Source organism: Podarcis cretensis (assembly GCF_951804945.1).
Source record: "Podarcis cretensis genome assembly, chromosome: 17".
In the NCBI taxonomy this organism is placed as follows: Eukaryota; Metazoa; Chordata; class Lepidosauria; order Squamata; family Lacertidae; genus Podarcis; species Podarcis cretensis.
The window spans coordinates 6,456,607-6,578,502 of record NC_137187.1 but is presented as its reverse complement, the minus strand read 5'-3'; the positions used below and the strand labels follow the sequence as shown (position 1 = coordinate 6,578,502).

General features: G+C 45.5%; 4 protein-coding genes and 2 long non-coding RNA genes across 14 annotated transcripts; 3 read left to right on the top strand and 3 right to left on the bottom strand.

The window, feature by feature from the left end:
* Positions 1 to 397: 397 nt before the first annotated feature.
* On the top strand, positions 398 to 42,756 carry FBXO10 (F-box protein 10). Its single transcript, XM_079959254.1, has 11 exons — positions 398 to 973; positions 6,053 to 6,643; positions 8,643 to 9,500; positions 17,029 to 17,178; positions 21,493 to 21,629; positions 26,968 to 27,038; positions 29,101 to 29,253; positions 30,051 to 30,326; positions 31,115 to 31,425; positions 40,569 to 40,750; positions 40,907 to 42,756. Exons 2-11 carry the CDS (start codon positions 6,059 to 6,061, stop codon positions 41,082 to 41,084), a joined length of 2,901 nt encoding a protein of 966 aa, XP_079815380.1. The 5' UTR covers positions 398 to 973; positions 6,053 to 6,058; the 3' UTR covers positions 41,085 to 42,756.
* On the bottom strand, positions 24,245 to 26,975 carry LOC307206650. The gene is made up of 2 exons (XR_013834457.1): positions 26,899 to 26,975; positions 24,245 to 24,376 (listed from the first exon to the last, which is right to left on the bottom strand). It is a non-coding gene; the product is annotated as an uncharacterized lncRNA (long non-coding RNA).
* Positions 42,757 to 42,768: 12 nt separating the features above from the next.
* LOC307206635 lies at positions 42,769 to 43,695 on the top strand. The gene is made up of 2 exons (XR_013834441.1): positions 42,769 to 43,163; positions 43,202 to 43,695. It is a non-coding gene; the product is annotated as an uncharacterized lncRNA (long non-coding RNA).
* A 4,297-nt stretch (positions 43,696 to 47,992) lies between these two features.
* POLR1E (RNA polymerase I subunit E) lies at positions 47,993 to 74,717 on the bottom strand. 2 transcript variants are annotated; one of them, XM_079959589.1, is made up of 13 exons: positions 74,614 to 74,717; positions 72,781 to 72,966; positions 71,782 to 71,885; positions 69,591 to 69,667; positions 68,651 to 68,736; positions 59,861 to 59,916; positions 59,088 to 59,232; positions 56,861 to 56,968; positions 55,055 to 55,151; positions 53,410 to 53,543; positions 51,336 to 51,417; positions 48,882 to 49,013; positions 47,993 to 48,279 (listed from the first exon to the last, which is right to left on the bottom strand). In XM_079959589.1, exons 2-13 carry the CDS (start codon positions 72,842 to 72,844, stop codon positions 48,132 to 48,134), a joined length of 1,233 nt encoding a protein of 410 aa, XP_079815715.1. In that variant the 5' UTR covers positions 72,845 to 72,966; positions 74,614 to 74,717; the 3' UTR covers positions 47,993 to 48,131. The 2 variants fall into 2 exon arrangements, with proteins under 2 accessions (XP_079815715.1, XP_079815714.1); XM_079959588.1 differs by lacking the exon at positions 74,614 to 74,717 and adding an exon at positions 74,356 to 74,377.
* Positions 74,718 to 75,364: 647 nt separating this feature from the next.
* ZBTB5 (zinc finger and BTB domain containing 5) lies at positions 75,365 to 83,954 on the top strand. 8 transcript variants are annotated; one of them, XM_079959386.1, is made up of 4 exons: positions 75,466 to 75,488; positions 76,129 to 76,505; positions 78,074 to 78,254; positions 80,200 to 83,109. In XM_079959386.1, exons 3-4 carry the CDS (start codon positions 78,142 to 78,144, stop codon positions 82,229 to 82,231), a joined length of 2,145 nt encoding a protein of 714 aa, XP_079815512.1. In that variant the 5' UTR covers positions 75,466 to 75,488; positions 76,129 to 76,505; positions 78,074 to 78,141; the 3' UTR covers positions 82,232 to 83,109. The 8 variants fall into 8 exon arrangements, with proteins under 8 accessions (XP_079815515.1, XP_079815512.1, XP_079815511.1 ...); XM_079959385.1 differs by lacking the exon at positions 75,466 to 75,488 and having other exon boundaries at positions 75,596 to 76,505; XM_079959392.1 differs by lacking the exons at positions 75,466 to 75,488; positions 76,129 to 76,505; positions 78,074 to 78,254 and adding exons at positions 76,949 to 76,969; positions 83,370 to 83,954 and having other exon boundaries at positions 80,200 to 81,980.
* An 815-nt stretch (positions 83,955 to 84,769) lies between these two features.
* On the bottom strand, positions 84,770 to 108,470 carry GRHPR (glyoxylate and hydroxypyruvate reductase). Its single transcript, XM_079959619.1, has 11 exons — positions 108,444 to 108,470; positions 102,129 to 102,197; positions 98,625 to 98,890; positions 92,902 to 93,026; positions 91,130 to 91,202; positions 90,881 to 90,997; positions 89,372 to 89,460; positions 88,216 to 88,320; positions 86,905 to 87,040; positions 85,702 to 85,832; positions 84,770 to 84,990 (listed from the first exon to the last, which is right to left on the bottom strand). The coding sequence occupies exons 1-11, from the start codon at positions 108,453 to 108,455 to the stop codon at positions 84,869 to 84,871; spliced, it is 1,245 nt and encodes a 414-aa protein (XP_079815745.1). The 5' UTR covers positions 108,456 to 108,470; the 3' UTR covers positions 84,770 to 84,868.
* Positions 108,471 to 121,896: the final 13,426 nt, after the last annotated feature.

Here is a 121,896-nt window from a genome sequence, read left to right as displayed (position 1 = left end):
CCCTTCACCTGCACGGGACGCAGGTGGCGCTGTGGGTTAAAGCCTCAGCGTCTAGGGCTTGCCGATCGAAAGGTCGGCGGTTCGAATCCCTGCGGCGGGGTGCGCTCCCGCTGCTCGGTCCCAGCGCCTGCCAACCTAGCAGTTCGAAAGCACCTCCGGGGGCAAGTAGATAAATAGGACCGCTTACCAGCGGGAAGGTAAACGGCGTTTCCGTGTGCGGCTCTGGCTTGCCAGAGCAGCGATGTCACGCTGGCCACGTGACCCGGAAGTGTCTCCGGACAGCGCTGGCCCCTGGCCTCTTAAGTGAGATGGGCGCACAACCCCAGAGTCTGTCAAGACTGGCCCATACGGGCAGGGGTACCTTTACCTTTTAGGATCATCTAGTCCAACCCCCTGCAAAACACAGTCAGTGGCAGCCAAAGCAGCCTGGCTCCATCAGTGCCAGATTTCTGTATAAGCTAAGCCAAAATCCCTTATTTTGGCTGCTGATCCCTTATTTTCGAGGCTGCTGGTCCCTTATTTTCAAATCTGCAAGTCGACAGCTATGCCTGCCCTATCTTGGAAGTGAGTTTTCCGGAGACTGCCCTGTGCACACGTGACGAGCCTGAGCCCCCGAGGCTCCTTAGAAACAACATCGCCAAAGATACACGCGTGTGCGTGAACGTGGCTGGGCTGCAAAGACATTGGCGACCCCGCTTCCTCCAAACCAGGCTCCCCTCTCTCCTCCCCCCTTTGCTGCAGCCGATCTCTCTTTTCCAGGACCCCGACGACCATGTGATCGCCATGATAGAGATCCCGAGGAAATGCTCTCTTCGTGCGCCTCCCTTCCTTGGGAAGAGCTCTATGATCGGCGCGGCCGTGCGCGCCGGAGCCGGGGGAGTGGCTCCGATCCCGGGGTGTTTCCAGCAGCCTCCGGGCTCGGCTCGCTGGCGGAGAGGCGCTTTCTCGCCGGAGACCGGGATGCCGTCATAAGGTAACGAAACAAAAGAGCAAAACCAGATCGGGAAACTCGTGTTTGGTGGTGTGTTTTTTTTGTGTGCACTTTCTTAGCGGGGGGGGGGGGCGCGTGCCCTGCACGGTGCAACCCGCTTGGCTTTTGCAGATCTTCAGGGTCGTCTGCATGCATGGTTTTTCCTCGGGATGTGTTTTTCTGCATGCATGGTTTTTCTTGGTGTGCGTTTTTCTGCATGCATAGCTTTTCCCGGGATGTGTTTTTCTGCATGCATAGTTTTTCTTGGTGTGCGTTTGTCTGCATGCATAGCTTTTCTCGGGGCGTGTTTTTCTGCATGCATAGTTGTTGTTTTTTCTCGGGATGTGTTTTTCCTGCCCGTGCACACACTTCTTCTCTTTGAGCAAGTCCCCTCGGGACAGCAAACATGGAGCGGGTTGCACAACGCGCTCACAAAATGCGATCTGTGGATGTTGTCCGGATGTGCTTCTGATTTCTGGGTGGTTTTTGGTGATATTTTTGGAGGGGAGGAAGGCGGGATTTCCCCCCTCCACACAATGGCTTTAGACTTGTTGGCTTCGCTCTTTGTGCTCAGAGCATCAATCCCTATGTTTGAAAACCCGGTGTGCTCCCCACTTTTTTGGGGGGGCATTAGCAATGTATATGCGCAACTTTTTAAGCGGTAGATCTGTGCATAGAATGTGCTTTGCAAGACTCACATAAAATGCATTTGATTAGTATTTTTTATTATTATTAATAGCACAGGAGATAATAGAAATGCAATTTGCAAGAAGATCCTAGGAACCTAGGTGAAATATACTCTGAGTCGAGTGTGAATTTCATGCTCTTTATTCAGCTCATAGTAGCAATGGATGAAACTTTCCCCAAAACGTCTACATTATTTACACAATGGGCCCCGCTCCTGTAGGCCAATCAGGTTGCAGATCCACCACCTCCAGAAGCCTGATTGGCTGTTCCTGCAGGCCAATCCGGTCGCTGATTCACTTCCACCTGGAGCTGGATTGGGTGGCTCTTGTGGACCAATCAGACTGCTGCACTCTGGATCCTATTGTTCTAGGATTCAGCTCAGTAGATAACACTAGGAAAATGCTTTATAGTAAACCAGACCAGTGGTCCATCTAACTATAGCCTTGGTTACTGTCCCCCAGCCCTGCCTGGAGATGACAACGACTGAACTTGGGACCTTTTGATCTAGCACTGAGCCGCCACCCTTTCTTAAAATGTTACCGGGGTTTACCTGCCTTGGAAGAGTCTGGGTGCTTAACAGTTCCCCTACAACAGGTAGATTATGATCCACCGGTACATCACTGGACGTCTTTAGTAGATTGTGGTAGATCCCTCCCCGCCCCCCCGAAAAACATTTGGCTCTCCCCAGAAAAGCTCAGCAACTTTGCCTGTCAATAACAATGGGTAGATCACAGCCGGTATTTTTATAATATGAGTACAGTGGTACCTCGGGTTACATATGCTTCAGGTTACATACGCTTCAGGTTACAGACTCCACTAACCCAGAAATAGTGCTTCAGGTTAAGAACTTTGCTTCGGGATAAGAACAGAAATCATGCTCCAGCGGCGCAGGAGGTCCCATTAGCTAAAGTGGTGCTTCAGGCTAAGAACAGTTTCAGGTTAAGTACGGACCTCTGGAACGAATTACAGTGGTACCTCGCAAGACGAAGTTAATTCGTTCTGCGAGTCTTTTCGTCTTGCGATTTTTTTCGTCTTGCGAAGCACGGATTTTGGAAAAGCTTCAAAAATCACCAAAGTCTTCAAAAACCTCAAAAAAGGCTACCACACCGCGTGCTATGAGTTGCTCCTCAAAGTCAAGTCGCAACTGCGCCCCCTGAATGCACAGTTTCAAGAAAAAGGAAACAAACCTGCAAGACAAAGGAAACAAACTTGCAAGACGTTTTCGTCTTGCGAAGCAAGCCCATAGGGAAATCCGTCTTGCGAAGCAACTCAAAAAACGAAAAACTCTTTCGTCTTGCGAGTTTTTCGTCTTACGAGGCATTCGCCTTGCGAGGTGCCACTGTAAGTACTTAACCCGAGGTACCACTGTAGATCACAGTCCCTTGGGAGTTCGACCTGCCTGCCCTACAATAAAGGAGCGAGCTAGAGAAAGACCTTGATGTTAAGGAAGCTGATCCGAGTTTTAGTTTGCATTGCTAAAACACTTTTCTTTCAACCCTTAGGGGCTCATGCGACTGTGTGGCCTTTGCTTTCCTCAGGCTTAATTAGGCTTACAATTAACCATCTTGCTATACAGTGGTGCCTCGCAAGACGAAAAGAATCCATTCCGCGAGTCTCTTCGTCTAGCGGTTTTTTCGTCTTGCGAAGCAAGCCCATTGACGGATTAGCGCTATTAGCGTTTTAGCAGCTTTTAGCGGCTTTTAGCGGCTTATTGGCTTAGCGGATAAGCGGCTTAGTGGCTTAGAAAAAGGGGGGGGAGGGGGAAAAACCCGCAGGAACTCGCAAGACATTTTCGTCTTGCGAAGCAAGCCCATAGGGAAATTCGTTTTGCGAAGCATCTCCAAAACGGAAAACCCTTTCGTCTAGCGAGTTTTCCGTCTTGCGAGGCGTTCGTCTTGCAGGGCACCACTGTACTTGCAGTTCAGGATAATGAAAGGGTGGGTTTTATTTTGGCACAGTGTGTATCCAGCATTCGAAATTTGCCAGGCGCATATTGCACCTGCCTGTCGGCCACATGCAACCAAGTGAAGATGCACGGGTGTCAGGATGGTGTCTGACGTCTCCACCATCTGGAGCTGCATGCCTTCAAGATCCTTGGATTTTTTTTTCTTTTTTAAGCAGCTACAGTACATACAAATTCAATAAAACAGAGAATATAGAACAAAGCAATACATAGTGTTACAATAGCATTTCCAAAGCAGCTCTAAAAACCAGCCACAATGTGTTGATTAAAAACCGGAGGAAACAAAATAGTTTTTCAACCACCTGCCTATATTATATGAAGCAGGTGCCAAATTTCATTTTACATGGATCCTTGAATCTTGACTACTTTCACACGCTAGCAGCGCACCCTGCAGAATTCTAACCATTACAGTGGTACCTCTAGTCACAAACGCCTCAGGTTACAACTGCTTTGGGTTACAAACTCTGCTAACCTGGCATAGTTGCTCTGGGTTGCAAACTTTGCCCCAGGATGAGAACGAAAATCGCGCGCCAGTGGCGTGGTGGCAGCGGGAGGCCCCATTAGCGAAAGCGTGCCTCAGGTTAACAACGGTTTCGGGTTAAGAACGGACCTCGGAACAAATTAAGTTCGTAACCCGAGGTACCACTGTATATTTTATCTGCACAATCAGAATTGATTTCAAGGAACCAAAACGTCGGATTGAAAAATGCAGATTTTGAGCTGGTCTGGTACCAAAATGGCAACTGGACATTCTGTTTTGGCAACTGCAATTCTGATTTAAGGACCCATTTGGCGCCCAGTTTATATATCTGAGTTTCTAGCACTAATATAGTGGTACCTCCGGTTACATACGCTTCAGGTTACAGACCTTGCTAACCCAGAAATAGTGCTTCAGATTAAGAACTTTGCTTCAGGATGAGAACAGAAATCGTGCTCCGGCGGTGCAGCGGCAGCGGGAGGCCCCATTAGCTAAAGTGGTGCTTCAGGTTAAGAACAGTTTCAGGTTAAGTACAGACCTCCGGAACGAATTAAGTACTTAACCTGAGGTACCACTGTATCTGGAGGGTGAAGTGGAACTTATACCTTGCCTTAATGGTGTTGCATGTGGATCCTGGGAGCTGTTGAGCCATGGGGTGTGTTTGAAATGCGGATACCCCACAAGCCACCACTTTGATTAAAGTGGGACTAATAGCTGCTTTCAGGAGATGGGGGCGACTTCAGTCTAAAAAGCAACTGTGTGTGGGGGGGGGTTAACGCCTCCTTGCCCAGCACCACCTGCTCTGAGCCAATTTGGCAGCTTTGAGCTTTTTATTTTTTATGTAAAGACATTGAGATGTTCAACAATAGATCTCCTGCGTCATGTGTGGTTTGGCTCTGAATGTGCATGTCAGTGGTGGCCTTGAGGAACTGCTTTTAGCAGAGCCGAGAAACTACAGTATAGCAATTTACCTCCAGCTTTAAAAAAATAACAATTTCCCTCCAGTGAAGCTAGTGATTCATGTTCTTTTGTTAAGGGACATCCTGAGCCCCATAGAGCGGCAAAAACAAGAAGGGGGAAAAAAGGATTCCACTTTAGAGGGTGGGGGAGTGAGAGTTCCCCCCTGAAAAAATGAAAATGAAGGCTAACGATCAGTGAGATCAGAAGGTGATGGTAAGAGAAAGTACTTGGTAAAATTCGTTTGGCAGTAATGGAAGAGAATGTACACAACAAACTGTCAATAGTGTTAGAAACTTGGATAGATAATTTAGGCTCCGAATGGCTCCTTAAACCGTGGTTACAGTCACCAAAATGGAATATCTAGTTGCCATTTTTGGGCAAGACGGCTCAAATCACGGGCTGACTGTGATTGATTATCAGTTCAACATCTGGCTAGTACAAATGACAACCTTGAGCTGGGTTAAGAACAGGCACCCCCAAACTCGGCCCTCCAGCTGTTTTGGGACTACAACTCCCATCATTCCTAGCTAACAGGACCAGTGGTCAGGGATGATGGGAATTGTAGTGCCGAAACAGCTGGAGGGCCAAGTTTGGGGGTGCCTGGTTAAGAACTTTGAGAACCGAAAGAATAAAAGTCTCTTTATCCAGGTACAGTCCACAAAACCAACATAACAAAGACAAAATCACAGGAACCATAATATATTATCAGAACTAGCAAATAGACAATAGACAGGTGCTGTATAATAACAAACAGTTATATTTTTATCTGCACAGTCAGAATGAATTTCTGGAACCAAAATGCCTTTTCCCGTGCAGCCTGAGCCTGTTAATCTTGCCAGTTCCACCTACTCCATCATTTTCAAAAGCCATTTACAGTTCTTTGATTTTCTGGTCCCCATCCCTCATGCAACCTTTGAAAGGAAGGGGCAGAAAGAGGTGAGCATCTCCTATTAAGTCCAGAGAGTAATGAGTCTTTGTGCCTTGCCGTCCGTAGGTGACGATGGAAATCAGTGGCTTGCCACTGGAGTTGTGGCGCCTGATATTGTCCTACTTGCGCCTTCCTGACCTTGGCCGCTGCAGCTTGGTGTGCAGAGCGTGGTACGAGCTCATCCTCAGCCTGGACAACACACGGTGGAGGCAGCTTTGCCTCGGCTGCATCGAGTGCCGGCACCCAAATTGGCCCAACCACCCCGACGTGGAGCCCTGGTCGTGGAGAGAAGCCTTCAAACAGCATTACCTCGCTTCGAAAACCTGGACCAAGAACAGCCAGGACCTCGAATCCTCCAACTGCTTCTACCTGTTCAGAAGGAAGAAGGACCGGCGCGTCCTTTGCGTGGGTCCTGGCTGCGAGTTCGAAAATCTCCGGAGCGCCTTGGTTTCAGCGTGTGTTTATGACCGGATCGTCCTGTTGCCCGGAGTGTACGAAGAGCAGGGTGAAGTCTTCCTTAAGGTCCCTGTGGAAATTATGGGGAGGGGCAAACTCGGAGATGTAGCTCTCCTGGTGAGCTTCGACCAGCACTGTCCAACCGTGAGGTTATGCAATTTGGTCTTCATGCCGGCTTGGTTCACGCCCATCATATATAAGGTGAGTGCGAATGGGTTGGAGGGCTGTAAGGCGCTCCAGATATCGTTGGACTACAACGCCCATCATCCTGATGACTGGGGCTGATGGGACTTGGAGTCCAACTTGAGAGCCAGTGTGGTGTAGTGGTTAAGAGCGGTAGTCTCATAATCTGGGGAACCAGGTTTGCGTCTCCGCTCCTCCACATGCAGCTGCTGGGTGACCTTGGGCTAGTCACACTTCTCTGAAGTCTCTCAGTCCCACTCACCTCACAGAGTGTTTGTTGTGGGGAGGAAGGGAAAGGAGAATGTTAGCCGCTTTGAGACTCCTGAAGGGGAGTGAAAGGTGGGATATCAAATCCAAATCCAACATCTGGAGCTACCACCACCTTGTCTACCACTTACCTGTGTGGATCAAGCAGTGAACTCTGGGCACCACTAAGAATAACAATGGGCAATGGATGGATCTGAACCAAGTGACGCAGTCCATTGAAGGTTCTCCTGCTCAGGTTGTAGCACATTGAACGAGAGCTTCACAAGAGCATGATGGTTTCTGTTTCAGGCATGAACATGTCAGATCGGTCCAGCAGCAAGGGTAGGTTGGGAACATGCTTCAGTCATAGGTTTCTGCTCCCCCAGGACAGGTAGAAGACCAAGAGTAAACTGGGAGGTCCTGTGCTTATGACTATTACTTTTAAAAATGTGTTTTTATTAAAAGGTTTTCTTGGGTAACAAAGGTACACACAGGTTCTCAGTTTTCAGATCATAGAGTCCTTTGTACAGAGACATTACTGTTGTAGGCAGTATGGGGTTGGGGGTGAGAGAAGTGGGGAGAGAGGGGAGGAAAAAGAAGTGTGTGGGGGAGACAGTAAAGATCCATTCTTGATTCATAAATTTATTTGGGTTTTCAAATTAGAGTTTTACAGTCACATATCCAACATACAACATAAAAACAAGATTCCAAAGAATCTCCCGGACTTCCCTCCTCCCTTTGGCAGGTCCTATTATTAATCATTTCCTCCTGCATCTTTTATAATAATCCAAATCTTTTACATCTCCCATTATATCCAAAATTCACTGTTAAACTACAAGTGTTATTCCAATCCTACTAACAATTTTGTTTACAATGGTTTTTTAAGGTAAATTATAAATTTCCCCATGTTTCATTCTTTTACATAGTGTACGAGCAGAAGTTTTGTTTTGGCATCACTTGGCATCTTTATTTTTTGCTGGTGGTGCAAGAGATCAGGAAGCCCAGGGCATGGCCGGTTGTAGCCGGTGGGTTGCAGTGTGTTTTGTTTGTGTTTGTGTGATGGGAATGCAACTGTATCAAACTAGCCATATCGATTTGTGTGCTGTTGGGGATCAGTCATTGTCTTGTTGGCCTACATATGTAATAAAGGGGAGCCACACCGGGGTGAAGGCATCTTCCTTCGTTTGTCCCCATGCTCGCTTCCATTGGTTAGCTACCTTTCTAGTAGGGCAGCTTCCCATGCAGCCTCCCTTGGGTTCGTTTGGTAATCTTCTTGGGGTCTGTTGTGAAATTGTTTTGTGACTGTGAAATAGTAGTACAGTCATACCTCAGGTTACAGACGCTGCAGGTTGTGTTTTTTCGGGATACGGACGCGCCGAAACCTGGAAGTACTGGAATGGGTTACTTCCAGGTTTCGGGGCTCTTGCATGCGCAGAAGCGCTAAATTGCGCTTGCGCAGAAGCGCCAAATCGCAACCCGCGCATGCGCAGACATGGCGCTGCGGGTTGCGAACGTGCCTCCCGCACGGATCACTTTCGCAACCTGAGCGTCCACTGTAGTATTAATAATGATAATAATAATAATTTATTATTATTATTATTATTATTATTATTATTATTATTATTATTATTATTATTCTATGCCACCTATCTGACTGGGTTGCCCCAGCCACTTGGGCGGCTTCCAACAAAATGTGAAAAACACAATAAAACATCAACCATTAAAAACTTCCCTGAACATATATTGATCTGGTGTCATTCTTTTTCTCTAGACAAACTCGGGCCACGTCCAGTTTGACAACTGCAACTTTGAGAACGGACAGCTTCAAATCCATGCCCCGGGCACTTGCCAAGTTAAATTCTGCACTTTCAACCAGTCCACCATCAATTTCCACAGCGTCGCCATCTGTCTCCTGGAAAACTGTGAGTTTGTGGGCAGTGAAAATGCCTCGGTGACAGTGGATGGCTGCCCATCTGTGGACAGGAACTGGGCCTGTAAGCACTTGAGCACATTGGCCAAATCCTGCTCCGCTTTGCTACAGACGCCGGAGCCACAGACACATTGCAGCGCATCGAAGCTGGAGAGCCGGGGGCCTCTGCTGACAAGCGTACGGACCTGTGAAATTGTGGTGGGTGGGGACCCTGGCAACACGCTCCCTGCTTCGCACCCTCCAGCAATGCCGAAGAAAGGGTGCGAGAAAGGGAGCGATGTCGCTGGGCATCTACAGGGGGCCAACAAGGAGGAGGCCGCGACAATGGAGACGGATTCTAGCGACAGCGAGCTGAGCATGAGCAGCGAGAACGAGGAGGACGACGAGTCGATGTGCCGGCTGCCTTACCAGGCCCACAGCCTGAGTCACATGCTGGCCAAAGTGATTGATGGCAGGCCGCAGGCCGACGGCTTGGCGGCGCTTCCGAGCGACTACGAGCTGAAAACTCTGCCGCAGGAGCTTCAGAAAGACAAGGAGGCGCAGTCCCTTGCCAACGCCATGCAAGGATGCCTCATTCGGAAGTGCCTCTTCAGGGATGGCAAAGGCGGCGTCTTTGTTTGCTCCCAGGGGCAAGCGAGAGTGGAAGGGAGCATCTTCCGGGACTTGACCTATGCCGTGCGATGCATACAAAACAGTAAGGTGCCGTACAAGACGAGGAGCAAAATCTTGCATGCCTGGGTTAAGTCGGCAGTAGTGTTCAGTTGGTTTGGGATTTCCTTTTATAGGCAAACATTTTATAACAACCTTGAGCTTCACGCCTCTTAATAGTTGGGGATGTCTGCCTCCTAATTTATGTTGCGACTTGGAATAATTTATGCCTGCCGTTCCTCCCTAAGGAGATGAGAGCGTTGTGTGCTGGAAACAGTAGAGCACCGCAGAATACAGTCATACCTCGGGTTGAATATGCTTCGAGTTGAGCATGTTCGAGTTGCGCTCCGCGGCAACCCGGAAGTAATTGAGCGCGTTACTTCCAGGTTTCGCCGCTTGCGCATGCGCAAATGCTCAAAATGATGTCGCATGCATGCGCAGAAGTGGCGAAAACGACACGCGCATGCGCAGACGTGCCGTCGCTAGTTACGTTTACCTCTAGATGCCAACAGGGCTCTGGAACGGATCCCGTTCGTATCTAGAGGTACCACTGTATAAGAAAAATGGTAGAAAGCAGGAAAGCAGCAGCAGCTCAAGTAAGCTAAGATTAAATAAAGGACCGATTAAATAGGAAAGTTTTCACCCAAACAGAGGCAGCAATGAAGCCAAGAAGAAGAGTTTGGATTTGATATCCCGCTTAATCACTACCCTAAGGAGTGATAAGCCAAATGGAGGTTGAATTGTAGAGTTGGAAGGGACCACAAGAAGCATCTAGTCTTGGAAGGTTGCTTCTTCATCTATTACGGATAGCACTTCATGCATCTCAGCTGGTCAGAGTGTGGTGGTGCTAACACCAAGGTTGCAGCTTTGATGCCTGTATGGGGAAGCTGCATATTCCTGCATTGGACTCCCTCAGGGTCCTTCCCAATTCTACAACACTGATTCTGATGCCATGTGATGTACAGTGGTACCTCGGGTTAAGTACTTAATTCGTTCCGGAGGTCCTTTCTTAACCTCAAGCTGTTCTTAACCTGAAGCACCACTTTGGCTAATGGGGCCTCCTGCTGTCGCCGCGCCGCTGGAGCATGATTTCTGTTCTCATCTTGAAGCAAAGTTCTTAACCTGAAGCATTATTTCTTGGTTAGTGGAGTCTGTAACCTGAAACATATGTAACCTGAAGCGTCTGTAACCCGAGGTACCACTATAGTCAACAGTACAGTGGTACCTCGGGTTACATACGCTTCAGGTTACAGACTCCGCTAACCCAGAAATATTACCTCGGGTTAAGAACTTTGCTTCAGGATAAGAACAAAAATCACACAGCGGCACCAGCGGGAGGCCCCATTAGCTAAAGTGGTGCTTCAGGTTGAGAAAAGTTTCAGGTTAAGAACAGACCTCCAGAACGAATTAAGTTCTTAATCCGAGGTACCTCTTTAGTTTATACCAGCGCTAGCCAGTGTGATCCCTTCTAGCTCTTTTGGGCTACAGCACCCATCAGCCTAAGCCAGCATAGTTAATCGTCGGGGGTGGTGGGAGTTGCAGTCTACAACATTGGCTACTTCCAGCTTATGCCATAACGGGTTTGTAAGCCTCAAGGTATCACAGGAGTCTTTGTCGATGTCGCTGCACCAGCCTCAACATGATGCCTCTTCTGGGAACATGGAAATGGAGGGATGGTCTCCGCAGATTGTGGAGGACGGCGTAAGCATTCTCTGTCTCTCCCCTGGATTTGCTCCTTTGCAATAACAGCATCGAGAAGTGCAGAAGTGAAACCGGGAGATGTCATTTGTCAGTGCAGGACTCCTGCGCTCTGCGCGTTCGGCTTAGTTGATGAGTGAAACATTAAGTGGGGGTTTGTGTGCCGTTCGTTACGCAGCTATTGTTCCCAGGTGAAATGCTCTGCAATTACACCTGCATTTTTCTGAGCAGCGTTCAGCCTGCCGTTCCAAGCCAGCAATTTGCTGCTCATTTGTTTCACAGAGGAGGAAGGGAGGAGAGGAAGCAGAGGGAAGTTTGTTTTCTTGGCTTTAAAGAAGAAAACTTTGAACAGAAGCAGAGGCTTTTTTCTTAAAGGAATGTGTACTTTTTAAGATGGAATCCCATTTGTTTTGATTCCTAGTCCACTACATTCCCAAAACCTAGAAGGGCACTGAGAAACGACTATCTCATTAATTCTCATTACACTGTGAAGTGCAGTTTAAGTTGCAGGAGTGAAATTACAGGGAACCAGGCAGAGGGCCTTCTCTGCAGTGGCACCTTCCCATCAGACGTCAAGGAGATTTAAGTAACTATATAACTTTTAGGAGACATCTGAAGGCAGCCCTGTATCGGGAAGTTTTGTTTGACGTTTTATTGTGTTTATAAGTGCATTGGAGGGACGTGGGTGGCGCTGTGGGTTAAACCACAGAGCCTAGGACTTGCCGATCAGAAGGTCGGCAGTTTGAATCCCCGCGACGGGGTGTGCTCCCGTTGCTCAGTCCCTGCTCCTGCCAACCTAGCAGTTCAAAAGCATGTCAAAGTGCAAGTAGATAAATAGGTACCACTCCAACGGGAAGATAAACGGCGTTTCCGTGTGCTGCTCTGGTTTGCCAGGAGCGGCTTAGTCATGCTGGCCACATGACCCGGAAGCTGTACGCCGGCTCCCTCGGCCAGTAAAGCAAGATGAGCGCCACAACCCCAGAGTCATTCGCTGCTGGACTTAACGGTCAGGGGTCCCTTTACCTTTACCTTTATAGCACATATTGCTTTCTTGATCTGCATAAAGGGCCAGATTCAACTAACCCGTTCCGCTAGTGCAGGGCAGTCCCAACTTTTCATACCAAGCGGGTCGCAAGAGTACTTAGACATGGCACCTGTGGGCCGCACACTGCCTTGTTGGGTGGGGGAGCAAGGCGAAAATATGAGCCCCCTGCCCCCATCCCTCTTGATGTGTCTCCAAAGCTGGAGACACCGGATTTGGAGAAGGAGGTGTAAGGCTCTGGCAGGGTCCTTCCAAATCTGGGAAAGCTCTAACTAGGCTTTGGGAAGGAGGAGGGAGAACTCTAGGACCCTGCCAGAGCCCTCATGCATCCTTCCCAAAGCCCAGTGCCTCCCTTAGTCAGCTTTGGGATGGCAGCATGAGAGTAGAAGGGCGTGTGTCACCAGCTAGACTGGTGACTGGGAGCTGTCGCTGAGACCATATAACACTGGTCTTGAAAGACCTACACTGGCTCCCAGTACGTTTCCGAGCACAATTGAAAGTGTTGGTGCTGACCTTTAAAGCCCTAAACAGCCTCGGTCCAGTATACCTGAAGGAGCGTCTCCACCTCCATCGTTCTGCCCGGACACTGAGATCCAACGCCGAGGGCCTTCTGGCGGTTCCCTCGCTACGAGAAGCCAAGTTACAGGGAACCAGGCAGAGGGCCTTCTTGGTAGTGGCACCCACCCTGTGGAACGCCCTCCCATCAGATGTCAAAGAGAAAAATAACTACCAAACTTTTAGAAGACATCTGAAGGCAGTCCTGTTTAGGGAAGTTTTTAATGTTTAATAGGTTGTTGTATTTTAGTGTTTTGTTGGAAGCCGCCCAGAGTGGCTGGGGGACCCAGCCAGATGGATGGGCGGGGTATAAATAAATTTATTATTATTATTATTATTATTTTGACGAGAGCTGCATGTTGGATCGCCCTGCTCTAGTGGAAGCCGGTGTAAGGATCATAGAATCATAGAATCCTAGAGTTGGAAGAGACCACAAGGGCCATCGATTCCAACCCCCTGCCAAGCAGGAAACACCATCAGAGCACTCCTGATATATGGTTGTCAAGCCTCTGCTTAAAGACCTCCAAAGAAGGAGACTCCACCACACTCCTTGGCAGCAAATTCCACTGTCGAACAGCTCTTACTGTCAGGAAGTTCTTCCTAATGTTTAGGTGGAATCTTCTTTCTTGTAGTTTGGAACCATTGCTCCGTGTCCGCTTCTCTGGGGCAGCAGAAAACAACCTTTCTCCCTCCTCTATGTGACACCCTTTTATATATTTGAACATGGCTATCATATCACCCCTTAACCTCCTCTTCTCCAGGCTAAACATGCCCAGCTCCCTTAGCCGTTCCTCATAAGGCATCGTTTCCAGGCCTTTGACCATTTTGGTTGCCCATTAGGGATTTTCTTCCCCTCCCAAATTTGGCACGAACCCCCAAAAACTGCACAGATGGAGGAGAGGGCAGATCATTCAGTCAGCAGGAATGCTTGTGTTGATGGACCGATAGCATCAGTGCGATGTGGAATTCCACCCAAAGTCTCCGTTCAACCATACAGGACATACGTCACGATATACCTAATAAAAATGTTGGTATTTACATATTTAGGACGTACGATTACATGGAGAGTGGCTCGCAAATCGGTAGCTAGATTACTGGCTGCCTGGCTCTCACCAAACAGTTGTTGCAGGCCAGTAACTTGTGTGGCGTTGCTTACAAAACTGACCTTGGCGTCTGTCTCCTCCACCCCTGGCCGGGCTGATTGATTCCGTAAGTCCCCGAGGTGGATCCGTCCCGGTCAGAAATTAAGAGAGCTGTAAACACCTGTCATCCTATTAACTGTTATGGCGATAACCACAGTATTTTCTGTTAATGCGTCGGAGAGCTGAGCTTAGTATTCTAATCGGAGCTTGACCTCCATGCCAGGTCAATGGTGAGTGACTAATAAGGAGAGGAGCACAGCCATTTCTCCCCCCCCCCCGGCTCCAGCATTTTAATTAACAGATTGGGGGGCGAGCCACCTTTTCAAATGAGCAAATAAAGGCGGCATAATTTAATTATAATCTTTGATACGCGGCGCTTACCAAGGCGAGGATATTGCAATTTGTAGATTTATTCCTTTACGCTTGTCAGACATGGGTTTAAAGGTTTATTCGACTGGAATGGAATTAGGCAGCGCGGTACGCATGAATATCTAAACCACTTACATGTGCAAATAAAACAATGGCGGGATTGAAAGCGCCTCCTCACTTTTCACTTTCGCCAGCCTGCGTAGATTATGATGCTCCAGGTGTGTGTGTGTGTGTGTGTGTGTTTGCTTTCGGTCTCCTCTTGCTCTGTAAACCAGGAACTTCAGAACTGTGTGTGGTGGGACTGCTGGCATACTGTGAGTTCAAAGTTTCCCCGCACTGAGGAGGCGGCCTGCCGCTTCTCTGCATGATTTACTGCTCTCGTCTTGCTTCCTTCTGCACAGCTTTCGTTCTGTCGTTCTTAATGCACATAAGGTATTCACCTGGGAGGAGTGCACCACCTGTATGTTTTCTACTCAGTCACTGTTCTGAAAACAGTGATGTGGTGCGGAAAATTTTCTGGAATATTTTCCAGTGCTTTGTCCTTCCACAGAGAACGTTCTGCTTCCTAAGTTCCTATGCAAGAATGAATGGGTGTCAGCTTTTAATAAATATCGGGCGAGCTTGGCAGTTTCAGCGTTTTCCTAAGCTTTCTTTACTAAATGCGAGTAAAACAAATGGGCTTAATTTAGATCCCTCTCTAGGTCAGTGGGAGTCAACATCGTGCCCTGTGACTGTCATTGGACTCCATCTCTGATCATCCCTAACCAAGAATGGTAATTGATCAGGGATGATGGGATCTGTAGTCCAGCAACATCTGAATGGCACCACATTGGCCATCCCTGCTCTAGGGCATCAGAACAATTTCTGAGTCAAATTATTCCATGCAAATTATTCTAACCTGCATAAGACTTTTTAAACAGTGCATTATCAGCAAGGTTGAACAACAACAAAAAACTCCCCCACCCTTTTCAAAGTCTTCGGAGTAAGACCATCAAGTTTTGACCAGAGCATATGATTTCTCCCAGAGTCTTTTCCCTGAGAACTCCTCTCCATAACTATCTGGGAATTTTTTCCAACTCAACATTCCCTCCCTGCGAGAAGTGAAGCTACAGGGAACCAGGCAGAGGGCCTTGTCGGTAGTGGCGCCCGCCCTGTGGAATGCCCTCCCATCAGATGTCAAGGAAATAAACAACTATCTGACTTTTAGAAGACATCTGACGGCGGCCCTGTTTAGGGAAGTTTTTAATGTTTGGTGTTTTATCGCTTTACAGTGGTACCTCAGGTTAAGTACTTAATTCGTTCTGGAGGTCCATTCTTAACCTGAAACTGTTCTTAACCTGAAGCACCACTTTAGCTAATGGGGCCTCCTGCTACCGCTGCACCGCTGGAGCACATTTCTGTTCTCATCCTGAAGCAAATTTCTGTTCTCATCCTGAAGCAAAGTTCTTAACCCGAGGTACTATTTCTGGGTTAGCGGAGTCTGTAACCTGAACCGTATGTAACTCGAGGTACCACTGTATTATTATTAATAATATTCTGCTGGCAGCCACCCAGAGTGGCTGGGGAAACCCAGCCAGATGGGTGGAGTATAAATAATAAATTATATTTTTATTTTTCATTAATTATTAAGAGCATGGAATGGGTTCCTCCAAAGTCAGGCAGTTCTGTAGTCTCTGTATTGAGAGTAACTGGATTTTTTAGCATACATCAACCTGCCCCCTCTGTGTCTCTGCATGAGTCATTGCTCTGAGTTTGCTCCTTTCTGATCATGCCTCTTGACTGGGCACTGACTCGTGTGGCAGAGAAATCGGGGTAGGTTTTCTTGAAGCCAAGTATGGAGCAATCCTGTCACTTCCATTGAACAATTACTTGCCACCGGAGGAGCCCATCCCCTTTGTCTCTGTATGGGATACTGTATGGGAATTGCCTCCTTGTCAAGAAGCGTGCCAGAGCAGTGATGACTCATGCAGAGACACAACGAGGTGGGTATCCTTCATACTGTAAAAGTCAACTTGTTTCTGGATGCGAGAGTGAAGCGTGCTTCCATTTTAATTCAGAAAATTACGCACCTCAGCTGCGAGAAGTCTGGGAAATAATTATGCAGGCACAGTAAAACAGGGAGCAGATGAGCTGGGGTGCTCTCTCTCATTTCCCCTCGATGCACAAGTGGTAAGGATGGCTGGATAGTGTCAAAGGAGAATAGGGACTTCCCTAAGGCCATCAAGGGCCTAAGGACACGGGTGGTGCTGTGGGTTAAACCACAGAGCCTAGGACTTGCAGATCAGAAGGTCGGCGGTTTGAATCCCCACGACAGGGTGAGCTCCCGTTGCTCGGTCCCTGCTCCTGCCAACTTAGCAGTTCGAAAGCACGTCAAAGTGCAAGTAGATAAATAGGTACCACTCCGGCGGGAAGGTAAACGGCGTTTCCGTGCGCTGCTCTGGTTCGCCAGAAGCGGCTTAGTCATGCTGGCCACACGACCCGGAAGCTGTACGCCGGCTCCCTCGGCCAATAAAGCAAGATGAGCGCCGCAACCCCAGAGTCGGTCACGACTGGACCTAATGGTCAGGGGTCCCTTTACCTTTACCTTTTAAGGCCCTCAAAGCAATTTGAGGCAGAGACAAGATTCAAATCAGAGACTTCTTGCGTCACAGCTCAAGTCTCGACACTGTTTTGTTTGACCATCTCAGCCTGACAAACGCTGATGCCTGTGCGCTCGTAGCAAGCTCCTCCGCCACCTTTATCTAGAAATGCATTTGCCTTTTCTTTCCTTTAGATCGTCATGCTGAAGAATGACATTCACCACTGCAAGACCTCAGGGATATTTCTGCGCCTCGGGGCTGGAGGCTTGATTGCAGAAAACAACATCCATTCCAACTGTGAAGCCGGTGTGGACATTCGGAAGGGAGCCAACCCTCTGATCCTGGTATTGACCCTTGCACGCTCATGTTTTTATCCCAAGAGCTTGACGCAGCAAACTTGGGATTCGCCCAACACAAATGTTTGGTGAATGTGGGCATTCGTAAGAGAGAAACAACAGGCGGGAGGCAGGTGCTTACCCCTCCCCCTGCAAGTCTCCCTCCCCGGGGCACTTTTCCTCCTAGCTGGAGTCTTTGAAGCAAGTGAACGTGAGCAAGTACTCACTGGGTGCAAATAAGGATCAGGCAGACTCAGCAAATGGAGAATAAGAAGGTGAAGTTTATTGCCAGGCAATAAGGACCCAGTTTGGAATCTCTTCCAAAAGGAACTGGGACCCCGATTGACAGAAATCCAGAGGTCTTTATACCTGAGTAAAGGTAAAGGTAAAGGTACCCCTGCCCGTACGGGCCAGTCTTGACAGACTCTGGGGTTGTGCGCCCATCTCACTTAAGAGGCCAGGGGCCAGCGCTGTCCGGAGACACTTCCGGGTCACGTGGCCAGCGTGACATCGCTGCTCTGGCGAGCCAGAGCCGCACACGGAAACGCCATTTACCTTCCCGCTGGTAAGCGGTCCCTATTTATTTACTTGCACCCGGAGGTGCTTTCGAACTGCTAGGTTGGCAGGCGCTGGGACCGAGCAGCGGGAGCGCACCCCGCCACGGGGATTCGAACCGCCGACCTTTCGATCGGCAAGCCCTAGGCGCTGAGGCTTTTACCCACAGCGCCACCCGCGTCCCTTTTATACCTGAGTAGATCACAACAAATCATAGATCATGAGACAACCATGAGACAGTCACGATATTGTCAGCAAAGAATAGCCAATTAGCAAGCTTCTTGCCATGCTTCCAGCACCTGGTCAAGCACTGGTCAAACACAGAGTTCAAGTTCTGCTTTCCGATGCTTGCAGTGACGCTCTGTCTAACCTCTCCCCTAGTTATGACAGGACAGGGGGTTTAGAGATTTTGTGGTTTTGCTCTTCCTGTTCTGTGGATTAATTTAACCTGTATCTGAGGGGATTTTGTACCAGAATCTCTGATTCACGTCTAGCCCTTCTTCCATGCCTCATCTTAAGCTGGAAAAAGGGCCTGGAAGGAAAGGAACCTGGGGCAAAGGTTGCATGGAGGGGTATAACGCCAAGCAGTCACACCCGTAAACACTTCTCCCCAGTGTATGCCTCCTCAAATTCACATTATGCTGCAGCCAGAGGCTTAGGAATCCCATGTTTCTTACATAACATGACAGCCGCTTTTGATCTAAGGCTACCGTATTTTTCGCTCTATAAGACGCACCAGACCACAAGACGCACCTAGTTTTTGGAGGAGGAAAACAAGAAAAAAAATATTCTGAATCTCAGAAGCCAGAAAAGCAAGGGGGATTACTGCGCAGTGAAAGCTTCTTGATTGCTGCGCAGCCTGCATTAGCTCCATAAGACGCACAGACATTTCCTCTTACCTTTTAGAAGGGAAAAAGTGAGTCTTATAGAGCAAAAAATACAGTACTTGTTTTATCCTCAAATTCTTCTTCCTATGTTTGCATGAAAAGCCTGTTGCTCTCAGCTACTCGCAGTAAGTTTTAGGTTATCCCCATGCCATGCTAAAGATGTTGGAACTCCATAATGATCAAGCAGCTTTCATTGCCGTCCAAGAGTTATTAATTAGTTATTATTAGTTATTAATTAGTTATTATTGGGACACGGGTAGCACTGTGGGTTAAACCCCAGAGCCTAAGACTTGCTGATCAGAAGGTCGGCGGTTCGATTCCCCGCGACGGGGTGAGCTCCCATTGCTCGGTCCCTGCTCCTGCCAACCTAGCAGTTCGAAAGCACGTCAAAGTGCAAGTAGATAAATAGGTACCGCTCTGGCGGGAAGGTAAATGGCGTTTCCGTGTGCTGCTCTGGTTTGCCAGAAGCTGCTTAGTTATGCTGGCCACATGACCCGGAAGCTGTATGCCGGCTCCCTCGGCCAATAAAGCGAGATGAGTGCTGCAACCCCAGAGTCGGTCACGACTGGACCTAATGGTCAGGGGTCCCTTTACCTTTAATTAGTTATTATTAGGGAAGTTTTTAATGTTTGAGGTTTCATCATGTTTTAAATATTCTGCTGGAAGTCACCCAGAGTGGCTAGGGAAACCCAGCCAGATGGGCGGGGTATAAAGAATAAATTATTATTATTATTATTTGGTTTGTGTTCTGTCCCCACTACTGTAGAGCTTTTCCTAGTATTGTGCAAGAGGGGAGGCACCATTAGTGAGAGGCTCCATCCTTGCACAATGCAAGCAGGTGTGGACCTAGGCTTGTTGATGAACAGCAGCCTTTCTCTAAGGAGGAGCAAGCAATTCAAGATTGAATCGGCTGCCCAAGACAAGGGCTGGAGGGACTGGAAACAAGTCCCATTCCTTCTGACATGTCAGTGCAAGGAGGTTTCCTTCCTTGTGGTTCATTCTCATGCATTCTTTCTCCACCCTTCTTTGGGTAGAAAACAGAGCGGACCAAACCTTTTCCTGTCCATTGTGGTCCTGATTCCTCACAATACAGTGGCATGGGATGGTAGGTTGGTGACATTTAATGGCTCATTCAGATATGTGCCTGTATGAGCCAGTGTGGTGTAGTGGTTAAGAGCGGTAGTCTCGTAATCTGGGGAACCGGGTTCGCTTCCCTGCTCCTCCACATGCAGCTGCTGGGTGACCTTGGGCCAGTCACACTTCTCTGAAGCCTCTCAGCCCCACTCACCTCACAGAGTGTTTGTTGTGGGGGAGGAAGGGAAAGGAGAATGTGAGCCGCTTTGAGACTCCTTAAAGGGAGTGAAAGGCGGGATATCAAATCCAAACTCTTCTTCCTCTTCTTTATAAAAAGCATTTATCCCATCCTCAGTCAAACTGTTCTGAGGACAGTGTCAAAGACCCCATTTAAAGCAATACTGTAATTCCACCAGTTAAACAGAAAGCTGGCAAAAGAACAAATAATCTTAGAACACTGAGTAGCTGATTTCTGTTATTACATAGCGGAATGGTAATTCAAAAATGCCTGAGAAAATTGCCATGTTTTAACCTGGTGTCCAAATTGAGCTGATATTGGTGCTAGGCAGGCATCAGAGGGGAGGGTGTTCTGAAGTTGGGGAGAAAATTGAGGAGACCCGGCAAGATGATCTCCAAAGTGTTTGACTTCCGTTTGGAATTTATCTGGCTCACTCACCCCCAAAATCAGATCTAGATATGTAACATTGGCCTGTGGATGCCATTACAGTGGTGCCCCGCAAGACGAATGCCTCACAAGACGGAAAACTCGCTAGACGAAAGAGTTTTCCGTTTTGGAGGTGCTTCGCAAAACGAATTTCCTATGGGCTTGCTTCGCAAGACGAAAATGTCTTGCGAGTTCCTGCGGGGTCCCCCCCCCCCATTTTCTAAGCCGCTTATCCGCTAAGCCGCTAAAAGCCACTAAGCCGCTAATAGCGCTAATCCGCTAAGCCGTCAATGGGCTTGCTTCGCAAGACAAAAAAACCGCTAGATGAAGAGAATCGCGGAACGGATTCTTTTCGTCTTGCGAGGCACCACTGTATTCTCTCTGCCTGCAGGAGCTAGGGTTGCTAACTGACCAGGAAAAAAAGAAATCCTGCCTGGCCAACTCCTGTGCCTTTTTAACAGCAGTTTAATCTGCAGAAATCAGTAAGGTAAAGGTAAAGGTACCCCTGCCCGTACGGGCCAGTCTTGACAGACTCTGGGGTTGTGCGCCCATCTCACTTAAGAGGCCAGGGGCCAGCGCTGTCCGGAGACACTTCCGGGTCACGTGGCCAGCGTGACATCGCTGCTCTGGCCAGAGCCAGAGCCAGAGCAGAAATCAGTAGGTGAGGCTTTTTACACAGCAAGAAACTAAAACATCACCACTTGCTAATGACTGCATATTAAAAGCCACAGCTGAGACACAGCTGAGAAGCTGCTAAGAGCTGGTTGATCCAATAAGCCTTTACCCTCTCCTTTATTCCAGTCCAGCAAAATTGGGAATTGGTGGACGAGATTATGTATTTATCTGAGTAACGGGGCCCAAGGTATGATGGGAGCCCTTTTGATTTCCAAATCGAGTGGCCGCTATAGAGGCAGAAGGCTTAGTCGCAGCCGAAATGCCAGACCTTCTCCAAGGAGACACAAAATTGGGCTCTTCCACTCGAAAACAAACCACTTCCAGCTTTGAAAGAGCTGGGCGCTTTTGTCCGGAGGCTTGCTGACCTTTCTGCTATTGTACTGAGTCCTTGACTTTTCTGTGGCTGATCTCCCTCTCTTGCTTTCTATTTTTAATTCCTCTTGTGCTTGTGCATAAATCAAACGGCAGTGTAATAGGATCCACGGCGGCCTTCGCTCCGGCATCGTTGTCCTTGGCAACGGGAAAGGCATCATCCGTAGCAATCAAATATATGGAAATAAAGAGGCTGGCATTTACATCCTGTATAATGGAAACCCTCTGGTGAGGTAAGTTATTCAGCAGCAGCATTTCTTGCCGTTTTTTGGATGTCGGTTTGAAACAATACACCCACACGTCCTCCATGCAGCTAAAGAGCAGGAAAGGTGTTTGTTATTGTTGTTGTTGTTATTATTATTATTATTATTATTATTATTATTATGAACACTGACAGGGAGATGAAGTCTTTAGGCCAATGTACCTGCACGGGTGGCACTGTGGGTTAAACCACAGAGCCTAGGACTTGCCATTCAGAAGGTCGGCGGTTCGAATCCCCACGACGGGGTGAGCTCCCGTTGCTCGGTTCCTGCTCCTGCCAACCTAGCAGTTCGAAAGCACGTCAAAGTGCAAGTAGATAAATAGGTACCGCTCCGGCAGGAAGGTCAACGGCGTTTCCGTGCGCTGCTCTGGTTCACCAGAAGCGGCTTAGTCATACTGGCCACATGACCCAGAAGCTGTACGCCGGCTCCCTCAGCCAATAAAGCGAGATGAGCGTCGCAACCCCAGAGTCGGCCATGACTGGACCTAATGGTCAGGGGTCCCTTTACCTTTACCTTTGTCTTTGCAGTCGCTTTGTGGGGAAGTAGCTTTCATACTGTGTGTTCTGGGCAACTCAAATGTTGCTGATCTAGAATGGTGAGCAATGTTTCCCACTCTATGTGGGAAACTCTATGTGGGAAACATCTACCTTTGAAGGTGACTCAGAAACTACAACTAATCCAGAATGCAGCAGCTAGACTAGTGACTTGGAGTGGCCGCCAAGACCATATAACACCGGTCCTGAAAGACCTACATTGACTCCCAGTACATTTCCGAGCACAATTCAGAGTGTTGGTACTGACCTTTAAAGCCCTAAACAGCCTCGGCCCAGTATACCTGAAGGAGCATCTCCACCTCCATCGTTCAACACTGAGGTCCAGCTCCAAGGGCCTTCTGGCAGTTCCCTTACTGCAAGAAGCCAAGTTACAAGGAACCAGGCAGAGGGCCTTCTCAGTAGTGGCCCCCTCCCTGTGGAACACTCTGCCGTCAGATCTCAAGGAAATAAACAAGTATCTGGCTTTTAGGAGACATCTGAAGGCAGCCATGACAGGCCTAGACAGCATCTTGAGAAGTAGAGACATCACCTTGCCAACAAAGGTCCGTATAGTTAAAGCTATGGTTTTCCCAGTAGTGATGTATGGAAGTGAGAGCTGGACCATAAAGAAGGCTGATCGCCGAAGAATTGATGCTTTTGAATTATGGTCCTGGAGGAGACTCTTGAGAGTTCCATGGACTGCAAGAAGATCAAACCTCTCCATTCTGAAGGAAATCAGCCCTGAGTGCTCACTGGAAGGACAGATTGTGAAGCTGAGGCTCCAGTACTTTGGCCACCTCATGAGAAGAGAAGACTCCCTGGAGAAGACCCTGATGTTGGGAAAGATGGAGGGCACAAGGAGAAGGGGGCGACAGAGGACGAGATGGTTGGATAGTGTTTTCGAGGTTACCAGCATGAGTCTGACCAAGCTGCGGGAGGCAGTGGAGGACAGGAGTGCCTGGCGTTCTCTGGTCCATGGGGTCACGAAGAGTCGGACACGACTAAACGACTAAACAACAACACATAATGTTTGATTTCTTGCTATGTTTTAATTTGTTGGAAGCCACCCAGAGTGGCCAGAGTAACCCAGTCAGATGGGCAGCATATAAAAAATGGTTGTTCTTCCCAGAATGGCGGCTTTCCCTCACCCAGTCCTGCAGCAGCAGATCATGGTTCATGCAAGGGCAGTTGTCCATCCCAATGGGACATGGCCTGAGGGTGTGTTGTGAAGGGATGGGGAATCTGTGGCTCTCACTGGAGAGCCAGTGTGGTGTAGTGGTTAAGAGTGGTAGTCTCGTAATCTGGGGAACCGGGTTCGCGTCTCCGCTCCTCCACATTCAGCTGCTGGGTGACCTTGGGCCAGTCACACTTCTCTGAAGTCTCTCAGCCCCACTCACCTCACAGAGTGTTTGTTGTGGGGGAGGAAGGGAAAGGAGAATGTTAGCCGCTTTGAGACTCCTTAAAGGGAGTGAAAGGCGGGATATCAAATCCAAACTACTACTCTCCTCCTCCTCCTCCTCCTCCTCCTCCTCCTCCTCCTCCTCCTCCTTCTTCTTCTTCTTCTTCTTCTTCTTCTTCTTCTTCTTCTTCTGGCATTGCTAGCTTCCAAGTCGTGGCAGTTTCAGACCACCTTGACAGCGCACAAAGGGTTGATGGGAGCCATACTCTGACAGTAGCTGAATGGCCCCAGTGTTCTCCATCCCTGGCACAGGGCTACTTTGGGTAGGCAGTCGATAGAGCCAGTGTGGCGAAATGGTTAGAGTTCGAATAAACCAGAGTTTGAATCCCAACTTGGCCGTGAAGTTCAGTTCATCGCCCTCCAGGTTGTGGAGTTTTCAAACTTGGGAGTCTGTAGGGCATGCAAACCTGCTACTGATTTATTGGCGGTTCTTGTTTTGAGATGAACGTCGGAGCTGTGCTGCGAATGCAACAGCAGACATTTCTTGCAGGAAAACAACAGCCCCACAACACTCTTCTGAAACACAAAGCAACCTAGACAGGCTTAAGCATCCGTTTGGGAACGGCTTGTTCCAGCATAATAGCTCGACTGACAAGTGTGAAACGGATTTTATTAATCTGCAAACCATAAGGGTCACGACTGGGCTGAAACAGACCTGTCAAATAAGTAGCAATTTCTAAATAGGCAGCTGTCTTGTCTGGTGATTATGATGCAGCGAATGAAGTCTAGAGGCAATGAACATAAAAGAAGAAGGGAGCTCAGAGCGGAGACGTAATTTCTCTTCCTAGACAACACTTGTCAGCAGCATGCTCATCAAAACAAAACAACCCCTGCAAGTCTATTATAATTGAGATAGTTTGCCCCTGCTAAAACAAGAGGCATTTGACTTGATCTTGCCTAGTGTTTTTGTTGTGGGAGATGAGGCTTGTTATTCTTAAGAAGATATTATTGCTACGCTAATTATTCCCAAGCAGCCCTGAATGTATTTCAAACAGAAGTCTCACTTGGGTCTTTGGACCAATCGGAAAGCTTGTTTCTCTGGCATTTTTCCTTAAAAGCCTCAATCCCAGAGGCATCCAGAGAATGGCTCCAGGAGATTCACTTTAGGTTGACTGAGATCTCACCACACTATTATTCCCCCACAGAGATCATTTTCAGGGCAGGGATGGGGACAGGGTGGAGATAAGCACTGCTCGTTCTCCTTGATCTCTCAGCAGCTTTCAATACTGTTTTTTAAAAATAATAATAATAAATTTCATAATGAAAAACAACTGGTTCATGTTAAGGAGACTCAGCTACCATACTCTTTGCTGATACCTTTTGGAACTTCTGTCTTCAGTCTGACAACAGCAAAGTTTAAGATAATGACTTTTTGAATTCAGATTTAGTCACTTATTGGCATCTGGTGACAATCAAAATCATTTTTGGGTACCACTAAAATAAAACTGCTGTAATATTTTCTCCTATGGAAGTGTTGGCAGGCATTTGTTGAGATGGGTAAACTCTATAGTAAAATCTCTTTTAAAAAGATAGCTAATACTATAAAAATAATAGCAGTACGAATGCAAAAAACGAAATGGTATATTCTGGGAACTGCCCTGAGATGTTGTGATGGGCAAAATATAAATTTAATTAATTAATTATCAAAAAAAGACATAAGCCGAGTACTTAGGACCATTAGGAAAGCCAAATTTCACAGAGGGAGTTCTTTTGTTTGCACTTGTGTAGAAGATAAAATCCCACCAAACAGCATAGAATTTTTCAGGGTCCTTTGGCCCTGAAATTTATGAGTTAGTGTTAAACTCCGCAGTCACAAGTTCTGTACAGTTTTTCCATTTTGGAGCAATTGAAGTTGTGGCATCTGACAGCCTCCATGTCAAGAGTTCCTGAGAGCTGTAAACCTTTCAACTGATCATGTCTCCCTCCATCTCCACAACAACCCCGTGAGGTAGAATCAGGCTGAGAGACTGGCCCAAGGCCACCTAGCGAACTTCAAGGCTGACTAGTGGATTTGAATTCAGATCTTCCTCTTCCAACTCTCTTTATCTGCTATGTTGCACTCATTGAAATTTGGCCTTTACTTGGCATTTGCCATGTTCCCATTGATTTGTGTGGCAGCAGATTTCTCTTCCGCTTGAAACGACGGATTCATTCTCTCTCTTGCTCGCTCGCTGTTGAAAAGTTATAGTAAGGCAGAACATGCAATTTGGCACCTCCTGGAGTAATAAAAATCCTATTTATTTATCTTACCGAATAGATTTGCGCCCTTTCCCTCTCTCTAGCGAGCACCGGACAGTTTATTTTAACAGTGGAAGTTCTGTCCTGTGAGCAGGGCAGATGGGCCCAACATCACCCAGTAAGCTTCATGGCTGAGCAAGGCTTTGAAATGGGGGCCCCCACAGTTCAAGAGCAAGATGAAAATGATTATATTCCATTTATGAATATCTTGCCATGAGGCACCCCCAAGTGATTTGCAATATAATAGCAATGTATATAAAACAGTTATAGGAAAGCACTTAGAACAATTGTGGAAGCAAGCACCAAACCACAGTGCCGCGCACTCAGAAACTGACCAGTGCATCAGGTCAGTTTAAATAAGGAACCCATCTCTGCCTTCTAATGGGGGAGAATCACTGGGCCCTTTATGACTGGGACACAACTCTGGCATGGAAGCAATGACTGGAAGGACGAGGTGTCTAAAAAAGGGAGACACTATTTTACAGACACTACTTTATTTAATTGTGGCACAAATAAATTGTACTTTGGGGATTTTTCTGCTTTTTGTAATATATTCTGATTATCTAAAAGTCCTTCATCTAAGTGGGGTATTTTTTCCTCCTAATTCCTGTATTACTGAATTATGATCTGAATGTGTTCTTGGTAGTATCTTTACTTTCTTGGCATGTGTTGATAATTCTCTAGAAACCCATACTGTGTCGATTCTTCCGCTAGACCGATGCGGTTCTGAGAAGTACGTGAATTCTCTGCCCAGTGGGTGCTTAAATCTCCATATGTCAATCAGATTAAAGTTCTCCACCATTTTGAAAAAAGTTAAAGGTAGTCTTCCTTCTTTTGAGTCCATTTTTCTTATTGTCCTATCTATCTCTGGAGAGACTACCCCATTTAAGTCTCCCATTAATATTATATTCTGGTCCATATACTCCAACAATCTTGTCTTCTATCATTTTTAAAAATTCTGACATTTTCTTATTCGGTGCATATATTCCAACTATTACTATTTTCTCGCCTTGTGCTGTTATACAAATAAGCAAACTGTACAAAACACTGACAGTGTCTCCACCCCTTTTTGTTCCAGTGGGAACCACATTTTCCAAGGCCTTGCTGCTGGCATCGCTGTGAACGAGAACGGAAGAGGCCAAATAACAGGTGTGGGAAGGAAAGCATTTATGGGGCATGGGTTTGGGTCGGGCAAAAATCAACCTCCAAACAGTGAATCCTCATTTCAGTTTTGGCAGGGTTTTATCACGTCTGATCCCGTGCCCTCTGAACTAGTAAGACTTCACGTTGGGAGGAATGGTGGCATAGCATTGGTTGCTGGTGCTCGGGGCGCGTGCGTTCCGGGTCCAGGGGCTACAGCCCGGCCCTCATTGCTAGAGCAACCTCACCCCCACCAGCCACGCTGAGTCGCCTGTCTGCCTGCGCAGGGGGGCGCCCAGCCAACTAATACTGACCTTGGTGGGCAGAGAAGAGCACTGGCGTGGGCTGTGCTGGGAACACATGCATGGGGATGCCTGGTTCATTCCCCCTCAAAAATCATGTGCCTGGGGCCGTGGCGCGCACACTCCACTACACTCCTGGGCAGGAAGGTCCTTAGCTCAGTGGCTGAGCAAGTAAGACTGGGAATCAATTTCAATTGCCTGAGCGCCCCTCCCCCCCTGAGCTGCTGGCTGGCAGTGTAGACAATACAGTGGACTCTCGGGTTGCGAACATAATCCGTGCGGGAGGCACATTTGCAACCCGCAGTGCTGCGTCTGCGCACACACGGGTTGCAATTCGGCGCTTTTGCGCATGCATGACCGCCAAAACCCGAAAGTAACCCATTCTGGTACTTCCGGGTTTCAGCGTGTCCGTAACCTGAAAAAACGCAGCGTGAAGCGTCTGTAAACCGAGGTATGACTGTACTGAGTTTGATAAGGCTAATTCTGTATTGGGCAGCTTCCTCCACTTCTGTGCTTGAAGTTTCATGTGACAAGGTCTTGGTGGTCCTTTCCCATAACCCTGTAAGGTAGGCCAGTGTGCACATCCCCATCTTACAGAAGAGAGACTCTGGCTGCTTGCCTAAAGCCACCTTTTGTCTTCATGGCTGAAGTGCTGTTTGGTCCACGGGCTTCCTAGCTCATAGGAGAGTCACCTCAGAACTGCTGCAGCTCTGAACAACAAAAGTCTGGTGACCAATTCATGGTTATTTCTCTTGTCCGTTTGGCGCCACCTGCCTCTCAGAACTTCCCTTTTTGAGCACGGCCAGAGCATTTCCTTAGTGCAGAGCTTTCCAGACTTTTCACGTTGGTGACACACTTTTTGGACGTGCATCATTTCACGACACAGCAGTTCAGTTTTGCATCATTTCACGACACAGCAGTTTAGTTTTACTAGCAAGCCGGAGGTTAAACGAATGCTTTCCAGCCCCAGGAGGAGTGTGGGGAGCATTTGTGCGACACACCTACTCACTGCAACCGACACACCAATGTGTTGTGGCACACAATTTGGAAAGCTTTCCCTTAGTGGTCTGTCACTGGGGCTCCCAGTCTGTCATAGTAGCCAAGGATCTGCGCTGGAAAGAGAAAGCTCTCCTCCTTTCTCCTATTCCCCCTTCTTCTCAAAACAAAACAAAACAAAACAGGGTAAAGGACCCCTGGACGGTTAAGTCCAATCAAAGTTGACTATGGGGTTGTGGTGCTCTTCTCGCTTTCCAGCCGAGGGAGCCGGCATTTGTCCACAGACAGCTTTTTTGGGTCACGTGGCCAGCATGACTAAACTGCTTCTGGCACAACAGAGCACCGTGGCAGAAGCCAGAGTGCATGGAAATGCCATTTACCTTCCCGCTACAGTGGTAGCTATTTATCTACTTTCACTGGTATGCTTTTGGACTGCTAAGTTGGCAGGAGCTGGGGCAGAGCAACGGGAGCTCACCCCGTCGCGCAGATTCGAACCTCCGACCTTCTGATGGGCAATCCCAAGAGTCTCAGTGGTTTAGACCACAGCGCCCTCCTCGTCCTTCATAACAAACACAATAATAACCTTTCATAACAACAAGCATTTGGCTAGCTACATTCTGGATGATGACACAGCCTTGGGCTGCCTCAGGTTGATACAGAAGTCGAGGTAGAAACTGGCTTGACATGAAATAGTCTTTTCACTTCATTCCTTCAGTGCTCCTTTGGATAATTGGCAGTCCTTTGTTTACCCTTCCTTCCTTAAACTGCTTTAGAAAACGTCATCCGGGAGAACCAGTGGGGAGGTACAGACATCCGCCGTGGAGGTGACCCTGTCCTCAGAAGTAACCTGATCTGCTGTGGCTATTCAGACGGCGTGGTGGTCGGGGAGCGTGGGAAAGGTCTCATAGAAGGAAACACCATTTATGGTAAGCCTCTGCTGACAGTGGGGATATTACCCCCTCCGTATCCTTGTTTCCCTGGGTCTTGTGTGCTGAGTGTAGCAGAGCAGCTCTCCACAGACTGTTCTAGAATCCAGTTTCAAAATGGAGGATGGCCTGTCAGGGACTGGCTGGACGCAGTGGAATGGTGGGAGGCACCAGCTAGGGAACATCCAAGGGGAAAGGGCTCAGAGCCTGGGGTTTGGGGGCTGGACAACAATGAGTCAGAGGGAGAAGATGAGGAAGAGGAGGTGTTGGAAGCTAAAGAGGAAACAAGGTTTAGTGAGCTTGAGAGAGGCTGTGGTAGAGGGAAGTCCGGAATCAGGGGCAGAAGCTGGAGAGGAAGGAGGCCAAGAAGCAGAGATGAGTCTGGCTGGTGAAGAGTCACAGGTGTCTTCCCCTCCTGCTACAACTAGCTCTCCCTCCTTGTCTCCCAGAACCAGAAGAGGCATGAAAAGGGCGGAGGCTGCATACAGACGCAGTCTCCAATTGCTCGGGGAAAGCCTTGGAGAAGAGGGACTTGGATGTCGGTGGGAAGGCAGGGACTTTCTGTTTCAGCAACTGATTTTCATGGAGGAAGACCACCAGGAATGAGCTGCCCTGCTTATTAGGCCTGACACTCAGCCCAGCCTGTGGAGATTCTGCCTCTCACCATTCCTCAGCCTCCAACCAGTTCAGGACACCTAGGACCCAGTTAGCTCCCGGCCCAAGCTTCTTCAGTCTCTTGCACAATGTTACATCAGGAAGACAGGCCAATGTGCTTTCCCCCTCTTCTCTTGGCATAGGGAACAAGGGCTGCGGCGTCTGGATAATGTCCTCCAGCCTCCCGCACATAGCAAACAACCAAATCGGTCAAAACAGCATCTATGGGATTGCGGTGTTTTGCCGCAAAGATGATGCTAATGACTACCTCGCCAACCAAGGGGGCAACGAGAACTTCAATGACGAGGGAGAAGCTGCCAACTGGGAGAATGACCTGGAGAGTGAGGATGAGCGTTTGGTTATCCGGAGGCCAATCAGCGTGGCTCTCGTGGAGTCGAACAACATCAACCACAACGGAGGTGAGTGCTGGCCGGGAACATTGTGTAGCCAGCCTTGTCCATGGGAAAGGCCAAAGAGGCTCCAAAGAAGCTTCTGAGAATTCCTTCTGGGAATAAATAATAATAATAATAATAATTTATTACTTATACCTCTCCCATCTGGCTGGGTCTCCCTAGCCACTCTGGGTATCAACAGAATATTAAAAACACGATAAAACATCAAACATTAAAAACTTCAGATGTCTTCTAAAAGTCAGATAGTTGTTTATTTCCTTGACATCTGACAGGAGAGTGTCCCACAGGGCGGGTGCCACTACTGAGAAGGCCCTCTGCCTGGTTCCCTGTAGCTTCACTTCTTGCAGTGAAGGCCCTCGGAGTTGGACCTCAGTGTCTGGGCTGACCGATAGGAGTGGAGACGTTCCTTCAGGTATACTGGGAAACTCCTGCAGAAACGCTACACTTGCCCCACCACCGGTTTCGGTGACTTATGGTGCCACGATCCACCGTGTAGCATGTGCCGCCTGCAACGTGACGCTGAGCCGCCATGCCAAAACACTATAAAGTGGTGCTGGAATATCACACCTTCCTTAAAATCATGATCCTAGCCATATAGCTGGGGTCTGTTTAAATGGGGGCAATTTTTGTTTTTAATGCAGATATTAACATGGCAGCATCTTAATCGTTTGACTTCAACGTAGGTGCATTTCCGGGTTTCTGTCCCTTCTTGCCCCAGGTTTTTGTCATCATGGTGGTGGTTGTTTTGGTTAAGATGGGTTATTGATTCAAGGGTGCTTTTCCTCCTCTCGTAGCTGCTGGCTTGTACATCAAGAGCAGCGAAGCCCTGAACATCATTGGAAACGCCATCCACGCCAACCACGACTGTGGGGTCTCCGTGTTCCAAAGTTCGCAGCTCACGAGAATCGCAAACAACAGCATCTCTTGCAATAGCCTGGGGGGAGTCGTGGTGGAAGCAGAGTGCCGGGTGGAGCTTCGTGGGAACGGCATTTATGACAACAGCAGCCACGGGGTGGCCTCCAAGGGCGAGGGAATCGTCACCGAGAATGACATTTTGGGCAATCAGGGCTGTGGCCTCAAGCTGCTGCAGGCAGCCGATATGAAGGTGCGTGGCGAAATAAAAGAGAACAATCTTGCTTGTTAACAGGGAATCGTGGAGCTGGAAGCGACCCCAATGATCATCCAGTCTAGTCCCCTGCGATGCAGGAATTGCAGCTGTAGAATCCCTGGCGGGTGGCCTTCCATAGAATTACAGTTGGAAGGAACCCAAGAGTCATCGAAATAGTCATAAATAATCATTATGATGATTTGTGGTTATTTAGATGACTCATTATGATTATCTATATTTCACCAGTCCTCCATGAAGGGTTGCATGCACAAGTTACCTTATTTTTTTTCCTTCCAGCAGTGATATTTATACAGTGGTGCCCCGCAAGACGAACGCCTCGCAAGACGGAAAACCCGCTAGACGAAAGGGTTTTCCGTTTTGGAGGCGCTTCGCAAAACGAATTTCCCTATGGGCTTGCTTCGCAAGACAAAAATGTCTTGCGAGTTCCTGCGGTTTTCCCCCCCTCCCCCCCTTTTCCTAAGCCGCTAAGCCGCTTATCAGCTGATCCGCTGATAAGCCGCTTAACAGCTGATTGCTAAAAGCCGCTAAACCGCTAATAGCGCTAATCCGCTAAGCTGTCAATGGGCTTGCTTCGCAAGACGAAAAACCCGCTATACGAAGAGCCTCACGGAACGGATTAATTTCATCTTGCGAGGCACCACTGTATGTGTAAAAGCTGCCCCAGGTTCTTTGGCCATTTAAAAAATATAGTTCTCTTTTTTTCCTCCTAGGAAAGACTGCGCAAGATTTTCTGTTTAGAGTTTAAACATAACATGCTACTTTAATTGGAATACTAAAACATATTTTGTGTGTGTGTGTGTGTGTGTGCACAAACATGTTTTAGTATTCCAAATAAAGTAGCCACTTTATATATAAAGGGACGCAGGTGGCACTGTGGGTCTAAACTACTGAGCCTTTTAGGCTTGCCGATCAGAATGTCGGCAGTTCGAATTCCCACGATGGGCTGAGCTCCCATTGGTCTGTCCCAGCTCCTGCCAACCTAGCAGTCCAGAAGCACACCAGTGCTAGTAGATAAATAGGTACCTCTGTGGCAGGAAGGCAAACAGTGTTTCCATGCGCTCTGGTTTCCGTCAGGTGTTCTGTTGTGCCAGAAGCGGTTTAGTCATGGTGGCCACATGACCCAGAAAGCTGTCTGTGGACAAACGCCAGGTCCCTTGGCCTGAAAGCGAGATGAGCGTCGCAACTCCATAGGTCGCCTTTGACTATACACACACACACACACACACACACAAACACACACACACACAGTGGTACCTTGGTTCTCAAACTTAATCTGTTCTGGAGGTCCGTTCCAAAACCAAAGTGTTCCAAAACCAAGGTGCACTTTCTCAAAGCAATGATCAATGTACTGTACTATAAAAGAAATAAGACAGTATTGTAGGTGATAAGTGTTAAAATTATTATTTTTTTCTTATCTGCACTGATGATAGTCATTGTTTGGATGGTTTTTTTTTATCCATTTCCACAGTCGTACAATCAATCAATCAATCAATCAATCAATCTATAAATCTATAGCTGAACTGGGTTCCACACAGTCACTAAAACAAATTAACTGAAAAAGCCTCAAAAACAAAAATGCAAAAACAAAAGCACCAAACTTAATCTGTTCCAGATGTCTGTTTGACTTCTGAAATGTTTCAAAACCAAGGCACAGCTTCTGATTGGTGAAGGCACCCTGGATACAATAGCTGACAGCTGTATCGGATGTTCGGCTTCCACAAAATGTTTGAAAACTGGAACACTTACTTCCGGGGTTTTTGGTGTTTGGGAACCAAGGCATTTGAGAACCAAAGTACCACTGTATATGAACATGAGACACTGACAGACTTATGAGACTTTACAGACTTATTCTGAGGCACATGGCAGCGTAAAACAAACTCCTCCTGCTCTCATAGTAAAACTCACTAACACTGTACATTTAATAAGAGACCTAACTGAATACTGTCTACTGTGGTGACATCATAGAATTCTATACTACATGAACTCTTCTCATAGCATTTTGGATGCCCCTGTGAAGCACGTTTGGTTTGCTGCCCATGGTCCTCCCACGAGCTTCTGTGGCAGAGTAGAGATATAAACCCAGGTCTCTGCCCACTAACACCACTCCAGGTTATTCCCGCTTCCATACAGACACTCTACATAGGGGGTCCCCAACCTTCTTGGTTCCAGGAGCACACTTGGAGAGCTAAGAAACTACTGTGAACACTGTGAAATACCTATTTCACAGAAAGGAAGAAAAACTCGATGCTCAGAATCACCACCACCCCGCCCCCAAACACCTACACACAGGTTCCCAAAGAAATAAAACAGACAAACGAGTTATAACCAAACAGCAACAAAATTCCAAAAAAAAATTCCCACATCGTTCAATTAAAAAAAGCAATTGCAAAAATGGGGAGGGGTGCAAAGTGCCCACACAGCTCTATATTGATAAGTGAGCACATTTTAATAGGAAGCCTAAGGGTTGTTTGTTGCCTCTGCTGCTGTTTTCTCATTTGCGTTCTGGCAAGAATCCATCACCTACCCCAAGAGAAGTAGCAGAGCAAGTAAACAGGTTGGAACAGTCCTCAGAGAAGCAGGGGGGAAAGCTGCTGCTGTGGCAAGAAATATCATGTTGAATGCAGTCCCAGAAAATGACAGGCGTGAAGGAGGCAAAAGAAATAAACAAATGGGAGATGAGGATCTACAGATCCATTCACTGACACAAGAGCCCTTAACCCCAGCAAAACACACACACACAAAGGTGCAAGTTCTGCAGTAGATATTTTTTAAAGGAAATTGTGTCTTAATTTGTGTACCAACCTCCAGGAAATGCTCCCATTTCTTTCTTAGTTCTTCTCGATTTCGGTATCGCCGTATAGTGGATTGTGGAATTTGAGTGTGTGTTGCACCGCCAGCGGCTGGTAATTTTACACAGTTTCCCACAGAACTGCTGTTGGCCCTTCCAATTCCCTCTGGGATATGGGCATAACCTGAATTTTTGTTGTGGGGGTGGGTGGATAGGACACCCACCTGACCTCATCCTCTGTCTGGCTCAGATTTGGAATGAAATCCCGTATTTTTCGTCCCATAGGATGCTCCGTCCCATAGGACGCACCTAGTTTTTTGTTGGGGAAATAATTGGAAAAAAAATTCCTTTATTTTCCCCCCAAAACCAGGTTGGGGTAACCAAAACCGGTCAGGGAACAGCGGTATGGCGGTGCTCTGCCTCCCCGCTGTCCCCCAAGCTTGCGGGGCTGGCGCCGAGGAGAAGCGCACTTCGCCCCAGCGCCAGCCTCCAAACCAGGTTGGGAAACAGCGGGATGGTGGCGCTGCGCCTCCCCACTGTCCCCTGAGCTTTTGGGGCTGGCCGATGTCTGCCCGAAGTGCGGGGTGCTCTGCTTTAGCGCGCGCCGGGCGGCAGGCTGCTATCCGCAGCCTAGGGAGCCCTGCGGGAACTCCCATGGGCTCCCCAGGCTGCGGATAGCTTACTGAAGCCTGGAGAGCGAGAAGGGTCGGTGCGCACTGACCCCTCTCATTCTCCAAGCTTCAGCGAAAGCCTGTATTCGCCCCATAGGACGCACACAGATTTCCCCTTCATTTTTGGAGGGGGAAAAGTGCGTCCTGTAGGGCGAAAAATACAGTATCTCAACAACAGTTGTTTTAAATTACTTTCTTTTGACCCCCAAGTGCTCCGAAAAATCTGTCAAAATCTTCAGTCATTTGAAAACTTGGAAGTAAAAAAAGACAAACACCACCAGGGAGTATCTTTCCTGCGGTTACTAAGTTATGTTTTGCCAAATTACAAAGAACACAGTTTCCCCCCATCTTATTGGAAAAAGCAACAACTAAATTAAAACAGGTTTTCTTGGATTTGCTGAAAACCTTTCAGCACTTCCTTCTCAAATTCCTCCTTTTTTCCGATGCAGTTTTTCTGTGCACACTCAGTAAGCAGAGCCCGTTGAGACCCTCCCGTCAGTCTTTACCCTGCGCAAGGTATTAAATGACTGCTGTGTGGTACAAGAGGTGCATGGCTGAGCAAGAGAGAGGAGGCGAGGGGGACGCGGGTGGCGCTGTGGTTGGCGGTTCGAATCCCCGCGACGGGGTGAGCGCCCGTTGCTCGGTCCCTGCTCCTGCCAACCTCGCAGTTCAAAAGCACATCAAAGTGCAAGTAGGTAAATAGGTACCACTCCGGCGGGAAGGTAAACGGCGTTTCCGTGTGCTGCTCTGGTTCACCAGAAGCGGCTTAGTCATGCTGGCCACATGACCGGAAGCTGTACGTCGGCTCCCTCGACCAGTAAAGCGAGATGAGCGTCGCAACCCCAGAGTCAGCCACAACTGGACCTAATGGTCAGGGGTCCCTTTACCTTTAAAAGATTTCTGCCTCTTTTACTAGGTCTGCTATGTTCAGCTCTTTTAACTGCTCTTTGCTGAGCTCCTTTTCCTTCCAACATGGTGTACGGTAGTTCAGCTTCTGAGTTGAAGTCTTGCAATTTCAGGTTGCTGGTTGCGTCGCAACATCATCCAAGTAACCCCAACACACAGAAATATTCTGATTATTTCTACTTTTAGTTAAGTAGCTTTATTTATTTATTTACTTGATTTATTTATTTAATCCTTGTGGGATGTGGGTGGCGCTGTGGGTTAAACCACAGAGCCTAGGACTTGCCGATCAGAAGGTTGGCGGTTCGAATCCCCGCAACGAGGTGAGCGCCCGTTGCTCGGTCCCTGCTCCTGCCAACCTAGCAGTTCGAAAGCACAAAATGAAAGTAGATAAATAGGTACCGCTCCGGCGGGAAGGTAAACGGCGTTTCCATGCGCTGCTCTGGTTCGCCAGAAGCGGCTTAGTCATGCTGGCCACATGACCCGGAAGCTGCACGCCGGCTCCCTCGGCCAATAAAGCGAGATGAGCGCCACAACCCCAGAGTCAGTCACGACTGGACCTAATGATCAGGGGTCCCTTTACCTTTACCTTTAGACAACCTTATCAACTGCCTCCCCCAGTGGACTACTTACCAGGACCTTGGTTTTGTGATGGAGTTGTAGCATTTGAGGTGTAACATGGTGCTAGGGCGTTATAGAGCTGCATTTGCACAATACATGCAAAGTACCATACCTTCTTCTTTTTCTACAAATTTATTTATTTGGTTTCTCAAATTAAAATTTTACAGAGATATATCAGACATAATTCAAATCATAGAAACAAGATTCCTAGGGATCTCCTGGACTTCCATCCTCCCGTTTATGGGTCCTGTTATTAATCCTCCCCCCCCCCCGCATCTTTTATGTTAATCCAAACCCTTTGCCTCTTCCATTATGTCCAGAATTCAACCTTAAACTACAAGTGATATTCCAACCCTCACGATTTTAACTGTTTGCAATGGTCTTTAAGATAAATTATAAATTTTCCCCATTCCTTATTAAAATTTTGGTCTTCCTGATTTCTAACTCTTCCGGTCATTTTAGCCCTTTCAGCATAGTCCATTAACTCCATCTGCCATTCTTCTCTGGTTGGGACTTTATTTTCTTTCCATCTCTGGGCCAGTAACATCCTTACAGCCGTGGTCGCATGCATAAATAGTATTTTCTGCTCCTTTCAGCACCTAGAATTCCTAAAAGGAAAGCTTCAGGTTTTTTTAACAAAGGTTGTTTTAAACGTTTTTTTCAACTCATAATATATCATTTCCCAAAATCCTTTTACTACCTTACAGTCCCACCACATATGATAAAAGGCGCCTTCTTTTTCCTTACCTTTCCAGCATACATTTGAGCCTGTTTTATACATTTTTGCTAATTTACTAGGAGTTAAATACCATTGGCACATCATTTTCATATAATTTTCTTTCAACATATAACATGCCATGAATTTTAAATCCCAATTCCATAACTTCCCCCAAGCACCATAATACCACTTTAAGCAGACATGGCTTCTACCACAGAATCCTGGGAACTTTTGTTAAGGGTGCCAGTGGTTGGTAAGGAGACCCTTATTCCTCAGAGCGACATAACTGTCAGTTCCTCTTCGCAGGTGTCAGGGGTTCAGGAGCAGAAGCACAGGGAAAAGGGGAGATGGAGAGCGAAGGGGAAGAATCTGAGGGCAGCGTAGGAGAAGATGACAGTGGCCCGAGAGATTCCATGAGCCTCTCCAGCGAATCGGAAGATTCACAGAAGGGGGCGCCAGTGGCCAGGGCAAGGGGATTCCCAAGGGGGACACTCCAGGAGCAAGGGGCCAGCAGGGACTCCCAGAGTAGCAGTTGGAAATCAGGACCAGCTTCCCCACCAGAGCATAGTGGGGGGGAAGAGTCCCAGGTATCGAGGGCAGAGGATTCCACACCAGGGAGTGAAGATAAGTCAGGGCTGGCCACGCCTCCATCGGAGAGCCAGACAATGGAGGGGAGGTCAGATCCGGGCAGTATCCCGGAAGAGGGAAGCAGTGACAGAAGCAGTGTGACGGTCAGGAGGAAGGTAACTGGGTTGGCGCGAGAGGCAAGTTCAAATGTACAGGAGCGCGGGACAGCAGAGAATGAGGATTGGGAACCGGGTCCTAAAGCCCGCCGGAGACAGGGGGAGGAGTCAGCCGACTCAGCGTCGGAAGAGTCCAGAAAGGGGAAAGCCCCGGCGGGCAGGAGGACCCAGAGGAGGAGAGAACAACGGAAAAGGTGGAGCAGGGCTAGGATCTTAAACTGGTGCCAGAGGGGAGGAGATTCAGACGGGATTTCGCCGGTCTAGGGTTTAAGACGTAGGGCTGCGCGCTGCGGCTTTGGAATGGAAGTTGAACTTCAATAAAGACTTTTGTACATAACGACGATCGGGCGTTGGTCCTCTGTGAGCTGGGACCTAGGGGTAGCTCTGACAGCAGGGAACAGTCTTCCTGACTTATCATAGAATCATAGAATCATAGAGTTGGAAGAGGCCACAAGGACCACCGAATCCAACCCCCTGCCAAGCAGGAAACACCATCAGAGCACTCCTGACATATGGTTGTCAAGCCTCTGCTTAAAGACCTCCGAAGAAGGAGACTCCACCACACTCCTTGGCAGCAAATTCCACTGTCAAACAGCTCTTACTGTCAGGAAGTTCTTCTTAATGTTTAGGTGGAATCTTCTTTCTTGTAGTTTGGATCCATTGCTCCGTGTCCGCTTCTCTGGAGCAGCAGAAAACAACCTTTCTCCCTCCTCTATGTGACATCCTTTTATATATTTGAACATGGCTATCATATCACCCCTTAACCTCCTCTTCTCCAGGCTAAACATGCCCAGCTCCCTTAGCTGTTCCTCATAAGGCATCGTTTCCAGGCCTTTGACCATTTTGGTTGCCCTCCTCTGGACACGTTCCAGTTTGTCAGTGTCCTTCTTGAACTGTGGTGCCCAGAACTCCAGGTGAGGTCTGACCAGAGCAGAATACAGTGGCACTATTACTTCCCTTGATCTAGATGCTATACTCCTATTGATGCAGCCCAGAATTGCATTGGCTTTTTTAGCTGCCGCGTCACACTGTTGGCTCATGTCAAGTTTGTGGTCAACCAAGACTCCTAGATCCTTTTCACATGTACTGCTCTCAAGCCAGGTGTCACCCATCTTGTATTTGTGCCTCTCATATTTTTTTTGCCCAAGTGCAATACTTTACATTTCTCCCTGTTAAAATTCATCTTGTTTGTTTTGGCCCAGTTCTCTAATCTGTCAAGGTCGTTTTGAAGTGTGATCCTGTCCTCTGGGGTGTTAGCCACCTCTCCCAGTTTGGTGTCATCTGCAAATTTGATCAGGATGCCCTTGAGTCCACCATCCAAGTCGTTGATAAAGATGTTGAATAAGACCGGGCCCAAGACAGAACCCTGTAGCACCCCACTAGTCACTCTTCTCCAGGATGAAGAGGAACCATTGATGAGCACCCTTTGGGTTTGGTCAGTCAGCCAGTTACAAATCCACAGAGTGGTAGCATAGTCAAGACCGCATTTTACCAGCTTCTTTACAAGAATATCATGGGGCACCTTGTCAAATGCCTGGCTGAAATCAAGGTAGGCTACATCCACTGCGTTCCCTTCATCTACCAGGGTTGTAATTCTGTCAAAAAATGAGATCAGGTTAGTCTGACATGACTTATTTTTCAGAAATCCATGCTGACTATTGGTGATCACAGTATTCCTTTCTAGGTGCTCACAGACTGTTTGCTTAATGATCTGCTCCAGAATCTTCCCTGGTATTGATGTCAGACTGACTGGGCGGTAATTATTTGGGTCCTCTCTTTTCCCCTTTTTGAAAATAGGGACAACATTTGCCCTCCTCCAGTCTGCCGGAACTTTGTTCTCCAGGAATTCTCAAAGATGATTGCCAGTGGTTCTGAGATCACATCTGCCAGTTCTTTTAATACTCTTGGATGCAGTTCATCTGGCCCTGGAGACTTGAATACATCTAAACTAGCCAAGTATTCTTGTACTATCTCCTTAGTTATTCTGGGCTGTGTTTCCTCTGCTGAATCATTTGCTCCAAATTCTTCAGGTTGGGCATTGCTTTCTTTATCGGAGAAGACTGAGGCAAAGAAGGCATTGAGGAGTTCAGCCCTTTCTGTGTCCCGTTTGCATTTCACCATCTTCTCCTCTGAGTGACCCCACTGTTTCTTTGTTCTTCCTTTTGCTACGAACATACCCATAAAAGCCTTTTTTGTTGCTTTTAACCTCTCTAGCAAGCCTGAGTTCATTCTGTGCTTTAGCTTTTCTGACTTCGTGTCTACACATCCTGGCTATTTGTTTGAATTCCTCTTTGGTGGTTTCCCCCCTTTTCCATTTTTTGTACACATCCTTCTAGTTCCTTTAGACCAGGCATGGGCAAACTCGGCCCTCCAGATGTTTTGGGACTACAACTCCCATCATCCCTAGCTAACAGGACCAGTGATCAGGGATGATGGGAATTGCAGTCTCAAAACAGCTGGAGGGCCGAGTTTGCCTATGCCTGCTTTAGACCTTTTCTCTCTTGAGGTTCAACTGGCATCAAATTTCCCTATCAAGCTGTCTTGGGTGCTTCTTTTTTAAATCACCTGCTTCTGGAAAACCAACTCGCTCTTTCTCTTCCAGAATGATGAATCATCTAATTTTGCTAATGGAGTGCTATGTTACCAATAATTGTGTTCTCCTCTTTTCCTTCAAGGTAACCAAGAACAGAATCCACTCCTTTCGAGGTTATGGGATTGAGATCCTTGACCAGACCAAGGCCTTGGTGCAGGACAATGTGATTTTCCAAGGGAAGTCCAAAAAGAGCATTTTGCAGCAGGCCTCCGACACGGAAGCCTGTGTCGTTCAAAGCAACAAGCTCCTGGCATTCAAGAAAAGGTAAGCCAGGTGGGGACTTGAGAATATGAGGACCCTTATTCCATACAGCTGATGCCCTCTACATTTTAAGCATACCGTATTTTTCCATGTGTAAGGCGGCGTCAATTCAGACTAGGTATCTGACGAATGCCTTGTTATGTCTTCCTGTCCTTCCAGGTCGGACGTTGCCTGGACCCTGGAGAACCCTCCAGCGCGGCCTCACATCGAAGGAGCCTCCAGAGGCGTATCAACATCTGGGAATAGTCAGAAAGTCTCAAACATGACCGCCAGGATAGCAGCTAGAGTGGATGGGGGCTGCCATAACAACGGGAGCATCTTTTGTACAATTGTGTGATCCTGGCCTTCCTCAGGGGCTACCCTGGAAAGTCCCTTCCCCATGCGTGCTCGTTGCAGGAGTGCACGAACTCATGTTCAATCGCTTTTCAGTGCAGCGGCTACAGTACGATGGGAATGGAAATGATTTTGCTCCCTGGCATGGTTGCTCCCTCACCTGTACCCTTACCTCAGGCCTCAGCTGCTGCCTCCTCCTCTTCAGCTGTAGTCTTGTTTGTGAAGGGGAAAGCAGTGCCTTTGTGACATCAGCAGCAGCCACCATGCCAATTCTCACTCATGTCTGACTCCTCATTGCCTTTTCCATTCGTGACACTGGCTGCTCAAAATTTGCTCCAGGATTCGCCTAGTGGATGATGTCACAAACCTGGGGAAACCAATACTTTCCCCTACTACAGCTTTCAAGGAGTGGGGAGACGTTACAGGGTGCTGTGAAGGGCTGCCTTCTAGGTGGAAGATTGAGAGCTTCCCAAAAAGTCTGTTACTTCCCCATTGTTTTGAGTCGGTACTTCTACCTGTAAAAACAAAATGGCGGTGAGTAGGTAATAAATAGAAATGGGAGTGACATCATCATGGAAGATGTTGTCTCTTCTGATAAATAAAGGTAAAGGGACCCCTGACCATTAGGTCCAGTCGTGACCGACTCTGGGGTTGCGGAGCTCATCTCGCTTTATTGGCTGAGGGAGCCGGCGTACAGCTTCCGGGTCATGTGGCCAGCATGACTAAGCTGCTTCTGGCAAACCAGAGCAGCGCACAGAAACACCGTTTACCTTCCCACCACAGCGGTACCTATTTATCTACTTGCACTGGTATACTTTCGAACTGCTAGGTTGGCAGGAGCAGGGACCGAGCAACGGGAGCTCACCCCGTTGCAGGGATTCGAACCACCAACCTTCTGATCGGCAAGTTCTAGGCTCTGTGGTTTAACCCACAGCGCCACCCACCTTTCCTTTCCTTTCCCCCTTCCCTCTTACATACCTACCTACCTACCTACACACACCCTTTTAGTGATTGCCAAAAAGCCAGCTGGTCAAGTTGCCACAGTAATGTTGACGATTCAGCCACGGATCTGGTCTTTTTGATAAGACAGTGAACCTTGCTCAGAATGAATCTCCCTTTCCTCCATTGAATGTTAGTTTTGTTTTCTTCTGTGCTGGGAAGTTCTTGGACCATGGCAAAATATGCCTATAAAGCAGACAGAATTGGAATATGCCAACTCTTCAAGAAGGCAAACAGATCACTGTTTCTATGTGGTTTTGCTGCGTGAAGTTTCAGCAGATGAACATAGCATCTCTTGTACATTGCAAGAAGAAAAACCTGTAACTTACTCTTGACTAGCAATGTCAAAATAACATGGTGTTGGATTTTAAAATAATGTACAAAAACGACCAACAAAATTGACTCCCAGGCAGCTGGCAACCATTTTCATACCAGGGCAGCTCAGAACTTGAAATGATTTTATGCAAGAGGGCCAAACAGAGTATGGCAGAGCTGCACATTGTGCCTTTGAAAATTATCTGCAAGATAAAATGGACCTGTACAATTATGGGGGAAAGGTATTCATGGAACTCCTTGGCCTAAATAATGAGTTAGTTGAGTTGCTTCTTATTAGACACACACAAAGCAGAAGCTGGATAGTGGTGAATAAATGGGGAGAAATATTTTGCTGTGCTTTTTTTTTGCTTGTTTGCTTTAGTGAAACTGTTAAAAGCACCAAAAGTGGGGGTTGCCCAACATTAGGACACAATTCAGATGCTCCGGAGTTGATGGAAGCAAACTGTCCAAGAACCGAAAAGCCACATTAAGCAGGTTAGAGGTGATAATTTTTTTTAATTTTTTTTTTTGTGCATTCAGAAATGGCAAACAAAGTAGGAATTGAGGTTTTTTGCTTATATTATCCCTTACCCAGCAGTGGCTCCCTGTGACTTGCCTATAGCATAAACACGCAGAGAAGTTTCTTTCTCTATATGTATATAGTTGAATTCTAACCCCTTGGGCTTCTCTGCGAAGTTGCCAGCTTCTTTTCCATTTTAATGGCCTTCACTCTTGTGCCTTTAGCAGCACTTTGGTCTGCAGCAGGAAGGTCACTCGAAGAACTCTGACTTAGAGTGACCACCAGAGTTTGAGGCAGTAGATTGACTATTTCTGCATTAACTTTGCATGTGCAAGCGAAAAGTTGTCTGAAAGAAGAATGCATACTGTGGGACTTCTGCTGGACTACAACTCCCATGATCCCCGACTGTTGGCCATGTTTGTTGGGGGCTGATGGGAGTCCAACGAGACCTGAAGATCTGTTGGTTCCTCCTCCCTGCCTTACCTCTTGAAGAGAGCCTGAGGCCCCCCTTTTATTGATACAAGAGCTGGATGGGCTGTGGGCTAAGAGAGCAAAGATGGTAGCATTAGTTTTTAGTTGGCAACACATACCAGTGAAATGCATGAACAAGGACCGAATTGCCTTTTGTTTATATCTCATCAATGCGCAAGTTGGACTGGCTTATTCTGATGGCACGACGTGGAACAGTTCTCTTGAGTGAAAACACTAGCAGACCTACCTCCAAGGCAAGTCAAAACTCTGCGTAGCCAACAGGCCACGACAATAAATAGCTATGACCTTGCATGGAGCAAAAGAAACTGCCTTATTCCAGGTCAGACTACTTGTACTCAAGCCCAAGATTGTCTACTCCAAGAGAGGCAGGAGGTTTTTATCTGCTAACAATTTTATCACTGAAAGGAAGAAGACTGAGACAGACTGAGAAGGAAGAGTACTACAAAATATGGTATGTGGTAAGTACTACAAATATGGTATGTGGATTGGAATGCCGGAACTAAGAGGGGGGAAATGACTTTTTATTTTTTTTGCTCTATGTGATTATTAATAACCCTCCCTCTGAAGATCTGTCACAGAAATAAATTGCAAATGGGACTAAAAATGAATTTTATAATAATTATGGGAATAATTATGGGAATAATTATGAACTTAAAGGTTTTACTCTGTGAAGGATTTGGAAAGAAGAAGGGCTCTCTCTTGTGACGCAGTAAGAATGGAAACTTGATAAGAGACCTGTGTTGTTGGAGTTGGTCTTGGGGAGGGCGAGCCGAAGATATATTATTTTCGAGGAGATTGCGAACTGGAAGGGGCAGCCCTCCTGCAAAAAGACTAATTTATGATGCAACAGGTCGGAAAAGCTAAAGAGCGAGTTTCTAGATTGTATTTCATCGGAACGACAAAAATGGCGATTATTCGCTCGAGCGGAAAGGACTGTTGGAGGAGAGTGATTTACGAGAGAGCAGCACAAAGCCCACACAGAAATACAAATTCAACCCACTTGCGGAGCATATCGGAGGAAAATGGAAAGGAAAATGAGTAATGACAAGTATTGAGAAGAAGAGACTGGAAACATCATTCTTAATATGGAAGAACAAATATTCGAGGATTGGACTCCTGCCAATCAAGAAGCTTGGGTACCCCCCCACAAAAATTTACAATTTGGAAAACAATTGGATTATATGATATGTATTGTTATAATTTGGACTAATTGATTTGATGTGTTTAATTTGGAAATATGAAATTTAATAAAATTATTTTCAAAACTAAAGATTGTCTACTCCAGGGCTGGCTAACCTGCCGCTCTCCAGGTGATACCTTGGATGTCGACTTCATCAAAACAAAAACAAAGCAAAATTTTAAAAATGAATTAAAACCATGTGTACATAAACAACACCTGTGTCATGAGGGAATCTTCTTGGATGCAGTGTAGAAACTGCTCCTGTAGAAATTGCTTGCAGGATGTGGCTGTCATTCTCTCTACTTACTCCAGAGGAAGTACCACTGAAATGAGTGGCATATATTTTGGAATAAAAATGCAATAGACCAGCCCATGTCAGCCATAGAAGCAAACCAAGCTACAAATTATAAATAAGTCCTTGGATGCAGATCAAGGTAGTTTGTAATGGACCCATTGAAACTAAATGAATCATCATTGCTTTAATGATATTTAGGCTATAATCCTATATCTACTTCTCCAGGAGAAAGCCCCGCACAAAATTCAGTGGGTCTTACTTTTGAGTAGACATAGAGAGGCTTGCCATAACTAACCTTGGCTGGATCAGGGCCACAGACATCCCCTTTAAAAGCAACTGGATCTCAATCACAGAAGGCCACTAACCTTTCTAAGAACTTTGTAAGACTTTTAACTTTATGTTGGATTATGTGTTACAAGTTCATAGAATCATAGAGTTGGAAGAGACCACAAGGGCCATCGAGTCCAACCCCCTGCCAAGCAGGAAACACCACCAGAGCACTCCTGACATATGGTTGTCAAGCCTCTGCTTAAAGACCTCCAAAGAAGGAGACTCCACCACACTCCTTGGCAGCAAATTCCACTGTCGAACAGCTCTTACTGTCAGGAAGTTCTTCCTAATGTTTAGGTGGAATCTTCTTTCTTGTCGTTTGGAACCATTGCTCCGTGTCCGCTTCTCTGGAGCAGCAGAAAACAACCTTTCTCCCTCCTCTATGTGACATCCTTTTATATATTTGAACATGGCTATCATATCACCCCTTAACCTCCTCTTCTCCAGGCTAAACATGCCCAGCTCCCTTAGCCGTTCCTCATAAGGCATCGTTTCCAGGCCTTTGACCATTTTGGTTGCCCTCCTCTGGACACATTCCAGTTTGTCAGTGTCCTTCTTGAACTGTGGTGCCCAGAACTGGACACAGTACTCCAGGTGAGGTCTGACCAGAGCAGAATACAGTGGCACTATTACTTCCCTTGATCTAGATGCTATACTCCTATTGATGCAGCCCAGAATTGCACTGGCTTTTTTAGCTGCCGCGTCACACTTTTTTAAAAAACAGAAGTTAAACATTCTATGTAACATTTTATGAAGGAAAACCTGTATATTGCAAGAATAAAAGGCTCTATTTTAAGCACCAAACCCTTCTTAATTAACCGGCTTGTTAGATATTGTTAGACATGTTATGCAGCTGCAAAAGGACAGCATGGCTCCTATAATGTCAGCAGCAGGCATGTGGCTCCAGCTGTGGGAGGGGAAGAGGGATCTGGGATCAGCTCAGCTACAGCAGACCAGATCTGGACAGGCTTATGGTACTGATTCCTAGCTGTCATTTCTTTCCATCTCTACAAAGTAGTGGGGATGCTGCTGTGAAACTAGAATTTTTGGTGGCATCAGCATTCAAACTCAGTGGGTCTTGTTTGGAGGAGAGATCAGTGGCGGACTACTAGAAAGCATGTCTCATGGATTGGTTGGATGCAGAGGAATGTTGGGAGAACCAGGTGGGGAACCCCCAAGGGAGGAAGGCTGAGTGCCTGGGGAGTGATGGTGGGACAACGATGCAGAGGGAGAGGGAGAGGGAGAAGATGGGGGAAAGGCGGTGTCGGAAGCTGAAGAGGTAACGGGGCTTAGTAAGCTGGGAGAATCTGTGGCAGACAAAAAGTCCAGAATCAAGAGGCAAAAGCTGGGGCAGGAGAGGAGGGACGCCACGATGTCAGGCTGGAGAAGATTCACAGGTGTCTCCCCTTCCTGCTGCAACAAGCAACCCTCCCTGCTGGTCTCCCAGAACCAGAAGAGGCATGAAAAGGGCAGAGGAGAGGTTGGCTTCACATAGGTGCAATCTCCGATTGCTTGGGAAAAGCCCTGGAGAGAAGGGGATTTAGGGTGGCTGTGGGGAGGTGTGGGCCTTCGGTCTTGGCAACTGATCCATGGGGCAAGACCTACCGGGGGTGAGCTGTTGGGCTCATACTCAGCCAAGTCTGTGAATATCAGTTTTACTAATAAAGGGTTAACGCCAACTTGAATGGTGTGATTTACTGCTTGCTGGTGTTACCGAGAGCAAATAAATACCAATTGTTGGGAATTGCAGGTGGGGAGGGTGACCCTGCACTCAGGTTGTGTTTGTCGGCTTCCCACCTGTGAGAACGGCACACTAGACTAGATGAGCCTTGGGCCTGATCCTGCGGGGCTCTTCCGATCATATACAACAACAGGCACATGTATCTCTGTTTATGTGTGATGAGGGTGTGCAGAGGGCCACCAAGACCACTTCTGATCACAGTTTGGTGGTTGCTTCTCCATCCAAAGCATGGCAGCCTGGTTTGTTGCAATTTGCCTCCCTGGAATAAAGGGCGGGCACACAGAGGGCAAGAAACACGCTGTTCCATACGCTCCATTCAAAACAGTGGGAGGCGGGATACAAGAGGGAGAAATGATTTTTTTAAAGGTCTTTGCTGTTAAAAGTTTTGCCAGCAAATGCTGTCAAATGCCAGCAGCAAAACACAGCCAGGCACACCCACATTCATCATACGGTGAACAGCTTCCACAGTCAGTGGGAGGAGAGCATCAGCCGCCGTTTGTGACATGATTAATAACAGCAGTGGAGTGACGCATGCTGATGCTTCTCATTTTTCTGCCTGGGAAATGGATAGCTATTCTTTTCAAAGACTCGCATACAACAGAAAAATAAGACTTCTCAGATCTACTTGCATATAGTAGGTACCTTTGTAGGGTACCAGAAAGCGTGACCTTATATGGTAGAAGTTAGCTCTGAGAGGAACAGAGGTCCATGGGTACAAGGATGTTTTGGTACAAGTCCCAACTATGTGAGGTGATGAGGTGGGAAAGCATGGTCTAGGGGACAGGAGAGAGCCTCTATAAGAACCAGGAGTGGGGTGGCTAGGGGCCTGGGGTATAGTGTGGAAAAGGATAAAGTGATGGCAAAAGACTGACCGGGGTCTAGGACAGGGATGCATAATTCCTGGCCTTCCAGCTACAGTTGGGGTATACAGCTTTCCCCACTCCTGGGCCAAGAGAATCTTGAGTGCTGCAAGTTGGCAGTGTTTGTCAAACTTGGGTCCTGAGCTGTTGTTGGACTACAACTCACTCTACAAGAGCAGATGTCGGTCTAATCCTTTATTAAGGCCTTGCCCAGTTCAAGAAGGTGCTCAGTTGCAACAACTGGAAGACCAATTCATTCCTTCAGCCTGGTGTGACACTGGAGAACAGTCAGGGCTCGACAAAGAGTGACAGTCGTCATTTAGTTCGCCTTGCGTTTCCTTCCGCCTGATGGCATTTTGTACACAGGCAAGGGCAGAGACAGTGTCCCCAGTTTGTGTTCATCCAATCCAGAGAGGCTTCTGCTTTTGGAGATCTTCAGCCTCATTGCCTTGGCAATGTCGAGTATCCTGACAGGAGAAAATAAAAGATGCATGTAAAGAGACCGATTTACTCATATTTGTGTTCCACCACCTTCACATTGTTAGCCTTGTCTCTAAGGCCAAACACCCAGCATCAGAAAGAAGGGGTAACTTATCCTTCCCTGCTTCTGGTGCAACGGGACACTGTGACGGAAGCCAGAGTGCACGGAAACGCCGTTTACCTTCCCACCGGAGTGGTACCTATTTATCTACTTGCACTTTGACATGCTTTCGAACTGCTAGGTTGGCAGGAGCTGGGACAGAGAAATGGGAGCTCACTCCATCGCGTGGATTCAAACCACCGACCTTCTGATCGACAAGCCCAAGAAGCTCAGTGGCTTAGACCGCAGAGCCACCCGCATCTTTGTAAGCTGTTCTGAGACACTTTTGGCTGAAAACTCTGATAAAAAAAATCTTCAAATTTTAAAAAAATCCCCATATCTGGATCAGAAGATAATAGGCCTTGAGACCAACACTGAAGTCAATAGTGGGGTGTGGAAAGAGAGTCTTTTTAAGGTTCTCCAGGAAGCACTGGAGGTGCTACAGAAGCCATGAAGGACTCGCATGAGTACAGTCAAGGTTAATCTCACCTGGAATCCCGCATTTTCAGGTCCCGCTGTAACACTGTCAGGTCCGTTTGGAAGTTGTTAATATGCAGAGCCAGCGCTATGGCATAGGCCGTAATCTTCACTTTCATGGAAGCAGAAACTTGATTCTGTAGCCTAAGACACCAAAAGAGGAGAGGGTGAATCAGGGCAGTGTACACCTTACAGGCCAAACCACAATCAGAAAGAACAAAACGGAAGTCCTTCACCATAAAAAAACTTAAATTCCGGAATCATTTCCCCCATTTTGCATAAATGTTCAGCAATTTTTACTCCTTTACTTCGTTTGCTCTAAGCTTTGTCCTGAAGTGTGAAATCTTGGCCCACATGCAGGCCTGAGTAAATCATGGCTTGGGAGAAAGTGGTGCTTGTTAGCAGGGTGGTATTTTAAGATAAGCAGCAAGTTACCCTTTGTACAAACCAGAGCAAGGTATATCTGATGATTCACAGCATTCGTCAGGTGCAGAATTTAGCTTCTGGAGTACTTCCTTCCTTTCCTTTTTTCTAAAAAAGCAAGACCCAGACTCCGAAGGATGCAGCCAATGTGTGGCGAGATCTCTGAAGCCAGGAGGGTATGCTTAAGATTTCCACAGGTCAGGGAGTTGAGCTTCTACACCCTGCAGATCATTTACTCTCCACGACTAACAGAAGCACACTAAATAGATACATGTTTGCCTTTTGCCAGCTTCATCACGGTTCACCAGCTACAGCCGTTCCTAGACAGAGATAGCCCATGCATTGGAAACCTTTGAGGCTGGACTACTGTATTGAGCTGTATGTGGGGCTGCCCTTGGGTCTGGTTCAGAAACTCCAGCTGCTGCAGACACCTAGCCGAGAACACATGGCACCATTATTTTTTTAAAAAAACCTGTACTTGCTGTCCATCTACTACAGAGCCAGGTTTAAAGTCCTGCTATTGATTTACAAAGCCCAGAGCAACTTGAGTCCAGGGTACCTCAGATATTGCCTGAACCCTTATATTCTAGCTCAGTCGCAGAGATCACCTGTAGGAACATTGCTGGGTGTTCCCCGAGTTGGCGAGGCTCGTCAGACAACAAGGAATTTAGGAATAAATACCCCACCACCACCGAAATATATTGCTGTATACAGCTGAAATGCACTGGGAAGGAAGAACACACAAACACTCTCTCCTGGAAAGAGCTGTTTGGTCCTTGTTGTGTTAGGGTACTGCAAAACCCCGGCTTAGCGAGTGACCAAAGCCTAGCCAGTTCAAATTAAGATCAACAAGTTTTGATAGACAATACAAGGTGAAAGATTTATACGATCTGAAGAGAAACCAGAATGGGAAACTGTTTTAACTGCTATAACAAGGGTGTCTCTGGATCTTAAATTGAGGCTCATACAACAACAAAAAAGTATTTAGAATATACTGGACCCCATTACGTTTGTTTAAAAAAGGGCTATCTAAGGTATCTAAGCGGGTGGCGCTGTGGTCTAAACCACTGAGCCTCTTGGGCTTGCCGATCAGGTCAGCGGTTCGAATCCCCGTGACGGGGTGAGCTCCTGTTGCTCAGTCCCTGCTCCTGCCAACTCAGCAGTTTGAAAGCACGTCAAAGAGCAAGTAGATAAATGAGTACCGCTCCAGCGGGAAGGTAAATGACATTTCCGTGCATTGCTCTGGTTTTGCCAGATGCGGCTTAGTCATGCTGGCCACATGACCCGGAAAAACTGTCTGCGGACAAATGTCAGCTCCCTTGGCCAGTAAAGCAAGATGAGCGCTGCAACCCGAGAGTCGTTCATGACTGGACTGAACTGTCAGGGGTCCTTTACCTTTCAGGTATCTAACTGTTGGTGATGCAATAGGGATAATGCTTCTCAAAAACTTATGTTTTTCCATTGTTTTATATTGAAAGGTTTCTGGCAGAAGGTAACTGAAACCATCAACAGAACTGTACAGAACAACCTTACATTTAAAGAGCAACATATCCATAATATGCCCAGCACATGGAACCTTACAAAAGGACAATATGAGTGGACTGTCTGTGCCCTTACCACAGCAAAAAGGCTGATACTGATTAATTGGAAAAATAAAAATATGGCTCCCTTCTACGATAGAATTGAAGATTTATACAAACTCGCAACATATGAACAACTTGCATATAAATGCTGACTTGCCATGGACAAATTCAATGATATTTGAAATCCATTCTTACAAATGGATTTCAAATTAAGATCTGGTACAACAACCACCTTGTAAAATATACAATTTTGGGTTCCTCCCCTCCCCCCTTTGTTTTACCTTCTACACGGGTTCTGTTTCTCTTTCTCTTTTTTTGTTTGCGACTCACCATGTTTGGTGCACATCCAGTTGTGCACTTTTTGAACTTTCAATAAATATGTTAATTTTTTAAAAAAGAAAAATTATATTTTTTTAAAAAAAAATTTTGATAGATGTAAGAGCAAAGTAGTATGTTTTACCTGCCGTTGCCAAAGGATAGTGCTGTAAAGGTTTTCACAAGTTGGTTGCTGACAATATGTGGACAATCGGGTCCCAGTGCAACTAGAACAAGAAGCATTGTAAAGTTAGTTCACCCCCCAAAAAACCCACTTTATCTGGATATATGGCAAATATATTGTATATACAAATACTGTAAGGTACAACCCGGCAGTGCTCACTGCAGAGTTGAGCATGCACATCAAAATGACAGAATAAGCTGTTGGGCATACAACACAACATCCAGAAAAATCTCAACTTCCATTTAAAAAAAGCAAGACATTCGTCCTTCCAGCTGAAAGTATAAATCTGAAAACAGAAGCCAGAGGAGAGCTCTGTAGGTTCATGGCATGGTTGCCCCTCCCCTTGATTAGCAGATTAAACAAGCTTAACTTGCATAAAACTCATGCAGGTTGCAAAAATTCCCACCCTCCCAAGTTTCCAGAAAGATCAGCTGGGTCTCCTCAAGAGCAGAAGCTCAACCTCTCTACATCTGCGTGTTGTCCACATGCTTCCAAGACCTGCTCAAATATATCTGCTTAAATCTTTGCACCACAGAACGTCCTGTAGGCTTAAATTACTTTTGAAATCCACAGTTACCTTTATGTTGTGAAACGCTGTGGACATATTGCAGTCAACGTGAACTGGTCACCAGCCATTGCGCTTATTTGCCAGATATTGTATGTGCACAAGTGAACAGCAAAAATCAGATTTTGTATACTGCATAGCTGATACAGTGGTACCTCGGTTTTTGAACAGCTTAGTTCACGAACAACTTGGAATTTGAACGCTACAAATCCGGAAGTAGATGTTCCGATTTGCAAACTTTGCCTCGGAAGCGGAATGTGCTCTGTTTTGAGTCCTGAGCTTCCGTCTTTACTGTTGCAATGCTAATTTGCGTCCCCCCATTGCAATTGAAATGGGACGCTGGTGGCGCTGTGGGTTAAACCACAGAGCCTAGGACTTGCCGATCAGAAGGTCGGCGGTTTGAATCCCCGCAATGGGGTGAGCTCCCATTGCTCAGTCCCTGCTCCTGCCAACCTAGCAGTTCGAAAGCACATCAAAGTGCAGAAAGGTAAATGGAGTTTCCGTGCGCTGCTCTGGTTCGCCAGAAGCGGCTTAGTCATGCTGGCCACATGACCCGGAAGCTGTACGCCGGCTCCCTCAGCCAGTAAAGCGAGATGAGTGCCGCAACCTCAGAGTCGGCCACGACTGGACCTAATGGTCAGGGGTCCCTTTAACTTTACCTATTGCAATTGAAGGCTTCCCTTTCGTCTTTACTGTTGCACTGCTAAATTGCGTCCCCCCCATTGTAATTGCAGTGCCCCCCCATTGTAATTGCGTCCCCCCCATTGTAATTGCAGTGTTCTGAGGTGATATTTGGAGCTTATATTTGGCACTTTTGTTTTTGCTATTTATTTTGCATTCTTGTTTTTGAGGCTTTTTTTGGTTAATTTGTTTTTGTGACTGTGCGCGCTGATTGGGGAGGTGGGGAGAAGCATCCCGGCAGAGCTCCGCAGCCCAGCTGATTTGAGGAGAGATCGTGTGCTGGCTTGTGGGGGAGAGAGAGCTGCCCACCCACCCACCCCAGCCCCTCGGGGGAAGTTGGATATGCCTGATCTACAATACTGTTTTATTTATTTTATAGTACAGTATATTTGCTTACATCTTATGGATCAATGGCCTTGTTAGATAGCAAAATTCATGTTAAATTGCTGCTTTAGGGGTTGTTTTTAAAAGTCTGAAACGGATTAATTAGTTTTGCATTACTTTCTATGGGAAAGCGCACCTTGGTTTTGGAACGCTTTGGTTTTGGAACGGACTTCCGGAACGGATTAAGTTTGAGAACCAAGGTACCACTGTATAAGTAGCTGCCAAACATGTAAAAAGAGCATGCGATACGTGACGGCAAAGAGATTTTTTTACACTGCCCATGGCACCTCTGCAGATGAGGTGTGGTTCTCAATGAATCAAAAGCCAAGTGGGTTAAAAGGAATACAGGTGACATGAATCGATTATCTTTCAGGTAAGTAAGAGGTGCAAGGAGGGAAATCTTACGTTTCTTTTTAACTACCCTTTGCGAGCTCAGCTTGACAAGACAATCCAAATACCAAAGACATCGAGCCTTGTGATCACGCCTCTTCTCATCCAGAGGCATGGCCTTAAGTTCATCCAGGACAAAGGAGCAGTATCTAGGGAAGACAGAAGAGGCTGTCATTAGGCCAATATGCATCTGAAACAGAAGTAGCTTCTCTGGCTACTGCAAATTAACAGAATTCTGTGCGATTTGAAAGCAAGCGTAGTCTTACATCAACAGAAGCTGCCCTGTTAAAACGAAGATATTGGGTTGCGACCAGTGTTAGTCCTTTTCAGAGTAGATCCATTGAAAGAAATGAACTTCTTCTTATTCATTTCAATGAGTATACTCCGATTAGAATTTACTTTGGACATCATTTACTGTTCTGTGAAACCTACTGTTGCTTGTTTATGCCCTGGCACCCTCTATAATTAGGACTAAGGAACACGGATTTAAGAAGCTGGGTGGATATCCAGCTCATTGTACCCCTCTAATCATGCCGGCCTGTATAGCGTTCCTCATCCTGCTATGCCTCTCAGCTCCCACCAGGCTATTCCCAATTCCTTTTTCTTTTCTTGCCTTTCAAGAAAGCTTGGTTTATTACAGAAAATAGGAGAGACAAAATATATTAAAATGCTGCTTTAGACAGCAAAGTTACAGACTAAGCAGGTAGCAAATTACTGTTAGGATATTTCCGTTCCACCTTAAAAGGGAGCAGGATGCTTGTGTCACAGCCTGCGTATTTCCTGTTCACAGGATGTTTCTGTTGTGTCTTTGCTTTCGTTTCTCTCTCTGTGCCTGAGACATTGAAGCAGGCAGTCATGTTTTCTTTGTTCTGACCAACACTGAATAAAGTTGTAAATAATGCTCTCCTGCGTGCATCTTTCGCTGTGCGAATTCTGCTGATAGAGCATGCATCAGCTCTGGAATGTGTCAAGCTATTTCTGGAGCTCGTGTCGCTAATTGAATGATACTGCGTGTCTACGGGAGGTCGATGGATCGCAACGGAGACGACGTGGGGTCATGATGGACTCTGTCTCCCTGGCAGTATCCCAACAATTACAATACATAACACACGTTGATTAAATAGTAAAAGATTCCCTAACTATTCTGAAAGCCTACAGTAGCATGGCATGACAATTTCGCCATAAACCCACACTTAGAGGAGGAGAAAAGGAAAGTATACCTGTCCCCGTCTCTCTCTCTCTCTCTCTCTCTCTCTCTCTCTCTGTGTGTGTGTAATTTTTATTAAATTCTGTTTTACAATTTAGAATAATCATTTCAACAACCTTAAAACGTCAATGACTTCCTTCTTCTCTTTCCACTGTTCATTTTGCATATCATAAATCCCTGCATATTTAACATAAACTAAACCATTCAGTATTCCAACCATCAAAACTTATCTACCCTGTTGAATTTATCTTAATTCTGCCAGTGTTTTCAGCTGTACACAGTTTTCACCCATATATTCAGTAAACATTTTCCAGGTTTCTTTAAATGTATGTTCTTGTTTTCTTATTCTATATGTTAAGACTGCAAGCTGCACATATTCTGTCAACTTAAGCTGCAACTCTTCTTTGGTTAGCGCAAACGGTTTCCTCAGTAAAACGTTAAGACTGCCCATACCTTTTCTCTTCTGCCATTTTGAGGATTTCTTCTGAGGTTACATTCATGAAAGCTGCAGCAGGAGCCTGAAGCGCCTCGTACTCAGCAGGTGGAATAACTAGAGCCTTTTTCAGAAAAACAACAACAACACAGCTAGCTTCTGATGACTTCCTAAGGTAAAGGTAAAGGGACCCCTGACCATTCGGTCCAGTTGTGGATGACTCTGGGGTTGCGGCGCTCATCTCGCTTTATTGGCCGAGGGAGCCGACGTACAGCTTCCGGATCATGTGGCCAGCATGACTAAGCCGCTTCTGGCGAACCAGAGCACCGCACGGAAACGCCGTTTACCTTCCCGCCGGAGCGGTACCTATTTATCTACTTGCACCGGTGTGCTTTCGAACTGCTAGGTTGGCAGGAGCAGGGACCTAGCAACGGGAGCTCACCCCGTCGCAGGGATTCAAACCGCCGACCTTCTGATCGGCAAGTCCTAGGGTCTGTAAGGTTTAACCCACAGCGCCACCCGCGATGACCTCCAAATGCTAACTGAGGTTTAGCTCCCAGAGGCAGCCCTACCATGAGGCAAAGTGACGTGAGGTGGGACACCATTAAGAATGGCAGCCAGCCCATCAGGACTGCACCACCCCCATTCATTTCAGCTAGGCACATGTAGGAGAACTTTCTAATTAGTGGGGAAAGACAAAACGTCTTTCGCCAGATCTATTTAGCCTATGAGGGAGGGATGCTCTCTACTGTACCAATGAAAAATGCTTTCTAAGTATTCTATTACAGTTGTACCTTGGTTCTTGAACGCCTTGGCGCTCAGATGTTCTGGCTCCCAAACGCCACAAACCCGGAAGTCAGTGTTCCGGTTTGCGAACATTTTTTGGAAGTCGAACGTCTGTTTCGGCTGTCGGCATTTTTTCTGGGGTGAATCAGGCAGTCAGAAGCCGTGCCTTGGTTTGCCAACGTTTTGGAAGTCAAACGGACTTCCGGAACAGATTCCGTTCGCCAACCAAGGTACGACTGTACCAATCCAGTGTATTTTCTTTTAATTGTTGGATGATCCTGTGTACACTGAGGCAGCCTTTGGCTATGTGCAGTAAAACTGACTGACTGTATAGCAAAGTAGATTATAGCACAACCATGAGTGAACTCCAGTATATTTCTGATTTTGAGCTAATGTCTCAGGGTCATTTATTTTTACCAGAATCTAGCCCTCATCCCTCAAAGAACCAGTTTCAGCTATAGCATCACTTCAAGATTTATGAAAAGACAGAGCAATCTAGCCAGGTACGGGGATACTCAACAGTCTCTCACACAATAAATCTATATATTGGGGGGGGGGGGTCACTTCGCTATCCAATCACTGTCATCAGCCATGATTATGGAACAGTGAAATCTGGGGCAGATCGATTTTATGTAAGCTGAGAGAACCTTCAACCTGCCAGACCAAGGCAGGATTCCTCCAAGGATACCATTTAGGTAAGGAGAAAAATGCTTCCTTTCTTACAATGGTTAAGCTTATTTGTGATCAGACTTCACGAGTGCCCAAATCTCTAGCCTACACATTAGTTCAATGCTACCATCGTACTATTTCCCACTAAAACTGAGCTTCTGAAATCCCCAACACATTAGTCCGCTCTTTCTTATCACGCCCATAGAGATCCAACTTGTAAGTCTAACAGGCTAATGAGCCATCTGTGGTTGAACTAGGAATACTCCCGGCCACACACACTTTCTCTTCTCCTGCCCCGTGACACTGAAGCCTATTCCTTTACATTAAGGTTGGGTTCTGCCCACATTGCAACGCAAGCTTATAAAGGATACTGTCCTCGAGCCTGTAGACATCCTCTGGTCTGCCAGCATCTTCGTGGCATGGGGGAAGAACGAGAGAGACATCGGCCTTATCACCCTCTGCCGCATCGCTGACCAAAGCTATGAAGGCAAACGGAATGTTATCCCGAGAAGCAGGGAGAATATGCAACACCGAAATGCAATAGCATTTCATTCCAAGAAAAACGTTGGAATGAAATCTTATGGCTTTAGTTGAAATGTTATAAGGAGTTAAGCATAAATAAGCATTATAGTATTAATGGAAAATAAGGGTAAAAATAAGTTAAGATATTTATACGACAGAAAATAGAGAAAGATGGAAAGGAATTGCTGAAACAATTAATAGAAGTGGAATACAAAAAGGGAGGTGAGAGGAGGTCGATGAAACAAGGGTATGAAAGATAAGACTACTGAAATGCTACAATGTATGTTTTTAAATTGTTTTTGTTTTGTTTTGTTTAGGTTAATGTTGTGTTTTGTAATGTTTATATATTGTATTGTATTGTTTTTTCCTTTTCTTGTTGTTTTTTGTTTTTCCCCCCTTTTTGTCTTTTTTTCTCTTTTCTTTTTGTAAGTTTTAAAAGTAATAAATATTATTTTTTTAAAAAAAAATTGCAATAGCTGCAACAGCCACTGTGGTCTGCCAATGCATTGGCTCCCAACTAATGTGAATGCACAGTGAGCATGTAACCTGTAGTTCTGGTAACCATGAGCAATTTGGGTATGAGTGGTTGATTGGGCAGGGTATAAATAAAATAAAATAAAAATAATAATTATGATGATGATGATGATGATGTGTGGAGGAGTCCCTGGTCCTGAATGGGGAATGGGGTAACTGTGCCACTGAAAGACCAGGTGCGCAGCCTGGGAGACATTTTGGACTCACAGCTGTCCATGAAGGTGCAGGTCAATTCTGTGTCCAGGGCAGCTTTCTACTAGCTCCATCTGGTAGGCAGGCAGACTGTCTTGCCAGAGTGGTGCATGCTCTGGTTATCTCCCGCTTGGACTACTGCAATGTGCTCTACGTGGGGCTACCTTTGAAGGTGACCCAGTAACTGCAATTAATCCAGAATGTGGCAGCTAGTCTGGTGACTGGGAGTGGCTGTTGAGACCATATAACACCGGTCCTGAAAGACCTACACTGGCTCCCAGTATGTTTCTGAGCACAATTCAAAGTATTGGTGCTGACCTTTAAAGCCCTAAATGGCCTCAGCCCAGTATATCTGAAGGAATGTCTCCACCCCAATCATTCTGCCCAAACGCTGAGGTCCAGCGCCGAGGGCCTTCTTGTGGTTCCCTCACTGTGAAATGCCCTCTCATCAGATGTCAGGTAGTTGCTTATCTCCTTGACTTTTAGAAGACATCCAAAGGCAACCCTGTTTAGGGAAGTTTTTAATGTTTGATGCTTTGTTGTGTTGTTAATATTCTGTTGGGAGCTGCCCAGTGTGGCTGAGGAAACCCAGCCAGATGGGTGGGGGTATAAATAAATTATTATTATTATTATTATTATTATTATTATTATTATTATTTGCATGGGTGGTGAAAGAGATGCTATGAAAGTGGTTGTGTGAACAGTGTTTATGCTGCCTAATAATTTCCTTTGATTTTTGTCATATAGTTATGGATACGGTTAATACAGATTTGGTTTTTTCTTAACGTAAATAATCAGAACTGCGTTGACTGTATTATCTGGGTGCTTCGACTATGCACTCTGTTTTTTTCTTCTTGTAATCCATGTCTGTTAATAGATCAAATATATAAGTTCAGAGACCGAAATGGACTCTGGGAAATCTATTAAGACAGGCTTGGTGCTCCAATGTTTCTTCTCCAAAGCTGTCGTTAGGTAAAGGTAAAGGTACCCCTGACCATACGGGCCAGTCTTGACAGACTCTGGGGTTGTGCGCCCATCTCACTTAAGAGGCCAGGGGCCAGCGCTGTCCAGAGACACTTCCGGGTCACGTGGCCAGCGTGACATCGCTGCTCTGGCGAGCCAGAGCCGCACACGGAAACGCTGTTTACCTTCCCGCTGGTAAGCGGTCCCTATTTATCTACTTGCACCCGGAGGTGCTTTCGAACTGCTAGGTTGGCAGGCGCTGGGACCGAGCAGCGGGAGCGCACCCTGCCGCAGGGATTCGAACCGCCGACCTTTCGATCGGCAAGTCCTAGGCGCTGAGGCTTTAACCCACAGCGCCACCTGCGTCCCAAAGCTGTCGTTACTTACCAGCAACTCCCTTTGTCTCTATAATGTCTTCTGCCGCTTTGGTTACAGCTTTGTTCAACACCTCCTTGCCAACTTCATTCATCCTCCGAGAATTCAGGGCTCTTCTCTGCTTGTTGGTTCCAAAGGCTTCAATGCACATATCTATCTGCAAATGCATAATCGAGAAATTGCTGCACCAACACCACAAGTCTATTCTCACTGGAATAAGTCACAAAGCAACCTCACTTTGGGGGCAGCTAATAAGGTGCTAATAATAAGTTTCGTATTTCAAACCTATTTAAGGCATTGGAATTATGAGACGGCAACCAGGGAGTTAAATTATTCCAAATTATCTGGCAAACACTGTTTAAACAAAACATAGCCATTCTCTTCCCAGTTACAGCTGGGTCATCTTTTTAGATTCAGCAACATAAAAACAGCTTGTTATGTAGTGATTTCTAGAAACATTGCTGAAGCAATAATCCACGGCAAAACAAACCATTAAACTATGAGCAGACGTATACTATTGCCAGAGATTCTATTGAGATTCTATTGCTAGAATCAAAAACTGTGAAATTAATGGCAAACACTCCAGGAAGACCCTGTGTGAGGGCAAAAGTAGGAATGAGAGGTCATTCACATACTTTTATAGGAACCCATGAGTCTATCTGGTAAAGGTAAAGGACTGCTGGACGATTACGTCCAGTCAAAGGTGACTATAGGGTTGTGACACTCATCTCGCTTTCAGGCCAAGGGAGGTGGCATTTGTCCACAAACAACTTTGTAACTCGTACCTTCTCTCGATAGGATTTAGTCAAATATTCTGACAGGTCATCATCAGCTACACCATCTGTTAAAAGAAAAGAGACGGAGAACAATTTAGCAAAATCAGGACCGACAGCCCTCAAAGTCAGTCTGGCCATGATCCCCACCAAAGGGAATTTGAATCATGGGGAAATGAAAGCATCTACATTACAATACCATGAAGCACAATGAAGCTGTTGTTACAGGTCCTCTCATCGAAATGGCTTTCCTGTAGGATCTCTTTGCGCTGCCAATCAGAGGTCAGTGAGGTCACCATGTTCTCTTTGGCCAATAAGGGGTTCTAAAGTGCTGTCCAAGAACCAACTTAAACTTTCAGAAAAAAAGCACGTACGTAACCAGGATTAGGAAGTGCATGTTTTAATATCCTCCCAAATCATAGAATTGTAGAGTTGGCAGGTACAGTGAGGGGGGAAAGTATTTGATCCTCTGCTAAATGTGCCCGTTTGCCCTCTGACGAAGAATTGACCAGTCCATAATTTTAATGGTAGGTTTACTGTAGCTGTGAGAGACAGAATAACAACAGGGAAAACCCCCAGAAACCCAGAAGACAAAAGTCAGAGATTGATGCGCATTATAATGAGTGAAATAAGTATTTGATCCCCTATCAACCAGCCAGATGCCAGGCTACCTGGTATCTTCACTGTATGTAACGAGCTGAGATTAGAAGCACCTGCTGTCTTACCTATAATCCCAGCTCGTTACAGTACTTGTACATGACACCTGTCGACAGAAGCAATCAATCCAGCAGATTCCAAAGTAGCCACCATGACCAAGACCCCTGTAATGCAGGAATCTCAACTAAAGCATCCGTGACAGATGGCCACCCAAACTCTGCTTCAATACCTCCAAAGAAGGAGAGTCCACCACCTCTCGTAGGAATCTGCTTCACAGTCAAACAGCTCTTACAGTCATAAAGTTTTTCCTGATGTTTAGGCGGAATCTCCTTTCTTGTAACTTGAAGCCATTGGTTTGGGTGCCAGGCCCCACCCTGAGCAAGAGACGACGGGCTTTCTCTATCTCCCCTGTGACAACCCTTTAAATATTTGAAGATGGCTATCCTATCTCCTCTCAGTTTTCTCTTCTCCAGGCTAAAAATACCCAACTCCTTCAACCGTTCCTCATAAGGCTTGGTTTCCAGACCCTTGATCACCTTGGTTGCCTTCCTATTCCCACGTTCCAGCTTTATCCTTCTTAAAATTGTAGCGCGCAGAATATTAGCTTGTCTGGGAAACCAGCCTAGAACCCTTTGTCTCTCACATACTTGCATTTCTCAGGCAGGGAATGTTTGATGTGGAAGGTCCATGTGATTGACTTGCCACCTGCATTCATGTGTTGGCAGGTTCTCAGCAAGCTTCCAGAAGACCAAAACAAGTCATTCCAATCTTCCAAGCAGTGGGCAGGAAGAAGATACCATGAAGCAACAACTGCTTCTCACATGGCTTGATGCATCTGTGTGAGTGTAATCCATATTTGACCATAGAAACCCATCTCAATACCAAGAGGGCAGGAGTGAGGGAACAGCAGTGTATCTGGGTTTCATTTAAACCAAAAAGAAATACACCAAATCTTGCCTTCTAGCCTGAAACTGCAGGTAATGGCTCCTCATAGGCTGCACACTCCTCTTTAGGGCTGAGCTACATTGTCAGCAGTCACATGTGACATGCCTCTGGCTATTGCTTCACAGTACAGTGGTACCTCGGGTTAAGTACTTAATTCGTTCCGGAGGTCCGTACTTAACCTGAAACTGTTCTTTTATTTTTATTTTTATTTTTTTTATTAAAATTTTTATTACATTTTCAGTTTACAGAAAAGAAAAAGAAGGACAAACCAGAAAAAAGAAAGAAAGAAAAACAATCCAACTTTCAAAATACATTTTTAAGTTACTAACTGGACTTCCCCACATCTCCCTCACCCTGCGTTCTTTACAATAAACATATCAGCAAATTATTACCTTGTTTCGTATCTTATTTATATCTTTCAGAGTGTTTTACTTCTAAATTTAAAGTACCTTTTGTCAAATATTTATACCTTAAGATAATACATAAAATAACTTTAAATTTCAACTTTTTCTTACTTATAACTTAACTTTCTATTTTCCTAATCTAATTGCAGGAGCTAAAATTTCCAAGTCATGCAGATTCTTAACATTCATACAACTTATAATGTTTTTGTAAATAGTCCTTAAATTTCTTCCGGTCCTCTTCCATTGTCTCTTCTCCCAGATCTCGGATTCTGCCAGTCATTTCAGCCAGTTCCATATAGTCCATCAACTGCGTCTGCCACTCTTCCAGCGTGGGAAGGTCTTGTATCTTCCAATATTTTGCAGTGAGTATTCTTGCTGCTGTAGTTGCATACATAAAAAAAGTTCTATCCTTCTTTAACACCTTTTGGTCCACAATGCCCAGGAGGAAGGCCTCTGGTTTCTTAGGGAAGGTGTACCTAAACACCTTTTTTAACTCATTATAGATCATTTCCCAGAAGGCCTTCACTTTTGGACAAGTCCACCAAAGATGAAAGAATGTCCCTTCAGCCTCCTTACATTTCCAACATTTATTATCAGACCGATGATATATTTTTGCAAGTTTGACTGGGGTCATGTACCACCTATATATCATTTTCATAATATTTTCCTTCAGGGCATTACATGCCGTGAATTTCATTCCAGTGGTCCATAACCTTTCCCAGTCTTCTAACATAATGTTGTACCCAATATCCTGAGCCCATTTTATCATGGCTGATTTGACTATCTCATCCTGGGTGTTCCATTTAAGCAGCAAGTTATACATTCTCGAAAGCGCCTTGGTCTTAGGTTCTAACAGTTCTGTCTCTAATTTCGATTTTTCCACCTGGAATCCTATTTTTTTGTCTGACTTAAAAACCTCTTGAATTTGAGCATAATGAAACCAGTCTTGCACCCTATTCTTTAATTTTTCAAAGCTCTGCAGCCTCCAATTATCTCCAATTTTTTCTATTATTTCCCAGTATTTCGGCCATCCGGCCTCCATATTGGGTTTTTTTCGAACCTTGGCCTCCGCTGGTGATAACCACCTCGGGGTCTTACCTTCCAATAAGTCTTTGTATTTTGTCCAGACCATAAATATAGCTTTCCTGACAATATGGTTTTTAAACATTTTATGAACCTTTACCTTATCGTACCACAAATATGCATGCCATCCAAAAACATTATTATACCCTTCCAGATCTAGGACGTCAGTGTTCTCAAGGAGTAACCAAACTTTCATCCAGCAGAAAGCCGCAGCTTCATAATATAACCTTAAATCTGGCAGGGCAAACCCCCCTCTCTCTTTTGCATCCGTTAATATTTTAAATTTTATTCGGGGCTTTTTGCCCTGCCAGACAAACCTAGAAATATCTTTCTGCCACTTCCCAAAACACTCCACTCTGTCCACGATCTGTAGGGTCTGAAACAAAAATAACATCTTCGGCAATACATTCATCTTTATAGCTGCAATTCGACCCAACAAGGAAAGTTTCAATCTTGACCAGATCTCTAAATCTTTCTTAATTTCTGACCAGCATTTTTCATAATTATCTTTAAATAGATTCAAATTTTTGGCAGACAAGTTTACCCCTAGGTATTTTACCTTTTTAACAACATTTAACTCTGTCTCTTTCTGAAACCCATCTATTTCCAAAGGTGTCAGATTTTTCTCCAAAACCTTGGTTTTTTGCTTGTTCAGTTTGAACCCCGCTACCCGACCAAATTCATAAATTAATTCTAACACTCTCTTCGTACTAGATTCTGGCTCCTGTAGTGTTAAAACCAAATCATCTGCAAAAGCTTTCAATTTAAATTGTTTCACTCCGACCTGTATTCCTTGTACCAACCGGTCTTCCCTAATCATGTTCAAAAGCACCTCCAGAACAGAAATAAATAACAGAGGGGATAGGGGGCAACCTTGTTGTGTTCCTTTTTCAATTTTAAATTCTTCTGTCACCACATTGTTTACTATCAGTTTAGCTTTCTGCTCTGAATAAATTGCCTCTATTCCATTTTCAAACCCCCGTCCCACTCCCATCCCTTCCAAATTTTTCTTCATAAACCTCCAAGAAATGTTATCAAAGGCCTTCTCCGCATCAACAAAAATTAACACTGATTTTGTATTAATGTTGGTTTGCAAAAGTTCCAAAATATCAATAATATTCCTAGTATTATCAGACAAATGTCTTCCTGGGAGAAAGCCTGCCTGGTCCTTGTGAATTACTTCATTTAATACTTTTTTAAATCTACTTGCCAAAATATCTGCAAAAAATTTGTAATCCACATTTAGGAGTGAGATGGGACGGTAGTTCTTAAGTTGAGTCTTTTCAGTTTCCACTTTAGGGATCAATGTGATGAAGGCTTCTTTCCACGATTCCGGTGCCTTCTTCCCCTCCAAAATCTGATTGCATACCTCCATTAATGGTTGTATCAAATAATCTTTCAATATCTTATAATACTTGGAGGTAAGCCCATCCGGACCTGGAGATTTGCCTAGTTGCATATTCTGGATGGCACCCTCTATTTCTTGTTGTGTTATTTTATGATTCAGGATTGTTCTCTTTTCCTGGGCAAGTTTTGGTAAACCATTTGTTTTCAAAAATTGGTCTATCTCCTCCTCTTGTGGCCCTTGAATATAGAGCTTTTTGAAATATCTCTGGAAACACTTCCTAATTTCTTCGGGTATCTGGATATCTTTCCCTTCAATCTCTAGATTGGTGACTGTATTCAATTTTTGTCTCTTTTTCAATTGCCATGCTAATAGTTTCCCACACTTGTTAGCTGATTCAAATGATCTTTGTTTCATTTGTTTAATTTTCCACTCAACTTCTTGATTTATCAATTTCGCGTACTGTGCTTGGTAAAATTTAATTTCTCTCAAGATCTCCTTCGATTTTGGCTTAGATCTCAACTTTTTCTCTCCATCTCTTATCTTCTCTAAAATCTTATCTTTTTTCCCATTCCAGATTCTTTTCTTTATCATGTTCTGTTGTATCAGAAACCCTCTCATAACTGCTTTGCTTGCATCCCAGATTGTTCTCCTTTCCACCGTAGTATTCAAATTTATTTCAAAATAATCTTTCAAGGTTTTTTGGGCCTTCTTCACAATCTCCTGATCTCTTAATAGGGTGTCATTCATTTTCCATCTAAAGGAGCCGATTGGAGTAAGTCTTAATTCCATTTTCATAGCGTTATGGTCGGAGCAAGTTTTTGGGCAGATTTCCACTTTTCTAATCATAGGTGCCAGCCTTCTAGTTGTCCATATTTGGTCTATTCTTGTCCATGACAGATGAGCCTCAGAAAAGAAAGTTCCTTCTCTACCTAAGGGATTCTTAGTCCTCCAAATATTGATTAAGTCCATATTGTCAGTTAGTTCAAAAAAAGTTTTGGGTAGTCTGCCATCTTTTGTTAGACTTAGGTCTTGTGACTTATCCATATTTGTAGAGACCACTCTGTTCATATCTCCCATCATAATTTATGAGAGCCAGTGTGGTGTAGTGGTTAAGAGCGGTAGTCTTGTAATCTGGGGAACCAGGTTCGAGTCTCCGCTCCTCCACATGCAGCTGCTGGGTGACCTTGGGCTAGTCACACTTCTTTGAAGTCTCTCAGCCCCACTCATCTCACAGTGTGTTTGTTGTGGGGGAGGAAGGGAAAGGAGAATGTTAGCCGCTTTGAGACTCCTGAAGGGGAGTGAAAGGCGGGATATCAAATCCAAACTCTTCTTCTTCTTCTTCCATAATGATGTTGGTGTAGTCCAAATAGTCCAGGATTGTCTCATGCAGTTTCCTATAAAATTCTGATTTCCCCTCGTTCGGTGCATAAATTCCTAATAGCAAAAATTTTTCTCCTTGGGCCTGTATTTTAATAGCCAAAACTCTTCCTTGCTCATCTTTGAATAAAAATTTTGGTGACAGGCTCTCCTTTGCATAAATCACCACTCCTCTTTTCTTTACTTTATCCGATGAGATGAATTCTTGGCCTAATCTTTTATTAATCAAAACTTTTCTATGGAGCCTGGTCACATGTGTTTCCTGCAAGCAGATGATGTCCAATTGTTCTTTTTTCAATATATGAAAAATTCTTCTTCTTTTCTCTGGGGAATTTCCGCCATTTATATTCCAACTAAGAAGCTGCAGAGACATCCTGGGTCAATCTATTGGTCCTGTGGTGACGTCCCTTTCTTTTGGTCCTCTGGTCCCGAGGGTGTAGGTGCCAGTATAGGTGTAAGCGGTGGCGGTGGCCAGGCTCCTGTTGTCCCTTTCTGTAGATCCTCTTCGTGGTCGTTCAAGAACTTTTGTTGGTCTTCTGCTGTTCTAATTTTAACTTTCTTTCCTTTGAAATTAAAAGATAGTCCTTGAGGAAACTCCCACCTATAAGGAATTGAGTTGCCTCTCAGTAATTTTGCAAGTTCTATATACGTCGCTCTAAGATCCAAAAGCTGTTTTGGTATGTCTCTGTAAATTTCAGCTCTGCTGCCGTGGATGTCAAGTGATTTTCCAAAATGAAAGCCTAATATTTTATCTCTCTCTTGCTTAGATCTTAAAATGATCAAACAGTCTCTGGGTTTATCCCTCCTCGTCACTCTTCCCAATCTGAAAGCAGTCACAATTTTAAAATCCTTATCCTCTTCAATACCCCAGAACTTTGAAAATTCTAATGTCAGATAACCAATCAGATCTTCCTGTTCAAGTTCTGGAATAGCTCTAAGTCTAAGATTGCTTTCCCGATTTCTCAGTTCAGTCATCGACCAGTAGGCCTGCTGTTCACTAATCTGTTTATGCAACGGCTTCACCTCCACCTTTAATGCCTCAACTTTCAAGTTGGCTTCCTCTGCTTTTTGTTTGGCTTCCTCAGCCAGTTTGTGATTCTCTGCTGTTGCTTCTTGAAGATTCCCAATTGCTTGTGTGTGTTGAGCCACCTGGTCAGTCAATTTATTTATTGAGGATGTGGCTTGATCAATTTTAGTCGAATGTTCGTCCGCCTTTTTATTTAGAATTGCCAGTTGTTCTAGGATCTGATTTAAAACTTTTTCAGATCCTCCTGAAGCCATATCCCCTGTAGATGTCTGCTCAACAGCCCCTTTTTGTATTTCTAGAACAGCTGGGACAGATGATCTACGTGGTTGGGAAGTCAAAGTTGTTTGTACCAATTGTTTTGCCTTTATTTTAGCCAGCCTTGTTTTCCCTGCGTCACTCATTCCAATCCCGTCTGTGTATCAAGGTCAGACTGTATGTGTTCCCATGAGAGAGACAGTTCCAAAGTATAAACAACCAGGCAGCAGAGAATCAAAACAAAATGTAGTTCCCAGAGAATTATAAATCCAAAGTCCTCTAGGGGGAGTAATAAAGTTCAACCGAAAGAAAGAGGTTTTTCCTTCTTTACAGTCCCAATAATCCAAAGAAGAAACAACTGAAGTTCTAAAAGGTCTTTTAGTTTCTTTTTAGCATTAAGCTTTTCCCAACTTAATACAAAGTCTCAGAGAGGGTGCAAGAAACAGTTTCCCTATTTCTTCTATGGTGTAACGTTTACATGCAACACTTTCAACCTTAAAAACAATATCAGCAGTTTGGCAGTTTGACAGTTCTTCTTTACCTTGGCAGCCCACAGATTTGGTTTCTTCAATTATTTATAAATCCCAAAGGAAGAAGGAAGATCCAGTCAGAAAATCAGCATAGATACTCCGAAATTGTCTCTTTTAATCCCTGCCAAAAGTTCAATAGTCTGCACGATAATCCAATCTTTTTTATAGTTCTTTCAAAGCGCTTCCCGCTTGTCATACTTTGCTTTGATCTCTTTAGCACGGTCGGGAAACAGACTTCCTGGTTACGTTTCCCGTTTTCAGCCAAATTAAATACTTTAGTCCCAATAATTTTTAAGTCCCCTTACTCACGGGTTGTAGTTGCAAATCTGATGTTCCAAGAAGAAAGGTCGGCGCTCATCAGCAGCAGCCGCGCGGCTTTGCTTCCCGCAGAAAGAGCGATGAACTCACAGCGCCGCTCCCCCTTTCACGTTCCGGAGCCCCTTACGGGGTTCCTTCTCCGTTTCTGGGGGGGCTTCTGGCGCCCGCCGAGTCCCACGGCCACGAGCTCACTCTGCCCGTGGTTTTTCTTGATGGGTCGCCGCTATGCCGCAGCGAACGACCCTTTTCTGCGGAGCCCCTCTTCAGAGCACAAAGAGGACCGCCATTGCTGTTTCGCGCCGCCTCCGGAAGTCCCTAACCTGAAACTGTTCTTAACCTGAAGCACCACTTTAGCTAATGGGGCTCCTGCTGCTACCACACCGCCGGAGCCCAATTTCTGTTCTCATCCTGAAGCAAAGTTCTTAACCTGAAGCACTATTTCTGTAACGGAGTCTGTAACCTGAAGCGTATATAACCTGAAGTACCACTGTACTGAAGGGAGGGGGAAATCACATACTTGAATGTCTCTTCATATTAAAGGAATCCTGCACACAGAAAAGTCGCATATGAGGGAGATGTATTCCTTACTAGCCTTTCTCCCTGACAGGCTAGGTTTTTATTTTTAACACGCAACAGCGTTCAAGCCATAACAATCTGGCAAGGAGTGTGTCATACAGTTGGGGTGATGATGCAGCTTACTTCTTAGAAAGCCCCAAGTTTTTCTTTGAGAACCACAATCAAAATGCAACCTAGACAACATTCAGTTAATTACCTGACTCTGTGTTAGTACAGGCCACCAGGAATATAAGCAGTGCCCCTCAAATCCACTATAAATATGAAGAAGCATATTTTACCCACCTGAAATCAATGGCTGCATGTTGAATAACTCTGCATTATAGACTTCCATTTGTCCGGAGTTCTTGTCTAATACACCAACAAAGTATCTAATGGAAGAGATAATATTTAATCTCAAAAGCTAGCTGGCTGTACTATTTTTTCCTAGTTTAGTAATAGCTAGCACACTGCATAGGGAGGACATCTTTTGTTTTCTACAGCAATTGTAGCCGTTAGCCAGACTTATTATTTTAGCAGTTTTTGTGTCTATGTAAGAATAGTATTTCTTACTTGAAATCACTGTACTGTAAGCCTCCTTAGGACCTGTTTCTGTGGCAAATGGCTGGCTAAAATTATTATTTGGTTCTTCCCATTCCTTGGCTGCCTCTTAGAATGACTACAGCTTTACTTACTTTCATCTTCCTCCCTGTCCCTGCTCCCTTTTGTATTGCAACCATTACATTAAAAGCCATTATTTTGAACTGTGAACCACCTTCAATCAATGCATTGGCAGAAAGACAGCATATAAATGTTGCAGACAGAATAATGAAACAGGCAATTAGCCAATAAACAAACCAACCCACAAGAAGCAATAAAGGAAACTATTGAATAATAATCTAAAGTGGTGCCTAAACTTGCAAGGCTTTTTAAATTTGTCACTTCCACTGGTTATTTTCCAAGGGGCTGGGAACTATAAATATAAGCATCATTATGGTATTATGCTCTAAGACATGCACAGTTGTCTGATTTTATAGTCTATGGTGTCTGTAGTTTATGAAACAGAGCACATATTTGTCTTTGTGACTCAAAACACTCCATTTAAATGTTTAGAAACAAGGATTGCTATCTTGAACCAATTCATACTTACAATCTCAAACATTTACAACCAGCATTGTGCTGACAGTCTAAAGAAAGCAAACATACTGCTATACTCATGCATTTTAGACAGCTTCACAAATTATACCTGCATGGAGTCCTGCTTTTCATAGCTCCTGTGCTAAAGTTATTTCCTACATAAGAGAGTCTTTCTGTTTCCGCATTCTAAACAGGAAGGAAGAAAAGAAAGAGTGAGTTCTGGGTGCAGGTTTTCTAGGTGAAAGCAGATTTCCACACTGGCTTAAATACTCCTGGAAGTTCCAATTTTTTTCACCTGAGAATGGGGATTTGCTAACCTCAAGACCCAAATAAACGATAACACACGTAATCAAACACAGTAATCAAACACACAATTTTCTCCTATTTCACCTTTCCTTCCAGCTAGAGGCTTACTGAGTCCAGTCAGAAGACGACTAGATGGAAAGATACACAACTTTTGTTGCCCCGACATTGTAAAGCGGAGCCAGCTGTTCTCCCTCCTTGAGCCAGGTTGTACCCATAGGCTGCCAATCCCTGACTCTTAGCCAACGTAATAAATAAGTTTTTTAAAAGAAAACTTTAAATTTTTGACAAAAATAGCATTGGCAAGGGAACTGCCAGTACTTGGCACCACCGATGCCATGGGCCCTTTCTTAGGCAGCCACTTTCCCTGCAAAAAACAATCACAGGTTCTGTTATTTTCCTGTGGGTTTTAGATTTTGTAAGCCTTGCTCCAAAGGTAGCAGCATTATCCATTTACGATGGGGTGGAAGGTTCGCAGGCTGTGAAGGACTTGCTCACAAATTTATTGACAGCTGCACAAATTATGATAGCTAGGAAGTGGAAGGGGCAAGCAGAATATAAAATGGAAGAATGGTATAAAGAGGTGTGGGATATAGCTATTAACGATAAATTAACATGTGCCATTAAGGTAAGATGGGGAAGATGCAGGAGGAATGATTTTGAGAAGATATGGAGGGTGTAGAACAGTTAAAATGGAAAGGGGTCAAACCATCGCAAGAGGTGTTGAAATTGTGGGAGGGTGGGGTGCACATTTTTATTCTTATTCATTTATTCCTTCTACCACACTCTCAAAATCTGCTCCAAAACCTTGAAGGATTTTCTGCAGCAGATTAATAATAATAATAATAATAATATCTTTATTGTCATTGTCCCCTCTCAGGGACAACGAAAATTACTTGGCTGCTCCATCCACCCAGGTAGGGCACTCCACACAAAATCAGAACAACTATAAAAACACTAATTAAAACAATACAATATAATACAGCAAGGAAGATTAGATGACTTTCAAAGTCCAGGTTTCCCATTCAGGGCAGAGATCGCTCTGGGGAAGAAGCTGTTCTTGAGACGGCTCGTTCTTGTCTTCATCGTCCTGTATCTCCGTCCCTCGAAGAGACAGTGACCAGGATGCGATGGATCTTTTACTATGTCCAGTGCCTTCCTATGGCACCTTGTGGCATAGATCTGCTCTAAGGTGGAGAGTGGGCAGCCAACAATGCTCTCTGCTGCCTTAACAACTCTGCACAACCCCATCCTGTCCTGGGTAGTACAGCTTCCGTACCACACACATAAGCCATAAGTGAGCACGCTCTCAATGGCACAGTGATAGAAGGCAAGCAGCAGAGGTACAGTGCTGCAGCAGAGAAAAGAGGAAGCGGAAGTCCCATCACATCCACTGACAATTGCCCTGAGAATTGCATTTTCCCAATGAGGGAACGTTGACATGGGTGAGCTGGAAAAATCTGTCAAAAACAAGATTTTTTGAAATTGCAACTTGTCCCATTAACCCTTTGTTCTTGGGGGAGAAAATGTACCTCCTGAACCTGTCTTTTCTATACAACTATTAAGATTTGCAGGCTCATGTATTATCACTATGTTCAAACAAACAAATAACACAGTAATGGCAATATGTGTGCGCACATGAATCAATTCCTTTTAACACATCTTAAGATGTGGCCTACATCAGCACAGCTGTGGTTTTTAAAAAGTATTATGAAGTCGTGTTTCAGGATCTCAGATCTCACCCTGGGCAGAATTCCCATATTCCTATCACTGGAATATAACAGAAATGTTATGGTTGAGGCCTTTCCCAGCGGCCAAAGAGATTATTACAAAGAAAGCCTCATGAGAAAACCACCGGAGCCCTACATAAACCTCTGAAAGCTTAAAGGAAAAACAGAATGTACGTAATAAAACTAATACTACAAACAAACAAACAAACACATATACAGTTCCACAGAAACATAAAACAGAACCTGTATTACAGGAATGTCACTTACCAACATTCGTTTATTTTTCTTTTTGGGGTTATGGGTGTCTTTGTTTCTGTACAAGGTAAAATTCATATTTTCCGAACTCTTCAACTTCCCATTTGTAAACTGAACTGTAAGCAAATAGTGAGAACCAATGAGTCTAAAGAGAAAGGGTGGGGAAGAAACACAGTAATAATAATATAAGAGGTAAAAAGATAAAGGACTCCTGGATGGTTAAATCCAACAAAGGTGACTGTGGGGTGTGCGCTCAACTTGCTTTTCAGGCCGAGGGAGCCAGCGTTTGTCCACAGACAGCTTTCCAGGTCATGTGGCCAGCAGGACTAAACTGCTTCTGGCACAACGGGGCACCATGACAGAAGCCAGAGTGCATGGAAACACTGTTTACCTTCCTGCCACAGTGATACCTAGTTATCTACTTGGACTGGTGTGCTTTCGAACTGCTATGTTGGCAGGAGCTGGGACAGAGCAACAGGAGCTCACACTGTCGTATGGATTTGAACCAACAACCTTCTGATTGGCAAGCCCAAGAGGCTCCATGATTTAGACCACAGCACCACCAGCAATAATATTATATAAAAGGACAACACAACACAAGATTTGGCATTCTTATACCTATTGAAAGAAGAGGGCTTGAAGAGGCTTAATTTTATTTTTAACTGTGTCCAACATCGAAGGTCATGCCGCAACGCCAAACCACACTCGAGGAACATCTTCGTAACCTTCCTGCCCAATGCTAACGCAACCCTTGATGGCGCTTCTTGGTCCTAATCCTTTCAATCGGTTTTCCATCTCCATTTTCACGTGCCCAGGAGGGAAGCTCAGCTGCCGGCTGCCCTAGGGGCGCCGAGAGTCGAGCAAATGCACGCCAGATCTCTTGCACGCTGCCAAGCTACGCATTCCCACGTGGAGCAGAGGAAGGTGGAAAAGTTATCATTGCGCAGTTGGAAGGAGAAGAGGGTACAAGAGCATTGCCTTCGGCTTCTCCCTCCTTCTCCCCGGCCTTACCGAGCGGAGCGCGCTGTTCCTCCTGGGGATCCCCCCGGTAGCACCACCTAGCCTCGGCTGCCATGGCAAAACACGCAAGAACTCCCGGGTCTCCCGGTTGATTTTCCTCCAGCGTCCAGGAAGAGGAGGAGTGATCTGACTCGAGGTTCTTCCGCCTGTGCTGCTCACTTAAGCCTCTCTCGCCACCTGCAGACGGGAAAGAGCCACTGAACTGGCAAGAGATTGACTCCAGATCCCTTCCCAAAGGAGATCGCGTTCACGTGTAGTTCCCGTCTTAGCCCATCTCGAGGATCCAGGACTCCATTCTGAGATCTTCCGTCCAGTCTTCTTTGCTCGATTCCCAGGACATCATTGTTTCTGGAGAAGATTGGCTTTTAAAAAGAGCAAACTGCCTTATGGATACAAAAGCTGGCTTGTTTGGGGGTACCCTTTGCAGCTTCTCATAACTAGCTGAAGAAAAAATAAGTTAAAGTGTATAAATCTGCATAATTTCTTATAGGTTGCCTTGCGGCATTCAGCTTTTCTGCGTGGATTTTTAAACATCTCTAGTCCTGATTATATAAAGACCATTTTATAAGTTGCTTTTAAAGCCAGACCAAGGAAAAGACCAAAAAACCACTTGAAGCAAAACAGTTATAATTTACCAAGGAATTAAAAACATATATATTCATCCACAGGGAAAACTAAAAATTATTTGTTTTTTAACAGCTGCATGGGTATCATAAATAAGCAGATGACACCCAGCTCTCTCTTTTAGTCCCAGCTTCCGATCCCAAGGAGGAAGCACAGGTTCTTGAAAAAGTGTCTTTTGGATGGATGGGCAAGCTAAAATTTAATCAAGGCATGACAGGAGCACCGTTAGTTGCAGGTTTTAGTACTGGTGATCCTGGATTGAGCCTGATCTGAACGGAACTGCAGTCACTTTTAAATAAACGAAGTCTGGAAGATTTCTTGGACTCAGACGTGCCAATGGATGGCCACAAGTGTTTTACCAACTCCATCTTGCACACAGGAGCCAACTCCTTGAGGCCTTTGCCCCCCCCCCTTGAATATTTATTTGAGGGGGCCAGGTCCCCCAAAGTCGATAGGCAATATCATTCAAATAGTGTCCATGCACCGCAACATGTGATCGATTATGCAGGAGGGCGGGGATTTACCTGCCCCCCCCCCGCATTTTATCGAAGTTGGCACCCCGGGTCTTGCATGTCAATAGCTCGCTTTCCTGGAGAAATTTGACCTGATCTCCGCCAGTCCTGTTTCTGTCATCTCCAGGATTGCTTACAGTAATGCGCTTTACAAGGATCTACTCTTGAAGACGGAAGTTAAAACCGATCTGGAATGCAGCTGCGGAGATTCTTGACAGGAGCTGTAAATTGGGTTTAAGTTGAGTTTTATTATGAATTATATTATCTTCGCAAGCTAGCTTGTATACCGTGTTTAAAAAAGCAGGGTATAAATAACCCAAGTTGTGGCAGAATATACTCAATTTTTTGATACTTTTAAAATTAATTTTCAATTACAATCCAATAATAGCCTCATTATAACAATACAAAATTATAATACAATTACTAATACCAATCATAGAATATACTCAATATAACAGGCACAGATACCCAGCTGTTTATAGTGTTAATTTTGAAGTTTGTGGACGCGCAACAGCCGCCAAATTATAAAGCGAGTCAAACGGGGACGCGCAAGAGCCAAATCTTTCTCTACTTCGCACTGAAGTGAAGTGTCTGCGTCCTGTCCAATCATCGAGCCGTTTGTTGGGGGAATCCCGCCCCCCTCCTCGCATGCTCCCAATCCGTTTTCGCAACCAGCCCGAACGCACACCCCATTGGCCGAAGCCCAAGCATGGGTAGCAGCTAGCCGTTGCGACGGTTCGGCCGTTCAACGGGTTCTGGGTTGCCGTCTGAGGGAGCGACGTCACTTCCGCCCGGAATCCGCTGAGGCGGGGGGGGGGGAAGAGAGAAAAGCGCAGCCATTCGGCGAAGGCGGAGACTCGGCAGACGGCTGAGCCCGCCCCTCTCCCGCCTCTGAGGAGCGGAAGGAAGGACGAGCGGGCAGCGCCAGAGCCGAGAACAAGGGGCGCCCCTCCCTCCCGGAGATACGGGGGCTCGGGACGGGAGGGGACCGTCGCCGTCGACGCCGCCCTTCCCTCCCCCCCGCCCAGGTGAGAGAGGCCGCGAGAGCAGGAGGGAAAACGGCCGTTGGGCGCGCGCGCCCCCGCGTGCTGCGCCCTGATTGGGCCGCGTTCTGTGGGGGGGAAGCGCGCGAGGGAGGGGGCGTGGCAGGCGGCGGCGGGCGCGCAGCCTCGCCATTGGCTGCGGGGCGCGCGGCGGGGGTGGGGCGAGGCGAGGCGGGCTGCGGTTGGGTGGCCGCGGGGTCGCGTGGTGGGGGAGGGGTTGGTTGGTTGGTGTTCCTTCGCGAGCACGCGCACTTGAGGAAGCCCGCTGAGGGCGGTTGGCCGAGAGCGCCCGAGACGGCTGCTTCCCATCCCCTCAGCGCGGCCTGTTTCAGAGGAAAGGGGCGGGGGGCGGGGCTCTTTCGGGGGCAGGTGCGCATGCTCCGTTGTGGTCCGAGGGGCGGCGTGATTCCGGGCTGTCAACGGAGAGGGAGCGCGAGGTTCCTGCCGCCACGCCCCCTTTCTCCCCTCCCCCTCCCCCTCCTCCCTGGGCTCCCTCCCGGCGAGGGCGGGGCATGGACTGGTGAGTGGCCTGTGGGGAGGGGCGCCTCCTGCCCTAGACGGGGGGGGGCTGCCCCCCGTTCTCTGTCATCGGCCCGCTTTGCATAGGCCTAACTGGGGGGTGGGGGGTGGGAGGGGGCTGCACTTGAGAGCCTCCATTGTGTCGCTCTTCTGCCCTTTGAAGGGAGGGGGCTGTGAAACGTTTAGTGTTTGGGTTTTGTTTTTCAAAAATCATGCCTCGAATGCTAATTTAGAAAGGCCAGGATCTCAACAGATGCATGAAATCAAGTGTCTTCTTTGGCCATCCCTCGTAGCCAAGTCAGATTGTCTTCCATGAACATGGTTTTAACAGTGAGTCTGTAAGTGGAGGCCAATTCTGGATCCACACGTCCTTCCATAGGTTTCTAGGTGGGGGTTGATCACAGTGAGGGTTTGCCAAGTGTGCCTTCCACTTAGCACATTTCTCCCTTTCATTCGGAGTTCAAGCGTCTTCAAAACCCATGACACCTTTGATAAAGGCTGTTCAGGACACAGTCGTCTTTGAACACTTCTCCCCGCCCACCCCACCCCCCCTTTGCAGAAAAAGCTTGAATTGGGGGCAGGGGAGTTGGCAGGCTTAATTTCAAGTGGGCTCGGGTGCCTTGTAACGTTCATAAGGGCAGTTCATAAGGGCATGGCGGGGCTATAAATAGGCCAGCATGGTCCTTGTGAAAACAAGCCTCAGGACCCAATGCTGACATCAGCTTGCAGTGTGTTCACTGTTTTGGAAAGAGCTGCACTTTACTCTTAACTTTCGTTTGCCCTGCTGAGTAAAAGATACAGGAGTCATCCCAGATTCCTTTGCATGGAGTAAATAAGTATTGGTGCTGCTACCTTTGAAAAGAGCCCTCTGTTCTACTGCCATTATCCAAGAAGACAGGCATAGTTGCATTCTGTTCTAGAACTGTCCACACATCTATTTCAATTGTGGAAAGACACCAGATGAGACTGCAGGGATTGTCAGGTGTGGACTTATGCTGAGGTACCCAAGAACCAGTTGGTAACTATAAATCTTCAATAGTTTTATCATGGGGGTATTTTGGATGTAAAGGTCTCCTTTCATCTAGGACTGAAACTATTTCAGAATAATTTCTGCTGTGTTGCCTCTTTTCTCGGACATGTTGTCCATAAACATACTACTTCTTGGAAATTCTTTATGAAATTAAGTTCTTATCACTGAATGTCAGTTGCAATTTGCAACATAAAAAGTCACTTGAAAAGGAAGCTGCCTTATCCTAAATCAGACCATTGGTTTATCTAGCTCAAGATTGTATATACTGATTGGCAGCAACTCCTGAGTATTTCAGACACTACCTAGATGTGCCAGGGATCGAACCTAGAACCTTCTTTATATAAAGCATATACTCTACCATTGAGCCATGGCTCTTCCCCAGCTACTACTAATTCTTTCTTTGCAGGAAGAAAAAGGGAAGAGAACATAATAAACCTTTGCAGCAGAACTTGGTAATAGTGTGGACACTCTGAGAAAACTGCACAAATATCCTACAAAGAAAATTCTAAATTTTAATGACTTGTACTTATCATTAAATAGGAACATGAGGAATGGCTTCAAAGACTAGAAAGTATAGAAAACAAATATTCATGTTTTAGCCATGGTGCAGTTCATGGTGTCTTTAGCTGTAGTTTATCTTTCAAAACAATGAGCAGGGAAAAGCTATTTTCTAAGCTTTTTTATCAGCTTAGAAGATGTGGCCTTAAGTTAGATGCTGGAAGCCACAACAAACTGTAAAATGTGATTGTGTTTTGCTGTTGTAACATTATAATGTTCTTTTTTAGGGTGACTTTTACTAAGTTTAAACAAGCATGTTTTACACGCTAAGAGCACAATTGAGCTCTGGAACTTATATAACCAGGTTCCCTCCATATGTTTTGCATTACAACTCATAGTAGCCTCAGCTAGCACAGCAGATGGCTAGCTAATGTGGTTGTAGTACAAAATATCTGGAGGGCACCAGGTTGGGGAAAAGTGAATTACAGCATATGACAGTTGCACATAGCCAAGTAAGAGTCACTAGCTCACAATGCCTTAGTTTTTTAGCACTCTGAATTATAAATTGAAATGCTTGGAGCACACTTAATCTTAGTAAGAGTCCCAAAGCATTCCCCTTTGAGAGCTGGATATGATTAAGCAAGACTAGTTCTCTTACTGTTTTTCCCTAAAGCAGGAGAGTTGAATTCAAAACAGATTAAAGGGCCAAATTCCCTACCCAACAGATGTCCAGAGGCCACATCCACCCCTTTTCATCAAAAATAAGTAATTTTGTACCAAACTGTCCACTCCACCTTAATTAGGCACCAAATTTTTACAAAACAGGAATGGCTACCATAGTTCTAGCAAGTTACCTGTGTAATGTTAACAGTATCTTAAGATAGCAAATGCATACTTCGTAAGAATACTTCGCTGTGTCATGGAGTAACATCCATGAATGAGTCAGTCCCTTTAACTATTATGGGCATCAGCTTTCAATTCCTAAAGATAGAATTCTTTTGTCAAAAAGTAAACACAATGGGTCTTCAATTCTGCATTAAATCTTGTAATACTTGCAGCTGGCACGGCTGTTGCATTATCCAGAGGTTGTTCTTGGAGACTTGGCCACTATTGGAAATGGGATTAGATGGACCTTCTTGCAGAAACCAGCAGAGTACATGGAAGCAGCCACTTGTCATTCCAGATTATGGTCACTGAGTTCCTAGTACCCAATGGAGGAGCATCCCTCACTTTGTCACAGTATTTCTTTAATTATTCTTAACACTTTGAACTGAGGAAATAATTGGTTTATTCAGTTTTGATTTCTTTTGACATTTTGTTCAGCCTAATAAAAATATTGCCCAATTTGGATTTTGAAATCTTATGAATCAACGTATCTGCTTTTTATATTAGATATAGTTGTCAGTAGATTTATTTGTTTGATTCTGTTAGTGCATATGTATTTAACTGAATGACAGAAGTGGTAAATATAGTATTAGTTATTCATGAATATGGCCTGGTGAATATTTTCTGAATAAGAACAAAAATGAAACTTAATGATTGGCATAAAGGAAATTGGCCATTTTACCAAAAATATTTTTACCAGCTGAAAAAAAGACTTCAAACTGGCAGTTTCAAAAAAGGCAATCGAAAGAGAATTCAGTTGTTGTTCTCTGACTTGATGGCAATTTGCTGAGCACTAAAGCCTTTAAAGCTAAGAACTGGCATATTTTGGAACCAAGTAGATGGAGGGGGAAACTTTTTCAAAGGGGAAGGCGGCAGGCAAAACCCCTTTAAAATTTCAGTTTTCAGCTATGCATATGAATTGTTTATTTTAAAAAATAATTCAAAATATTTTCAAACTAAAAGAAATTATTTGATAAACTGACTCAACAAAGTATAAGCAACAAGCATAGAGTATAAGCAGATCTTGAACGGTTCACATACTTCAGATGCAATAACTAAACCTGTTACCTTTCTTATCAGGGTAAGAGCCTCTTTCTAGAAACAGCTGGAAAGTGGTCTTCCATCTTCATGGCCTTGGTTCCCCTCCCTGGGGGTTCCCAACTACCCAAGTGGCCTTAGTAATTGGTCTTCAATGTTCTCTGACATGCGCAAGGGGCATCTGACCACAGGAACTGACCAGGTTCTGGCACGTTTTGTGGAGTAGAAGCCCACAAGGGCAGTAGAGAGTCAAACCTGTTGTGTGCTGTGTTTCCTGGGCAGCCAGTTATACTTGCCACTGGCAAACTGCAAAACTGCACTCAATTACTCTCTCTCTCTCTCTTGGCTAATCCCAGAATTTCTTCAGAGTTGAAGAAATGATTATTAATGAGCAGTGACAAATCTAGCCCTAGGGCCAGATTGTACAGCAAACCATGACATAAGACAGGCTTATGTTGGGTCTGCTGAGTGCTGGATAAGGTAACCTGTTGCAGCCCATGCAACTCAAGCTGCTAGTTGTCCTATGGCCTTGTTATATATGCAGCTATTGAGTGTGCTGGGAATTCAAACATTTCTTTTGTGGGTGTTTCATCTGTCTGCTTGCTCAGCTGTTAACATTCCTCCCCTTCTTGGTATCCCCCTGTAATTTCTTTCGACTAATTGCACTGAGTATTTTGTATAGATATCTTATACTTCTCTCCAGCACAGTCTCTGCAGTCTAACATTAAACAAGCCACATGCTCCTAAACTGATCTCCTGGACTTGCCCAGCTCTTTTGTATTGCAGTCTAAACTTTGGTTTCCATTTCCAAGCAGAATCCCATTGTGTGTCTAAGGCCTGAAGCTGTTGCATTCACATTCCTACAAACTAAGGAAATCATGTGTATTTCAATATGGTGGTGATAAGTTTTAAAAACAAGCCTAGTACAGGAGCTTCAGTTATCAAACGTCTACTGTATTGGCCTGAATATAAGCCACACTTTCCCCCCAAATTCTGACCGTGAAAAATTAAAGTGCAGCTTATATTTGCGACCTTACAGAATGCAGCCAGGAGCGCAGCAAAGTGGCACCTGCCCTGTGCGTAGTCCCCTGTCCTCTCCCCCAAGGCTGGGAAGGGAGAGAATGAGGAAGGGAAAAGGCCGCCAGCTTATATTTAGGCCAGGCTTATATTTGGGCCAATAGAGTATATTTTGTGCCCCATTTGTGTGCTAAAAACCAGAAGTTTGGTCCTTGTTTTTACATCATATTCTCTCTCTTCGTAGGATCATGGATTTTCCAGGGCACTTCGAGCAAATCTTTCAGCAGTTGAACTATCAGCGGCTTCATGGTCAACTGTGTGACTGTGTCATTGTGGTGGGGAACCGGCACTTCAAAGCACATCGCTCAGTCTTGGCAGCATGCAGCACACACTTCCGTGCTCTTTTCACCGTAGCAGAAGGAGATCAGACCATGAACATGATCCAGTTGGACAGTGAAGTAGTGACAGCTGAAGCTTTTGCTGCTCTCATTGATATGATGTACACTTCCACACTCATGCTTGGAGAGAGCAATGTTATGGATGTGTTGCTAGCAGCTTCTCACCTCCATTTGAACTCTGTGGTTAAAGCCTGCAAACACTACCTTACTACAAGGACACTACCAATGTCTCCACCAAACGATAGAGTGCAGGAGCAGAACGCACGAATGCAACGGTCTTTCATGCTTCAGCAGCTGGGATTGAGCATAGTGAGCTCTGCATTAACTTCTACCCAAAGCACAGAAGAACAGGCAAATTCTATGAGCTCATCAATCAGAAGTAACATAGAGCAACGGAGCGCTTTTCCGATCAGACGTCTCCATAAACGTAAGCAGACTTCTGAAGAAAGAGCGAGACAACGCATTAGGGCTCCCATAGATGATTCTATCATGTCAGATGTTACTCCAGAGAGCGCACAGACTGTGGTTCATTCACGAGATGAATTTTTTTCCCCAGACTCGCTGAAAATTGTAGACAATTCTAAACCCGATGGTGTAACTGACAACCAGGAAGATAATACTATTATGTTTGACCAGTCTTTTGGTGCCCAAGAAGATGCACAAGTGCCAAGCCAGTCGGACAACAGTGGGGGGAATATTTCTCAAATGTCTATGGCATCACAGGCAACTCAGGTGGAAACTAGCTTTGATCAGGAAACAGCTTCCCAAAAAAATAACTTTCAGTGTGAGAATCCTGAGGTTGGACTAAATGAAAAAGAACACATGAGGGTAGTGGTGAAATCTGAGCCTTTGAGTTCTCCAGAGCCCCAGGATGAAGTGAGCGATGTGACTTCCCAAGCAGAGGGAAGCGAGTCTGTTGAAGTGGAAGGCGGAGGACCAAGTGCTGAAAAGATAGAACTGAGCCCCGAGAGTAGCGACCGTAGCTTCTCTGACCCACAGTCTAGTACCGACAGGGTGGGAGATATCCATATCATGGAAGTAGCAAATAACCTGGAACACAAATCTACCTTCAGTATTTCAAATTTTCTGAATAAGAGCAGAGCCAGCAGTTTTGGTGCTGGCCCAAATAATGAGGACAACATTCCAAATACAACCAGTGACTGTAGAATGGATAGTGATGCCTCGTATTTAATTAGCCAAGAATCTGGGCCTGCTAATGGTCATTCCTCTGCCACTGTCTCTCATGTAGAGAATCCGTTCAACGAGAGTGCAGACTCCCATTTTGTCAGGCCTATGCAGGATGTAATGGGTCTTCCTTGTGTACAGACTTCCGGCTACCGGGCAGCAGAGCAGTTTGGAATGGACTTCCCCAGATCTGGCTTGGGGTTGCATTCTTTATCAAGGGCAGTCATGAGCTCGAGAGGTGGTGCCACCACCTTTCCTGGGTATCGCCGCATAGCTCCCAAAATGCCTGTAGTGACCTCTGTTCGGAGCGCTCAGATTCCAGACAATGCTTCGAATTCTCAGCTGATGATGAACGGAGCTACTTCCTCTTTTGAAAACGGGCATTCTTCCCAACCTGGCCCACCGCAGCTGACCAGAGCGTCTGCTGATGTTCTTTCAAAATGTAAGAAAGCCTTATCTGAACATAACGTCTTGGTAGTAGAAGGTGCCCGCAAGTATGCCTGCAAAATCTGCTGCAAGACTTTTCTAACTTTAACAGACTGCAAGAAGCACATCCGTGTGCATACAGGCGAGAAGCCCTATGCCTGTTTAAAGTGTGGCAAGAGGTTTAGTCAGTCAAGCCATTTGTATAAACATTCCAAAACTACTTGCCTACGCTGGCAAAGCAGCAATCTACCCAGCACTTTGCTTTAACTCTCTTCCTCAGTTCCATGATGCCAATACAGATTTTTAATAATCCATGGAACACAAGAGGCGAACATTTGCAGTGTGATTGTGCCACACACGCAAAAAAAAAAAAAAAAAAGGCTTCTTTTTAATACTTGTACCATACCTACCTCACAGGGGTTTTGTGAGGCCTGAACAACTTCTAAAAAGCGCTTTTAAATTCTCCAGCTCTGACACAAATGTAGTTCTGAGAATGCAGTCGTAACACACATTTGGGAGTAAGCCCCATTGAACTTTCTGGGATTTGCTCCCAAATAAACATGCTTAGGATTGGACTGCATGTATTATATATGGATACAATCCTTAGTGTCATTAGTTCTAAGAGTAGGAGAAGGGTTGGAAGAATGAAAGTGTAGCTAGCACATAACTAACTAGCATGTTTCAAAAAGCTGAAGTGGAACCTTTGTAATGGTTTTTTAAAAAAATGATGTGAAAGCATTTATCTGTAAAATAGGTTGCTACATGGAGTGTGTGAACAACGTTACTAAGAGCTCTTTATTGTGAGACTGCATATCTTGAAGAGAAATGACCTTTGCACCTCAAAGTGCTTTTGGAGTGTGTTATAGAATAACATAGTTTTAGGGGTTCTGAATGTATTTTTGGTTGTTTTGCAGTAACATACACTGTGTAATGAAGGTGCTTACCTTGAGTCCAATGCAAGTAACTTTTAGACTGTCTGATATATGTATGTGTGTATATACTTTTGAATACAGCAAAATCTAGGTGTTTCATAGTTTCTCTTTTTGTAAGATCTTGTACTGAAAAGTAAAGTGTGTTTGTGTCATGCTTGGTAGTGTTTCTAATCAATTTGTATTTCATGTGTTAAACTCAACATTACGTCGTAATTGATCCGTCTACTGTTGTTATTTCAAAAGGCATTCTTCTAAGTCCTTTGACAGTGAAAGTTGCCTTTTCAGGTGCTGCTGGTCAAGCTCGTCTGAATTTATGGTACCATTTTCAAATACTTTTTTCCTTCTTTAATGTGCATTTTAATATTAAAAGTCAGTGGTGGTTAGTAACATTTTGATGTGGTAGGGCTAGAGTTTTTAATCTTGCTTTTTTCCTCACAATAGGACTCATATGGTCCTTTTTTTTTTTTTTTTAGGAACGCGTGCCATTACACCAAGTGCAGAGTGCCATTGTCTTACCACTGAAAACCATCCATGACTCTCTGTGCATCTTTGTAGGGGGCAGAGCTTCCGAGTTTGGTTTCAGCCTTCCCTAGCCCTAAGGCTACCAGAGCCTCAACAAGTAGGAGAGCACTCGCACCCTCCTTTTAAGTTCAGGCTGTTGAAAACAGATACACATCCATTTTGGGGGAATGCTTTGGAACTGCATGTGGCAGAGGCTATTACACAGAGGGAAGGCTTTTTCCGGGGGGGGGGGGGAGAAAGAGGTGAGCCACAGAAATTGGTGTGGGTACTAGCAGGAGGCAGAAGCAGATAGTGGGCTTGAAGCAGCACAATGCAAGCGACTTGACTGACTTTGACAGTGGAATTATGGTTTGAGGGGTGGATGGGAGAGAGAGAGATAAAATGTGTGGGAGGATGCCACCCCATTTAGACCTAACAACAAGAATTACTGTATATGGCAGTTTAAAGACAACTTTGTAAAAGTGTGCTTCCCCACAAGGAATCCATCCTCAGCAACTGTAGGCAATCTTACTATTTCAAGTAAATTACAGTGATTTTTCTCTCTGTGGCAGGCATCCCCAAAATCGGCCCTCCAGATGTTTTGGGACTACAACTCCCATCATCCTTAGCTAACAGGACCAGTGGTCAGGGATGATGGGAATTGTAGTCCCCAAACATCTGGAAGGCTGAGTTTGGCCATGCCTGCTCTCCGGCATCCCCAACATTCATTTAAAAAAATTAAGTTTGTAGATGCTCTAAGATAAGAGTTTAAAGTCTGACAACTTGCTCTTGTTTTAGGCCTGTGCGTGATCAAAACTGTAAGACGCATCTATACTGTAATAATGCATAGATTTTCACTGCAAACCTTTTGGCAGCAACAGAACACACCCAGTTCTGCTTCTGAGAGTGGGGAAGTTGTCATTTGGACGGAACTCAAGTTGCATTGAGGCCTCAGGGACCAAAGAAGCTGCTTGGGGTTGGCAGAGGGCCGAACACAGTGTAAAAACTGCCATGACAGCTGGACATTTAATCAAATATCAATAAGGCAGGACGAGAAACCATCAGTTCTCAGTAATTTGTGGATTGGCTACAGTTGGGGAAGTCTGGAAGTCCTTTTAAAACAGGTCATGGTAACAGCTCCCCCACTGAAGCCTATGACAAAGTAACTTCCAGCAGTAGAGGCCACTATGGGAGGGGGCAGGGAGAGAAGTTCATTATTTTCAGTCTGCTGCTTTCTGTTTGCTTCTGATTGAACGGTTGTAGAAAACATACCAGTACACAGCATCTTAATTACTTTGTATAAGATATAGAGTATTGCTTTTAAAAAATAGGTGTGAACTGGAACCTTTTGCTATAATACACAAAAGTCTGCCACTGTTTTAATGCTTTATTTGAAAGACAGTTTGTCCCATTTAATATCCATTTGGGGCAAAAAGTAAAAAATCCTTCAAAACTCTTCCAGTCTTGCTTCTCACAGCTTGAGTTCGCTTGGCATGCTTTCTCCTTTCAGTCCAGCCAGAAGATTGTTGGCAGCCAACACTGACATGGCATTCCTTGTGGCGTAGGTGGCGCTTCCAATATGAGGCAAAATTACTGCTCAAGACACGGGGGGGGGGGGGAAGCAATTTAGGAAACGAGCCGGTATTTATCGACTTGTAATCACTAGTTCATGAATATATCGTTTTATCAGATACTATATCTTGATTCATGAAATCACTTGCTCAAGCCAACCCATTCCCTCTGTATTCTATTTCCAGGGCCCCATCTCTGTTAGATCAGTGTTTAAAGATATTATCTGTCTTTTGCAGGGCATGCCAATCCAATTACAGCCCAAAGACGCCTGCCTTGCAGAAAGGAGCAGGAGTGCAAAATTCAGAGGATGCCCTCTGCATTTTATTTCTTGCTTTACCCATGCACATACTTAGGGCATCATCGTGGGAGAGAGTATAGAAATGCCACAGGATGTAGCAGGCATAGATTTCTTTTAAGAACAACTCCCAATTTAGAAAAGAACGACCCACAAGTTTCTAGCCCTTATAGTTGGCAAAGATGTTCTTTTGACACATTTCCACAAGGAAAAACCTCTGCTTGCTATTGAGCCTTGCTGGCTCAGTGCAAGTGAGACTTGAGCCGCACCTGTCTGCTTCTGAAAGGCAGCCGTTAATTCCCCAGGAGGAGACAGTGCAGAAATGGCCATGTGCACATTGAGTCTTTAGCGGAGATTCCTGCACTGCAGGGGGTTGGGCTAGATGATTGTTTGGGTCCCTTCCAACTCTACGATTCTATGAAATTAAGTCAGCTTACCACAGTTCTTGAGGGAAAGAAGCGGATTATCAGTAGGCAGAGGTTCTGGGGTTGTAACATCCAAGCCTGCTGCTGCGATATGGCCATTGACTAAAGCTTCGTATAGGTCCTTTTGATTGACAACAGTGCCCCTAACAGAGCAAAGGGAGAAAACGGGTGTGAAGGTGTTATTGAGCCTACATTGCACGCTGCAGTAAATAATTCAACAAGACTCTCATGGGAGAAATACAGATTATGGCTTTTCTTGACAGCTTAATATTACCACACTTTATGCCTTGCCTGAAGTAGCAAGGGTGCTGCTTTGCTGGTCTGCATCCCCCATCACTCTGGTACTCTAGGAAATCGTATGGGGGGGCAGCTTCCCCCATTTGGTGAAAGCAGCAGTGACTTGGATCGGTGCTAAGGATTAAATGACTCCCAGGGTCATTTACTTACTATTCAATGCATTGCACTAATGGAAGACAGCACAATGATTTGTGCTAGTGCAATGAGACTTCCCTCCTCCCACTGCACCCTGCACCCAAGCTTCTTGGTGGGGGGGGGAGGGGGAGAGAGACTGTTATGTCAAGCAAACAGAAATGCTTGAACTGATGGGACCTTAGCACTATGCAGAATACAACCTGCTGATATTGTACATGCTAAGTTTTCTATTTTGGCTGGTGTTTGCTGCTTTAGAAATGCAATAGGTATGGAGCTAGGCAACCAGTTATTAGACAGACTGAGCAATATACAGCACTCACAGGAGCAATGAACATCCTGTCTAAGGGAAGGACTGCAGAATATTAGTTTTGAGTGGTGCAGGCCTGGATAGTGATAGACCTCAAGAGAGATCCAGCTAGTTAAGTGTTGTGAATATGGAAGCTTATTTCCACAATTGCAGCTTCTTTACAAAACCAGGGCAAATGTCTCATAAAGGAAGCACGGCTGCAAGGGAAGATATGGCGTCTTGTACTGCAATGTATTTATCATGCAGTGAAGAGATTTGGACACGGTGGAGGCCCTTAATTAAAACGGGCAGGGGGAATGATTTGTGCATTTTAAAAAACTTGTGATAGACAAGGGTATGTTGCAAATCTAGGCTCACGCTCCTCCATACTGTCATGTTACTTCAGTCATGCTATGCAGTGGCACTGGGACTTGGCATTGTCTTGGGGGATGTGCCCCCGATTCCCAGCCTCCACTCTGGGCCACATCTGGTTTTACCTGCTTGTGTTGATGAACACAGACGTCTTCTTCATCTTGCAAAAGAAGTCCCGATTGCACATCCCCTGAGTGTCGGGTGTCAGAGAACATGTCACAATGACAAAGTCCGACTCTTCCGCTAGCTTGGCAAGGGGCACTGGAGAAAAGAAAGAAAGAGGAAACTCACTGTGGTCTGTTTAAGAGGTTTACCTACTTTCACGAGCTTTTCCTATTGACCAAAACAGCAAGGGTCCTTCTGAATAGAGTCAGGAGAGCAGGGATGATTCAGGCATGCTTGAGTCTGCACAATTATGCTGTTGGCACTCCTTGAACCCTGTTGCGGCATTCATATGAGCCAAGTCAAATGGGAGGAATTGCCCTACTTCTGTTTTCAGAGTGTACTGTTCTCCCCATCACCATGAAGACGATGATGTACAGCGATGTGTGCATATCCAAGTGTTCTGTTCTTTCAAAAGGATCCTGTTTGACTCATTGAACTACATGGCACTGTGGGCTCTGAACTGCTCTGAACAAAAATCTAACAACCATCCAGTTTGTGCTGTACTTTGCCTGAAGGGATGGATGACTGATCTTCCAAAACACGCATGCGTAAGGTGCATGTGGCTGCCATGTTTGTTCCATATTGACTCTTGACTTGCAGTGCTATCCCGGTGCAGCAGTCGGTACGTCACATTGTAAACAGCATGTCTCCAGAAGGGAATTGCTGATCTCTAAGCGAGACTAAGGTTAACTGGTGATGGCTGGGTCCCTGCTTTGGCAATACTTGCATGACCAAATGACTTAGGAGGTGGGGTGCATAGCCCTGATTCACGAAGGGATGTATACTCCTCACTTTTAACTATGGTCACTGGGAACAGGAACAAATAAATCTTAAAATTTTGTCAAACTGAAACAATCGTTCTCATTTGCAGGAATTGAGTGAATCCTGTTTTCAACCAACGTAACACCCAAGTCTTCTCATTTCAGAGATTCCCCCCCCCCCTCACTGAAGTGACGTACAAAAATCCATACTGGATCAGGCCCCTGGTCCATCTAGTCCCAATGTCCTGTTCTCACAGTGGACAACCAGATGCCTGAGAGGAGCCTGCAAGCAGGACCTGAGCATAAGGGCACTTTCTCTGCTACAGTTTCAAGCAACAAGTGTTCAGAAACATGCTGCCTCTGATCTATGGAGGCAGTGAATAGCCTCCATTGTGCCCAGTAGCCACCGATAGGACTTCAACTTCAGTTTTCTACTCCACATCCATGGGGGGGGGGGTAGTATTAAACACACATAAAGAAATTCCACTAATATGAAGATAGAACTCTCACCAAACTCGGCTTTCAGTTCCATAGCAGCTTCAGGTTTGGGGTGGCGTCCTGCATACAAAAACTTCTTGACTCCAAATGGCTTCAGACGATGTGCTACAGCCTGGCCTAGAAACACGAGGAACCAAAGGACATCACATCACTCGCTAGGCAAGGATGTTTCATCCTTCAAGACAGAGAAATGGGGCTTCTGAAAATGGTGTTAGCACTGCAAAGGTACATGCAAAATTCACATAATTAAAGGCTTTCTTTAATGCTGAGCGCCCAAATCAAAACTTAGCACTTGAGCATTCTCAGATAGAGAAGCAGATGAGAAAAACTGGTAAATCGGGGTAGATGCAATTGTTTTACCACATCTGCATACCTGATCCATGGTTAAAATCTTACCATTTGGCAGCAGGATAACTTTGTACAAACTGTGTACAGTGAAACTTCGGTTTTCGAAAGTTTGACTTCCGAAATGTTCAAACATCAAGGGTCAAAGGGCGGTTGACAAAATCCCAGCCATGCCGCAGAGTAAGCTACACTGACTACAATGGGACTTCCTTCTCTGTAAACACATCTAGGGTTGCACTATTACCCAGAGTGTTGAGTGAAATCTTTCCAGGTAAGAGGCCACAACTATTCTGAACTCAGTTTCTCCAGTTCCCCAGTTGGTCCATTGGCAGATGAGCCATGAGCAGAGCTTAAGCTCTTGCTGTTCCCTGTGAATTATCTTGCAAACGGGCAGCTCTACATTGAAAAGACGGCAATGCTGCGCTAAAGGCACTTATGGCACCATATATCTCAGAAGTTGGGTATGTGAGAGAGGCATCAAACACTGCACGGCTCCTTTTGGGGTCATGGATATTTGTTCAAAGAGACAATCAATAGTAGAAAGTCCACGTTGCGATAAAGTGAACAGTACAAGCTTTAGGACTGATAACCTGAGCCTAATCTCAGATGCTCAGTTCTGCAGAGATTGTGCAGTTAAATGTCTCTACACAGATGCAGCAGATACCTCCTTCGGGGTGGCGACTTGAGGTTTGGACCTGGACATGCATGTAATGCTTGTTTCTCTCTTGACCTACCTACCGTGCAAAGACGTTGTGATGGTCAAACCAGCTGTGAGCACCATGGTGGAAGGGCAGGCTGAAAATGAATGTAGAACTCAGCTTACCTATTCTTCCTAGCCCTATAATCCCAACGGTGCTGTTGGAAAGTCCATAGCCACACATCCAGAGGGGTTTCCATGTGGTCCAGCCACCACTGCGAAAAGGACACCAAATTACAATGGGAACAGCCCCAGAGCTTAGCAGACAAGCATTAATGTAATGGCAAGAAAAAGCTGCATTGGCTAAACAGGCTCTTAGCTAAAATTCCAGAAATGAGCAGCTGTAGACAATGGCAACCCACAGACACTGTTATCTTGTTACCTTAGACAAAGGAAGAAATCCTGCTTTAAAAACTTTGATCCACCCTTTATCTTGCAAGGCCCACAATGATTTCAGGCCTAATCCCATTTTCTACTCTCTATCCCCGTATCAGTTGGGTGGACTCCGGAAAATAACAGACAAATATAAAATGGGCACTGGAACCAACATCTGTCTTATAATGTCCAGGGATAGATGCTAAATTCTGCCAGTTGAGTAGCCCACATCTAGCTATCAGTGGTTCAGCAGCGTGCACTTAGATACCTTGATCCAGTGTTTCCCAAACTTGGGTCTCCTGCTGTTTTTGGACTACAACTCCCATAGTCCCTAGCTAGCAAGACCAGTGGTCAGGGATGATGGGAACTGTAGTCTGAAAACAGCTGGAGACCCAAGTTTGGGGAACACTGCCTTGCTAGATTTGCACCACCCTGTCACCACAATATAACTAAAGCATTTATTCAACTATAACTAGGATTATTATATACTCTTTAAGAATGCTTAAAAGGAAAGCAACACTTCATGCACACTCTCTCATTCATCCGTACAACAACCCTGTAATGTAGGTCACTATTATTACTTCTCATATTGCAGGGTGAAGCTGAGAGTTCAGGATGTTGCATGCAGCTATCTGATGAGTTCATGCCAAAAAGCAAGATTTGGACGGGGGTTTTTCCACTTCACAGTTCAGCCTCAGGGAACTGGTTCAGACTGTAGTTGTAGTGCAAATGAACTCTGCTGCAAGTGTCAGCTTGCATAGCTGAATGGAAATAAAACCACATGCCAAAGACAAAATAGCTTGAAGCCCAAAGTTCAGGAGACTTTGTCACCTCCTGGCAACTAGTTTTCAACGTGCATGGATTTTTAAATCGTGTGTGTGTGTGTGTGTGTGTGTGTGTGTGTACAAGGAGATCCTCCTTAGGACAGTCCAGCAATGGTTGTATAAGTGCATCCACAGTTTCTGTGAAGCAAGTAGAGGATCTTCTTTGCATGCAAAAGGTAAGTGGCATTTCCAGGTAGGGTGCCCAAGAAGCCCACCTAAAACCCTGGAGAACTATCATTCAGAGCAGACAACACTCAACTAGACAGACTAACCATCTGACTTTGATTAAGGCACCTTCCTACTTTGCTGTGAGCCACAGTTGCCTTTTTTAATATGCTGAATGAGGCTAAAAGACAAAATAGGACACGACCACACCCTCTAAGCAGTTCAATCAGTGTGGTGTGGAAGTCCCATAAATACCACTTTGGACACTCACTTCTTCACTTCCTCCACAGATTCTGGCAGCCTGCGGGATGTTGCTAGGAGCAAAGCTACTGTGAGTTCAGCCGTGGCATCTGTCAGGATGTCTGGCGTGTATCCCACACGGATCCCACTAGAATTTGAAAGAAGCAGTCAGATCTTCTGTGTTTTTGAGCCACAAGGCACTTAATGACTAGTTTTCCCCCTGTCATGATAAGATGTAGTTTGCCTCTAAGAATCACCTTTAAAAAGATGTGAGTCTTACCGCTTTTTTATTTCCTCAATGGCAAGATGGTCATATCCCACAGACAACGTACTGATTACTTTCAGGGATGGTCCTGAAAAAGATGAAGACCACGTGCTCAGAACAAAGGTCATTAAGAGGAAGGCAACTAGTGTTGAAGTAACCGGGCATGAGAAGGGGTTAATTTCCTTTAATGTGCCTAAATCACCCCAAGGATGAGCTAATAATGGGTCAGTCAAGCCAACTGCTATGGTAATGGCCCAGTGCTCCAACTATATCTATGATTAATGCCCATCAGTCTGTTAGTTTGCAATTCGTCTGTGAGTTGTCAGTCTGTTGGTGTTACTTGTCCAGTGTTACATCTTGAATTGCTGGAGTTTATTTGGAGCAATGGAATTATTTTGTACTTGTATGTATCTGTATATGTCTGTATCTACATTCAGAACTGTTTTAGTGAGCCTTAACTTCTGCAACAGTAAACTATTTGGACCTTAAGCTTCTTCCATGTGGTGACTGGTACTGGGAGCAACTTGCACTGCGTGGATATCTCACCTGAGATTCCCAACAACTAGTTGGCAGAGAAAAGCAGTGAAGTGCTCACCTCAAACACGAAAGCTTCTACCAGCTTCAGAAAGCATTAAAAGCTAAAGAAGTTGGCAGCAACAGACTTGTCAAGCCTTTGGCTGGTTACTAATAAACACAGAGAAATGAAGAAGGCGATTTTTTGATGAGGTTTCACAAGGTCCTGCTTGAAAAGAAACAAAATAATAAAAGAATGTCAGCTATGAATGGAAAACTAGCTTTTGAGCCATTAAAAAGCGGTGAGCTTTCATTCATTAATCTGTGCAATTGACCAACAAAATACAGTGTTACCTTGGTTCTCAAAAGCCTTGGTACTCAAACAACTTGGAACCCACACACTGCAAACCCGGAAGTAAGTGTTCCAGTTTGCAAACTTTTTTCAGAAGCTGAACGTGCTCTGTTTTGAGTGTTATGCTTCCGATTTGAGTGTTACGCTGAGGTCTGTCTGTTTTTGCTATTTATTTTGTGTTTTTGTGGCTCTTTTTTGTTTTTGTGACTGTGTGGAACCCAGATCAGCCTCTAATTCATTGATTGTGTGACTGCAGTACATTGTTTATTGCTTTCATTTTATGGATCAATGGTCTCATTAGAAACGTAAAATTCATGTTAAAATGCTGTTTTAGGGTTGTTTTTAAAAGTCTGGAACGGATTAATCCATTTTGCATTACTTTCTATGGGAAAGCGTGCCTTGGTTTTGGAACGCTTTGGTTTTGGAACGGACTTCCAGAACAGATTAAGTTTGAGAACTGTATTGCACTGAGGATTATCCACACACCCAGATTAATCAGTGGGGTAACAACAACCCACAGATACAAACACAGTATAAACACATACAAACACACAGTATAAAAATGAGATTTAACAGCACATTTGGCTCGTGGAACTTTCCCCAAAAAAACAGACTGTTTGGCCAGATAATCCTGAGGAGCTGAATGCAAACTTTCACCAAAAGGAGATAAGAAGAAGAATGAGGCTGGGGTTGAGGCCAGTCCCATGAATTTATTCCAGTTCCACCTCTTGAAAAGAATTAGGCACCAACTTCAGCTTTATACAGATGCAGGGCTTTGGTCTGCATTCGCACCAGTATCTGGGGAGCAGCCAATAACTTTCCCTGCCCAGGTTGTCACATGGATTGGCAAGTCACTGGCCGTGTTAATGTTTCTACAGCCCACTCTGACACCATTCCGTTGAGCTCCCACCCAAGGTCTCACCTGCAGCATCCAGGACTTCCTTGTCAATCCGGTCAGACAAGAGGCACAGGAGCCCGTCTTTGCCAGCCACCCCCGCCAGCAACTCAGACTGTGGGATTGGTTCATCTGAATCCCATTGCTGGACACTGCAGCATCAGAGGAAGCAAGAAAGGCAGAATCACACAGAGCAGATCACAAACTGGAACGTGTCCAGAGGAGGGCAACCAAAATGGTCAAAGGCCTGGAAACGATGCCTTATGAGGAACGGCTAAGGGAGCTGGGCATGTTTAGCCTGGAGAAGAGGAGGTTAAGGGGTGATATGATAGCCATGTTCAAATATATAAAAGGATGTCACATAGAGGAGGGAGAAAGGTTGTTTTCTGCTGCTCCAGAGAAGCGGACACGGAGCAATGGTTCCAAACTACAAGAAAGAAGATTCCACCTAAACATTAGGAAGAACTTCCTGACAGTAAGAGCTGTTTGACAGTGGAATTTGCTGCCAAGGAGTGTGGTGGAGTCTCCTTCTTTGGAGGTCTTTAAGCAGAGGCTTGACAACCATATGTCAGGAGTGCTCTGATGGTGTTTCCTGCTTGGCAGGGGGTTGGACTCGATGGCCCTTGTGGTCTCTTCCAACTCTATGATTCTATGATTCTATGAAGTCAACACGAGGCACTAGAGCAGCCTTTCTCAACCTGTGGGTCCTCAGATGTTGTTGAACTACAACTCCCATCACCCCTAGCTAGCAAGGCCAGAGCTCAGGGATGATGGGAGGTGTAGTCCAACAACATCTGGGGACCCACAGGTTGATAACCGCTGCGCTAGAGGCTGCACAGCTTTCGCCACCATAGATCTTCAGTTTTAATTGGCAAGGACAAACTTTAGTAAGATTGGGCACCAGTTGCTTAACCTGGAAGCTGTTCTATTGCAGGAGTGTTGTGTATTGTAACAGGACGAATGAAGATACTAAAATATATCACTCATGCTGAGGAAAAAAGGTAAAGGGACCTCTGACCATTAGGTCCAGTCGTGGCCGACTCTGGGGTTGCGGCACTCATCTCGCTTTATTGGCCGAGGGAGCCGGCATACAGCTTCCGGGTCATGTGGCCAGCATGACTAAGCCGCTTCTGGCGAACCAGAGCAGCGCACAGAAACGCCGTTTACCTTCCTGCCAGAGCGGTACCTATTTATCTACTTGCACCGGTGTGCTTTCGAACTGCTAGGTTGGCAGGAGCAGGGACTGAGCAACGGGAGCTCACCCCATCACGGGGATTTGAACTGCCAACTTTCTGATTGGCAAGTCCTAGGATCTGTGGTTTAACCCACAGCGCCACCCGCGTCCCTTCATGCTGAGAAAGGTTGCTATAATTCAGTAGGAAACTATCCCTCACTCCCTTTAACATTTCAAAAGCCAAGGCTGTGGACATGGGTGTTTGCATTTTTTACCAAATAAAACAACACCTCCTATTGGTTTCCAGTGGCCACACACTACCTCTGCCCACTTCGGGAAGAGGAATACTCTGCCCAAATCCTCCTGCGTATGCCCACCTCAGTGAGAAAGGGGCCCGTGTCCAGATGTACCTGCTTCTATCTGCTCAGAGAGAAACAGTGTGCCCACATGCCCCTGCTTTTGCTGCCTGCCGAGAGAAAGGAAAACTGCCCCTTGTGACCTTGCTGCAACACTGAAGGGAGAAATAATGCCCTTTGTGACCTCAGGCTGATGCTGATGGCAGAGAGACTGGCCCAATTTTGGCACTGCACAAGTCACTGCTGAAATGTGAGACGCCAGGGTCCACCACTGCCCAGGCAATGTGTGGACACAGAAGAACCCAGCACTCCTTGAAATGGGCAGCTGTTGGGCCAGAGACTTTGGGTTCAATATACAACTTGCAGCATGGAAGAAGTTACGGAATTGGGATTTAAAATTCACAGCATGTTACATGTTGAAAGAAAATTATATGAAAACGATGTACCGTTGGTATTTAACTCCTAGTAAATTAGAAAATTAGGGACGCAGGTGGCGCTGTGGGTTAAAGCCTCAGCGCCTAGGGCTTGCCGATCGAAAGGTCGGCGGTTCGAATCCCTGCGGCGGGGTGCGCTCCCGCTGCTCGGTCCCAGCGCCTGCCAACCTAGCAGTTCGAAAGCACCTCCGGGTGCAAGTAGATAAATAGGGACCGCTTACCAGCGGGAAGGTAAACGGCATTTCCGTGTGCGGCTCTGGCTCGCCAGAGCAGCGATGTCACGCTGGCCACGTGACCCGGAAGTGTCTCCGGACAGCGCTGGCCCCTGGCCTCTTAAGTGAGATGGGCGCACAACCCCAGAGTCTGTCAAGACTGGCCCGTACGGGCAGGGGTACCTTTACCTTTACCTTTAAATTAGCAAAAATGTGTAAAACGGAGTCAAATGCAAGCTGGAAGTATAAGGAAACAGAAGGCACCTTTTATCACATGTGGTGGAAATGTAAGGTAGTAAAAGAATTTTGGGAAATGATATATAATGAGTTGAAAAAAATGTTTATAATAACCTTTTCTTTAAAAAACCCGAAGCCTTCCTTTTAGGAATTCTAGGTGCCGAAATCCTAAGGGAGCAGAAAAGACTATTTATGAGTGTGACCACGGCTGTGCGGATGTCATTGGCCCAGATATGGAAAGAAGATAAGGCCCCTACCAGAGAAAAATGGCAGATCAAGTTGATGGATTATGCCAAATGGCTAAAATGACCGGAAGAATTAAAATCAGGAAGAACAAATTTTAATAAGGAATGCGGAAAATTTAAAACTTATCTTAAAGACCATTGTAAACAGTTAAAATCATTAGTAGGATTGGAATAACACTTGTAGTTTAATGGTGAATTTTGGATACAATGGAGAGAAAAAAGATTTGGATTATCATAAAAGATGCAGGAGGAAATGATTAACAATAGGACCCACAAAGGGGAGGGGGGAAGTCCAAGAGATTCCTTGCAATCTTGTTTTTATGTTGGACGTTGAATATGTGACTGTAAAATTTTAATCTGAAATAACAAATGAAGAAATTTTAAAAAATGAAATGGGCAGCAGCATGTGAAGAGATAATCAGCAAGCAGGGAGAGCAGGAGAGTTGGCAGGTAGATGCCCAGCTGTTCCACTTCCACAACGGCTGCTTGCCGAGGTTTTCAGCCAGATCTCTTCCTCCTCCTCTGCCCTGAGTTGCCAGGCATGTGGAGGATTTGTGGAGTGGGCAATGAGGTCTTTCATGTGGCCCAGGGCAGCATGAGTCTCTCGCACGACTTCTGCCTGTGATGAAGTCCAGTGCAGCATGAGAAACACCCACCCCTCTCTTGAATGCTCCAGCATGTGTGGGAGGGGGGGTTTGGGGTAGGGGATTCACACCAAGCCTTTGGCCAGGGCACAGCCTGACTCCCTCCTTTGGCAATCTTCACAGAACTCTAGCCCAATGGTTGCCATCAATTTGATTTGAATTCATTTTATAATGAAATGATTTTAGAATGTTGTATTATTTTATTGTTGTTAGCCGCCCTGAGCCCAGCTTCGGCTGGGGAGGGCGGGATATAAATATTATTATTATTATTATTATTATTATTATTATTATCACCCTGAGCTGCGGCAGGACGCAGAAGCAAGGCCACCCACCCCAGGGGTGGCGCGGAGGGGAAAGGGAAGCATCAATAGTGACCACAAGTTATGGCCTAGAGACTGATCCCAGCCAATTTTAGTCTCCAGGTTTGCACAAATGATTAACCATTAGCTGGCCTGGAACAATGGCAGTCTTATTTGAACGTAGTCAGCTGGTCATCACAACCGTTTAAACAGACAAAATTACTCCAAGGCAGGGTGGATAAAAATCAGTAAAATAAAAATCAGATTTTTTTATTAAAATCAGATTTTTTTTAAGGTTTTTTTTTATTTAAATTGGATTTTTTAAAATAAAGTGCTTTTGGAGGGAAAATCTTTCTAAAGACAGTTTTCTATTTAAGTTACATTATAGTCCAAATGCTGTTCATCAGGAAATAAGGGTTTATTTTATTTTTGGGGGATAAAAATGTAGATGTTTATACAGTGGACACTCGGGTTGCGAACCTGACCCATGCAGGAGGCATGTTTGCAACCCACAGGGTTTGCAACCCGCAGCACTGCGTCTGTGCACGTGCGGGCTGTGATTTAGCACTTCTGCGCATGTGCAACCGCCGAAACCTGGAAATAACCCTTTCCGGTACTTCCGGGTTTCGGCGCGTCCGTAACCCGAAAAAACACAACCTGAAGCGTCTGTAAACCGAGGTATGACTGTATATGTGTGTGTGCTTGTCTGTACGCACTTTCAATATTGTTTTTAAGTATGGTGTCAGGAGATGGTACCCACTTTATCTGGTCTACTACTATATATGCACCCTGGGTCCAATGCAGGGATGGAAAAGCAATGGCCCTGCAACTGCTGTTGGGACCATTGATCCCATTGTCTATTGGGCATGCTGGCTGGGACGCATGCAACCTCGGAAGGGCTGCAAGTTTCTTATCCCTGCTCAAATGCTACAGACAGGCCTGCTTTGCTTTGTAAGCCGCCCACCCACCATTTTATTTTTGCAGGTCGCCTTTCCACAGCTCAAACCACGCTCGAGGCGGCTTACAATATGGGAGGGGGGGGAGATACATAGTCACAACATAACAAAGGTCGTTCTAAACAATAAATAAAACATTTAAAAGATGTGCAACCACAAATCCCCCTCCCTCCCTCTCTCTCGGGCGGGGAAGGGCCAATGGAACTCCTCGCTCCAAGACGACGGCAGCCCCAACGTGTTGCTTAGCATCCCCTCCAGCCAGTGCAGCATCTTAATGTAGTGATTTCCCCCTCTGCATCCCTTTCATAACTCTATTTTTATAAATCATTTGTCCACCCATAGTTCAAATTTTTACTACAAGTTTTCTGTCAATCCAACCAATGTATGTAACTCTTGACAATAGCTTTTCAACTAAATTATAAACTTTCCCCATTCTTTATTAAAGAGGTCCTCTTCCTGGTTTCTAATTCTGCCTATAAGCTTTACCATCTCCATGTCGTTCATCAGTTTTGTCTGCCCCTCTTCTTTGGTGGGAGTTGTAGACCCTTAGGATCATCTAGTCCAACCCCCTGCAAAACACAGTCAGTGGCAGCCAAAGCAGCCTGGCTCCATCAGTGCCAGATTTCTGTATAAGCTAAGCCAAAATCCCTTATTTTGGCTGCTGATCCCTTATTTTCGAGGCTGCTGGTCCCTTATTTTCAAATCTGTAAGTTGACAGCTATTGGGCATGCTGGCTGGGACGCATGCAACCTCGGAAGGGCTGCAAGTTTCTTATCCCTGCTCTAATGCTACAGACAGGCTTGCTTTGCTTAGTAAGCACCCCCATTTTTATTTTTGCAGGCCGCCTTTCCACAGCTCAAACCACGCTCGAGGCGGCTTACAATATGGGGGGAGGGGGGAATACATAGGAACCACTTAACAAAGGTCGTTCTAAACAATAAATAAAACATTTAGAAGATGTGCAACCATAAATCATAACCGAGATCTAGATACAAAAAAGCGACAGCAGCAAACGGAAAGCAGCAAACGCACACAAACACACGATTTCCCAAAGGTGCACACGCAAGAGAAGGAAAGAGAGGGGTTCACACGTGCGTGTAAGAGTCCGCGGGCAGCCGGGCGACCTTCCCAAGGGGAGAAGGGGAGTGTTTCTCCCTTGCACCACCAGCCCGTCTCCCCGCCAGCCCACTTACTCTCCGGCCCGGCTCAAGGCCGCCAGCCCCTCCGGGGGGATCCTCCGCGTCACGAAGACCTTCATGAGTCTCTGCACGGCCGCCGCTCTCATGCGCCGCGTTGCAGAGGCGACTCCGGGCGAAGCGGCTCCTTCCCCGCCCCGTAACCCTTGGCCCGGGCGGCGTCCGGCGGAGAGCGGCTTGTTCGGCAGCGCCCCCTGGTGCCCATCCGCGGCCACGTCCAAAGCGCGCAGACGGCTCGCCTCGCCCAGATGTTGGCGCGTGTTCTTCTCAAACAAAAATCCTTGTCACTGTGTGAATCCTGCGGGTGAATGGGGCTGAGGCTAAGCAAAATAACATTCTTTTCCAAAGGGCAATGTCCTTTGGACTGTTTACTTCCTAGCTGTCGCAAGCAGTGCACTTTTTTCCTGGGGGTACGCAGGGGTACGCAGACCCTAAACATTTTGTGGATCTTTGTATTTTGGTTCATTTACTGTATTTGTTTTTCCCAGTTTGAACTATGAAATGGTGGTTTTCTTGAGTCAAAATGAGAGTAGCCCTAAACATTCTTTAAGAAAAAAAAAGCACTTGGTTGCAAGCAGGGCCGGATTTAGGTTTGATGAAGCCCTGAGTTACTGAAGGTAATGGGGCCCTTTATATATGTCCAGCTGTCCTTTGTCAACAACAAATTCTCGCTGTTTTTTGTGTTGAATATATGCTATATATGTGGTAATTTATGGACCTAATAGGTATCTAGATATGTATTTTATTAAAGTAATCGCTGGACTGAAATACAATTAAGAAGTATATTGATAGTGAAATAATTATTAGCTCTACCTAAAAATGATTTTTTTATTCATAACAAACTTAATAATGCAATAACAAAAGTTCCTTTAGAAACACAAAGGCCCATCACTTACATCATAGGAGCCTACCCAACACAAAACACTGTTGCTATATGTAGGTTTTGTTTTATTTAATTAATTTTATTTGTTTTTTATCTTCTATTTTGGAAATGTACATCCAGTTTTTTCCCTCTTTTATTTTTTTGGGGCCCCCAAGAGAGTGGGGCCCTAAGCTACAGCTTGTTTAGCTTATACGTAAATCCGGCACTGGTTGCCAGTGGCATATCGGGAGTGGCGCTCCCAATTCCTTCATACCTGTAAGGTTATTTATTGGCTGGCTTTTTTATTGCAGAGTGAAAGAATTGGCAGCTTTTTAGTTTTTTAATTAATGGAGACTTTCCTTGTAATATGGCAACAGTGGCAGAGATGGGATGCCGTCCTTCCAACTATCCAGTGGTCACCGCGAACCCATATGCAACCTGGATTTGCAAGCGGGGGCAGTCTTCATATTTTAATTATTTTCACCTGGTTTGTGCTGTAGAACTGATTATATGCTTGTTCCCACTTAGAACTTCCTAAGCGTTCTGTGATGTGGGTTCTCATCTTTAGAGGTGTAAATAACAGCAGACTTTAAAAAAAATAATACACCACAAATTAATAAACTTTCCCTTCTTTTAGGAAAAACCCCCTTGTAACCAGCAAACACAGACAATGACTTCTTCTTGTTGCTTGGTCCTTTCTATTGCACATTCATGAGGCTAGAGGACAGCACTAGTACATACCCTCCAATATTTCTCTGATGAAAATAGGGATGTTCTATTCTATTATTATTATTATTATTATTATTATTATTATTCCGTCCCTCTGACTGGGTTGCCCCATCTACTCTGTGTGGCTTCCAACATATAAAAATATAATAAAGCATTAAATATTTTAAAATCTTCCCTATACACAGGACTGCCTTCAGATGCCTTCTAACGGTTGGTGGTAGAGCTGGTTCTCTGTCCATCTGGATGGAGAACCTTCTGGAAAGAGGCAGCGTTGAGAGTATTTTGAACTAGGTCCTTGGAGCCTGGGGTTCAAACCTCCACGCAGCTCTGAAACTCCCTGGGTGACCTTAGGGCAGTCGCTGTCTCTCAGCCTAACCTACCTCGCAGGGGTGTTGTGAGGATAACACAAACAGAGGGGGAAACATGTAGATCTGGAACATCCTCCTTTGAACACTGGGCTGTATGATAAAAGGATTTAAACACACACACAAACACACACACGGAGCCTCACTCACTCCTGAGCCTTTAACAGCAGCCTTAGGAGGGAGTGGGGATGTTGCCAGCATTATCTGACCCATGCCTTTCAGCTGAAATATCTCCCTTGCAAGTACCGTATTTTTTGCTCTATAAGACTCACCTTTTTCCTCCTAAAAAGTAAGGGGAAATGTGTGTGCGTCTTATGGAGCAATTGCAGGCTGCGCAGCTATCCCAGAAGCCAGAACAGCAAGAGGGATTGCTGCTTTCACTGCGCAGCGATCCCTCTTGCTGTTCTGGCTTCTGCGATTCAGAATATTTTTTTTTCTTGTTTTCCTCCTCCAAAAACTAGGTACGTCTTGTTGTCTGGTGCGTCTTATAGAGCGAAAAATACAGTAATCTTTTATTGAGATCACGCTGCCCACAAAAAGCTGGAAACAGTTCCTGCTGCTTTCAAGGTGCCTTCTTCTAGTAAGAAACTAGCTGAAGCTTTGAGGCACTAAAACAGGGAAGCAACGTAAGGACATTTTAGATTTAGAACACTCTCCCCTGAACACTTTAAAAAGAACACATGAGAAGTCATCAGTGTTTTAGTGTGCGTTTCTACCAATAAACCCACGCTTGTTTTAATATACAAATTTCTGCAAAACTTACAAAAATGTACAATAATCTTGAGTGGAGACATGGGCCCTGTTATAGCCAGAGGTGGCTGGAGCCAGAGGTTGTTTTAGGTTAGCATGACTAGTTTGGCAGCACTGGCTGCCGGCACTGCAGAGGGCACAGCAACAATGATGTAGGCAGCAAGGGGCACCGAATTTTAGCGCCGCACAGGGTGCTCCTGAAATTTGAGAGCCCCAAATCATCCACTGCTGCTCCCCCCTTTACCTGTTAGGTAAAGGTAGAGGGACCCCTGACCATTAGGTCCAGTTGTGACTGACTCTGGAGTTGTGGCGCTCATCTCGCTTTATTGGCCGAGGGAGCCGGCGTACAGCTTCCGGGTCATGTGGCCAGCATGACTAAGCTGCTTCTGGCGAACCAGAGTAGCGCATGGAAACGCCATTTACCTTCCCACCAGAGTGGTACCTATTTATCTACTTGCAGTTTGACATGCTTTCGAACTGCTAGGTGGGCAAGAGCAGGGACCAAGCAATGGGAGCTCACCCCGTCGTGGGGATTCAAACCGCCAACCTTCTGATTGGCAAGTCCTAGGCTCTGTGGTTTAACCCACAGTGCCACCCACATCCTGCCTTTAACTGTTAGCCCACCCCAATGGCAAATTATCGTAGCAGAGCACAATCTACAATCGTGTGATTTTAAGAATAGCTGTGTTGCCATTTGCAAACCAGTTTGAGAAGTGCAAATTAGGTGGTGTTTCCCATTAAAATGCAAACCAAATAAAATTTCTGCCCCTTCCCTAGCAGAATGCCCCCATTTACCTGCACACACAGAGGCCAATATCCTTCTGCCGATGTTACTAAAAGGGCAAGGATGCGGTGACCTGCAGACTGAAATAAGATGACAAGGAAGATTATAATGTAAATAAACACTTTGCTTCCATTGATGGAAATGCTAAGTGACGGGAAGTAAATCAGCTCTGCGATATTGTGGCTTCCAAATCCTCACCCCTTTTACCTTTTCTCTCCTGTTTCTCTTCCTGCCTGGTTGAATATATATGGTGCCTACACAGCTGTGATGAGAAACGGGGAATAGGCAGTGAAAGGATTCAGAAGCGATACATAAATCATATTAGAACAAAGCTGCTGCTGTTTATGCAAATAACCACAGACAGGAGCCAATTGGCGGAGGAATGCTGAGCAAGCTGGAAAGTGACTAATAAATGCTATTAAACATGGGTAAATCTGACGTTTCCTCAGTGATGAATAAAAAAAAACAAAGCACCATCCAGCGAAAAATATGCAGAGGGAATACATTTAAACAAAGCCCTTCCAGGGCTGTGCCAGGAATTATGTAGATGCGAAACTTTTGCCTTTGAAGAACAAATTACATATACAATTAAAGAAAATAGCATTGATAAATACTTAGGTGGTTCCCCCCTCCCCCTTTTCAGGAGGCTTTTGATCACTAAAAGATTTGTGGACGAAAAAAGAGGAGGACCTACATCAATAGGCGACGGGAGATGCAGAGGTCATTTCCTGCATGGTTATGTACGCTCAGTCTATGGACAAACATTTAGTCTGATACCATACCTCATAGTGCAGAAGGTGGGAAACCCAGAACTCTCCAATGTTGTTGGGACTCCAGCCCCCATCATCCTCAGCCAACATGGCCAATGGTCAGGGATGATGGAAACTGTAGATCAACAATGCCTGGAAAGCCACAGGATTCCTGTTCCAGGTCTATGCTGACTGGCAGTGGCTCTGCAGAAGGAATGGGCGATACAGTGGACGCTCAGGTTGCGAACGTGAACGTTTGCAACCCGCAGTGCCCGCAACCCTCAGCGGCACGGGTTGCGATTTGGTGCTTCTGCGCATGCGCAAAGTGCGATATAGCGCTTCTGCGCATGCACGACCTCCGAAAACTGGAAGTAACCCGTTCCAGTACTTCCAGGTTTCGGAGGTCCGCAACCCAAAAAAAAACGAAACCTGAAGCTTCTGTAACCCGAGGTATGACTGTATCTGGTTTTCAACTTTGTGATTTATCACTAGCTAAGCTATGGTTTTCCCCGTTGTGATGTATGGAAGTGAGAGCTGGACCTGGGGGAGGGAGACAGTGCTCCTGAAGGTAGGAGTCTATCAATTGATGAAGATGATCATCCAAATGTCATAGACCAAATGGAGCAAACAGCACGCAGACCTAGTGGTGGGAGGAAAAAATCCTTAAATAAGAGACACGGGGGAATGATTAATGGACTTCAATGTCTGTACACTAATGCACAAAGCATGGGAAATAAACAAGATGAGCTTGAGCTCTTGGTACAGCAAACTAAATATGACATAATAGGCATCACTGAAACCTGGTGGGATAAGTCCCACGATTAGAATGTAATAATGGAGGGATACAATCTATTTCAGAGAAACAGACCAGACAAGAAAGGAGGAGTGGCGTTATATGTCAGGGATGTGTATACCTGTGAATAGATCCAAGATTTAGAACCTCAAAGCCAAAGTGAGAGCATTTGGGTCAAAATTAAGGGAGAGAAGAATAACAGTGACCTCATTGTGGGAGTTTACTATAGATCCCCAAGCCAAACGGAGGACATAGACGATGCCTTCCTGGAACAGATGGCCAAGCATGCAAATGGAAGGGAGATAGTAGTAATGGGGGACTTCAATTACCCAGATATTTGTTGGATGTCAAACTCAGCCAAGAGCATAAGGTCAAACAGATTCCTCACTGGCCTTGCAGACAACTTCATTGTCCAGAAAGTGGGAGAAGCAACAAGAGGAACAGCCATTTTAGATCTGGTCCTAACCAATGTTGATGACCTGGTTAGTGGGGTAGAAGTGGAAGGATCATTAGGCGCGAGTGATCATGCTCTTCTGAAGTTTACTATACAGCGGAAAGGAGCAGCCAAGCATACTAGGACTCAATTTCTTGACTTTAAGAAAGCTGACTTCATAAAACTTAGGGAAGTGCTGGGTGAGATCCCATGGACAGTAATACTAAAAGGAAAGGGAGTTCAAGATGGCTGGGACTTTGTTAAGAGGGAGATAGTAAAAGCACAATTTCAGGCAATACCAATGAGACGGAAACATGGAAGGTGCCTAAAGAAGCCAGGGTGGCTATCTAAAGAACTTTTAACTGAGTTAAGATTAAAAAAGGATGTGTACAAAAAATGGAAAAGGGGGGAAACCACCAAAGAGGAATTCAAACAAAAAGCCAGCACGTGTAGACACAAAGTCAGAAAAGCTAAAGCACAGAATGAACTCAGGCTTGCTAGAGAGGTGAAAAGCAACAAAAAAGGCTTTTATGGGTATGTTCGTAGCAAAAGGAAGAACAAAGAAACAGTGGGGTCACTCAGAGGAGAAGATGGTGAAATGCAAACAGGGGACACAGAAAGGGCTGAACTCCTCAATGCCTTCTTTGCCTCAGTCTTCTCCGATAAAGAAAACAATGCCCGACCTGAAGAATTTGGAGCAAATGATTCAGCAGAGGAAACACAGCCCAGAATAACTAAGGAGATAGTACAAGAATACTTGGCTAGTTTAGATGTATTCAAGTCTCCAGGGCCAGATGAACTGCATCCAAGAGTATTAAAAGAACTGGCAGATGTGATCTTAGAACCACTGGCAGTCATCTTTGAGTATTCTTGGAGAACAGGCGAAGTCCTGGCAGACTGGAGGAGGGCAAATGTTGTCCCTATTTTCAAAAAGGGGAAAAGAGAGGACCCAAATAATTACCGCCCAGTCAGTCTGACATCAATACCAGGGAAGATTCTGGAGCAGATCATTAAGCAAACAGTCTGTGAGCACCTAGAAAGGAATACTGTGATCACCAATAGTCAGCATGGATTTCTGAAAAATAAGTCATGTCAAACTAACCTGATCTCGTTTTTTGACAGAATTACAACCCTGGTAGATGAAGGGAACGCAGTGGATGTAGCCTACCTTGATTTCAGCAAGGCATTTGACAAGGTGCCCCATGATATTCTTGTAAAGAAGCTGGTAAAATGCGGTCTTGACTATGCTACCACTCAGTGGATGTGTAACTGGCTGACTGACCGAACCCAAAGGGTGCTCATCAATGGTTCCTCTTCATCCTGGAGAAGAGTGACTAGTGGGGTGCCACAGGGTTCTGTCTTGGGCCCGGTCTTATTCAACATCTTTATCAACGACTTGGATGATGGACTCAAGGGCATCCTGATCAAATTTGCAGGTGACACCAAACTGGGAGAGGTGGCTAACACCCCAGAGGACAGGATCACACTTCAAAACGGCCTTGACAGATTAGAGAACTGGGCCAAAACAAACAAGATGAATTTTAACAGGGAGAAATGTAAAGTATTGCACTTTGGCAAAAAAAATGAGAGGCACAAATACAAGATGGGTGACACCTGGGTTGAGAGCAGTACATGTGAAAAGGATGTAGGAGTCTTGGTTGACCACAAACTTGACATGAGCCAACAGTGTGACGTGGCAGCTAAAAAAGCCAATGCAATTCTGGGCTGCATCAATAGGAGTATAGCATCTAGATCAAGGGAAGTAATAGTGCCACTGTATTCTGCTCTGGTCAGACTTCACCTGGAGTACTGTGTCCAGTTCTGGGCACCACAGTTCAAGAAGGACACTGACAAACTGGAACGTGTCCAGAGGAGGGCAACCAAAATGGTCAAAGGCCTGGAAACGATGCCTTATGAGGAACGGCTAAGGGAGCTGGGCATGTTTAGTCTGGAGAAGAGGAGGTTAAGGGGTGATATGATAGCCATGTTCAAATATATAAAAGGATGTCACATAGAGGAGGGAGAAAGGTTGTTTTCTGCTGCTCCAGAGAAGCGGACACGGAGCAATGGATCCAAACTACAAGAAAGAAGATTCCACCTAAACATTAGGAAGAACTTCCTGACAGTAAGAGCTGTTCGACAGTGGAATTTGCTGCCAAGGAGTGTGATGGAGTCTCCTTCTTTGGAGGTCTTTAAGCAGAGGCTTGACAACCATATGTCAGGAGTGCTCTGATGGTGTTTCCTGCTTGGCAGGGGGTTGGACTCGATGGCCCTTGTGGTTTCTTCCAACTCTATGATTCTATGATTCTATGACTAAACAACTAAACAACAACAACAACAAACATCATGGTATACCGATCTATCACAATGTCTGAAATAAGGATGGAGCTGTGTTGTGGCGTCGGCTGGCTTGACGGTTTCCCCTGCATCGTGATCTTTGCATCACACACACACACACACACCCTGATTCACAATATATTGCCATGTCAAAAATTACAAAACTGATAGCACAATATAGACTTCAAACTGGTTTGATGTGATACATCACGCAGCCCTCCTCTGCATGATTTCAGGCAGGATTTACTTCCAGCACTGCCTGGATATGTTAACTTGGGGTCTTCTATGTGAGCGAAGCAGGCAACCCTATTTAAGATTCATGTGGATTCTGAATAAGAGCGAGGATGGAGCAGAACTCTTGGAGGCATGTGCGCATGTGTGTGTGGTGCATGAACACATATGCATACATATTTCATAAAGGGAATAAGTATTCAGATTGGCGTCGCCGAAGGTTTGGTCTGCACAAACATTCAGCAACTAGTTTTCGCAAGTTATTTTCGCTCGGTGTGTTGCGAAGCATCCCTGGAGAATATTCAAATATAGCTCGGCTAGCCATGACTGGTCAGAGTCTCCCTGTGGCAGATTGCTGCTCAGTGGTTTCGCTGCGCCGCTAAGTGATTTTTGCTGGAAACAAATTTATAGTAGCATATCTGTTTCCTCAGAAATCTCAGGCAGGCAACTTGCAAATCCCAATGTCACGCATATTTGCCCCGCTAAGAATGAATTGCATGAGGAATGTTTGCAGAAAGGGGGATGCAAATAGAGCTTCGGGTCTGTCATAGAGTCAGCGCGGTGTAGCAGGGGGCTAGAATGTGGGACTTTATTAGAGTTTGGTCAGAGGCCAAAGTAGGCTTTATTTCACTCGGGTCAAAGACTCTGTTTGGCTGTCCCCTATGTGTGTTTGCGTACACACACACACACACTCACACACAGAGGCTGGGAGCCTCAATGGAGCCCCTCTGGAGGCTTCACCTGGGGCATAATAATAATAATAATAATAATAATAATAATAATAATAATAATTTATTTATACCCTGCCCATCTGGCTGGGTTTCCTCAGCCACTCTGGGCGGCTCCCAAAGGAATATTAATAATGATAATAATAAAAAAGCAACAAAACATCAAACATTAAAAACAAACAGGGCTGCCTTCAGATGTCTCCTAAAAGTCAGATAGTTGTTTATTTCCTTGACAGCTGATGGGAGGGCTTTCCTAGCTAGCCCCACCCCTTCCAGCTACAACTCTGGTTGGGTATATACAAATTGCAGAAAAGCGCAGAAAACAATAGTCTGGTAAAAACATAAAAGCAATGGCCAACTAGATGCCTTTGGGAAGCCTGAGAGCAGGATCTGAGCACAAGTGAACTCTCCCCTCTTGTGTTTTCCAGAAACTGGTGTTCAGAAGCATATTGTCTCCAACCATGTAGGCAGAGAATTGCCATCATTGGTATCTATTCTTATAGTCCTATCCTTCATGAATTTGTCTAATCCTCTTTTAAAGCGATACAAGGTTTTGGCCATCACTGCATCCCGTGACAATGACGTACATAATTAACTATGTGCTGCTTTCTTTTACCTGTCCTGAATCTTTTAATATTCAGAATAATAATAATTACCGTATTTTTCGTTCTATAAGACGCACCAGACCACAAGACGCACCTAGTTTTTGGAGGAGGAAAACAAGAAAAAAAATATTCTGAATCTCAGAAGCCAGAACAGCAAGAGGGATCGCTGCACAGTGAAAGCAGCAATCCCTCTTGCTGTTCTGGCTTCTGGGATAGCTGCATCCTGCATTCGCTCCATAAGACGCACACACATTTCCCCTTACTTTTCAGGAGGGGAAAAGTGAGTCTTACAGAGCAAAAAAATACGGTATATTATATTATATTATTTATACATCGTCCATCTGGCTGGGTTTCCCCAGCCACTCTGGGCGGCCTCCAACAAAATATTAAAAATACAATAAAACATCAGACATTAAAAAGCTTCTGGATAACCACAAGTTCTGCTCTTACCCAATTGCTCATCTACACCAGCAATGACTCTCTAGGGTTCCAGACATGAGTCCCGATGGGTGTGGGGAGCGGAGATATATGCCGCCTTGAACTCCTTGAAGGAAGGGCAGGATAAAAATGAACAACAAATAAAAGATAAACACAGTAAATAGGCATTGAGAAATCTTAGTCATAATCCAAGGCACAACTATGCTCACAAATCCCCAAATTCATTGCACACTTAACTCAGTGCTGTCTGGTCTTCCTGTCCACACAAAATGTGGCAAAGCTTGTTTGCATTCGTTTTTTTTTAAATAGCCTAGGCGAGAAAAATAGCTATACAGTGGTACCTCGGGTTACAAACACTTCGGGTTATACAGTAGACTCTGCTAACCGGGAAGTAGTACCTCAGGTTAAGAACTTTACCTCAGGATGAGGACAGAAATTGTGGGGCGGCAGCAGCAGGAAGCCCCATTAGCTAAAGTGGTGCTTCAGGTTAAGAACAGTTTCAGGTTAAGAACGGACCTCCGGAACGAAATAAGTTCGTAACCAGAGGTACCACTGTAATAGGGGAAAGATGGAGCTGAGAAAAATGAAATGAATTGGGGGGGGCAAATTAGAAGGAGCTACAGTGCTTTCATGGTAATTTGATGCTCCTTTACCTTTTTTAAATATATATATATATAAACTTTTTTTAATGTAACAAGGACAGAAGAGATGACTGATATTTCAATATGATTACCTACTCAGTAATTTTGGTGCCCCTTCCCTAAAACCAGTAAGTAAATAAGTAAATATTCACACCATCGGCCACTAGGTGTCTCCACGACATCCCCACCCTAACTTTGTGTCTTTGTCGCCAGAGGTTTTTGGGTTTAGATAAAGGACAACCAGGGCAAGGTGTGTGTGTGTGTGTGTGTGGTATAAGATTACGAGTGGTAATTCTTGTTGTTTTATTTGTACCCCAAGCATCTGACTGGGTTGCCCCAGCCACTCTGGGCGGCTTCCAACGTATGTAAAAACATAATAAAATATTACACCTTAAAAGGTTTCCCTATACAGTGGTACCTCACGTTAAGTACCGTATTTTTCGCTCTATAAGACACACCAGACCACAAGACGCACCTAGTTTTTGGAGGAGGAAAACAAGAAAAAAAATATTCTGAATCTCAGAAGCCAGAACAGCAAGAGGGATCGCTGTGCAGTGAAAGCAGCAATCCCTCTTGCTGTTCTGGCTTCTGGGATAGCTGCGCAGCCTGCATTCGCTCCATAAGACACACACACATTTCCCCTTAGTTTTTAGGAGGGAAAAGGTGAGTCTTATAGAGCAAAAAATACGGTACTTAATTTGTTCCGGAGGTCCGTTCTTAACCTGAAGCTGTTCTTAACCTGAAGCACCACTTTAGCTAATGGGGCCTCCTGCTGCCGCTGCACGGCCGCTGCGTGATTTCTGTTCTCATTCTGAAGCAAAATTCTTAACCCGAGGTACTATTTCTGAGTTAGTCTGTAACCCGAAGCATATGTAACCTGAAGCGTATGTAACCTGAGGTACCACTGTACAGTGGTACCTAGGGTTAAGAACTTAATTCGTTCTGGAGGTCCGTTCTTAACCTGAAACTGTTCTTAACCTGAAGTACCACTTTAGCTAATGGGGCCTCCCACTGCTGCCGTGCGATTTCTGTTCTCATCCTGAAGCAAGATTCTTAACCTGAGGTAATATTTCTGGGTTAGCGGAGTCTGTAACCTGAAGCACCTGTAACCTGAAGCGTATGTAACCCAAGGTACCACTGTAAAGGGCTGTATGGCGAGGGAACCAATGGCTTGTATCAGCAGTGTTGCGGAGTTTACAGAAAGGCTTCTGTCAAGGGAACAGAGAGGGGAGCAATGTTTGGCAAATGGCAAAATTGCCCCTGCAGCAGGCACCCCCAGTGCCTGAAAACTGGTCTGGAGAATTGGGACACCCTCCAAAGCAGATCTGGATGAGGAGCTGCAATTGGGGAGGCAGGGATGGGGGCAGAATCAACAAAACTTGCTTCCCTCCCTGTTTTGCTGGCAGGATGTGACCCAGTGCTTATTTACATGACGAAACTGAGATTATCCACACAAACAATTCTGCAGCGTACGACTGCGGTGTCTGGAAGTTGTTCCTCCACTTGGGGGGAACATGCCAAGGAGTCTTGGACAGCAAATTCACGGCGGAACAGTCATCAATAGCTATTATTTATGCTGTTTAAACAAGGGACACGGGTGGCGCTGTGGGTTAAACAACAGAGCCTAGGGCTTTCCGATCAGAAGGTCAGCGGTTCGAATCCCTGCGACGGGGTGAGCTCCCGTTGCTCAGTCCCTGCTCCTGCCAACCTAGCAGTTCAAAAGCATGTCAAAGTGCAAGTAGATAAATAGGTACCGCTCTGGCGGGAAGGTAAACGGCGTTTCCGTGCGCTGCTCTGCTTCGCCAGAAGCGGCTTAGTCATGCTGGCCACATGACCTGGAAGCTGTACGCCGGCTCCCTCAGCCAATAAAGCGAGATGAGTGCCGCAACCCCAGAGTCGGTCACGACTGGACCTAATGGTCAGGGGTCCCTTTACCTTTATGTTGTTTAAAAGAGTTTCCATGTACAGAGGCGGAATACCAGATGCTGGTGATTAATGACAGGAGAGGATGGTTGAATTCATGCTCTGCTTATAAGCTTCCCAGACACTTCTGGGTGGTCACTGTTGTTTAAAAGAAGAAGAGGAGTTTGGATTTGATATCCTGCCTTTCACTCCCTTTAAGGAGTCTCAAAGCGGCTAACATTCTCCTTTCCCTTCCTCCCCCACAACAAACACTCTGTGAGGTGAGTGGGGCTGAGAGACTTCAAAGAAGTGTGACTAGCCCAAGGTCACGCAACAGCTGCATCTGGAGAAGCGGGGAAGCGAACCCAGTTCACCAGATTACAAGACTACAGTGGTGCCTCACAAGATGAAATTAATCCGTTCCGCGAGTCTCTTCGTCTAGCGGTTTTTTCATCTTGCGAAGCAAGCCCATTGACGGCTTATCGGATTAGCGCTATTAGCAGCTTAGCGGCTTTTAGCCGCTTATCGGCTTAGGGGATCAGCTGATAAGCGGCTTAGCGGCTTAGAAAAAGGGGGTGGAACCCGCAGGAACTCGCAATACATTTTCGTCTTGTGAAGCAAGCCCATAGGGAAATTCGTTTTGCGAAGTGCCTCCAAAACGGAAAACCCTTTCGTCTAGCGGGTTTTCCGTCTTGCGAGGCGTTCGTCTTGCGGGGCACCACTGTACTGCTCTTAACCACTACACCACTTAAAAGTATGTTTTGCTTAATGCTCCTTCAGTCTAACACCCAGCAAAGACTTTTCCTCTTGTAACTATTTCTTGCTGGGTAGGGAACCCAAACGGGACATAGGGAGATCCTGGCTTCATAATGTAAACAATCCCCACAGAGCTAAATTTCCAGGCATAGCTTTTATACCCTGTGGGGCAAATTGCTATGAAAGCAAGTGTACACAGAATACCACTTTTAAAAGATAGTGTGATCTTTTGGTTTCATTTAAAGGATGAAACCCAGGGACTTTCAAGGTTTTGCAAACCGTCTTTAATGCAGGAGACAACCCCAAGGTCTCTTTGTATTTGAGCAAGGAAAGGCTCTTTGAAAGTTCCCCTGCAAGAGAACATTAGCTGAATTGTCTTTCTATATACACAAAGAGAATGGAAAGTAAAAAGTGCCAAGGTTGATAAGATGTAGAATATTTTATTTTATTTTATTTCTGGGAATGTGCCCATTCTTTAAATGCAAATATATTGGAGATCGTCCCTGCAGATTGCTCTAATGCTCAGTAAGAAATACAGATAATTTTAATGAACCGGCTCCCCCTTCGCAAATGCCAACTTGGCTTTTTTCTTCTTCTTCTTTCTCTCTCTCTCTCTCTCCCCCCCTTTTTTAAAAAAAGGTCACATTCTAAAAAGATTGCTTATCTCTCGGTGACATTCATGTTCCACAATGAGCAGAACAGCAGCAGCAACATTCCTGCTAATGTCAGAGCCTGTGTCTACAGGCCTGGCGGCATAGCTAAAAGCTTTGGAGAGACACAGAGCAATATGTAATTAATTAGAAAAAGCTATGTTTAACACAAGTTACGGTTGATAGGATTCATCATTTGCCAAGAGGCAAGGAAAACGGCTGGGAAGGAGCTGCTCCAGCCTCCTTGACCGCTGCTCAGTGATTTTCTACATCCATTATCTATATAAGACACTGTTATCTGGTTCTGTATGAGTCAATCTGTTACTCCTCCCTCCCTTTTTAATGCTACTTCAGGGATACTCATTGGAAATATTTTACGTTTGCTCCCTGCAATATATATATATATTGTTTACAAAAATTGGGGCACTTCAGGGCAGAGTGCCTCTGAGCACAGGCAAAATCCCTTCCTCCCAAGGGGGAAAGAAGCCTTTTAAAGGGACTTCAGCAAAGTGCACACAGAATATGCAGACAGCCTGCATGAAAGTCTTAATCCCAGAGCTGTGGATTCGAGTTCCACACTGGGCAAAATATTTCTACATTGCATGGGATGGACTAGATGGCCCTAATGGTCCCTTCCAACTGCACAGCTCCACGATTCTATTGCCAATATGTGTCATGAGCCCTGAGTTCTAAGTCAGATGAGGAGAGTCAAAGACAGTGGGGTTTTTTTTGGGGGGGGGGGGGCTGGGGGAACTGACCACAAAGTTTGTTTTTGTTTTTTTATTACAGACCCAGTTGCAGTGCCACCCACCCATAGCTGTCAACTTTTCCCTTTTCTTGCGAGGAATCCTATTCGGAATAAGGGAATTTCCCTTAAAAAAGGGAAAGGTTGACAGCTATGCACCCACCCCCCTGCCCTGACAGTGGCTAAATGTAAGAGGTGATTAATAAACTCAAGCAGACAATGATCTGGATTAGAAATGGGCACAACATTACTGATTGCAGATATAGGTAGATTGTTGGCTCAGGTATTTGGTGTATACCCGTTCCAGCCCCTGCCCAAACAAAAAATAATTACTCTTTATTTTTTTTAAGGTATACTGGGAATATTTTCTCCTTGTAGGTTCACTGTCCTTCTACAGTCCCCTCCACAAATTTATTTTCCTCCTAGATTTTCTCCCAAATCTCATCTTCCTTGTAATTCCATCACATTAATTTCCCGCCCAAATTACCCATAGAATTAATTCCACTTCAAAAAAACCCCCAATTTCTTCCCAGATTCTCCCACTCCTGCTTCTTGCTCCCTAATGTTACCTTCCTTCACCCTGCAACAAAATCTAAATCCCTGCTTTTCTTGCTCATACATCCAGCTCTGCCTTGGGAGTTAATCCCACTCTAGGAGCTAAAATCAAATCAGCTGATCACCAGGGTTGTGGAGTGCTGTGCACCCGGCTTCACAACCTCCAGTGATCAGCAGGTCATTGGTGGTTTGTTGGGTATGCCACTGCTGGGTCAGGTGTCACTTTGATATCCGGTGATTGACAGGGGGCGGCAGCCCATGTGGTGTTAGGGAGATAGGGGTACAGACCTCAAGTCAGATCAAATTCCACACCCGTCATATAACATCCCTGCAAGCAAACAAACAAACAAAGAAACAAACGCTTAGCAAACAGCCCATGTCCTCTAACTTCCCCACATACTTTGTACAAAAAATCAGGATGGAAGCCCACCAAACAGACCTTCTGCAAGTGACTCAAGTCTCCATTTCTGGTTGTGTCAATAGCTTCTTTTTAGCTGGAAACTCTGTTCTAAGCTCTCTGAAGGCCAGCAATGGCTAAGAATGTTCAGACATGTTCTACTTAGGTTTGATAAAACAATCCAGGCCAGTATCCAATGTGTGCCTAGAAAAGTTGATGATGGCAGCTGTTGGTTATCACTAGTCACTACTCAAAAGTTATTTCCCCCCACTGGATTCCTCCCCAGTTCCCCACCTTTCCTCCCCAGCTACACAATATGGGATCCTGCAGTTATTTCTAGCTACCTACTCCATTGCTCTCTTTTGTGGGATCAAGGGAGCAGCAACACACCCCTAACTAAATGAGCAAATGGACAAACTCAAGGCTGGTTTAAGGGAGGAGTCGAGCCATGCTAAATCACAAGAACGAGCACACAGGAGATCTGCTGGCCATAAAGCCTTCTCTGTTCTTCTGAGAATCAGCCCATTCTTTCTCTAGATTAAGGAAACAATGGTGCTTTCAATCAGCAGCTGGTCTGACAGCTTGTCATTAAAGCAAAATGTAAATGAACACAAACCTATGGGCGGCGGCAGGTCTCCCACATTACCACAATGTCACAGGGCCTTTGCAACTCAAACGCCCTGCAACGATGAGAGACTGCATTAATCCAAGCAAGATGTTTGTCTGGGTTTGGAGTCTATCGGACCAAATCTTGCTCCACCAGCCCTTCCGTTTCCATTCTCCAAAGAGTGGCACCATCTTGAATGTAAGGTTGTTATCCATTGATGGACCAGTTGTGTTTGGCGGCTTCTTCAGGAGATACTGAAACAGTCTTTATTCCCCTGACATTTTATTTTAAAAATCAAGGTAACCATCTAGTGCACCCAAAATAGTCCCATTCTATCCTGCCTTCCATTTTAAAGGTGTGTGTTTTTGGTTGGGATGGGGGCACCCCTGGAGAAACAAAGTGCGTTTTTCTAAGAAATGAATTGCGTGTGTAGAGCATGGTTTCTTTTTTTATGTCACTTCCATTCCAAAACTTGAATTACCCGGTACTTTATTAGATAACAGGAACTATACATACAGTGCTCCCTTGGTTCTCGAACTTAATCCGTTCCGGAAGTCCATTTGACTCCCAAAAACGTTCAAAAACCAAGGCACAGCTTCCGATTGGCTGCAGGAGCTTCCTGCACTCAAGCACAAGTTGTGTTGGACGTTTGGTCTCTGAAAAACAATCGCAAACTGGAACGCTTACTTTTGGGTTTGCGGTGTTCGGGAGCCGATTTGTTTGACAACTAAGCTGTTCAGGAACCAAGGTACCACTGTACTTACCATTAGGCAATAATGGTTGGTTTTCCAGCTTCACATGATCTGTGACCATATTACGATTGTTATCAGGAGCTGCCAGGGCTTGGACAAAGAGTCTTTGAATGTCATTGACTGGTTGGATGGAGAGGAATGGTGGGAGAAACAGCTGGGGAACCTCCAAGGGAAGAAGGCTCAGAGTCCAGGGATTGGGGGTGGGATGAGTCGTCAGAGGGAGAAGATGCAAAAGAGGAGGTGTCAGAAGCTGAAGAATTGACAGGGCTGGGTGAGAAGGGAGAGTCTGTGGCAGAGGGGAGTCCAGAATCAGGTATAGTTGCTTCTGACATCTTAAGGCAGGAGCTGCAACCTTACCACCTAATAAGACCATACTTTTCCGTGTATAAGACGAGTAGTTTTTATGAAAAAGATATGTTAAAAATTTGGGATCTTCTTATACATTGATAGTTCATAGGCGGGACGTGGGATTGGTTGCTGCTGCGAGCCGTAGATTGTTGTTGGCTATTGGGCATGTTATTGGTGGCTGTGGCAAGGACTGTTGATAGGTCGGTTTTGCAATGCATGCAAGTGGCAGCGTAGGTCAGGCGTGTGAGCGATTTTTGGCAATCCCGCCTAAAGGAAGCTCAACAACTTGGGGCCACCCCCCCCAAAAAAAAGCTCAACTGTGGGCAACCCTCCTTCCAAAAAGCTCAGCAACCCTGGGCAATCTCTCCCCATTTTCTTAATTTGGAGTCCCCCAAAATAGGGGGTGTTTTATAAATGGGGGTGTGTTATACACGGAAAAATACAACAACAACAACAACAACAACAACAACAACAACAACAACAATAGATGCTGCCCATCTGACTGGGTTGCCCTAGCCACTCTGGGAGACTTCGAAGAAATTAAAACATTAAAGCACCCAGGCTCATAACTTCTTTTCCATTTCACGAAGGAATGGGGCAAACCTGTCAATTTCAGTTTCTCTCCTTTTTTCATTTTTCGATTCTTAACTTCAGTCCTCCACAATTCCACATCTGTTTGTGATTTTTTTATTGAAAAAACTACTCGCGAAAGTTCATCAGAAATCCATTAGTGTGCATTTCTTCTCATATACACATATTTGTACGCAATTTGTACATATTTTCACAAAGCCGTTTCCCCTAATAAAATGTAGATATATGCATCTTATTTTCCCCAGTCAATGCATTTCTATGCACACTTTAGCTCTCTATGTGCATTTTTGCATACGGTAGTTGGACTGAGAACTGCGTTGCAAAACGTGGAAAAGTGGATTTTGAAGGAGGGCTATTCTTGTGTTTTCATATTGCTTCGGAATATGTCCTTTTTAGGCATGTTCACCTTTAAATGTGAACTTATCCTCTGTTTCTACATGTCAGGAAAAAGGAAATAATTATTTTCCACCCAGTTTCTGGACATCCTCTCTCTGATGCTGATGAAGCACCTAAGAGCATCAGATACCAGGCAAAAGCTTTTAACAACAGGTCTGTCTACAGCGTGAAGTGTTCGTCAGCTTTAATAAACTCAGAGACCATAGGCTTACTGTAGTATATCTCCCCCCACTATGAATTGCACATAGTATTATGTGTGAGATCAGCTTATCTAATGAGACTGAAGCCTCCTGATAGGATTTTCGTTTTATCGCTTATCCATCACTTATTCCGCCATCCTGCACATTGTCAGATTACTCAGACGTAAGCCTTTTATTTTTAATAATTGCTTTAAAAGTTGATTATTTTCAAAAAATGGGGCTGGGATGTGTAGTGTGGAGCTTATCTTCCTGTGTGATCAAGGAGGGACCTTGAGCTTGTTTGGAGGTTCTAGCAGGGGAGCGCAGCTATCGTATACCCTTGACCGAAGAACGGTACACTCCTTCTATCTGGGATGGTCGTCCTCTTCCACCGAGCGCGCAGCTTCGGGAGGGACGCACATGGAGCGGTGAGGGAGGAAGGGGACACCCGCCTAGCCAGCCAGATCAGCCGAATCAACCCTGGCAATCAATGGGGTGACAGATGTCGCAGCCAGATCGCCCTCACATCCAGATCAAGGAGGGGATTTATGTCAGAAGTGTATATCCGCTTGGTGACATCTTTGTGTTTATCTCTTTGGAATGCTGTGTGCAGGAAATCCCATCCCCTCCCCCTGCCCTTCCTTTTTACAGTTTAACCGGCTATTGGAACAAGTGCTTCAGTCACAGAAGCCCAAGGGTCAAAACATCAACACTTGACAGCAACACCTACATCCTTGAATATCCATCCTTTCTGCATTTAGGCAGGAAGAACCAGATGCACAAATACAGGATGGGGGAAATCTGAATTACTAGCAGTACATGTAAAAAGGATCTAGAGGTCTTGGTGGACCACGAGCTCAACATGAGCCAACAGTGTGATGCAGCAGCAAAAAAAGCTAATGCTATTCTATGCTGCATCAACAGAAGTATAGTGTCCAGATCAAGGGGAGTAATGTAAAGGTAAAGGGACCCCTGACCATTAGGTCCAGTCGTGGCCGACTCTGGGGTTGCGGCGCTCATCTCGCTTTATTGGCCAAGGGAGCCGGCGTACAGCTTCCGGGCCATGTGGCCAGCATGACTAAGCCACTTCTGGCGAACCAGAGCAGCACACAGAAATGCCGTTTACCCTCCCACTGGGAATCTACTTGCACTTTGACATGCTTTCGAACTGCTAGGTTGGCAGGAGCAGGGACCGAGCAACGGGAGCTCACCCCGTCATGGGGATTCGAACCGCCAACCTTCTGATCGGCCAACCTTCAGAGTCCTAGGCTCTGTGGTTTAACCCACAGCGCCACCCACGTCCCTTAAGGGAAGTAATAGTACCACTCTATTCTGCCTTGGTCAGACCACACCTGGAATACTGTGTCCAATTCTGGGCATCACAATTTAAGAAGGATGTTGACAAGCTGGAATGTGTGCAGAGGAGGGAAACCAAGATGACCAAGGGTCTGGAAACTAAGCCTTACAAGGAACAGCTGAAGGAGCTGGGTATGTTTAGTCTGGAAAAGAGGAGACTGAGGGGAGATATGATAGCCATCTTCAAATATCTTAAGGGCTGTCACATGCAAGAGGGAACATGCTTGTTTTCTCCTGCTCTGGAGGATAGGACTTGAACCAACGGCTTCAAGTTACTGGAAAGGAGATTCCGACTAAACACCATAAAGAACTTTCTGACAGTAAGAGCAGCAGACCTCTCCATGTCTCCCCTCTGCTTTGCTGGGGGGTGGAGTGGGGAAGCAAATGAGGCCTGCCTTCATTTTCCAGCTAAGCAGCTGTAGGCTCCCCAGCCAGCAAAACCCCACGGAAGGAAACTACCTTGCCTCTTTTGCAAGACGGGAGAGGCTGCATCAATAGGAGTATAGCATCTAGATCAAGGGAAGTAATAGTGCCACTGTATTCTGCTCTGGTCAGACCTCACCTGGAGTACTGTGTCCAGTTCTGGGCACCACAGTTCAAGAAGGACACTGACAAACTGGAACGTGTCCAGAGGAGGGCAACCAAAATGGTCAAAGGCCTGGAAACGATGCCTTATGAGGAACGGCTAAGGGAGCTGGGCATGTTTAGCCTGGAGAAGAGGAGGTTAAGGGGTGATATGATAGCCATGTTCAAATATATAAAAGGATGTCACATAGAGGAGGGAGAAAGGTTGTTTTCTGCTGCTCCAGAGAAGCGGACACAGAGCAATGGATCCAAACTACAAGAAAGAAGATTCCACCTAAACATTAGGAAGAACTTCCTGACAGTAAGAGCTGTTTGACAGTGGAATTTGCTGCCAAGGAGTGTGGTGGAGTCTCCTTCTTTGGAGGTCTTTAAGCAGAGGCTTGACAACCATATGTCAGGAGTGCTCTGGTGGTGTTTGCTGCTTGGCAGGGGGTTGGGCTCGATGGCCCTTGTGGTCTCTTCCAACTCTATGATTCTATGATTCTAGGAAGCACACAAGGACACTGGAGAGAGTGCAGCTTAACTACCTTGGTTCTAGGGATGGCTGGAAGTCAGCTTTTTAATTTAGCTTTCAAATGGGAAATTTGCTTCTAAGAATCAGCGTCAAGTCTGCCTTGTTAAAGCGTTGACACACAGCATGTTGAGCGGTGGCATTCTGCGCCGTGCGCATTGCCAGAGATTTTTGCATACAGAATCAGAAAGCTGGCACCTTTTGTCTGGGAATTTGTGACACTCAGAAGTCCATTACCCAGATGGAAGTCTGTGCTCACTGGAGTGCAAATGTATGTGTTGGGGCTGTTTGAAAGGTTACAGAAATAATCTCAGCCTAATAAGTTTAAAGTTTCCTGTAGGGGGGAAATAAAATAATAAAATAAAACAAAATAAAACAAAACGTGTTGCCTCCACTGGGGATATTAACCTGATCATTTAATCCTTTGCTCAGCGTTACGGAGTTTTTGTAATTAGCTAGTTGCAAGCAACATTTGGGGGCAATTATATTGTAAGGAGCAATCTTCTATTTTTCTTTCTTTTGTAAGGCAAGCAAGACACTACCCTTTCTTTTCTTTTTTAAAATCTCCCAGACCTCACATGTCACAATTTCAGCATTAGATCTAACACCTAGCCTCAAAACAGTCAGAAAGGATTTGGTGGGTAGTAACATTGCTGAGCTTAGGCCAGCCCAGTGCCTGGCTGGGGGTTAAACACATCTTAAACACCTCATCTTAAACACACACAGAGCTGGCCCACCCACGAGGCAAAGTGAGTGGACCTCCTCAGGCAGCAGGATCCACGGGGTCAGCAGATCCTGATGTAGATCTTTATTCCCTCCCTTGTTCCTGATGAGATCTTCACTCACCCCCTTCTTCTCTGGTGGGGAAAGAGGCACCATTTTGTGGTTAGCCTTAAGTGCCAAAATATCTTGGGCAGACCCTGAACACTCCCACACACCCTTCAACTCCTTAGAGCAGCCATCTTCCAACTTTTCCAGACCCAGGAGGTCCCGCCTTTGACCACAACCTACAATACAGGGGCTGCTTTTTTATTTTTAATACACTTTAAAAAAATTTTTACAACTATGTCTACCTCTCTTTGTTTTCTCATCTGCTTCTATCAGTCTTTCTCCTGCTCTGTTCACAGTTCTTCCACCCTTTCCCCTTATCTTTCCAAAAGTTATTTGCATTGATGGTGAGACTAGGGTTGCCATATTTCAAACAGTGGGGGCCTATATTGGACCGCCTTCCAACTTTCTGCTTTCCTCCAGCCAAATAGTTAATTAACTTTTCTGTAATTATCTCCCATGAAGGAATGCTACCGTACCTCTAGGCAGTTTGTCCCAGTGTTCTGAGGCTTTAGGATGCCATCTTTGCTTTTTATAGGGCTGACATGTGCCGGACGGGACACCATTCAAGTCTGAGAGCTCCCACTGCTGCTTGCTGTCAGAGGGGCAGTCCTGGCAGAGTGTCTTTCTAACTGGGTCCAGGCTGACGGGCACTGGCAGGGTGGCTACAAGACAGAGGTGGCATCGTGCCTTCTACCATCCTGCCAAACCAATTAGGATCTGACTTGCAGTAAAATGCAGATTCCGTACTTAACAAAACAATGTACATATATAAAAAGAACAGAACTCCCAGGTGGCAGTTTAGAGCTAGAAATTATGTACGCTGCAAATACTATTGCCAGGGACTGGCAATGGGTCTTCCCTCTCCCCTCCGTTACACAGGGATTGTCAATCTCTGACCAGGCCAGGCAAACTGAATTAATTCATTGCCAGACTGAGGACAGCAATCCTCCATATTTGTTTTGGTGGGCCAGCCAGGCAATTTTCAGTATTCCTTGGAATTCAAAAGTGTTTCAGGTTACGGACTTGTCAGCAGGAAATATTTGGAGTTGCCCAGAGGTCCAGGTTTCACAAAGGAAACTGGTCTGTTCTAAGTTTGTTAAACTCTTGGGACTTTGTTGATTCTGCCTTGGGAGGAGCCGCACCACCAGCTGCTTTGTAAAAAAAAAAAAAAGGTAAAGGTAAAGGACGCCTGGAAGGTTACGTCCAGTCAAAGGTGACTATGGGGTTGTGGCGCTCATCTCGCTTTCAGGCTGAGGTTTGTCCACAGACAGCTTTCCAGGTCATGTGGCCAGCATGACTAAACTGTTTCTGGAACAATGTAACATTGTGATGGAAACCAGAGCACCCGGAAACACTGTTTTTCTTCCCGCTGCAGCAGTACCTATTTATCTACTTGCACTGGCATGCTTTCGAATTGCTAGGTTGGCAGGAGCTGGGACAGAGCGACGGGAGCTTACCACCACCACCACCACACAGATTTGAACCGCTGACCTTCTGATCAGCAAGCCCAAGAGACTCAGTGGTTTAGATCACAGCGCCACCCGCATTCCTGTCAGCTGCTTTGTGGAGTCATAGCCTTCAATATGAAGTGGCTCAAATCTGGGGCATCTTCTGGGGCCACACAAGTCACATGACCCATGCGAGATCGCAGCTCCCCCCCAAA

Coding starts and splice junctions, on each gene's coding strand:
- FBXO10 (XM_079959254.1), top strand. CDS start 6,059: ATGGAAATCAGTGGCTTGCCACTGGAGTTGTGGCGCCTGATATTGTCC. Junction 29,254..30,050: donor AGAAGGAAACACCATTTATG/GTAAGCCTCTGC, acceptor CTCTTGGCATAG/GGAACAAGGGCTGCGGCGTC. Junction 31,426..40,568: donor TGCAGGCAGCCGATATGAAG/GTGCGTGGCGAA, acceptor TTTTCCTTCAAG/GTAACCAAGAACAGAATCCA.
- POLR1E (XM_079959588.1), bottom strand. Junction 71,886..72,780: donor GGAACAGCGCGCTCCGCTCG/GTAAGGCCGGGG, acceptor ATTTGCTTACAG/TTCAGTTTACAAATGGGAAG. Junction 48,280..48,881: donor CTGAAAATGCGGGATTCCAG/GTGAGATTAACC, acceptor TTCTCCTGTCAG/GATACTCGACATTGCCAAGG.
- ZBTB5 (XM_079959386.1), top strand. CDS start 78,142: ATGGACCTTCTTGCAGAAACCAGCAGAGTACATGGAAGCAGCCACTTG. Junction 78,255..80,199: donor GCATCCCTCACTTTGTCACA/GTATTTCTTTAA, acceptor CTCTCTTCGTAG/GATCATGGATTTTCCAGGGC.
- GRHPR (XM_079959619.1), bottom strand. Junction 98,891..102,128: donor ATTGGCCTCTGTGTGTGCAG/GTAAATGGGGGC, acceptor TTGTTTGAGAAG/AACACGCGCCAACATCTGGG. Junction 90,998..91,129: donor ATTGAGGAAATAAAAAAGCG/GTAAGACTCACA, acceptor TTCAAATTCTAG/TGGGATCCGTGTGGGATACA.